The sequence below is a fragment of the Crocodylus siamensis genome, chromosome 1, assembly GCF_052110815.1.
Source record: "Crocodylus siamensis isolate JL-2025a chromosome 1, ASM5211081v1, whole genome shotgun sequence".
In the NCBI taxonomy this organism is placed as follows: domain Eukaryota; kingdom Metazoa; phylum Chordata; order Crocodylia; family Crocodylidae; genus Crocodylus; species Crocodylus siamensis.
The window spans coordinates 214,082,851-214,225,868 of NC_143395.1; the positions used below are offsets into that span (position 1 = coordinate 214,082,851).

Consider the following 143,018-nt stretch of genomic DNA (forward strand, 5'->3'; position numbering starts at 1 on the left):
CACAAGCCCAATCCCTAGACCAGACAGGGTGGCCAGGAGAAGCAGTAAGCCATTCCCATCCAAAGAAGGTCATGTTTGTCCCTTGTATGCACTGAAACAATGCCTAATTAAATTGGCCCAAAAGTTTTGTCTGGAAAAGGGAGCAACACAAAGGGGCAGACACAACTTCAGTCACATCCCACCTGGTGAGAGGGAAAACTCATCTATATAATATTAATCTCTCCAGAAAGAAGAGGGAGAAACAAAATGGAAGATTCTCAGATCTTGTGCTTTAGACCAGATGGGAGTTTGGGAAATCCCTAGGGATGTTTTCTGGCCCCAGCTGCCAAGCTGGTAAAAAAGATGAGATGCTTCCAAATTTGGGGAATCCATCAAGGGCTCTGCTGGGGCAAGCTGAGGGAGTCTGCAAACAGGCATGGTGAGGGCCAAGAAAAGCTACTTTCAAGGAAATTGTTGGGTGAGATCTTATATTTTTTATCTTTTATTTTTCTCTTACCTGTCTCTCAATCTTTAGTTTCTTTTGCCTGTATGTTTTACATTTTCTTGAATAAAACCCCTTTCCTGTTTGCCTTAGTGACCATCTATGGCAAATGTGATCACAAAGCAATTAGTGCTTCAGGCATTCCTCTTCTTCAGAAGGGAAAGTTTCTGCTGGAGCGGCAAAGTTTTGGTCTGGGGTGAGGGAGACTAAGGTTGGCTGGTGGGTGAAGAGTCACCCCCAAGAGGAAGATCTAGTCTAGCTCCGAAGATACGCAACAAAACAGAAGGGAGAAGCTTGAGTCCGGGGTCACCCCAACATCTTAACAGCATGGAATTTGTCACAGTTAATTTGCCTATCTTTTATATTCTCACAGACCCAAACTCAGATTAATAGAGCAGGCCTCTCCCAAACACCCAGAAGAGTTTAAAGGCTAAGCCTCATGTCACTTATTTATTCCATGAGACAAATATTATCTCACTTATCATCTATTCCTGTTAGACGATTTCTGCCACTAACTTCAATACGTTGTAGACTGCTGAGCACTGCGGGGAGTGCCCAGGGCAATTGTGAAGGCAATGAGCAGAGCTCCAGTTTGCTGGAAAGGACAAGGAGGCAGAGAGCCTGCCCAGCTCTCTCTGTTTGACAGCTCAGGACTGTTTACTACACATATTGCTACCGCATACTGGAGGTGGGTGAGTTGGGGGTGTCTTTTAGCATGCCCGAGGAACCAGAAAAGACTTATCACGTGATGCATAACATGCCACATATTCAAGTTCATCAGGAATACAAACCAGCCACAAAGATGTTCCACATTTAACAAGTAATATCTGTGTGGCTGGTTGGCCATTTTCCTCACATGATAATTACTTAGCATTTGTAACGTATCACAATTTATCTCCAAATTAACTACTCATGCAATAAAAGTCATGTTTGCCAGGGGCTAGAATGTCAGTCTTTACTCCAATACTGTAATATTAGCTGTACCATTTCATGGTGTGGGTTAGCCCTCAGTCCATAGTTTTAAGCTTTAATTTGCAACTTTAACAACAATATACTTCCTTCCTTTTTTAATGAAAACTGATGTTCTGTATCATGAAGCACCAGTTTTAGAGAAGTGGCCACATGACAGACTGGCTGTTTCTAAGGCCTGTCCCAGATAGAAGGATAAAGATATTTAAGTAGCAACTCTTCTGCTTCATGGCCCACAAGAATCACTAACAGTGCAGGTGCGGTCCACACCCAAATCTGGCCTGCAGCTGTCCCTGTGGCACTCCACATGGAGCCAAGCCACACCCACTCCCACCCGGGGCAGCCTGCAACATGCTTCTGCATGCACCCACACTATGCCTGCCCGCAGCACCACCCCAGGCCCAGCACTGGCCCTGGACCCAGTCCTGGCCACTTTCCACCTATTCGACCTTCTTCAAGTGGCTGCTCATTGCACTGGGCAGGTGAAGTAGCTGGAAGGCAGCTGGGAGCTGAAGTCCCATGCAGCAGGGCAGGAGCCACCTGGCTGCAGCTTTCCTCAACCTTCTGTGTGTGCAGTACCCAGGCCATGCCTTGAAAGCTACCACTACTTCTCTGTGTTATCTGCTTCCCAAAGCAGTGCAGGAGGAGGAGGAGCTGGTGAAGGTGGGGAGAGCTCAGCAGTACCTGGGCAGCTTTGTCGTAGCACATACCACTGTGGCTTTATGTCTGGTGTCTTACAGAACGAGTGTGGTGGGGGAAGGTTTGAAATGTAATGGTCCTCTATGCTTTTTAGTAAGGCAAAATTGGTGCAAGGTCAGCATTTGCTCTCAAGAAGCTTCTGTCATTGTTTGCTTGCTTCATCTCTATACTAATAAAAGAATTATAACTCACCATGTTAAGAAGCTGCAAAGGTTGCAAAGTCAGGCACTCAAATGTCAGGAAAGCCAGTATCAATGTTCTCTTGTTTGTATGCACTGTGCTACAGTATCTAGTTGTCTTTCTGGGCATGGGCTAGATGTGCATGGGCTGCACTTCCTATTACACTTGCTTATATCCTTCCCCTTCAGTGTGTGGCCCTATGCACAATCCAAACCCAGCAATAAGGCAGTGGTTTTCAACCTCTTCAGAGTCAGGGTACTCCTGACAACTTCTTTGAATATGGTGGCATCCTTGTGAGAGAACTGCTACTGTGCTCACCTTACTTCAGTGGTTCTCAGCCAGTGTTACTGCCTCCAGGTAAGATGGCCTCACATGCGTTGTGCATAGCCAAACTGGGAATGGCTGTGGCATGTATGTGCATTTCCTGCATTAGGGTTCTGATAACCCTAAAGCAGGCAGGAGAGCTGTCTAGGGCAGTGGCTCTTCCTGGTGCGACCCTGAAATGTCTTTTGGGCACCAAAACTTGTAGGGAAAGTGGTTGCAGACCAGGAAGAGCTGCAGCCTAAGCTAGTTCTCCTGCCTGCTTTAGGGTTATCACAGAATCTTAATTTAGGACTGTGCACATACTGTAGCCCTGCACAATAGGCAGTTTCACCTGGCCATCACCATCTACAGCACCCGTGAGGGGTTTTCATGGCACCCTAGGGTGCCATGAAACCCCATGGCACCCAGTGGAGAACCACTGAGATACTGTCATTCATTTCCTCATGGACTTTTCAACATCTACCCAACACAAGTGTCTGAGTTTTCCAAACAGTAATATGATTTAAATTTCATAATAAAATGTATATGATTGAGTGTTGTTATCATCCTCATTTTATGGACAGGACACTGAGATTAAAAACCACAAATTCTTAGAAGGGCCATTTATTAATCAGTTGAAAACGGGATTATACTGGGAACATCTACATGAAATGCTTAACAGCAAATTAGCATAGTTTATTGTGAAGTAAGCATGTGGATTTACATGTGCACATGCTTATTTCACAGTAAATCTCCTTAATCCTGAGTTAATTTGTGACCTGCAATGTAGCATCACGTGTAGATGCGCCCACTATGCAGTAGTTTACTGCACAGTAAATCTAGGCTAGAGTAAATGGATGCATAGATGAGCCCACTGTCTTCTGCATCTTTATTCATGGCTCCCACTGGCTTTAGCATCTGTTATTAGTGTTCAGCCTTTTGCCATTTGGATCTCAGGGTCTCATATTTGATAGCCAGTAAATGAGTAAATATATGGACATTGCCATAGAAGATATACGTAGAAGCATAACAACTATAACAACCCTGTTCCCTGCCTATACTCACTATCCCCAGTGAGGAGTTACCATCCAGCTCCAAGTAGAAATGGCATATCCTGAACAGACTGAGAGTGGGTCTCAGAAGTTGCACCTTTCTCATGAAAGCATGAGGCCTGTATGTGGATGGGTTTTCATGTGTGGAAACTTGCTCGGCTGCTACTGTGGCTTGTACCGTACCTTTACCTTTAAACAAGCAGAGGATTTTGGACAACCCAGCACCTTTAACAAGCTGGAACTTAACCTAAAGTGCAAAACTCTCCCTCCTCAGGCTCAGTACCTGTATCTGATAGGCAGTGTGGTTTCCTCAGCTTGGCCTCACAACCACCCTCCAAAATGCAGTTAAATTACCACAAAGTGTTAGCAGCAACCCCTACGTCACCTTCTAAAAGTTTATTCTGCTTCTGATATCTGAATGCAAGGAGAGAACCTTTGTGTACGTATGGTTTCTTTCCACCACACATCTGCTTGGTGACATACAGATCAGACTGAGGCCACATCACACATGTATGGAGACAAGCCCCTGATGCCTTATGATTAGTATTGAGTATTACCAGTTATACTTTTGAACACAGGAGGCCTTTAAAGTCACTTAGTGATCTGGGGACAAGTTTTGGACATGTATGCTTTTTTTCTCCTGTTCACCACTGTTAAACTGCTTCAGCTCTGTAGCCAAGTTGTCTTATTTTCAAATCCTCTGCTGGTGTAAATTAGAGCAAATCCATTGATCTGAATGAAGTTTCTCTCTGTTACAAGAGTTTTAGCCCCTAAACTGGAAGCACCTCTCTGTAACAAGTTGATGGGTTTCTGCTCAGCTTTTAATGGAAAAATATTTCCAGCATATTGCCACCAGGTCTGGCACTAATTTCCTTATTTCTTCACCTGTATTAAAGTGCCCATCTGGATGCACTTGCCAGGTCTACATTCCTTTTTCTAGGCCTGTCTCCCAGCATACTGGGATGCATTGTCAGGTGCACATGGGTGCATGTGGACACCCAGAGCTTGGCGGTGCAACCCCTGCAAAAGGCGCTACTGACCCTCTGATGGTGCCTGTGAGCAGTTGCTACTCCCCGCCCGCCCCACTTGCTGCCAACATGACCAGCAGTGTCTGGAGGTGGTCCCCAAGCTACTGTTGATGCTGCCAGCAGCATCCATGGGTGGTCACTGACTACTGGTCAGCACTTGCCACCTGCCCTCAACTACCAATAGTGCCATAGCCACCTGCGGGAGCTCACCACTTGCCACTACCACGCTCCTGCCGTTGACAGTGCCACTGCCACCTGCGGGAGCTTCCCATGCCCTCACAGCCTCCGGGGGCATGTGGTGTTCATGCTGAGATGCAGTGCAGCATGGCTATAGCTGTTCTGTGGCTAAATAGAGGACTTCAGCCTCCAAACTGTCAGTCTTCCCTTTCTCAACTGTGCTGGATTCTTTAGAGCAGAGGTACCAAACCTATGGCTTGCAGAGCTGTGTTGTCCAGCCTGCAGGGCTCCTCAAGGGGCTAGGAATTCAGGAATGGGGTGAATGAGGATAGAGTCCACCACTGAAATTGGGAGTACAGAGCTGCACAGGGGTGGCATGTTGACAGAGGGGGAAAGTGATGACTACATTAACTGATGGGCTGCATTTTGATTGGCCAGTTAAGCCTTTCTTGTGATGACTCAGTTGTGCACCAGCTTCCTGCATGGCATGACCAGAACCTTCTTAGTAACTGGAACAGGAATATCCCTGTGCCCTGCATGGGACGGTGAGGGAGAGGCTTGAGAGTAACTCTGTTTGCCTCCTATTTTTGCAGATGAGTTTTCTTGATTGGGGGCTGAAATGGAATGAGAGTTGGTGATGACCAACCTCACCTCTCTTTCAAAGAGATATAGCCCTTCTGCCTGCAATTGCAATAATATGAGACTTATCTCTAAGTTTCTTCCCTGGTTACTTGTGTTTCTCCCCCAGGGACTTGGGCAGCACCTCTGTTCTGGCCATACCTGTCTCATACAACAGTGGGGGTGTTGCCAGCCTTGGCCATTTTCAAGAGGCCTAAGCCAAGCTGCAAAAGTGTGGCTAAGCAAATAGTATCAAAACCTGAGTGACCATAAAGAGTTAACCTTTGCAATGTGACAACTAACTTGATCAGCAAAGCAAAGGAAACCATCAATGGGCTCCAGGGGTAGGTGGGGGCGCTTTAATCAGAGCAACTCCAAGACCCGCTGTAATTAAATCCCCTGAGTGTCTTGTGTATCAGTGTTCCCCACTGGCAGCGGAGGTGCTTTGTCTAAAACTTGTTCAATGAGCACCCTCACTGACATTTTGAGGCACAGGGACTCTGATACAAGACACGGAGGCTGACTGGAGCACGGTATTTACCATACTCCAGCACACTTGATTAATTGAGTCTGATGCTTTGTGATTACCTTGATGATCCTCTGGGGTCCCTTCCAGCCCAAATGTCTATGTCTATGGAATTAGTGTTGGAGCAGCCTCCACACTTTTATATAAGCATGCTACATATCTAACTAAATCAGTATTGAGATGCTATTAAACTGAATAGCATATTATATAAAATATTAAATAAATAGAATAAAATAATTAAATAGAATATATACATCTTGAAAAAGGTAGGGGGAGGGGGATGTTGCTCTCTATGTTAAGGAGCAATACACATTTTCCATAACGAAGATGGGATCAGAAGAGGGGCAAATTGAGGTACTGGGGGTCAGAATACAAGGGGGTCAGGGTGAAAGGGACTTGGAAGTGGGGGTCTATTATAGACTGTCACACCAAGGGGATGAGCTAGACCTGGAATTTGCTGGGCAGCTCTCAGAGGCATCACACTCAAGGGACAGTTGTCATGGGTGACCTAAACTACCCCAATATCTGTTGTGAGGAGCAATCGGATAGATCCAAGGCAAAAAAAAAGAGGCATACAGACTGTGGAAAGAGGGGTAGTCACTAGGGCTGTGCCAAATTTCTCCCGATGTTTCATTTCGAAGCTGTTTGAGCTCAAGAGTGAAATTGAAATGAAACAGAAGTCTTTGAAACAGCTTTGAAATGAAACAGAGGAACTCAAAACATTTGAAAAGTTTTGAAACGTTTCAAGTTTTGAAGCCGGGCTTACTGGCTTCGGCACTGGTCCCAGCCAGTGGCACCTGGCTCCTCTCATCCGACAGATTGGGGGCTTGTCCACACCCCAAGGAGGGCTGCGGGGGGTGTGCCAGAGCCCTCCTGGGGCTGCAGGCCCCCAATCTGCCTGCCAGATGACAAAATGATGCTGGGTGCACATGCCCAGCGCCAGGAAAATTAGTGCTGCCGCTGGCCCCAGGCAGCAGCACGTGGCTCCTGTCATCCCGCATGCAAATCAGAGGCATGCAATCCTGGGAGAGCACAGCCCCTGCAGCCCTCTCAGGGGTGCAGGCTAGCCCCCAGTCTGCCTGCCAGATGAGAGGAGCCAGCTGGGACCGGCGCTGTGAAGATCACTGGGCAGATGGGGGACCCTCACCTCTGGGAGGAGTCTGGCACAGCACCCTCTGCCCTCCTGGGGGTATGAGCGAGCCCCCAGTCTGCCTGCTGGATGAGAGGAGGTGGGTGTTACTGCCTAGGGCCAGTGGCAGCACCAATCTTCCAAGCACCGGTCCCAGGCAGCAACACCCAGCTCCTGTCATCCAGCAGGCAAATCTGGGACACGCACCCCTGGAAGGACTCAGGCACAGCCCTCCCGGGGGTGCAGGCAAGCCCCCAATCTGCCTGCTTGCCTGCCGCATTTTATGATTCCCGTTATACCCTATGGGCGAAACAGTGTTAAAACAGCAAAACAGTTTCAACTAAATGGAACAGTGGTTTTCAAACGAAACAAAACTTGAAATGAAACACTGTTCCATTGAAACATCAAAACGGAAGCCAAAGTGGAACAATGCTGTTTTGTACAGCCCTAGTAGCCACCAAGGAGGAGTATACCCACTTGGCTTACACTTACAGGAAGTCAGTTAGAAAGTCCAAAGCAACAATGGAACTCAGATTGGCATCAAAACTTAAAGAAAACAAAAAGTCCTCCTTCAGGAATATAGGGAGCAAAAAGAAGGCACATGGCAACATAGGACCCCTACAGGACAGACTAAGGTTGGTGACAAATAGGAGCAAGAAAACTGAGCTCTTCAATGAGTTTTTTGCATCTGTATTCTTGAACATGGATAAAGTCATATCTCCCATTTAGATTATAGACAGGCACAAGAGAAACACCAGCCCACCAACAGTTAGTGTCAACCTAGTGAAGGGGTACTTGGAGGGGCTGGACATGTTTAAGTCAGCAGGCCCAGAGGATCTTCATCCAAGGGTGCAGAGGCAATTAGCCAGTGTCATAGCAGAACACTGGCAAGACTGTTTGAGCACTCGTGGTGCTCAGGACGGGTCCCAGATGGTGGAAAAGGGCCTGTGTGATCCCTGTTTTCAAGAATGGGAGGAAGGAGGATCTGGGTAACTATAGACTGGTTAGTCTCACCTCTATCCTTGGGAAAACCTTTGAAAAATTATTAAGGAACACATTTGTAGGAGTCCAGCAGGAAAAATAATAATGAAGGGCACCCAGCATGGATTCATAGCAGGTAGATCCTACCTAACTAACCTTGTTTCTTTTTACAACCAGGTCACAAAATGGTTAGATGCAGGAGTCGAGATAGATGTCATTTACTTGGATTTTAAGAAGGTCTTCTATATGGTGTCTCATCCCATTCTTATAAATAAACTAAGTGGCTGTGATGGAGATGATTACATGGTCAGGTGGGTGGCAAATTGGCTTATGGGCCTGTAACAGGAGTATCAATACTGGAGCCTTCCTGGGAGTGGCTCCGCCCTCCTGTAATGGGCCAACCGCCTGCTTACTCGCCTGCCATGCCTTGTTCTTATTTGATTAGAAGATGGTTGTAATCAGCAGGAGGCTGCCCATTTTTCCATGCCCCGGAGACAGGGGGCACCACCTGCAGCTCTTTTTCCTCCCCTACACCACAGCCCAAGCCTTGCAGATGGAGTTGACATAGTTTCCTGGGCCTTGTTGTTTTCTAGCCCTCCTCTTTACTCCGGGGGCTTCTCCCTGCTGCCTGCCTCTCACTCAGGGGCTTCTGGGTTGGCGCCAATGCGCCCCCTAACAATGCTGCACCCTCTCCGGTGCCAGGAGGCCCCACGCTACCGTGGAGCTCCTATGAGGCCTCCTCCACCTCTAATAGCCTCGCCCGGTCCTCCGGTCAAAACAGTAAACATAAAACATAAAGCCCCTGGGCTACAACATAAAAACTAGACTGTCCGGTCGAACAAAAATCTACTCCCTACTAGAGAGTGAGGGAGTGGGGGAAGAAGGGCTCCACCAACCTCAGCAGTGACCAGGAGATGCTGTCATGGCCAGAGTCCTCCCCTCTGTCTGAGCTGAGTCCCTACTCCCACAGCTGCTGGAGAGGGACTGCCTTCCTGGCCTCCTACCTGGGCTTAAGAAGGGATAAGCCCTGCCCCTTCCTGGTCAGCTGGTTTTACCAGTTGTCCCGGCAACCAGCACCTGTGCAGCCCTGGTGACTGGCAGCTGAGCCTCCCCCTTTCTGCCACTAGGGGTCTCCCCAGAGCAGTCTCCGCTCTCAGGCGCAGGGCACCTGAGTGCACTGTGACAGGGCCTTATCCAAACAGTGGTGGTGGAGAGGTTGGTATCGACCTGGAAAGATGTGAGCAGTGGGGTCCCCCAAGGGTCAGTCCTCTGACCAGTGCTGTTCAATATCTTTGTCAGTGACTTGGATGAGGGCATGGAAAGCACTCTGTCCAGATTTACAGATAACACCAAATTATGGGGCAAAGTAAGTACACGGTTGAGCAGGGAATGGATTCAGGTGGATTTGGACAGGTTGGAAAAATGGGCAGAACAAAATAGGATGCAGTTTAACAAAGATAAGTGAAAAGTGCTGCACCTAGGGAGAAAGAATTACAAACACAAATACAGATTGGGAGATGACCTTCTAGGTAGCACAGCAGCAGAAGGGGATCTCAGAGTCATAGTAAACTTCACAATGAACATGAGTCATTAGTGTGACAAAGTGATAAGTATAGCTAACTGCATTCTATCATGCATTAGCAGGTGCATCACAAACAGGTCTAAGGAAGTGATACTTCCCCTCTATGCGGCATTGGTCAGGCTGCTGCTGAGTACTTTATCCTGTTTAGAGCACCACACTTCAAGAAGGATGTGGATAAACTTGAGAGGGTCCAGAGGAGGGCTACTCATAGGGCCTGCAGGTAAGTCCCTGCTAGGAGAGACTGATGGACCTGAATCTCTTCAGCCTCCACAAGAGAAGGCTGAGAGGTGATCTTGTGGCCATTTACAAATTCATTGGGGGAAAGGGGAGCAGCAAGGAATAGGAGATACTCTGTTTATCAGGGTACCCCTTGGGGTAACTAGAAACAACAGCCACAAACTGACAGCAGATTTAGATTGGACATCAGGAAGAACTTCTTCCCAGTTAAGGATACCAGAATCTGGAATGGGCTTCCAAAGGAGGTGGTGCTCTCCCCTACCCTGGAGGTCTTTAAGAGGAGACTGGACAAGCACCTGGCTGGGGTCATGTGACCCCAGCACTCATTCCTGCACAGGACAGGGGGTCAGACTCGATGATCTACTGAGGTCCCTTCCAAACCTAAAAATCTATGAAATATATTAAATCTATATCAGAACCTTAGCTTATAGTAATTGATGTACCAAATGTATTAGAGGCTGGTTTGCTATAATAGATGTATATTTGCTAAGATTTTTAGAATAGTTGTAAGAAAATAAAGCAGATTTGTTTATGGAAGACCATACATTTTGAGGAAAAGAAAAATAGGATGAGAACAAGCAGTATACCATAATGGGAAAGGAAGGAGATAAGAATCCTTCCCTCCAGAAGTGTAATTTTCACAGAAACATAAATCCCAACTAATTGACACCTTTGATTCAGTCCAATTCCAAAAGTTCAAGTGAAACTTTTTTTTTTTTTTAAATATAACCAATCAGATATCATTTATTAGAATAGTAGAACTGGCCATCTATAAATATAGGGTATAGGCTGGAGGGAAATTTGGACAACACAGTAAATTCAAAAAGACCTTCTGCCAATGTGCATGCTACCATCCACCTCTCAAGTCTCCGCAGCAGTGTAGGTGAGAATCGATGTTGTGCTGTCATGGGTAGCCAGACAGACCTTGGCATAAATGTTTGGTTTTGCATTTTGAAGTGCAAGGAAATAAAAAAAAAAAATTGGGCTGCAGACCTGTTTCTGCCTCTAGCCAACCAGCAAGGTTACCTGTAATCTGGGTAACAGGAGCCAACCTTTTCAGCAGGTGTGTCACAAGGTAAGACCTGTCATCTCCCTGAGTGCCACTCCAAACCTCTTCCCCTGTCTGATCTGCTGCTCTGCTTTGTGCTCCCTGTCTTCTGCTTCCTGCCCTGTCTGTGTCCGCTGTCCCCAATCTGCCATTTATCAAGAGTCATTCAACTGTGTTAAGAAGTAAATAACATAAGACTAAGGTTATATCTATGGACTATATCTATTTAATCAAGACATAAGCAAAAGCCAAGCTTTGCCACTTTTCAGATGAAAGTGGGCTGATGGATACAACCAGGGCTTAATATTGTCTGGTCTCCAAAAGATACAGGTCAAGATCTGCCAGCAGTAAAATCAACATTGTTCAGTTGAAGTCAGTGAGCGAGACACACTAACACTGTCTGAAGACCTTTACCACAAACTTTGAACTATACAAGGCAAAGTTTGTGTCTCCACCTTTTCATAACACCAAGCACAGTGACAGTGCACAGGAAACAACTGGACATCAGCAAATGTAGATGTTTCTATATTCTGCCCTCCTCCATTCCTCTGACGTGAATCTATTCTTTTTTGGGCAGCTGAGGTGTAAAGGAAGTGAGAAGTTGCTCCACATCCAAGCCAACCCAGAGTGCAGATTGCTGTCTTGCTATCTTGCTAGTTTCGTTGGTAAATCCCACCATCATTGATCCTATTGCCATTACACTTGGCATGGCACTTACATTACATGCCTCAACTTCCAATGTCTTTAATTTTCTGCAAACACTCTATTTATGTCTTAAAATGTCCTGTTGATTACCCATCCAGAAATGAAACTAATTTGCCAGCTTTGGGGAAAAATGATATTCATTAACAGATTTGCCCCTGCACATAAAGCACCTTTGTGTCTGTGTTCTTACTATTTCTACTTCAAAATATTTTGTTCATTCATGTTTCAGTTTTACGGGCATGGAGATTTTCATCAGACAAACATTTAAAATATCACATTTAAATCTGTACCTCTTCAGTCCTCACTAAGTACTGCATAGGTGTGGCAGGAAGGTGCTTCAAGCAGACCAGTGATTGTTTCCTTTCAACTGAAGAAATCCTCAGGTATGAATGTGAATTACACCAGGGCAAGCTAAAAAGAGCTTCAGGTTTTTTTCTTACTAATAGCAGATACAGGAGCATCTTGTATTATCCCTCATGTGCTGAATGAATATTTAGTTCTACTTCCCCAAAGTAAAGGAGGAGCATTAATTTAGTTCTGATTGCTTATGTTGAAGTCTCACCACCTCCTAAGTTGCACATGTAGAGGACTGTGTATGTCTGACTAGATACAGTGCATTGAATCACTACTGAAAGATTCATGTAATTCATATCAGCTAGAGAGCGGAGCTACGGTTGCTGTAATAATATTTTTTTTTGTGGGGGGGAGTCACTATTACAGACCCACCACTAGGAGATTAAAAGTTGGGTCACCTACTGCATAGTTTCTCAACCTGTGGTACATGTACCCTTTGGGGTATGCAAGACACAGGCAGGGGTATGTGGGTACCCCAACACTCTCTCTCTCTCATCCTCTTTTCCTCTCTCTCTTGCCCCTTCCTCCTCTCAAAACTATGGCAAAGAAATTGGAATTAAAAAAATTGGAATAAATTCCCCAGTAATAATTTGGCATGCCACACTTTGTGGCACTGGGTTCAGCCCTCCAAGCTTTGACCAACATCACCTCTAGCCCAGGTACATACTTGAGTTGTGCACCCCTGGTGTAAAAGGTGGCAACCCAACCCATACCAGATCAGACATCTGTCATATCACGACCTTATAAACACAGCCCTTCTTCCAACACATTAGTCTGTAAATATAAAATCCCTGGGAAAATTGAGTGTTGGAGTACTTATTAAAATTTTCAGCAGTTAGTGGGTACTTGCTACTTAAAAGGTTAAGAAACACTGACTCACTGCACAGGACAGGTGAAGACACCACAGTGGTTAAAAAATGACCCGCACCTTGCATCTAAGCTAATGTTTCCACTGTTAATACTAGTGGAGCTGTGCTGGTGACAGTAGAAATGCTAAGACAAGTGCTAAAGGAAATGAGGCTGGCTGAGCCTGTGCAGGGCACAATTTTAAAACATCCTTATTTAATATTTGCTCACTCACTCTCTCTCTCTCTCACTTGGTGCCCATGATTAAGCCCCTTCACTCTAGGCTTCCTATAATGTTGCCACACCCCAGGGACAGAAGTCTCTGGGATGCTGGACCTGCTGGGCCCACTACGGTGGTGGGTTCTGAGGGACAGAAGCCCACAGCAGCCCCCTTTCCTCACCCATCTGCACTGGGGACAGCAGTCTGGTGAGCATGGTACTCAGGAGCATGGCTGGAGAGAAAGTTTCCATCCAAAGGGAAAACGTTTTTGTTTCTAGCTAAAAACATGTGGTTTGGGAGGGGGTTTTGTTTTGTTATATTGGGGGGTGGTGTTCATTTGTTTGGTTTTTAACACAAAATCAAACTTTTTCTGCAGAAAGCTGACCTTTTATTTCCATTTTCTTAAAAATCTTTCATGAAAAATCCCACCTCTATTCATGAGCCCTGACTCATGAGTGCCATGACTCATGAGCTCACCTCACTTGAGCTTGTGTCACTAGGTAGACCATGTCACCAAATATCCCCCTGGATCAATCGGTCCATCTGCAAAAAGGGGGAGGAGGGGCCTGAATGGTATTGAGGTTGAATTAAATCCTCCTGCGAAGTGTTTTGAAATCCTCTGATAAGCAGTGCTAGAGAAGCAAGACCCATCTTTTGAAGCCTGTAGATTTTGACAAGTCTGGTGCGTTGGACGTGTGGCCCCACTGCCACTACTTGTACTTAGTGCTGAGAAATGGTGTTCAAGGCTTCCTCTCATCAGTATTGTGAGAGTTCCTGTGGCAATGTCCAGGGCCAAGGACACAGGCTGTACACTCAGATGGTAGCTGGGCTGGTGGAGTGGATACAGCTGTCGTTAGCCTGAGCCCCCAGCTCTAAAACTTTGGACCCGCAGCCTGAGCTGGCCCCTGCTCTCGGTGCAGAGGCCATTGCAGGTGAGAGGTGAGGCAGCTCCCTTTGGCTTTCAGAGTAAAGCCCCAGGAACCGTTCTCCGTCCCTTTGTGGGATCTCTCCCCTGTGCCCAGGATAAAACCAGACTGCAGCCCTCCCCCATGGGAGCTACCACCAACCTTCAGCGTAAAGCCCTGAACACAATTCCTGGCTAAAACTCCAAGTGCGCAGGCCCTTTCATCTGGGCACTCTATGGCCTGTTAAATAAACCCGGATAGAAAGAAAGTAGAGACATGAGGGAAGAGCCCTCACCTCTGCCATCTGGCTGTATTGTGAACTGTGGATCGATCAAGGTCACTAAGCAGATGCTTTTAGACTGCAGGCCTGTGATCATCACGAACAGCAGCAGGGGAATGAGAGCAGGGCAAAGATGCTGGTGCTGAGCTACAGAATCTGCAGTGCCCTTTCCTGAAACCCACAATGAGAGGGACAGCAGTGATGGGGAGAACCATCCTCTAGTTCCCTTCCCCTCCTCCCCTCCCAGCAGCAACAGCCCCCGAGCAGTCAGACTCACCCGGTATCACTGCAGACCTGGCGAGGATGAGCAGGAGGAAGGCACAATGCCTCTTCCCAACTGACCGCATGGCAGTTCTTGCTTGTATAGCTCACACAGCACGCTCACACTATCCAGCCTGCCGGGAACCCACAGGGCATAAGGCCTGTTGTGAGAGTCAGTGCATTAAATGCTGCGAGATGTTTAGACACCAGCGTAATGGGATATTTGAATACCACAAATAGACAGCTCACTAGTTTGTTGGTGACAGCAACCAGCCACTAGTCTGACCTGCTGACAGGATGGGTGTACATTTATTTGAAAGCCTATAGCAGGTAGGTTCAGTATGCGACTAAAGTAAGAGCCTGTGGTCATATGTCTCTCATATAAGAGCACATGAGAAGGGAGGGCCTGAAAGCTAATGACCCTGTGTGGTTTTTTGGTAGGGTATAGTTGGGGAAAAGATCAGCATTTCATAGGAAGCTCCTCTCACTGATTATTAACTGTCTCAATTCCATCAAGATATTAGAGAAAGATGGGGGGTGAGGAGAGGGCAGGGGTCACAACCAACCATATTAAAAAGGTGAAAAGTCAGGTGTGCAGAAGTTGGGCAAAGCCAGAATCAAGGCTGCTTTGTGTGTCTGCATCATCATATAGTCTCTAGTTACACAATCACTTTCCGTTGTCTCTATAACTTCTCCCACCCCCGCCTCTTTCTGGGCACAGGCTGAATGGAGCTGGTAGCTGTGCTACTCTTCTTCATATGCTTCTCCTTCGGCGCGTGCCCCAGGCTGTATACACTGCACACCATCCAAACCTGACACAGGATAAAGTGATTTGGTAATATCCTCCTGGACATTCAAGGCTGGACCCACCACAGTGTCTGAGTGCTTTTGGAACATTACCGTGATTTAAGGTTCCCAGTGCTCCTCTGAGATGAGGTGGAAGAATTATCTCATCTCACTGTACTGAGGAATAAAACCCATAAATTGGCAGACCTGTGCTCCAACTTTCAGGGCTAACTTGCAGCCATTCTCAGAACCAGTTGCATTACACAGACCTCTATATTTTGATGTTTCTCTCAATGAATTCTCAGCTCAGTGAATTCAGCTGCTGCTGTTAGAATTCAATCCTTTTACCACTCCAAACACAGGGTCTCAAGCTGGGCTGCTAGTAAACTCTAGCAAGGCTCCAAGAAGCATGTGTGAATTGAGGTTTTGCAGCAATTTCTCCCTAGGCCAAATTTGGGCAGATTTTGACAGGGACAGCCAAAGGCCCATTCCTACCATGAGTGTAACACCCACTGCCAGACTTTGGGCTTTTTCTACAATACCAGGAGTTTGAGCTTTTCAGTGTAAGCAGCATAAAAGTTTTAACAATGTTCAAACCAAATATTTTCATCTGACCTTACTGAAAATGGCTAAATAATTTTAACTGATGTATCTTGGATAACAGGCAAATAAAAGCAAAGCAAAGCAAGGCTGACAGTCAGAAAAATCTTAGACCAGATAGTTACATTTTGACAAGGTTATAAAGATCCTATTGTCAATTGTTAAAATGAGAAGTGTCTGGCCACCTTAATGATAAACTGCATTTCTGAACTAGATTTATTCTGACTCTAAAACAATGATGGTTTGCAGCAAGATGTCTTCACCTTTCACTGCAGTGATCATGGTCTTCTATCCAAGACCCCAGTCAGTTATTTCTGTGTCCTGCTAGATATCCAACTAACTGAAGGAAAAAGCTGTCTTGGTCAGGAGACCAAAATGAATCGGAGAGTGAAAACTAAAAGAGGGTTGAAGGTCAAGTCAAGTGTGGCTGATTGTGATGAGTAGTTGCTGCCATGTGATAGCTCCTTGGTGGCCTCTGCACAATTCTGAAATACCCCTGAGTTCCCCAGGAATGTCTGTCTGCATTATACCCCCTACAGCAGGTGGCCTTAACTATGACCTCATGGGAGAAGCAAAGGTCTGGAGGGGCTGTATGGTTTGAACTCCACTGTTACCCTTGGAATTGGTCCTGCAGAGCATGGTCATGGGACACTGGCAAGTGATACACATGTATGTGTGTGACCAGCTTGCTCTGCTGCTGTTGCACAGTCAATCCAGCCATTAGTTACCTTGATTGATGGATCCTTTTACATGCAAAAAGTTCATATATGTGAAGTCACTCCTCAAGCTGATTAAAAATATTAGGTAAGCCGTGCAGTTTCTGGTTCCTGGATCCACCGTGACTATCCAGAAGGTAGTTATGTTACCACAGAGCATTAGCAGCAGCCTCCAGGTGGCCTCCTAAATCTTCATTCAACTCTCATCTCTGACTGGAAAAAGAAAACCTCTTTCTACTCCTACAGTTTACCAGCACCACACTTCTGCTCTATGATGTTGTAATCGCTGACACACATCACAAAAGCACTCACAAAGGATTTCACAGATTTCATTGACATTAGGGCAGGGGCAGGAAATTATTTCCAGCAGAGGGCCGCTTACCAAGTTTTGCCAAGCTGTTGAGTGCTGCATGGCAGGTGTCCTGCCCCCTGGTGGCCATCTTGGGGCTGGAAGTCCTGCCCCTAACCTCTGACCTTTGCCACTGGACATCTCTCCCCTTGCCCCTGGCAGTACTCCTTTGGGGAAGAGGGTTTGTCATCTTAGGGGAAAGAAAAACAAATTACATACTAAAAACACCCATAGTAATATATTTTAATGTAATTAAAAATACATATTTTTGTCCTGATTTGTAGGCATTTTTAGTGTATATGCAGAAGTGATTGCATATGGGGGTTTGTGGGGATGTGTGGATGTGTGTGTGGGCATGGATGTGGGTATGGGAGCCATGTAGCACAGAGTGGCCAGGCAGGAAGGCGGGGAAAGCAGCTGGAGGGGAGAGGAAGCAAGCAAGAGCATCCTAGGGCCGGCACTGGTAGGGCCCAGAGCTGGGCAGTTGGCGCACAGGCCATGGGCTGGCTGGAGTCTGGGGAGCCAGGCTGGGCTGCAACAGCAGGGAGAGGGGGGAGCTGGCAGCGGCTCACAGTTGGCAGGGGCTGTCCTGCCTCTCCACCACATCACTGCCACCCTGTGGGTCAGCGGGGCGGTGGCAATGGAGAGCAGGCACAGGCAGCCCCGTGCAGGCTCCAAGCAGCTTCAGCATGGGGTGCTGGCCACGTGGAAAAGGAGCAGCCATTTTCCCCCCCACACCAACGCACCAGCTCATTTCCTGCTGCTACTGCTAGCCTGGGCCCTTTGCCAGCTCCGGGCTTGCCCTTCAGGGCTGAGGCATGGCAGCAGCAGCTCAGCAAAAGCTGCTGCTCAGTATGAAAGAAAGCAGCCCCACTGCTCACTGCCTCCAGGCAGTGTTTGCTGCAGCCACCTGCCCGGAGCCCACGCCTTGCTAGGCTGTGGTGCAGCTGCTTCACCGCCACCTCTGTGCTGCCCAGTGGCTGCTCCGCTGTTGCCACACTGGGCAGCACACAGGTGGTAGTGAAGCAGCTGTACCACAGCCTAGCATGTTGTGGGCTCCGGGTGGGTGGCCGCAGCAAACACTGCTTGGCAGCGGTGAGTGAGGGGTCCACTTTCCTCCACACCGAGCAGCAACTTCTGAGGAACAAGCTGGTGCTCAGCATGAGGGGAAAACGGCCATTTCCCTTCCCCGTAGCTAGTGCCCCACGCTGAAGCCTCTTGGAGCCGTGCAGGGCTACCTGTGTCAGCTTTCCGTTGCCACCACAGCCCCATAGGGCAGTGGTGATGCAGTGGAGAGGCAGGACAGCCCCGTGCAGGCAGTAAGCGGATGCAGCAGGAAGCACTGGCCACAAGGTGGGGGAGGCTGCTTTTCCCCTGCTCTGAGCAGGCTTGTTCCCCTGCTGGGGCGGGGGGAAGGACCAGGAGGGCCTGCTGTTGCAGGAGCCTGCCAGGGCTTACCCTGGGTCCTACTACCCCTGTCTCCTGTCATCTTTGATAGGAACTAGGGGCAGATAAATATAAATGTTCATTTTTTAGGGTCCCCATGGGCGGGATAGAATGGCCTGGTGGGCCAGAGCTGGCCTGTGGGCTGTATTTTGCCCACCCCTGGTTTAGGAAATCAGCTTTTTCTTGGGTGTCAGATGTCAGCTGCCCCATTTGATCTCACAGGGGGCCAATGTTGCTTATGTTCTTCTTCCAACTTCCCATGTATTTGAAGAAGGACTTTTTGTTATCCTTGATTCCCATGGCTAGCCTGAGTTCAATTGTTGCCTTGGCTTTTCTGGACCATTCCCTACAGGTGTGGGCTTGTGCTAAGTAGTCCTCCTTGGTGATGATTCCAGTTTTCCCTCTGGCGTAGACTTCTCTTTTTTGTTTTAGGAGACCCAGAAGTTCCCTGTTGAGCCAAGGGGGCTTCCCTGCCTTCTGACTGCATTTCTTGCAGGACAGGATGGACTTCCCTTGCACTTTGAGGACTGAGTTCTTTAGGAACAACCATTCCTCATGGACTCCCCTTTCTAGAAGGCCATGGTCTCTTAGTGTCTGGCTGACCAGTCTCCTGGTTGTGGCAGTCAACCTTCCCAAAGTTGAGGATTTCTGTTTTACTGAGGGATTTGCCCACCCTGTGTTGGACAGAGAAAGTAATCAAATCATGGTCGCTATCACCAAGCTTGCCCTCAATCCTCAGGTCACTCACCAGATCAACCCCTTTGGCCAGAACCAAATCTAGCAGTGTCTCTCCCCTAGTTGGCCCATAGACCTCTTGCATCAGATACAGGTCATCAGTGCAGGTGAGGAAGTTTCATGACCAATCAGACCTGGCCATGTGCTCTTCCCACAAGATGTCAGGGAGGTTGAAGTCTCCCATGATTATCATACATCGGGAACATGCAGCCTTGGCCAGTTCCCTATTGAATTTGAGATCCAGGTCTTCTTGATTCTTCTGTAACAGACTCCTACAAGTATATCCCCTTCCCCATACTCTCTCCCGTATTTTAACCCAGCGAGTCTCAAGGCACCCTCCATAGTTAGTGAACTTAGTTTGAAGGGAAGTGTACTGCTCCTTGACATAGAGAGCTACACTCCCACCCCTCTTCCCAACACAATCTCTCCTGCGGAGGGTATAGCCTTCTATACCTACCAACCAGTCATAGGAGGAGTCCCACCAAGTCTCTGTTGTCCCTACAAGGTCATAAAACTTATTGGTCAGGAGAAGGGCCAGCTCCTCTTGCTTGTTACCCAAGCTTCTGGCATTTGTGTACAGGCAGTTGAGTCTGCCATGGGAAGCCTTAGGCTTTCTTATGTGAAGGGATGTGACCTTTCCTTGGGCTCTCTTCAGAATGGGTTCCCTTGGGCTACTAAACTGTTACTATTGTGATTGGCATGACCTGGACTAGAACTGTTGATTGACTGCCCGTCCCCAAGCAATCTTAGCCAAGCCCCTCACAATGGCACCATTGCCAAAGTTTTCTGTTCACCTCACTAATGCACCTATCCCTCCAGGGCCCATGACCTGTGATTGTGAGGATCGAGGAAAAAAGTACCTGAGCCCCTAGACCATTGAGCCCAGCCCGCAGAGCCCTATAGTCATCATGCATGACCTGGCCAGGATTGCTCCACACCATGTCATTTGTGCCCATCTGAATGAGTAGCATGAGATTGTGATCTGAGGGCTGGATGAGTTTGGGGATCCTCTCAGTCACATCATGGAAACAAGTCACAGGGAGGCAGCAAACCTCATGGGCTACAGGGTCGAGGCGACAGATTACACCCTCTGTCCCCCTCAGGAGCGAATTGCCTACCACAGCTACTCTGCGTCTTGTTCTGGGCGCAGTTGCTCATGGCCCTCCTTTCTCATATGCTGGGGCTGGAAGTTTGGCTGGTTCAACTAGTGTGAGGGGTTCAAAATGGTTGTGGAGCTCCAGGGGAACGGTTTCCCTGGTGCAGTGCCTCCTACAGCCAGAGACTACCTATGTCCAGGCAACCCCTGACTGGACCTCACGGTGGCTCTCTATTTCTGTCAAGGCATCGTCAGTTGTTGAATGGAGTACCTGGAAGTGGGTGTCCAGTTATCGTTCTGCATCTCTAGTGGCTCGCAGCCATTGCTCCATTGCCTGGTGTTCCCTTATCTGGCACTCCAGGGCCTCCACTGTTGAGCACATCCCACAAGGGGAGCTGTCAGTGCTCCCAGACCCAGCTGCCTGCATCTGTGCCAGGCAGCCTCCACAGGAAGCCAGGGGCTCCATCTGAGTGAAGGCTGGGGCAGGGGTCCTGCCCAGGTCGGGGCAGGGACCGCAGGCTCCATTTAGGTAGAGGCTGGAAACATGGGCTCTCTTTGGGTGGAGACCCTGGTAGTACCAGAGCAGGGGGGTCCAGGTGCAGGGTGGAGCTTCAGGGTGCAACACATCCAGAACCACCATGTGGTCTGGGCTACTACTGTGCAGGCCATTCCCTGCAGGCTCCCTGCCTGGAGCCTCATACCCCTTCTGCCTGCCCTCATGTGCGAACTCCTGTGCTAACTTGCATGCTGGGCCTAGAAGCGTGCCTGGTTGCATGTTCTGTTTGTGAGGCTCCAGTCACGTGCCTCCCTGGAGGGCTGGGCAAAGTAGGAGCTGGAGAAATCACCACTGTGATTGACAGCCCTGTACTTATTTCTGCAAGTGTCTTAAAAAGCACCTATCTGGAAGCCTTTGTGCTGCTGTCAAAATTCCTAACTCACTATGGAAAATAGCTCTGTGACACCCTAGGATCACAAAATTCGTACAAATATCTGGCATGAGGTTAGTGATGTTCTCCATTGCTGCCAAAGATAGCTCTGCTGCATCCAAGGATCATAGCCACGTCTCACTAGTCATCTCTAGTCATCCTGTGCATTCATACTTCACAAATACATTCAGGTTCTTCTGTGCCTTTGTTTCTGAAGACCCCCTCTCACATTTTCAAGGCCTCACCATCTGCACAATGGAGCTCATACCCCCACTGCCGCAGAAAAATGCGGTAAGAACACGTTCTTTCATGTCTGTGAAACACGTGGATCCTCCAGTGACCAGCACCAAGGAAAAGCTCAGCAGGAAATTAAACCTTCTGTCTCTAGAGTGGGGGGCTCACACCCTGAACAAAGAGGATAGCAGAGGGAACAAGCTGCTCCTTCCCTGTGCACTGTCCAGGCTGGGTGCAGAGAGAGGCAGGCTGGTATGATACATGGGAAGATCATGGGCATAGCCGAAAGAACTGTAGCCTCCTCTAACCACAGGATGGGGGGACGGGACTATCAGGTGTGCATCAACGGAGCTCTGGGGACAACTTGAAACAATAGCAGGGAGGCCAGGGAGGGTGAGAGCTTGATAACAAGTGCTTGGGGGTGGGAAACATTGAGTAGGGCACACTGGCCCTCAAACGAGTTGGAGGAGCCAGTGGACACCACCCAGCAAAACTGCTGAGACATGACTGGATAAGGGCTAGGAAAACATGGGCAGGCAGGAGCTGGTGGGAACATCAAGATAGGAGGCAGCCCCTCCCCTTCCCCAAGCCCACACCAATGTTCCCAGAAGCTGCAACCGCTCTTAAAGGGTTCCGCCCCCCCCAAAGAAAAGAGGAGAGGAGAGAACCGAGGCGAGGCCAGGCCTGGCGCAGCTTTGCCCCCTCTAGAGGGAAAGCGGAGGGAGCCCAGGGCCGCGCTGAGGCGGAAGGCGCCGGCATCGAGGGGATGGGGCAGAGCCGCCGCCCCGCTGGAGCCCGCGTACAAGGGGAGGGAGAGACACACAGGTCCGTCCGACCGGCAGCGGCCTCTTCTGCCCGCCCGGCGCAAGGAGGAGCCCGGCCCCGGCTGCTGCGGGGCGGGGCGAGGCGAGGCCCGAGCCCGCCGCCGGCTCCAGACACCGCCCCCCGGGCACGTGAAGCGGGGGAGGGCGGAGCTGAGGCCGCGGGTGGAGGTGAGTGTTAGGTGGGAGGTCGCGCTGTCGGGCACGGGCGGAGGCCCCCGCTCAGCCCCCTGCTCGCGCGTCCCTGGCTGCGCGCTCTCGATGCTTGGAGCTTCATCGGGAGCGCATCGTAGCAAAGGAGGGTTGGGAGGCCCTTCAGCGGGCGGCTCATGCAGGCCCTGCGCTAGCTGTATCAACCCTAACAGGGCTTTGTTTTCCCGGGTCTTACAAACCTCCAGGGGAGGAGATCCCACCGCCTCTCTGGGTAGCCTCTTCCAGTGAGAGCGTTCTTTCTACTATCCACCCCACCCCTCCCTTGCTGCAACTTGAGCCCATTGCTCCTTCTGTGATCTGTCACCACTGAGAGCAGTCCAGCTCCATCCTCTTTGGACCCTTGTCAGGGAGCTGAAGGTTGCTGGTAACAGCCGGGTTTCCTGAGATCCTCTCCCAGGGGTGGCAGCGCCCGCACAGCGTCGCCCTGTGATAGGCCATGTGAACCCAAAGGTTCCAAATAACCCCCAGTGTCAACAGTGTTCTGACCCACTGTGGGCTCCGTGCCCCAGAGGAGCAGCTCCCGTGTTTTTCCCTAGTCAAGGAGAAGAAAACAAGTGGAAGCCAAGAGCTGGCACTTTCCAAGTGGGGAGGCTGAAGTCTAACAAGGGTGACAGCCCCTGGCCTAGTCTCCGCCAGACTCAGGGTTTTTCTTTCTCTAGCTCCACAGTGCCTGGCATGCCAGTAGTCTTCCCCTTTATTATTAGGCAAGTATTTTCTGTTGTATGTGTTTGGTGGGTGTTTTAAAGCTTCAACTGGGTTGTGCCAATTCTATTAAGAGCAAAGTTGGAGGATTCTGGCTAGAGGATCTTGCCCCTTCACTCAGGGTCTGACCAATCTCTATATCTGGGGTCAGGAAGGACCTCTACCCCGTGGTCAAATACAGACGGGGGGGAGGGGGGAGGGGTTTGCCTTTCTCTGTAGCTTGGGGTACGTGGCCCTCTACCCGTGACCTGTTGAGCATATATTGACTGCATTTCATAGAAGCAGGTTGTCACAGTTCCTCTACTTTACCAGTGGCAGGTTGGGGTGTTAGGTCTATGTTGTGTCAGGGTTGACAGTAGTGTTATGTAGAGCATGGATTATGGTTGCATGGGAAGGCTTGGATAGGGATGATCTTGCCTTAGGCAAGGGGTTGCACTAGATGAGGCGGTCTGGAGATCCCTTCTAGCCCTACTTCTCCCCAACTATACCCCTCATTGCAGACCCCTTCAGGGTGGTGATGGCAGAGCAGTTAAAGTGGCTTCCTGTGGCATGACCTACCTGTAAAGGAGGCTGAGGAGTCCATGATAGGTGGATGGCGTGCTAGCAGCATCATGTCATGGGCTGCTGGCTATAGTCACTAGGCTGCCCTGATCATGTGAAGTTGATAGGTCATTTTCTTCAGGCAGACCTTTTGTTTTTCTTTTTTTGAAGCTTTCCACTGGTTAGAGCTCTGAACATGAGACACCAGTCTTGAGCAAGTGCTTGTCTACACTGGAAGGGTTTTAGGATTAATCATGCATTTGAATTAATGTAGGGTGAGAATTTAAAAGTATGGCAGCTGCTTCTGCAGAACCAGGTGAACATGCCATTATTTCAGTACGAGTGGCCACATGGGCAGCTATTCAAAAATAACTTTATGTGCAGACAAGTCTTTAAGAATCTGTCTTTGGTTAAGATAGTGGGGTAACTTGGTAAAGATTGGCAGAAGGCAGGGTAGGGATACACATTATACACTAACTGTATCAGAGATTTAGAGGTGGATTTAGTTAGTCTATAAGGTGTATCTCTACCCTGCCTTCTGCTTGAGTTCAAACTAACATGGCTAATTACCTCATTGTGCTCATTAGTAATTTTCTGCTACCTGTAGGCTGATGAGCTTGTGGGAGTCAAAGCAGAGTATGCAGAGATGTTCTACCTGCAGAAGACAAGGAAACTTTTTGAGGCAAACTGGCTGCTACGGAGATATGCTGCAACCTGGAAGAGCTTGCCAGAAAAAGCTTCATTTGCAAACATACTGCGGATGGATCATAAAACACTCACTAAACTGACTTTCCCCCTCCAGCATCTGGAGAGATATCTTGTGTCCGGTGTGAACACTGAAAACTTCCGGATCTTCAACCCCAGCCTGGATTACATCCAGTGGGCAGAGTTGCTTTTCAGACCCTCAAAAGACCACGCGATTGATTATTTCAGTTCTGCCATCCGCATGGATCACGTTCCACTACTGTCACAGCCTGAGGTCAGGGCATTAAAAGGCAGGCCTTGCTTCTACAGCTACTGTCAGGAGAAACTTGGAAGTTCCCCCAGTGTAACATTTTTTTCTTTCCTTGAATTCTTAGGCTCTAGTTACATTTGTTTTGGTAATTTCTTGGCTAGGCAGAGGCAAAGAAGAATGTCTCAGTGCAGTCCCAGCCCTCTGCAAAAATCCAAGGGACCTGCCAGCATAAGTCTGTAGTAAGTAGGGCTGTGCAAAATTTCACCGGCCTTCTCGTTTCAACAGTGTTTCAAGCAATTTTGAGGTTGAAACAGCAAAATCAAAACGAAACAAAGGCCATTGAAATAGCCTCAAAAAAACTGAGGCTAGTTGAAACATTTCAGAAGTCGAAATGTTTCGACCGTAGGCCGGGGATGGGAAGTCAGTCCAGCTGGGCTGACTTTCTATCCCCAGCACAAGATCCAGCAGGGAATGGAATCAGCCCAGCTGGGTTGACTTCCCATCCGCCATGCTAGATCCCCATTCCCTGCACTGGGTCCTAGAACTTTCAGGACCTTTCTGAAGGGAACAAAATGATCAACCCTCACAGTTAGGGCAACTTTTGCAATTTCTGTGTCATTGAGGCATCAGGTTCTGTGCTTTTCTTGGCTTCTTCTGAAGGTGTTTACGTACGTATGTATGAGAGAGATCCAGGGACTGCTTGGATGAGACCCATTGTTTATCTGAGGTACTTGTCTGGCCTCTCTCACCACAGCATCTGAGCACCTCATGATCTGGTGTGTATGATGTTACAGCAGCACCTCTGTAGGATAGGGAAAGAACTGTTTATTAGGGATGTGCAAAGCAGGCCCTATTCAGTTCGGATCTGGCCTGAATCAGGGACAGCGATTTGATTTGTTGATTCGGATCACTGAGCGTGATTTGATTCAGCTGAATCCGAATCTGAAGATTCGATGCTGATTTGGGAGTCAGCTATTACGATCTAGACATAGCTGTAAATGGTTTTTCTACATACTTTGAGGTACCAGGCACAGCTTGTGAATGCTGCGATGCTGGGGAGGATGGAGCATCTCATGGGGTGGGGGGCCCTCCGTGTGCTCAGCAGTGAACCTGCAAGTGGACTGGAAGTAGTTCCGCTGGGGAGGGCACTGGGGGGCCACCCTGCACCTCCTCCCCAGCTCAGCGATCGGCCCCCAGACCCAGGAGGCACCAGTTGCCTGTCGGGGGGAGGCACAAAGGGGGCCCCCCTGCACAGTCCCCAACAAACCCAGAAGTGGACTGGAAGTGCTTATGAGCCACTTCTGGGTTCACTGCCGAGCGTGCTGGGGAGCCCCCTGCACTCCTGTGGGACGCTCAATCTGTCCCACCATCATAGCATTCATGAGCCACCTGCTACCTAGAGCTATGTAGAAAAAAACATTTAAAGCTTTGTCTATGTCTAAATCTCTCCAAATTGATTCGGAGGATTCCAGTTCAATTTGAAGAGATTAGAGGGTCCTCTGATTCAATCTGGATTCTGAGATTTGGCTAATGAATCTCCACTGAATCAAATCAGGAACCCAAGCTTCGCACAGCCCTACTGTTTATCCCCATTTTACAGATGTGAAACTGGGAAACTTAGGGCCAGATACTGTTTCATCTGTTAGGCACCCTGAGAAGAACCAAGGCATCTGAGTTAAACGTGATTCTGTTCCATCCTGCTCAAGTCCTGAAAAACCATCAGTGCAGAAGGTGGGTGGTTCTTCCTTGTTGCAGCTTTTTGTGACGTAGTCTTAAGGCTATGATGAAAGTATGTTGCAAAAAGAGAGGCATTCCAGGTACTTAAGCAGCAGATCATGTTTAGATTGGGATATGCAATGGGTGGAATAGGATCTTCCTCAAGTGACCTCTTCAGGGTCACACAGGAAGTTCCAGGCAGAGTAGGGAATTGAATCCAGAGCCCAGGCTTAGGCTGGAAGTATATAGTCATTCTTCCCACACCCAGGCTGGCAAGGCTTTAAGAACTGCAGGAGCCACTCCTGTTGCAATAGAAAGTACTGGGCAAGGGAGAGAAGAATGCTGCAATGCTCCTTTTCTCTCCCTCCAGGTGTGCTTTATGGGCCGAAGCAACGTTGGGAAATCCTGCTTAATAAAGGCTTTATTTTCTCTGGCTCCAGAAGTTGAAGTGAGAGTATCAAAAACTCCGGTAGGTGCCGTTTTGGAATTCCCTCCATCTCAGTTGGATGCTGGTGCCATTCGGGTGGGCTGGGAGAATGAGGGCCAAACTTTGCTTTGGACTGAGTGAGTTAGTGTCTGGTCCACTGTGCATCCACTAGAATGCACAGAATACAGTAGCAGAATCTCTGGTGAAGTAATGAATGGATAAATGATGGAAAGAGCCCTCAGAGTTTAGGGAGAGTATGTTGGGAGTGGATGAAATCCTGGAAGCAGAACATGCTTGTTGTAGAGTTTCTTGAAACAAAACGAATGCAAGAGCTCTACAGAGGTGTTTTTAGTCACTTTCTGAAGGGCAGATGCATAGTCTGACTTAAGTCCTCCTCCCTCTGAGAGTTAGAAGCCACCTTCTAATTTTCAGTCTAAATCTATTTGCAGTCAGTTTTTACCCACTTGGTTTTGTGTCAGCTTTCCCCCCTACCTTAAATACTACTTCTGTTCTGTGATGTTTAGCCCTACAGTATATTTATTGCCAGACATCCTGTTCCTTCTCATTTTGTTGTGCTGAAGGAGCCACAGTTTTCTAGTTTCCTTTCACAAGCAGACTCGCTATGTACCTGGTCTTCTTAGCAGCCAATCCTTGCACTTTTTCCAGCTCATGCACGCTCAAGGTTGATGACTGGTGTTGTACACAGAATTCAGGATAAGCCTTCACCAGGGCCTTGTACATGGCATGACTGCCTTTCTGTTGGTATTGGAGATATTTCTCTCAATTAGGATTGCATTTTCCTTATTTATGGCTGCACTGTGTCCTTCTCCTTGGTTGTTTCAGACTGATAAACTCCCGGCTTACAGAAGAAGTTTTTGTTCTTGGTCCCCAATGGCATAGTCATGCATTTTGTTCCGTCGAATTCCATCCCATTTTTTTACTCCAAACCTCAACATCATCCAGTTTGCTGCATGTTATGGGTGATTCAGGGCCATGGCTCCATATCTCTGTTGACTTAAATTTGCATATGTGAGCTGGAAAAGGGCAGGTGGAGGTTACTCATATGATGGCAGCCTGGAGGTACTTGACACCTTTGTCTTGCTTCCAGCTCATGGGGTATTTGGAAGATTCCAGACTTTCTTCTCCAAAGCTGAGACCTGCTCCCATGCACAGCTGATTTACTCTGGCTCTTTGTGGGAAGCTTTCTGCTCTCCACAGTTGAATGGGAATGTTTGTACAAGTTTTCTGCTATAGATTGCATCTGGCCTGCCTCCCTCCACTCACTCAGCTTTAAAAAATACTTTTAATCTCAGAAATATAAATCAGTACACATGTCCCTACTGGCCAAACCTACATCATCATCACTACATAGATTTACATAATTGCACTTTGACAAACTTAAGTTGGTTTCATCTACTGTTAGTCCAAGGGAATTTTTTCCACTAAATCCTGAATCAGTTCCTTGCTTTCACAAGTGCCTCCCTCTTCCAGACAGTGGGGTCACTTACGTTATGCTGCTGCTGAGTGTAATTAGATCTGAAATACTGCATTTTCCTGCATACAGCATGCCCTGGAATAAAATGTGCCATTTGTTTTTGAAAGGCAGAATGAGAAAAAAGAACTTTCCTTATAGGGATTTATTGAGTAGCAGCAACCAGAAGCCAAGACTACTCATTGTTTTGCTTCCTGTGGATTGCTGCAGATTTTATTTTTGCTTTTGTCTAGGAAATGACAGAATTTGTTCTTACTGTATTTTTCATGTATAATGTGCACTCCAATTTCCAGCAGCTGTATTGTGGGGAAAAAGTGCTTGTTGTATGCAAAAAAAACCAAAAACAAACCCGTACTTTCCCAACTTCTAGGCCTGTCAAATCTTGTCTTGATTTTCTCCACGTGCAGCTTATGTGCTTAATGTAAAACACCTTTTTAGATCATCCTAGCCAAAGGCAGAGCAGATGATAATACTTAATAATGTTCTCTCACTCCAGGGTCACACCAAGAAACTTAATTTCTTCAAGGTGGGGAAATGTTTTACATTGGTGGACATGCCTGGCTACGGATACCGAGCCCCAGAAGACTTTACTGAGATGGTGGAAGCCTATCTACAAGAACGGAAGAAGTAAGAGGGCTACCAAATGCAGTTGTAGTATTGCTTTCTGCAGTTCCAAGGCACATATTTGCAAATATTAGATGGCAGAGAGAAACATAAACATAAACTAAAATGTATCAAGGGGTGCATTAGACTCCCTGATCAGTTTTTGAACAGAAGTGGGAAAAGTTTGATCTATTGTGTAAATCAGTCTCTTATGCCTGGGCAGATCAAAGCCCCAAGAAATATTTAAGGTAATGGCCTGCACCAGGTCCTCTCAGGATGAACTGTAGTGGATATGAACGGCTGTGTGGGGGCTGAAATCACTTCTCATTGCTACTGAACTGAGACCGTCGTTGCTATGTTGCCACTTAGCTCTTTGTGCCTTTGGCAGCTTGAAGAGGACATTCTTATTAGTGGATGGTGTAACAGGAATTCAGGAAGCGGACAACATTGCTATAGATATGTTGGAAGAGTTTGGGATCCCTTATGTGGTAAGTTAATTCTTTCTCTGAAGCACAAACCCAGAATAAAGGCCTGTTTAAAGAATGCCCCTGACTTGTGCCTAAAAAACATAACAGACCAACCAGATGACCCCATGCAGTACAGGTCTACTAGCAAGTTAAAGGTGACCTGTATGGCAAAAATCCCTTCCATTATAATATATGAGGCCTGAAAAGCGGCTTTTTTTTTTTTTAAGGGCTAGATCTTCAAAATAGAATTAATTCTTGGTGTCTGGCATGAGACACCTGAAAAGGGTCAGATGTTCATAGGGCAAGTACTCAGCATTAATGTACTACCTTGCCCATTAGATAAGACAGAAGGCAGTTGGAAAACTCTGGGAGAAAGATGCATCTTGTAAATGTTTCCAGGCTCACAATAACATTTCTCTCGTCTCTCACTCTCTCTCTTTTTCTTCCTCTCCATCCTACCCCAAATCTTCACCCAATGGATTTCTCCAGTTCGTGTTAACAAAAATTGACAAAGCTTCCAAGCGACTGCTACTAAAAAATGTACTGGCAATCCAGGACTTTGTAGAGCAACGAACTCAGGGATGTTTTCCTCAGCTCTTCCCAGTCAGGTAACCTTCTGTTCTATGCTATATTTAAGCACCTGAAAGAAAGGAAACTAACTGGAAGGTGTTGGGTGGTTTCAGAGATGGAAGTCCTGGTTATGCGCAGAACCAGTACAGGGGAGGGTACCTGTAGAACAGAGGTGAGACTTCATCCTTCTAAGGCCCATACCTCCTTTGGCCTTTCTACTGTGACATAGTTAAGACATACTAGTGGGTTTTGTGATGTGGAGGCTTGTCTCAGACCACCTGACTCCTCAGACAGACAGCGCAGGGGATGGTGACTAAGGCATAGTTGACTAGGACCTACTGTGGGATGATTGTAGCTTTCTTTTTGGAAAAGAAAGGTAGTAGCTGTGCTCAGGCTGCCCAGTACAAATTAATGCTGCTGTATTCAATTGTACTGCTGCCTGTGGTTGCTGTAACTTCAGTGTCCGTACTTGTATTCCTCTTGGCCTATCAGTGTACTTGACTGGGAGAAGGAAGAGGCTTTTCTTCTGGATCCACCATTAATAGAACATCAGGCTGAGACCCTGCCCTCTGTTACATCTGTACTGTCTGAGGGAAGCCAACTAGAGAGCACTGATGTGAATGAGAATGGAATTGGACATTTTACAGATAAAATGGAAAGGACCTAACTTGAGTTTCCCATTATGGGATCAGACTGTGTCAGTTAAACAAAACAAAAAACCTTCTGTTTACGTGGAGCAAGTTACAAACCTAGGACCCCAATGTGCTGTCTTTTCAAGTCAGCTTTCAATATACAAATATAAAACTGTATCGCACATGATCATGCAGAAAACCTATACCAGGGCCTAGGATGCCCTCCAGTGTTCTGTGTTTCTGTTGTCACTTATACCCATACAAAAAGGCTGCCATAGCAGACTGGTCATGTTCTGCAGGCACTCTTGCAGAAACCCAAGTTGCAGAGTATATTTTTTATACTGTGCCGTTTTTTTCCAGGAGTCACTATGCCCTTGTTTATCTGTCTTATAGTATCATAGTTTCTAGGGTCGGAAGGGACCTGAGCAGATCATCTATTCCGACCCCCTGCCATGGCAGGAAAGAGTACTGGGGTCAAATGACCCCAGCAAGGTGATTGTCTAGCCTTGTCTTAAAGACCTCCAGGGTAGGAGCCAGCACCACTTCTCTTGGAAGTTGGTTCCAGATCCTAGCCACCCTGACATTGAAATAGCACCTCCTGATGTCTAGTCTGAATCTGCACTCTGCCAGCTTGTGACCATTATTTCTAGTCACTCCTAGTAGTGTTTGGGGGAACAGGGACTCCCCCAATGCCTGCTGGTCCCCTCTGACTAGTTTGTAACAGGCCACTAGATCCCCCCTCAGCCTTCTCTTGTGGAGGCTGAACAGGTTCAGGTCCTGTAGCCTCTCCTCATAGGGCCTGTCCTGCTGCCCCCTGATCATGCGGGTGGCCCTCCTCTGGACTCTCTCCATGCTGTCCACATCCCTCTTGAAGTGCAGCGCAGCACCCAGAACTGGACACAGTACTCCAGCTGTGGCCTGAGCAGTGCCGCATAGTACATGGGGTCAATCTATTTTAGACTGAGCAATAAGCAATTGCTCAGTTTTGAGCAGTTGTTTCTGCACATACTAACTAATGAATGGAAGAATTAATAAGTCCTTATTTCAGTGTAGGGCAAAGAGATTGGAGCAGCACTGAGAAGGGTAGATTGGTGAGGTGATTGTGTCACCAGTCAGAAAATCCTGCTCTAAATTATCTTCTTGTGTGTGTGTTGAATCTTTCTTTCTAGGCTGCTTCTCATAGTTTAGTAACTATTAGAAAGTATTCAGTAAATATAGCTTTTCCAACAAACTTGGCACTTTGCTATATTATACTTATGTAGTCCTATGTTAAATTATAATATATTTATGTTGATTCTTTACTTTTACATTTGTATGTTAGAAATAGTGAATGAGAAATTTTAAATTAAAGTAATTCAAGCTATAAAAGGAAATAACTTGAAAGTCTGTTTAAATGTACAAAAAGAATATTTTAAAGGTTAATTCAGATTTTAAATGTGACTCTTATTTTTTCCTGAATTATCCAGGACACATGAGGTAGTTATGTATAACTGAGCTTAAAAGGAAAGGAATTGTATGGACTATGATTTTAATATTCTTAAATGTTTTAGGACAGCTAGATCTTACACTTAGTTTTTATTCATAGGTTAGAAGAGCAAAATTAGAAACCTGACTCTCTGAATCTTTGTTTCCACAGTTCTATAGAGTATTTTGGGATCCACCTGCTGAGGTGCTTTATAGCACACGTTACAGGAAATCTACCCATTACAGAGACCTGATGACAACACACAACTATCCTGTTGTACTCCCTTATCCACCATAAAAGATACTAAAGCCCTACGACTGGATTTTGGATTTATGAGTTTGTAAATAATATAGAATATTGGAATTATTTTGATTTTTTTTTTTAAACTCAGTGTGTAGAAAGGTGGAATCTTTGGTTTAAATTATTCCCAGAACAGATTATTTTTCATATTTTTAACCATTATTAACATCATTAAAATATAATAAACATATTTTATAAGCGGTTTATATTTCCTTCCCTTCCTTCATATGAAGGCAGTCTTGAATGTGAATCAAGTCTTAAGTGAATGCATACATTCTAGAATATATGGCTATAGCTGGAGGTGAGCAAAACCCTGAGCTATTTAAGTCCTAAGCATAGCATCCTCCTTTCTTAGCTAGATCAAGAACATCATGTAAGTGTGTTTTTCCCCTCCAATTAGTCATTGTTCTCTAGATCTCTTTTACTGAGGAAATCAGGGTACCACGTGGAATTCAAACCTTCTGATAAATCCATTTAGTTCTAAGTTGAACAGGAATGCAGGTCTTGATTTAGTGAGGACAAGAAAAAAGCAAGTACAAAGCAGTTTTTCAGAACCATCCACCTAATTCTGATTGCAACAAGAGTTGACAGGACCCAACTGCTTATATCGGGTGTAGGCATCAGTTAAGTATACAGATTTCACAGATGGTTTCAGTGGCTGAAATCTGAGAAGTTCTAATAATGATTTTTATCCCCACCAAACTGAAAGTATTAATTTAATGCTGAATGTTTCAAATATTTAAAAAATTGAACATTTATAAGAAGATTTACTTGTAAGAGACGGAATACTTCTAACCCACCTTGCAGACCACCTGTGGAATTATACATACAGGAGTTTCCCTGAGCATAATAAATCGTTGGACAAGAACCTGGGCTCAATTCTTCTTCTGGAGCTAATGAACCAGCCCTGCTTCAAACACCTGTAGCAAAACAGGTCAGCCTCTGGCTATCCCCAGTCCACAGACTCCTGAAGGAATACTTGATTTCTTATTCATCTTGCTGGGGTGTACTGTGTCCAGAATCCTAGGTTTTTAATTGCTAGCAGGGCCCTCTGTTGGCATGCCAAGGAGTAGGCGACTATCAGACACATTTTTTAGGTCAGTCCTAGGGAGCATCCCATTAGGCAGTAAGCAGATCAAAGCCAAGACTGCCTACATCAGAGTGGGCAATTATTTTGGGCAGAGGGCCGCTTACTGAGTTTTAGCAAGCCATCAAGGGCTGCATGACGGGCAGCCCAAGGCAGATAAATAGTAATTTTCTAAATTTTTTAGGGGCCCTGCAGGCCAGATAGAATGGCCTGGCAGGCCGCATTTGGCCCCTGGGCTGCATTTTGCCGGTCCCTGGCCTACATCTACGTTATAGTCTGAGATGTAGCATTATGAAGGTGCTAGTCATTAAGTTGTCTCTTTTCTAGGATTCTTTGTACCGCCCTCTGGCTATTGGTCCCAACATCAAAACACTAGCTAATAGCTGTGCTTGCATATGAGAGTTATTTTTACTACTTGTTTATTCACTTCCACTGTGATGTCAGTTTTGTGGGGGGAAAAACTGGGCCTTTCTGTATTAGCAGCAGCAAAATACAGCATTACCAGACAGATATGTAATGTTGTAAACTATCAGAGACCTCTTTTCTTTCCAAAAAGCTTGAAAAACAGGTAGTGACACACTAGAGGGAGACAGAATTTGGGGAAGAATAGATTTTATTCTTCATTGCTTGTCACATACTGGTCACAAAGTGGAAAGAGGGAGAGAGTTCACTGACTCCATTCTCAAGGGTTTGCATTTTTCTGGTACTTACAGCTTGGCTGCACCTTTTTTCTCTTCCTCTTCAACTTCTTAAAAAATAAGCTTGAATTCAGAGCAGTGATATGTTACTCAGAACATACTTAACAACTGTTAAACTAATCCTGACTGGGAGAGTGGACCTCTTGCCAGTAGAGCAGTGGTTCTCAACCTCCTTAGACCAAGGGCTCCCCTCAGAATATGCCAGCTCTTAGTTGTCACTTATTTTTGGCTACATCAAAATAACACAGCAGTCTCTGCTGCAAGGAACTCAGAGGCCACAACAGGGCAGAATGGTTTGGGCACTCTGGATTCCTGGTGGGAATCTCTGGTCGATCTTGTGCAGCATGTCTGCACCCCTGGCAGTGCTAACATTGTATGGCACCCGGAAAAGGATCCCCAGGCACCCCAGTGTGCTACAGCACCCTGCTTGAGCATCACGGCAGTAGATGAATGCAGGCAAGCCCCAAGAACTTCCTCTCAGGAGATGATCAAACTGAGGCCCTGCAGGAAAGTAACAAGTTTTTCAACTAGTATAACCCTTGCCTAAAAATCCTAAGAGTCAAAAATAACTGCATGAAAAAGGTGGCAACTAGTACCACAGCTCACAAGCCTGGCTTGAGAGGGAGAAAAAATGCTCTTGGGCCAAGGTTCACGTAGGACAGCAGGCCTGCAGTACCTAGAAATGATCCCCAGAGGATTCAGTCTCTTCCAAGCAGTGTGTTGTGAGTTCTCCTCTCCTTCCCTCATCCCTCCTTGGGCTGGGCAAAGGGAAGCAGGGAAAGGCAGAAGACTGGTTTGGCATGTTCAAATAGATTTTCAGGTTCTTTCCCAGTCAAGCCTGAACACCTTGTTTTTCACTTGTAGTTTCTCATGAGCTCTTGTCTAACATGGAGCTGTAAAACTGCGGTTTGACACACTGGGGTACAAGTGAAGCTGAGGGGACCTCAACATAGGCCAACAACAGGTGCTACGTGGGTGGGGAAAGCTGCAGAGGTTGATAGTTCCCAACCCATGAGATTCGGCCTCTCTTTTTAAGAGGCACAGCACGAGTACAGCAAATACATAATCTAATTTTTAAACATTTTATTTTTAAAAATTATAAAATATTTTGTTTAAAATTAATTTTTAAAAGTTAAAAAATTAAGATTAAAAATTATGTTTAAAACGTTCTAAAATTAAATTTTAAAAAACGAAAAAGCACGTGTCTGTCAGCGCAAGCGTGCGGTGACATTCCCCCGCCGCCCCGGCCCGGCCCGGCCCGGCCTTGAGACTGCTCCGCAGTCCAACAAACCGTACACCGAAATGGCGGCGCTCGCCAGCAGAAACCGGAAGTTCCGTGGGAGTCAACGGAAGCCTCCCACAGCTGGGACAAATGACAGGGGTGGGAAGATTTCGAGCCGGCGTCCGTACGGCAAAATGGCCGCGCGGGGCTGCATAGGCTGGAAGTCTGGTGGGCGTAAACGGAAACGCCCATGGAAGGGACAAAGGGAAGGGGTGGGGCCCCGATTTTGGTTCCGTACGAAATCATGGCGGCGCCCACAGCTCAGCCCGGAAGCTCTGCAAGCTAGGGCGGAAGCTCTGGTGCGCAGCGGGCGGGGCGGGCATCATGGCCGACGAGGAGGAGGATGCGCCGGTGAGTGATGAGATACGCACCGGGAAGTGGGAGAGAATGCACTGGGCATACGGTAACCCCTCCCACCTTTTACCGTCCGCAGTTTGAGGAAGATGCGGAGGAGGCGGGTGGCGGCCTGGACGGCGGGCAGGGCAAACGCAAGCGCCTCTTCTCCAAGGAGCGTGAGTGCCGGGGCGTGCGCGTGCGCGGAGGTGGGATGGTGGCACCTGGCCCTGTCAAGCGCGAGGCCCGGGGAGACAGTAACTGCGCATGCGCGGCCTTTTCCACTCTCTTCCGTAGTGCGCTGTATGATGTATGGCTTCGGGGACGACCAGAACCCCTACACCGAGGCCGTGGACATCCTGGAGGACCTGGTCATCGAGTTCATCACCGAGATGGTGCGTTTGTGCCAGCCCCACCTGCTGCCAACGGGGAGGGTGCCTTGTCTGGGTGCATGGGCCACCCCATTGCCTGGCACAACAGTGGGGAGCATTGCTTGTGAAAAGGAGCCTCATGAGGTTCAACAAGGACAAGTGAAAAGTCCTGCACTTAAGACAGAACAATCCTATACACATAGGCTGGGGGGGTGCTGCGTGGCTGGGCAGTAGCTCTGTAGAAAAGGACCTGGGGGTTACAGTGGACAATAAGCTGAATACGAACCAGCAGTGTGCCCTTGTTTCCAAGAAAGCTAACAGCATACTAGGCTGCATTGGTAGGTGTGCTGCCAACAGGGTATGGGAAATGATTATTCCCCTTTGCTCAGCACTGGTGAGGCCACATCTTAGATTTCATAGACATTAGGGCTTGAAGGGACCTCAGAAGATCATTGAGTCCAGTCCCCTGCCCAAAGGGCAGGAAGTCAGCTGGGGTCATGGGATCCCAGCAAGATAAGCATCCAGTTTGCTCTTGAAGGTGTTCGATGTAGGTGCTTGAATCACCTCCAGTGGCAGGCTGTTCTAGATCTTGGGGGCTCGGACAGTAAAGAAATTCTTCCTTATGTCCAGCCTGAAATGGTCTCGTAGTAGTTTATGACCATTTGACCTTGTCATCCCTTGGGGCGCTCTGTTGAACAAACGTTCCCCCAGGTACTGGTGGTCACACCTGATAAACTTATAGGTGGCCATCAGATCACCCCTGAGCCTGTGCTTTTCCAGGCTAAAAAGCCCCATGACTCTTAGCTTATTGTTGTTAAGGTCTGTTTTCCTGACCTCTGTTCATGTGCATGGCTCTCCTCTGGACTCTCAAGCTTCTCCATATCCTTTTTGAATTGTGGAGCCCAAAACTGGACGCAGTACTCCAGCTGCGGCCTCACCAAGGCCGAGTACAAGGGGAGAATGATGTCCCGGGATTTGCTTGAGAAGCATCTATGGATGCAAGCCAGCATTTTGGTTGCTTTACTAGCTGCAGCATCACATTGAAGGCTCATGTTCATCTTCTGGTCTATGATGACCCCCAAGTCTCTTTCTTCCGTAGTGCTAGCCAGCGTAGCACTGCCGAGCCTATAAGGATGCTGCAGGTTTTTCTTCCCTGGAGTACTGTGTCCAGTTTTGGGCCTCCTGCTATAGAAAGGATGTGGACAAATTTTGTTGCCCAGTGTATGGCAACAAAAATGGTGAGGGGGCTGGGAAACATGACTTCTGAACAGAGGTTAAAGGAACTGGGCTTATTTAGCCTGCAGAAGAAAAGATTGGGGGGATTTAATAGCAGCCTTCAAGTACCTGAAGGTTGGTTCCAAAGAGGGTGAAGCTAGACTGTTCTCAGTGGTAACAGATGACAGAACAAGGAGCAATGGTCTCAAGTTGCAGCAAGGGAGGTTTAGGTTGTGTATTAGGAACAATTTTCTCACTGGAAAGGTCATAAAATACTGGAATGGATAACCTAGAGAGGTGGTGGAATCTGCATCCTTGAAGGTTTTTAAGACTTGCCTAGACAAAGCCTTGGTGGAGATGATGTAGTTGAGGGTAGTTCTGCCTTGAGGAGGGTATTGGACTAAATGACCTCCTGAGGTCACTTCCAACCCTCATCTTCTATGATACTATTGCATTATAGGCCCCTTGGGTTGGTGAGACACAACCTGTGACCTCCTGAGGACCCCCCCAATCCTAATTGTCTATGATTTTCTGTGATTTCAAGAGCCTTACTACAGATGCATTCCCAGCAGTTCACAGTAACACAGCAACTGTGTTCCCTGTGCTTCCAAGAGAAAGGAGATGTGTGCATTGCAGTCCATGTTATGTTTTAAATGATACCTTTTAAAGAAATAAGTGTGCACCTCCTCTGGTGATTTTCAGCCAGGGTGCCGCAAAGCTCCCTTAAAGGTCGCTGCACAATATTAGGACTTAGGTGTGATAGCACCTACCTGTGGTTCATAAAATAAACCCGGAGACTCAGCTTTTTGCCTTCCCCTGTAGCAGTAGGCATGGCTCTCTTCCTGGGATCCCTTGAGCATATATTGATAGCATTGGATAGAAGCAGGACCTTTGCTGCTATGGGTCCCCTGCTTTACCTGTGGCAGGTTAGGACAGGGGATGTCACCTGGGGGTACTTGGGAAGGCAATAGGGGGTAGGCAGAAGCGAGCAGGGACGAAGCGCTGCTGCCTCCCAGGAGCAGGGCCAGGGTGGGGCGAGGGCAGCAGTGCCCCTCTGGGCTGCACAGCCACTGGTTGTACATGGGGTGGGGGGAAAGATCATGCACAGCAGCCACCGCTGCCAGCCACGGCTGCCACCCACCATGCCATGCTGCCGCCACTCTGCATCTGGCTGTGCACCCCTCCTCCCCCCCGTTCCATGTCCATCTGCCGGGGGTACACTTATTTAAAAAGGTTGAAACCCCCTGGTTTAGGATGTTAGGTCTGTGTTGTGTCCTAGTTGACAGTAGTCTTACATAGATATTAGATTATGGTTTGGATAGGGTTGATCCTGCCTCAGGCAGAGTGTTAGACTAGATGACCTCTGGAGATCCCTTCCACCCCTTCTCTCTGACTGTAGTCTATGACTTTGTGACATGCTGCCCTGCTGGGTTTCTGAGTTGTTTGCAGCAGAAGACCAGCTCTGCTACTTTTCTGTAGTCAAAACTTAAAGAGGTGGGGGGTTTTCAAATCCAGTGGTTCTCAACTTTTTTGGACTCAAGCTACCCCTTCATCACTTGTGTGAATTTGAATGGCACCCATTTCAAAAACTAATTTATATACTACAGTTCTTACTGCAGGGACAGGTCTGAGCCTGTGCTCATCTGCTTGTCTCTTCACGTGATGCTTATCCCCTTACACCTTGGGGCATTCTTCAAAGGATCTAGCAGTAGCTGAGAGTGCCCAGGCACCCTGGTTGAGAATCTGTGTTCTGTTCTAAGGCTGTGCCTTGAGCTGGATGAGGGGTGCCTTGAGTATAAAAAAGTTGAGGCACTGCTATATGGGATGTGGATTGTTTTGCTCTTGTAAAAGAAGTGTCTTGCTGTCATTATCCAAGTGTCTTTGAGTGAAGTTGTCTAGCTCAGCAGATTCTTTTTTGAGGTACCTGCACTATATATACCGCATAATTTCTTGTCACTGCCTGATGCTTGCCATGCTCTGCTTCCCCAAATCAGTCTCTAGTTTAAGCCTGCTCTCCTACTTGTATAATTTTGGCTCGGGTGTCATCTACAAATTAGGTCACATTTCATTATGCACAAAACACTTGGTGAAGGCTGCTAATGCAAAGTGATTGGGTTGTTTATGGGATTTTAACTTCTTGCATATTTTTTTCCAAGCAAAATTACTTAATCATGCTACAGCTAGCATTTTGAGTTGCTCATGAAAGAAATTCTAGAAGTGTTGTGTTTTGGCTTGGGGTGCAAGGGACAAAACATTGCTGCCCCTGGACTGTATTTTAGCTAGGATCAGACTTGCTTTCCACTTCAGAAAGTGCCATCTAAAAACAAAAGGAAATTTCCACTTCGGCTTTAGGAGGGAGTGGGAAGCATAGATAACTGAAATGTATTTTCCAATAGACTCACAAGGCCATGTCAATCGGGCGACAGGGTCGTGTTCAAGTTGAAGACATCGTCTTTTTGATCCGCAAGGACCCACGGAAGTTTGCCAGAGTTAAAGATCTGTTGACAATGAATGAAGAACTCAAACGGGCCAGGAAGGCTTTTGATGAAGCCAACTATGGATCTTGATCCCTTCCTTTTGTGTGGTGCAAAGATGGTATGTTCCTAGGGACTACCCATTATTGGGACCTACCAAAATTACAGCAGAAGTGTGCTACACAGCAGCTCCTTTAATCTTGGTGGTTCCTCCTGCCCCTGTTGCTGGTGGCCCTCCTGCTTGCTGCTGACTGGCTGGAAGGTAAAAACACTGGCATATTTAAAACTGGTTTTCTCCTTCCTGCCAATGAGCAGCAAGCATTGGGGTACCTTTACCGGTGGGGTGTGGGGAGGGCATGGGGACACATGGGGGAACCTGCAAGATTTCATTGTGATTTTGGTAGGGCCCTGCCCATTAAAAAACCTTGCCTGCCATTATCCTTAACCATTTTGGCAATGATTCCATCCCTCCTTTCCAAAAACAGAAAAATTAACTATGATTGGTTTGGGGATTTTTAGGCTAAGTATTAGGGTACCTTCTGTGCTTTTAAGCCTTAACTGGCCCATAGCGTTGTCTGTGAAACTAGTAGCTTTATCTCATTGCATTTGTTGTTAATTGGAATTTTTGTACGTTATTTTAAGACATTTGGGGAGGTTGTCACTAAAGAGGACTAGAAATCCTCATTGCTTTCATTTTGTGGCAACATATTCAAGTCATGTAGCAGATGACTAAAGCAGTAAATATGAACTGGGGTTTTGGTTTTTTTTATTGATTTTATTATTTTTTTTTTTTTTACAGATATTCTGGTTCTCATTAGCACAGATGCTTTAGAGCTCAGATCCCAAAAGTGGATTTCAAAGGAGTGGGTGGAAAAATTTTGTCTGGACATATTTGACCAAATGCACTGTATACCTCTCCAAGTACAAACTACTAGGAGTTTTGCTTTTCCATGTCTCCACCCTGATGATGGGTATTGAATAAAATGTTTTAACACTTCATTCCTCTTGATCTTGAGTGAGCTATTGGCTCTAGCTGTCAAGACACAGGACAAATGTCTTTATATGGAGACAGGTAAGTAACAATGCAAACAAGGTACTCTGTTTATCAGAAATGGTCTTGTTTATTCATTACTAAATGCTAATGAGGGTGATTTGTACTAGGGTACAGACTGAAGTCATCTGGGTTCCAGATGCCTGAAACTCAGGTTCATCCAGCCTACACTAACTGTAACTAAACAAAGATTTTGATAAGTAATCTTGAAGAAAGACTAACTATAACACATTAGGCATTTCTTGTCTGTATAATTGATAATGTTGAAGGGATGTTATTTCCTGGACCTTTGCAGCTATATGAGGGGTAGGAATTCTTGGGGGTGATGCCTTCATTAGACCATGTGTTTGGCATAGACATAAGCAAACTTTCAGGTATCAGTACCCTTCTCCTTGGGTCTCTTCTTTCAAAAAAATTTTTGGCATAGCACTTATTAAACTTTCTGAAAAATTAATTTGCATGATAGTGGCAGCTTGGGTTAATGGGTGCAACTTACGATCTGGGGTCTAAATCCTAACAAAGCTGACTCACCTTTCCTCCCTAGGACTTAACATGGTCAGATCCTGAGGAAAGGCCACGTACTTCTACTTAATCTCCAAGAATGAAATAACTCACCTGGGGCTCTTGCAGATGTATTCCCCTACATGTCTCTAACCCACTGGTGTGATAGTATTTCTGATGCATTTGCTAATGCTATATCCATGACTTATTTTAAATGCTTACTTGTAAATAGACACCAGCTGAAGCTTGCCTCTACTGTCTTTTGTTAGACTACAGAACTGAAATTTGTTGCCTGAAACCAGCATTCAACCATGTAGGTAATCAGGTTTGTATTTGCAAACACTTGTTAGCAAAGAAAGTTGCAACATGGCTTCTGACAAAACTTATTTAATAATTCAGGAGTAGAATTAACTGTCACCATTGAAACCTGGTAGCATTCATGAGAAACATGAAATGTGTGGAATTATGTCCCCAAACAAGCACCATCACACTGACTTTACAGAAATATGAATGACATGAGGGAATACTGTAAAAAGCATTGGTGCTTACTGGTGGCACACTTTAAGGTCATTGTTGTAGGCACCGTAAGTTTGCATGATAGATCTAGATACATCTGTATGGAATACCTTCCCTAAGACTTATGGAAACGGATAATCCTTTGTTAGAAGTGTGAAAACTGCCAGACTTGAATGCCTGAGTGCAATGCCAGATAAGATGAACGTGAAAAAAAAATATTACTGCCCTTCCAAGCACTCTTGGGAAGTATTTATGCACAAGAGTAGTTTCACTGAACGTAACAGGTGTGGTCTTCCTACACAGCAGGTTGATGGACTGGGAAGAACTTAATCTATAAGCAGTGTCCAGGAAAGTGTGATTGTGATTAAGTACTAACCACAGATGCTTATATTAAACTTCAAATATGGTACAAGCCCACTTTTTCTCCTGAAAGGAGTGCAACACTATCTGCTTGTGTTATTCAGTTTTAGGAAGGAGAATCCACTGCAAGGGGCAGCCTTGAAGTAGTCCAACTACTTATACTATACAGTCACATGGCATCCGCTCACCTCTGGCAGCTCAGCCTGAGCTGTAGCATTTTCTTGTGTAGCATCACTTTGGAGAACAAAGGTTCTCATGGAAGGAATGCTCGTGAAAGCAGTTATATGAGAGGCTTGCTCCAGCTTGTTATCACAAGGCTTGGATCCTGTGCGTCACTCAGGAGAGACTTAACTTCCCAGACAGCAGGAACCCTTTGGATTCAGAACTTGCTCCCTAGAATCCAGCCTACATGTTCCACTGCCTGTTCTCAGATGATGATTACTGTACAGAACATGTAAATTAAGAGGAATAATACTATACAGTTTATATTGGAATATACTGAATATTCAGTGCTATAAAGTTTCTCTCCCAGGGCAGGGAAAGAATTATATCAAGATTCTTTCTACTATTAGTAGGTAGTCTGAAGCAGAAGAAGCCCTCCTATATTACACAGCACCAAACATTCTAGTGGAGACTGTTCCTTGCAGGGCTTTTAAACACTTGATACCTCAGCATACAACAGAGCCTGGGACACTACAGTTTTCCTTAAAAGAAAAGGAGTCCACAAAACAGCTGTTCCCCAAACAGCCCCATATTCTTGGGTGCTAGGGTCCTGCCTACTACATGTACACAATATGCCACTGTAAAAAGCTTGCTTTAATGAAACTGCTTAGTAAGGCCACATTCTTCTATGCAGTACATCTGTCACATTCAACTTCTAAGTGTGAACCAAATGTCAGCAGCATTCTTGTGACTTCAGGTGGAAGGCAACAGAGCAGCTAAAAGCAATTGTAACAAGTAAAGTTTGACAAAAATAACATCATCTGCCCATGCCACCACCCAATGTCACACACCCACTACTGCAAAAATGTTGTCTATATCATCGTTCTCACTCACTCCTTTCATTAAAGGCCAAGGATTTCTTCCCCCTGCTTTCAGTTCAGAGGTCCCCACCTTTTCTTGTTTTTTGAAGGGCTTGGCAGCAGGAAGGAAGGATGCAGCATTAGTCCTGTGGCCTTCACGGATGGCAGAAACATTTTGCTGACCAAAGCTTGGAGTCTTCTTTGACTTTCTGGACAGTTTCATCCTGATTCTCCTCTGCCAACAGGACCGTAGTCTGTAATATTGCTTTGGCAAATGTGCATTTTGGGAGCCAGAGAGCAGGAATTTGCTGATAGATGCTTTGACACAGCTCAGTTTTTTCTGCAAGCTTTAAAGAGAAGGGGGCAGGGGGAGAGAAAGGTAGAACACAGTTTAGTGACTGATAAGAGTAAAACATTTCTATCCGGCTAAGGTTCGACCCTGTCTGCTTTGGGGGATTCAGTACTCAGGTACTTCTCCATCCTTTTTGTGTGTTGCAAGATATGAGCTGAAACGTCCACAAAAAATAACTTATTCCTAGTAGGGACACAATGTTTACTCAAATCCATGACACACAACAGGCAGTTACTGCAAATCTGACTCTAGCCAAAAATCAGAACCAAATCTAAGTCACAGCCCTCTCTGCCACTTACCGTCAGGCATGGCTCTGGTTCTGGCTTCATTCTCTGCTGAAGTATAGAACACATGGAAGCTCAGCCACTGCCCAACCAGGCAACAGCTCCAGGGCTGGAGCTTCTGGGCAGGAATGGAGCCAGAGCCATGCCTGACCATAAGGGGAGGAGGAGGCAGAACAGACAGTACAGGACAAATTTAAGGTGACCCTCTGATAATTTGATTCTGCATGGAAAGTTACAGCAAGTTTGTCAACTTTCTATATGTAGAATCGAATTACTGGGGAGGGAATCATTTTAAATTTGTAGTCTTTATATTTCTGTATCTGTAAACATTCCACCAATTTGTCTTCACAGAGACTTGCACGGGTTTAACCAAAACTACCATATTCTGATGGAAACACTTCAGTTTAAGAGCAGCTTGTTTCAACTGAGCTCAAACCATATTTACCATCAGTTACCTAGGAACAAAAACCCACTTTTATGGCTGTGCCAGAAGGGTACAAGAAGGAGGTTTACTCATGTAGTTATCAGAATTTTAATTCAATCTTTAAAGTTATACCAATGCACCCTTCCCACATAGCCAAGGCCTAAATAGTAACTTACTGTGAAGTACTGTCTCTAGAAACCTTAAATCTATGTTCAAGGAAACATACCTGCATCCTTGGGCCTCCACATGCTGTAGCCGGTTGCTTTTCAATAGTTTGTTTTTTAGAAAGCAGGTTTCTGCCCTGAGCTTCTTGCTTCTGAACCAAAGAATGGCTGTTCTGAGTGCTTCTGAGAGTTCCCTAAAACAGTGGGCTTCCCGAAGGGTCAGCACCAGAGATCTGCCGTGCTGAGACCTCACTGCACAAGAGGAAAGTGGTGCTGGCCTCACTTTGGCTTCAGGAACTGTTAGCATTAAACTTCTATCCTGAAAGAAATAAAGGGGAAGAAATCAGTCCCTAAAAAAACAGCAAAACATCGAGCTTCCCACAGGAGGGAAGCAGAGATGCTCAGTGTTAGAGAAAACCCTTTTACTGCATGGGGAAGCAGTGGGGCAGTGGTCTAGCCATTAAGAGTACAGCGCTAAAGAACTTCAGATTAAGGCTTTATTTCCAGGTCTACCTAACTTGCTTTGAGATTCAGGGAAGTTCTTTCACTTCCTTGCATTTGCTTTCTCCAGCTTTAAAACAGAGACTCCCCAGCACAAGCTCTACACCAGGCCTGTACAACATGTGGCCCACAGGCCACCATGCAGCCCTCCAAGCTGTTTTCTGAGGCCCGAGGTGCTGCAACAGGAAAAGTAAACACTGTACTTTCATTTCGGGGGTGGGGGGTGATGTGATACCACTTCTTGTGAGGTCTTTGAATATGGCTCACCAGCCCACTGCGTGATAAAAACTGTGATCTGGCCCCACATTCAAAAGGGCTGGACACTCCCCTTCTCTACACAATGCCTCTAAGGCTGGGCACTGAGAGTGCCTTCTCTCTTGCTTTTACCTATGCAATGTTTCAAGTGTGTTGCATCTTGTAATTACATGCAAGGGTTTGAAGTGGAGGTTTGGAGGAATCATTAGATAAATCATCATCTGTAAATGCAGGGGAATGGATCAAAGATGTAGAAGGCCCCTTCCAGTGCTGTGTTCCTACCTGCAAAGCACCTGGCCAATTAATGAAAGCCAAGCTAATGGTTTTCATGGCAAAAGAACATGGGGGGGGGCAGAGGGGGAAGATAATGTCTAAAAGAGTGGGAGCCAACATTTTTGGCAGATGTCACAAATTAGCCCTCTATCCTCTCCCGAATGTCACTCCTACCCTTTCTGCCTGCTGTTCTGTTGTGCTCCCTGCCTGATCTACTGCTCTGATTTCTTCCTCTGTTCATGTTCTCTACCCAATTTACCGCTTTGCTTTCTGCTTTTTATCCTGTCTGCTACTGTGCTGCCTGTCCCCTCCCCAATCTATCATGTACTATACATAGAGACTATCTGTGCCACTTGTGACACCCTGGTCTAAAATGCATGAAAAGTATTTGGGGCTGGAAGCCTTCTCCAAAAGGTAAAAGTCTATTTTAAATTATGCCATACAGACCTTTGGGACTCGGGCTTTCAGTTGTCTGCAGAAGGTCTTGACATCAAGTCCCAGATGTTTCCCTGAATTGGGGAGAGAAGAGAAAAAAACATCACTTAAAAATGGGGAAAAAAATATTTGGGTAAGTTCTTTCCAGAACTGCACTGCAGAACTTCACCCCAGCTGGGCTGTTCAGTGTGCTGCACTGCCATACAGGACCACCAGGTCACAAGCTAACAGACCCTGGAATTTGCATCCATGCTCAGCAATGCCAGCAGGCAATCAATCCAAAAAGCAAAAAGGCAGGTGAGAAAGAACTATACACATCTGCCAGGTAGATGCACAGGACAAAATTGAAGAAAAAAAAAAAAAGTAACTAGATGGGTAAAAAACCCCATAAAATGCTCTTATGCTTGGAACTGACTGGAAAGAGTGTCTCGTGATTACAGGACAGAACTAGGGAGTCAGAAACTGGGTTCTGGTGCTCAGCTCTTAGCTAGTACACACTCCATTTCACTTCACTTTTCCTCTTTAAAATAAAGGGGATTTAATGAGAAAAAACAATTATATAGGGCCATGGGAAGCTTCCTTCATTTGTGCTTCTGAAGTGCAAATTACTCACATCCCCTCAAAGCTAACACAGACACCAGAAAGCAGGAACATAGCTGCACAACTTTACACTTTACAAAATTGCAAAGCTATCCTAGGTCCTAGCATGCATTTGGACCAAACAACCTCAAGATGTAGAGTACATCCCACACAAATATCCTTGGACCAGGCCTTACAAGCAACTGCTGCATTCCACAGGATGAAAGTTAGGGAGGGCCAAAGAGCCAGTAGCAAATTTCTAACGTAAGCCCTTTCCCCGTTTCCCCTGCAAAATACCAGAACTCTACCTTGGTTGGTTCTCTTCACCAGAACAGGCTTCCCAATGTCAACGGGGCGCTGGGCACCCATTTTCACTTTGACCCTTGGTGGAATGGCCAAGCCTTCTTTTACACAGGACCTGGCTGCTGTCTCAGGTTCTGCAGAGAACACTTTGTTCAACCATCTGCTTGCTTTTTTTGTTGTAAGTATTTGAGACTTCCTTTTCTTGATCTCTACAGAAAGATTAACTCCCAAAAATTCAGCAATCTCAGAGGGGAAGGTAAACCCTTTAACATAGGGCATCTGTTGGGTCTTGGACACCTTCTGCAGCAACCCAGACAACGCCCCATATAAAGACGTAAGCCTCTGTAACACGCATCTATAAAGAATCCTGAGGAGACAGACAGAAAACACAGGGGCATGAACTGCCTACAGACACTAGCTGGTCTAGCCCAAACAAAGAAGCCCCATTAAATGCAAAGCCAAGGGAGCAAAAGAGGCTATGTACTACCCCAGCACATGAACATACCCAGGCTGAAAGTAAACAATCAGTGCTCATTACGTGCCCGGTACTGTCAGTGGCTTGGCATTGGTAACCCCAACACCAGCTAACTCTCATTTTCAAAGCTTCTAATAACAGCCCTTTTGACACCCACTTCCTCTTAACACTATTTCTGGCACCCGTAAATGGAGAGCAATTAGCTAGCAGACATACATTACTATGCAGCTAATATGAATTCAATTAAGTAGACAGGAGGGCAAAAGGTACCATGCCCATAAGTGATTTATGCAAATATAAACAACAAGTTGGTTCTGAAGCATTATGCAGCTAAATAAATAATGCACTTACCTGGGAGGCATAAGTGAAGTCCACAGTATTCACTAAACATTCGGTACCTGCCCCTTCTTGCTCTCAAATGTTTCCCCTCCCATGTTTCTCCCCAACACACATACATTTCTGGGCTCTGGTTTTATGTTGTCGGGCCACCTGCCCTTTGCTGTGCCCCACATTTGTACTTCCCAACTAGTAGCCTGCCCTCCCTTCCTTTTCAGGACTAGTTCTTGACTTGATGGAGGTGTCTGAGACCTTCAGAGGACACAGAATATAGACTGGGACTGATTCAACCCTGTGAAGACACCATCCACTGCCTGCATTACAGAGACTTCTTCCCCCATATAATGCACCTCATGGATCTTCACAAGCTTTAGGAATGAGCAAACTCCCAGGTGACATCAAGCCAAGGCTCTTTAATCAAAATTCTTCCCCACAAACCATTCTTCCTCCAATTCAGTACAAGTGGGCCTGTTTATCTGCCTTTAACATTCTATACACTTTTCGTTCAATGCCACCTCAAGAAAAGCTACCCTGTTCTGAACAGAGTGGTTAGCATACTTTGATGCCATATCACAAATGACTCTATATTTTAATTAACAATGCTAGCATTTTCAGCCTATGTTTGAATCTTTTTGTCATTTTTTCATAAAATGATTCACTGGAAGAATCAGGGCCAGTAAGGAACAGCTCTATTCTACCAACTATATTCTCCACACAAGACAGTTAAAAAAAATCACTTACTGGAAAAACCCAGCAGTTGAACATGATGGTGGTATTATAAGTGCCATAGAAATATTTTCATCATCAAGTATGAACCCTTCCCCATCTACACTAGCACCTATTCCTGGGATTCCTGTAAAAGCCTGTCTGATTTCAGGTAGGGTGAGCCATTCAAGTCAGGGCAGGGAAGAAGCCTTGATTCATTAGCTCAACACCGCCATTTCTTGGTGACAACAGGCACTGAGGCCTGTGTCATACCATGTACTGATTAAAGTAACAAGGGCACAGCAGACAGGTGATGAACAAGAAAAATATATTTTTTCAAATGTATACAAACCATAATCTGCTCAACAATCCTGAGACCACAGTATTCAAGAGTATGAATTCTTCTAAACACAGGTGTTTAATGGTCAAGCTGAAAATAAAGCTTGTTAAGGTGAGAAAAACAATAAAAACAACACAGTGTAATTCACTGAGCAGAGACTTTCCTATAAGGCAGTTCAGAAACCCATCTATGCCTGGCAATTACTTAGGAAAAGACCGTTCAAACCTGGGATGAGTTAGGGCTATAACAGCAGTTCACCAGCAGCCTGAAGTCCATACCTGCTGATCTGAAAACAACTGCCTGTAACCAAAGGCTTTTTAACTAAACATCATTTGCCCGTTTATCAAATGTTATCAGCAATGAGAAGCCTGCAGCAGATCATATTTGGCTTTCTGGTAGGAATTTTCATTTCCAGGCTCCCAGGTTTGTTAAGAAGGATACAGGAATGCTTTGCAACAACAGTCCAGTAGACGCAGCAACAACTTACAGCCTCCCAAGACCTTCACTGCTACCACTTCCATCACAGGCTGGCTGGGAACTAGACGCTCTCCAGGATTTTCAGATTTATTTTTCCTGCAGTGAGGGGGTGGTTACACTTAGCATGAAGTTCTTCATGGCTAAGAGTAGCATTCAGTCTTCTAACAGGAGGTGATGACACTTACTTAGAACACAGTTCTGCCAGGTCTTGAACGTAGCCCACTAAGTTCATCAAATTCAAACGCTTCAAGCTTTGTTCAACCTAAAAATCCAACAAAGTCTTTTGGTCAATACTTTTTCATTTCTCAATCAATGGGTCTTTGTTAGTATTGCCCATTGTTTTTGTGTGGGCCTGCCACACCTGGTGCCAAACCCACTGGCACATATAAATATCTACACAAGGGCAAAGACGATCTCTGGATGACATTATTGGGAACGTGGACTTTAGTCTTTGCTTGAGTCCTCTATCAACTGATCCTGCACATTCCAGGCAGCTTCTTGCAATTGTGGCTATTTAAATTAAGCTTGCAAAAGAAGCTTCAGGAGAAACCAATCAGAAGAATCAGAACAGAAAATCTGGATTCCAACCTCAGTTTTGTTACTGCAACAGGCAGCATATTTCATGCCCATAATGTCACAAAATTTGAAAGTTACTTTGAGACCACCTTTGAAAAACTCAGTTTCATCCTGCACATTCCAGTTAGTAGAAACAGTATTTAAGGCAACCTTTGAATTATTCCCCCTTCTCTCAACAGAAATACAAGTTCTGTCCAATCTAATGTGTTATATTGCACTTCTTGAAAGTTGCAAATAAAATGAACTACAGTAAAAGTTCTGTTATCCAGCATCTTATAAGCCGGCATGCTCCACTAACCGGTACCAGAAATCAGAAATGCCCACCGTGGCACTTGCGGTTTCTCCGAGCCCCCATTGCTTGGGGCAAAGCAGCTTGCACTGCTGAGCCCCCACAGCCTGGGGGCATAACAAGCTGTACAGGACCCACTTCCCTGTCCCATGGAGCCCGCCACGGGAGGGGCAGATGGACGCCCCAGATGCGGCGTGAGAAGCAGTCGCCAGGGCTGCTCAATTAACCAGCATATTTTGTTTTCCAGCATCCCCCATTCCCAGGGGATGCCAGATAACAGAGCTTTTACTGTATTTATTTAGGTTTTTAACTGAAGCTGAAAGTGTCTTGTCTTGTCTTGTTCCCATTGAAATGAATGGTAAAAATCTCTCACCAGCAGCCAAATTCTCTACCCAGGATCAATAAAACCTAAATTAATGAGATTCATTTAGAATAAAATGCACGTGAACAATGTTATGAAGAAATTCTTGATCTGGGTTTTGGTAAAGTTTCATAACAAGGTTGTAAGAAAAAAATATTAACCAATAATTAGGGTTTAGAAAGCTCATTCCATCAACTATTACTGCAAAATAATATGAATCAGTATGATTTTCCCTGCTGACCTGTTTCAGAGACAGGTAGGTTTTATGATGAGACATTTTGCTGTGGCAGACGTAAAGGATCGCATGCAGGACTCTTCCTTCAGCATCCACAGCTTTGTTGTTCAGCCATGTGAGAGTGGCAGAGCACTCTTTACTAACTGCTGGAAGGAATCTCACTGCAGGGGTGGGGGGAGGAAGGGTGAGAGGGAGAGAAAGGAGGATTGCAGGGGAGAAGAAACATTACTGTTTTGCAGTTCCACATGAAATAAGACAGCACAATCATATAACAGTCCACACCCCAAACTAGATGACCAAAGAAATGCATCCCCTAAAGTAAAGCCTACAACCCCAATCTGTCATCTCCCCTCACACAAAACAGCTTAAAATCCAGAAGGGATTTTTAAAAGCCATTTCCCCCCTCCTGCCTTTTGCTGCCTGCACACCCCTTAGCTGGGAGACGGGAACCAGTGTGATGCAGCAGGGCAGCGCAAGGAAGTAAGAGAGGAAGGACAGTGGGCCTGGACTCTGAATGCTCCAAAGGAGCAACAATACAACAATAACTACACAGGCATGGGTGGGTTTGGAGAAAGAGGGGCAACTGCTTATGGCTTTTCAATAAAAACTTGCAGTCTTTTTTTTTGGGTGGGGGGTTAGGGGGGGAGATATACATGCTTACCCCCCCCAGCAGGAAATATACATTAAAGATGTATATCATACACATCCTAATGTGCCTGTAGGATTACCAACGTTGTTTGACCAATCTATCCTGGGAGGTTTCCAGACCGCCAGCATGCCCGCACCACACAGCACAAATGTGTCCGTGTGCTCACGTATCTAGTACAGATGATAGCGTGCAGACTTTACGTTAGGAAGGCAAATGCACTTTACTGCTACATTATAGGAACCAGTGGCTTACTGTCTAAATCGGATTCAACATTTCATATTTATTTTGATGAAGGCGATATCTTTTATCTCCCTGGTGACTCTCAGCAACCCCCTGTGGATTTAGATTGAATTCCTAGACTCCATGGCACTCCTACACGTACCCCACAACTCCCCTACTGACTACCATGCATGCACACACGTGACATCACAGCCCCAGAACACGTTTTTCCAGTCCCAGGACGCAGAAGCGCGCGCGACGTCACGACCCCAAGATGCAGGTGACGTCACGACTCGAGGGCGCAGATGCGCGCGCGTGACGTTACGAGCGCCGCGCCAAGCCAGCTGGGACCGCGTGCCCTGCACGCCAGCCTCTCGCCCACGCCTGCCCCCCGCACAGCCCCCTTCTCTACCTGAGGGGTGTTGTTCTGGCAGGGCCACCGTAGAGCTAGTGGCAGGCCACGGCACGTTCACCCGATTCCACGCAGCTTCCCCAAGCCCGGGCGCCGCCATGCTTGCTAAGGGCGGCGAAAGGGGCGGGGCGGGGCGGGGCAGGGCAGCGAGGCCAGAAGCATGAGTGGGCGGAACCAGAACAGAGCTGGGGGGCGGGAGAGCAACACTGCGGGCTGTACCAAGTATCCCGGGAAGGGGGTGCGTGCGCAGGGCTCACTGTCCCCGGGCAGTGGGAGTTGCGAAGTCGCCGTGAACCCAGTGCGGGCCGGAGCTGGGGCTGGCCTTGCCCCTCGGCCTGGACGTTCCCAAGGCAGGGTGCAGGGGCCCCTTGGCAGGGGAGCCAGACACATAAGAAACTACTTCAAGGCAGCCCAGTCTTAGCCAGGCTGGGGTGGATCAGCTGCTACGTCCTGTGGCACTGCCTGAGGTCCGCCAGGCTGCGCTGACCTGCCTCGGAGCCCTCGCTGTAAGTCAGCCGCCAGGACCCCTGCTGCTCAGGGTGCCCCGTGCCCCCAACACGCACCCCCCAAACAGGGCCACTGTGCCTGCCAGCCAGGGAACCCGCCTCAGCCTTGCGGGCAACATCAAATGAACCAGGCTCCCTCCTGGCCGCCAAAGCAGGGCGGGTATCGGCCACCTCTAGTGGGAGGCCTGATGGTTCTTTGTACCTGGAGGTGGATGGGGCCAAGAGGCGGCAGCTCCTCATGTTGCAGCCGGGGTGACTCTGTCTGGGGACTTTTATTTCATCAGGAGAAACGCAAGAAAAGCCAAAGTGAGTTCTTCTGAACGGTACCCCTGTATCTGAGGAGATTAGCAATCAGGCAACGTTTCCAAAGCAGCCACATGCAGCAGAGAATAGGCAGGCCAACTCGCTGCTGCGTGGCAAGGACACAAGCCCCTCAATCCACCTGATACATGTTCCTGACTCCTAGCCCTGTGCCTGCGTGTGTGGACAAGTTTTATACAGTTCAGGTTTGGATTTCTGTTTTCCTGCCTGTGTCTCTGAGAAATCAATCTCTTGGCCAGTTTAGTAGGCGGCAGGGAAACTGAGCCATGACTGGTGACCATTGTTCTTTCCAAGGGTCACTTTATTAGCATTGGGTGCGATCACTGGCCTGTGCACCTCAGTTCCCTTGAAGCTATCCCTCACAATCCGCTTCTCTCACATGCACATCAATGCAGATTCAGACTGAACTGCTTCTGGGATCAGAGTGTCTGTGAGGAGGCAGGTAGTGGCAGACCCAGCACAGCAAAAAGGGGTGAGGAGTATTCAGAACTCCCCAACAATTGTACAGAAGGCATCTGCTCCCAAGATATTTTTCACACACCTGAAGAGGGGTCTAGTGTGCCAAAAAATGTGTCTAGGATTTCTCGCAGCTATAGAATTGGTCCACTAAAAAAGCACTACCAAACACATCTTGCTTCCTCTGTGTTCCCTGGACCCTACAACAGCACTGCAGGCCTGCTCCACAGCACAGGCTGCTTGCTATAAGCACATCACACTAGCACTCCACTCACTCTTCAGAGTCTTTCAGCAACAGAGTTTCCCTGGTATCTTCCTGCCACTGGGTTCCTGTATCAGAAATTGATTTATATCCTATACTGCCTCTTCTACTTTGGTAGTAGCTTGTATGCTCCAAGTTGAATCTGATTCACATTCTATGTATAAACTTGCTGAAGTCAGTGGTGTTAATATCAGGCATGAGTTTTAACTTGGGCTTCTAATCTTCCTAGAACCCTTTTCCCACCCACTGTGCCTTTGTTCATAAGTACAGATCAGATGGTGAAACTGAGGGTGTCCCTTTAAGGAGGTGTTTGACCTGAATGGTCACAGCTGAAAGAAGGAAAAGGAAGACTGGATAAAAGGTTGTTGGGACAAGATGCTCTATCCTGTAGAGCTGATGAAAAACAGCTCAAGTGGTAAACAAACAAGCAAGTACATAGAAAATAAGTGATACATGTGAAATGGAGGACAGGAGATGTGATTGGGGTGTTACTAAGGTCTCTCTGGAAGAGCTCCTGAGATGTTATAAACAGCCTGTAAGCGAGGAGCAAGCTTGGGCCATTTGCTTTCAGTGCTGCTGTAAAATGAAACAGTTGGCTCAAGGGCTCCGTCCATGGTTTCCCACTGTGGTTATAAAAGGCCCTGGAAGCATCCTCATCCATTCCAATGGCAATGTTTCCTTCCTGCTGTGCTGTAAATCTGGTAAGGGTAAGGATGATAGTTGATGGGGCTCTTCTTTCTATTCTGCACTTAAAATTAATTCAGCTAGTAACACTGTTTAGCAATCATAATCAAAAATGTGTTGCTGCTTGGGGTTTTTTTGTTGTTTTTTGGGGGGGGAGGCTGGGTTTTTTTGTTTGTTTGTTTTGTCCTTGAACTGTTTTCCATAGTAAAACCCTTGATTTTTCTCTGCAAATAGCAGGCTGACTCATGGAATTTCTTGGCTTGTCTCCAAACCCAGTGAATATGCAACTAATGTGAAGGGCTCTATTTTCCCTACCCACTAGGGTACCCGTAGGGAAATAGGGAAGAAGGGGTATTAATTGGGGGGAAGCTTGGCAGCAGTGTTTCTCAAAGTTTAGAGCGTTGGCTTTGGAGTCAGTTTCTCAGTTCTTTTTCTGCATCTGCTGTTTTTCCCTTGTCTGTAATAATGAGATAAAATGTCTTTTGAATGTTGTGGTAGATTGTAATATAGCTCTCTGCACAGTATTTCTGAAGTCTTTGGATAAAAAATACTGTGGGATAGGGCCTGGTTCAAACTGTGATTTTATACTTTTTCTGAAAAATCACAAAATTAAGTGAGTTCCCCAGCAAGCAGCTGTATTATGGCATTTTGTTGCAACAGTGGCTGCTGCAGGCTGGAGAAAGAGAATTCCCCAGCCAGCAGCAAAAGTTTAGCAGCTTAGGGGAGGGGGGAAGGTGTCACAAAACAGGTTAAGTACACTAGAGCATGCCTCTGGTACATGGGATGGGTGTTCACTTCCTCTTCCTGCTGCTCTTGTGGTCTCTGCGATTTGCAGTCCAGAATCACAGCAACAGGACTCTGCATGGTTGCTTGTCACTTTCTTCCTGCTTCTAGGTGCCTCTGGGACTTGTTGTCCACAGTCACAGCCAGCAGTAGGTTTCAGTAAGTTCAGCAGCAGGGCAACTGTTACAGGTTTAAACCAGTTTCTGATCATTTAAGCTGGTTTATGTGCAACTTCTGTCTCTAAAAGGGACAGGAAGGAGAGAACTTGGGGAGGGGGGTGGCATTTGCTCCTCCAGGTGGCTTTTTTTGTCCAGTGCCAGGGCCATATACTAAGGCAGTCTCCTGGCACCCCCAACCCCTCGCACCCCAGTCTTCCTGCCCAGAGGAACAAGCAGACTCTCTTACCTGGTGCCAGGGCTGTCTTAATTACTGCCTCTTCCAGGGAAGTTGGGGTGGGGGAGAGGGGAATGGGCTTTTCAGCAGTGATCAGAGGCCTTTGGAACTAGGCATCTCCTGTTGCAATTAAACCTACCCCCTCTCCCAATCAAGGGGCATGGTGTGGGGGAGAAATGGCACAATCTGGTAATGAATATGGTGGCCCCTGCCACGACTGGGTCATGATATTAGCGAGCTGGGCCCACAATTTAAACCAGGCCCTACCATAAGTGTGCTAAATCAACTTTTCTAATAGTGACACATTGAATCACTTTGTTAGAGGGATGTTACCTAAACAAATGGCTTGTATAAGGGGTTGATGAAGAATGTCTCACTTCATCCTCAGTTGAACATTCCCTTCCTCCTTGTCCTCCCACTTTGTCACTTGCGAGTCATAATCTCAAGCTTTGCAGGGGGAGCGGGGGACACCATGGATGGCTTAATCGTACCGAGTTTTGCAGTCTCTTTACTTTCTGATGCTAGACTTCAGAAGTAATAATATATACATAGGATTAGAATGGGTCTTTTAAGCCATTGAGTCTAGCCTCCTGTGCACACTGATGATGATGCCATTTCCTGAGGACACTGAAGGGAAAGGAACTAATGCTTGACAAAAGTGACTAGTCACTTTCTGCATGTGTTTACTTTGCAGTGTTTGGAGCAAGCTGATTTCCCTCATGCCTTTTCTGTGAAATCTCTATATGAGTTGTGGCTCCCCCACGTTAGGAGGAAAGGTGGCCAAAAGACAAGTCTCCATTTTCCAAAGAGCAAGTCCTTGGTATAGTCTGACTGAACTATATTTAGGCCTGTTGTATCTGTAGTCTGCATGGGAGCAGTGGGTGTTGAGAAAAGAGAAAGACGCTTCCTTTCTATTTCTACTTGAGAAGCATCCAGAGGCAGAGAACATCAAAAAGAAACCATACCTTGCACTGTTTTCTAATGATCCTGGATTCTCATCCAATTCCCTGCCCTTCCCTTCCCTTCCTTCCCCCCCCCCCCAAGAAAATGGAGGATAAAACTGTCTGAGGACTTCTCCCAATGGCAAGAAACCAAACTTGCGTGATATACTGGAAAGGGAACTTTGGGTCTGTGTCAAGGGCCCAGGCAAGCCTAACAGTCCATTGGGCTGCTGTGGTTAAGGCACACCAATTACTGTAGTCAGTGTCATATAAGGGCATGATATGGCCAGCATGATATCTGGTCACTTGTGGCTTCTCACCCTGAATGACCAAATGCCCATTTACAGCTGAATCAACTGGGGCAGTCTGGCAGAAGACCAGAGCAGGGCTTGAACTTTCACCTCCAGCACTATAGCAAGACATGTTAATGGCTCTGCCATTCCACCAAGTAGGGTCAGTGGAGGCTTTATCTTATAACAAAAAAGAGCAAGCAGTTCACAGTCCCAACAGGCTTATGTTCTTTCACTTGTTTCCCTTTCAGATGTTAACAAGATGCAACAATCAGAGGACAAGGTAAGTCTCTCTTTGGAATTGGGATGGTGTCAAGGATCTATGACTTCAACCTAGGAATGGCCCAATCATAATCCTTTCTGAGTAGATGTTCTAGGTACAGAAATCTAAGCTGCCTTGTCCTGCAACAGTGTGTCATGTTCAAAAGATTCAGTTGTCATTTAATATTTTTGGTGCTTGAAGAATGCCAGGGGCCTGAAGGAAGATGACTTTCATCTCCATTCTCTGACCAAGGAAAGGCCCAAGGCCAAGGTCAGAAATGAAACCACTTGAGTGATCATGATGTACATACTGTAAGGGAAAAGGGTGAGATGCAGCTGACAATACTGCCAACTATGGGGTTTATAACGTGGGTGTATTTCTGCTGCCATAGCACACTTCCACAACTTGAGCATGCTGTTATCATAAGTGATTCTGGTCTAGTCTCTTATACCGTGTCACCCAGTTTGAGCAACCATGACAGGATTACCTTGTGACCACCTTATCTTTCTGTGGAAGAAGACACATGATCTCCAAAGTAGGTAGAGGTGTTCTTTGGGTTAGAAAAGTTAGAAATCTGAAGGTATCATCTAGGAGCTGTCTTTACAATACTGAACTACTCCATTGATCTGAAAGGTCACTTGCTTCCTTGGCTTCTCTTCATAGCTGCTGGAGTGTCTGGGAATGGTGATCTATAATGCCCTGGACTGGGGCATTGACAGCCATATGGAGCGAGAGCTGAGCAAACCCCTGGAAAACCTGATTTCCCTCATGCTGAAACTAGACATTGAGGCAACAAAACCAGCAATCAGTCTTCAGGATGTCATTAAGGTTTTTTCTTTTTTCTTTTTAATAGTCCAGTTGTTGAAAATGCAAATGTACTGGCACTCACCGCTGTTGGAGAGCATTCTAGGAAAATTTGGGTAGTACCCTGGAGGAGGTACTTAGTACTCTTCTTATAACAATAGGTGAGAATGGTGCACTCCAGAAGATCTTATGGCACAGGGATGGGGAGGAAGGAAGAGTGGTTGCACTTTGGCACAACTGTGGTTAGGGGGTCCAGTGTGCATGGCCCAAAATGTTTCCAATTGCTTGCAGGAAAAAACAGCCTTTTCCCCCCTTGCAAGTGCTACACACAATTAGCTGGTTCAGTTCCCAGTTGCAATGGGGTAACCACACTGCTAATTCAGTTGCAACTAGTTGCTGAAACTGTTAATATCTAGAGTGAAGCTGGGGCTTGCTAACTTGCTTTTTTTGGTTCATGCTCTTCATCCTCCTACTTCCTGAGGGTCAGCCCACTTGAGGTGTCCTGATGCACCACTTTTTTTTCCCCAGGGTATGTTGGTGTAAGGAAGCATAAATGTCCTGCCTCAAGATCACTGTAGATGAGATGACCCTAGCAACATGCCAGATCTTGTCCACTTAAACTATTATTGCTTGATAGGTGGATAGAAGTGCAGACACACAGAGAGCTCTGCAAAGAGCTGTTTGCCAGAACATGGGCACTCCTAAGCAATGCTGCCTGTATCCTAAGGGATTAAGGATTCCTTGAGTCCAAAGCAGCATTCAGGCCAAAGGAAGCCTTCTTACTGACTTTAGATTAACACATGAACTAACTTGCTTTAGCTAACCTTAGTCTTGTCAATGCTTTCTCCCGGCTTCTGGCCTCTAGAGGGCAGGCAATCATAAAGTAGCATTGCAAACTTGTTTCTGGGTATTTGAATACAAAAATGCCTATCTCCATGCGGAAAGCTGCTATCAGCAGAACTTAGCACGTCGGTACTGTGAGAAGTGTTACTAAGGCCAACGTGCCCGAAATGGGTTTTGAAGTTAAAGCACTGTCCAAACTGCTCTCATGCTGGACTTTTTCTAAGTATTCAACCCCACTTTCAGGGTTTACGAAAAGGGAAAACCTAAGGTGTGACTCATCCAAGGCATATTCATGTTGTTTGAAGACCTGGGATCTGGATGAGAGCAACTCCCACTTCGTCAGCTTAGATTGTCTCAAGAAAGTTCACTCTTTCCAGTCCGTCTCTCTCTAGCTGGCTGGTGCGTTCCAGGCATTGGATAGCTGTAATCTTACTTGGGGGGGGGGCGGAATTCCTTTTGAGACCAAAGAAAATGAAATAAATACCTGAGACAATTGCTGCATTGTCTTGCAGATCTGTGAGGAGCATGTGTCCTGGCCCTCTGAGGCCTCCAGTCATTACAGAGCAATCTCTAGGGCTCTTTTTGCTGATTACATGGATCTTCAGCAACTTGCATTTACCATCCAGAACTCCAAAGAGGTATCTTGGGACCATCACCATCTGTTCCCTAACTCCACCCACTTAATTCTGACAATGAATTCTTTTTCCCCTGGAGGAGGGTTATTTAGCTGAACTTATATTTAAAAAAAAGGGGGGGGAAAGTGGGTGTTTAAATTGCTACTGCTTTTAAGAATCTTATGAATTACTTCTGTCTTCTAAGAATTTTAAATGTGAAAGATGGCAATTCAGTGACAGACTAGTTAGATGGGAATGACTGAATGCAGTGCAGGCTAATGATCAGGTCATGTGTTTGCTTGACAGAGTCTGAAAAGAATGGATGTGGTAGCTTTGCTGGAAAATCCTTCCCAGAAGAAGGCAAATTGCTGGGTAAGGATTTAGATTTTTGGTTTGTTTGTTTTTATAACCCTTGTGTGAGGCCTTCTGGAGACTTTCCATAGAATATTGATCCGAATATACAGATAAAACCGTTTAAAAGAAAAACCCTCTAACTCAGGAAGCTAAGGCCTTGTAAACAAGGGGAAACTATTACATGAAAAGCTAGGGTGTGAATTTAAAATGTGTCAGTTTTTTCCCATGAACTCCTTGGACACTAATGCAAAATAGAGTTATTTCTAGTGTCACTTAATCCACTTCCAAAGAGACACTAAGCATGCATGTGAGCAGCTACTTCAAGATATTTCAGTCCGAGCAATGCTGGGAAAGCTGGTATAGATCAGCTGGTATGTCCCTCGGACATGCCGTGTGTGAATAGGCTTACATATCGAGGTGGCTCAAGGCCAGTAGCCAGTCAATGGCTACATATGAAGGTGGTGCCAACTGTTTGCATTGATCATGCGTGTAAAAACAATGATGGAAGGAGGCTTCCGGGCAGAAAAGTTCAGGGTGGACATAGATTGCGTGATTACCTTACCACGGCTCCTATAGTCTCGTCTCCTAGTTCTTGGACTACACGCTTGTTGGATCAGACGAAATGAGTTATTCTGTCCCAGCCAGGGCTCAGTGCCTTCAGTGCTCTGCCAAAAACAAATAGCTCTTCTGGCTGGAAGTTAGCCAGTATAAACCAATGCACTGGAGTCTGGAGTCTGGAGACAGTAACAGTACACTCTTTTCCCCCTGATCCCACCCCACCCCCAACCCTCCCAAGAGACTTGTGGACATGCTCCCTTTGTCTAAATAGCATTCACTTTGAAACATATTCAAGCTATTCATATGAAAATGTTTGTGCAATGTGTGTTTGGGCGTATTTTCAACTTTTGTGATCTGTTTAAAACAAACTGGCAAGCTATAGAAAACCGCAAACTATAAGCTTGTATAGCTACTTTTTTTAGGGAAGACCTGAGTAAATATGCATTTTGCAGTGTGACCTCAAGGTCAACAGACAACTGGGCTTTGCTGCATCAAGAGAAACAAATTCCAAGGGCAAGAGCTCCACTGCACATTCTCTGCCATTGGTCTTTTAGTGTTAAGTTTCCAAGATGGCCAGTAGGCTGCACCATCTTGAGTCTCTGACTTTATGGTAGCCAGAATGTGAATTGTATAGGATTCTGCCAGTCAATCAAATAAGGTTGGAAGAGCCCTTATGAGGTCATCTAATTTAACCCCCTGGTCAAGGCAGGAACATCTGGTTTAGCCTGGGCCAGTTCTGGCCCTTTAAGAAAAGGAAAAAAAAAAAAAACCTGAAACCCCCCCCAGACTTCCAAGCAGGTGTTTCTGCAGCTATAAATTCCTTGAGTTGCTCATTGAGCACCTCCCTCTTTGAATGCAAGGAAAATGCCCCTCAGACATCCTGGCATATGGTGTGTAATCAACCTGTGCTGCCCTATTGCAGGCTGCCTTGTGGCATGATGTTGTTGATGAACTGCGGAAGAGAGTGAAGCTGCGCAAGGCCACAAAACAGCTACAGCATAACAGTCCTCTAAAAGAGTCTGCCCGCTCCCCCTTTGAGATGTTGGCAGATGACATCCGACACAAGAGGTATACTCTCCAGAAGGTGAAGGTGAGTTGCAGTAGTATAGGTAGAGCTATGATTTTGAAAAGGGGGGTGGAGATAGTGTGGTGAACCATCACATATAACACAATACACTTTTTTCCTCCAGTTAAAAGGAAACAAAGCTTTACTAATGTGCTAAGGGTCCATGGCTATATTATTCAGTTTTAAGATCAAAGGAAAAAGCACTAACTATCGGAACATGCATTAATTTCCTACATCACATATTATGTATTAAAAAAATCACAACCAATTAGACATAGCTGTTATTCCATTAGTTCTATAGCCATCAAAATTAAATGTATGAATCTCAGATTCATAAAACAATTTCACTTCCTTGAGTATCTTGACAGTGCTACCAATCCTTCACTGAAAGTTAATTCTACAGCCGAGTTAATGCTCACCTGAGTTAATGTTTCCATGCCTGAATTGATGTTTTTAGCTGGAGTTAAAACCAGTATGCAGGGCTGTGAAATAGGAGCTATGTTATCAGAAGTAGCTAACAGAGAGCAGAATTGCAGCAGAAAGGATAGCTAGATTAGTGGATCATTGAAAGGGGAGAGAGTGTTAACACCTGTGGAATGAAGAGTTTAGATGGAATCGAGGAGATTACACTGCACCATTAAGTCACTGCTACCTGAATAGAAATGCTACTGCTACTGCCAGGCATTTGATCTTAAACTTTGGGTGGAGCAGGGATCAAAGAGGAGTGCAACTGTTCCACTGCACTTCTCTTAGATCCAACCCTGGGCAGTAGTCAAGTTTAGAGTCTTTTCCTCTAGGTAGCTGGTAACTGATTTGGTTTAAATTTAAAACATGTCTACATCCTGTAACTTTCTTCAGGATCTTCTAGGCTCTGAGTATGGGCTAGAGCTCCCCTTGAGCTGGAACCTAGTGTATGACACCCACATTCACTCATTCATTTCAGTGTCAAGAACTTAAACTCGATGCTCCCGAAAGCATTCTAAGTTACTCCATGTAAAGCTGCTTGATGAAACTGTCTTTTGCCCACTTTTTCCTTTCACCTCAAACACAAGCCTGTGCACCAACAGGCTCTTTTTGCATCTGATCTCTTTTGAGAAAACGAGGATGCTGCCAATGGTAGTTGTGCGTATAAAGTATGTTTTCCTCTGGATCAGTAGAAGCACTTGGTCTTTGTCTGTTTCAAGCAGCAAACACCACACAGCGCTCCGTGAATGGGAATTTGGGAAAGGTGAGGAGAGTGGAATAAACTCCTAGAGACTCCTGTTGTGCTGATTCAGTCCTTAGTGGCTTCCAAGGCTGCTCATTGTTGGCAAAGATGACTGAGTTCCTTTGGTCTGCAGTGCCACTTGCATGCCACAGGGTTAGTTAGCAATGATGGCAGGTTTTAAAGGCTGGAAAGAGGTGGTATGGCATTGCAGGGGGCACTGAAACCAGACTCTCCATCTTTTTGGCAAAAGATAAGAAACAAGTTTGTCTGCAATAAAGAAGGCTTTTCCCTCTTTTTAGTGTGGCGTACCATATTTTAAGACATCAGCTTTTCTGCCCCTTATTTACTTATAAAGTGAAAGGGATTAACAGTCCTGACTGAGCCAGACATGAAGACCCTTACTCTAAGTTGCTTCTAGTCCCTCCCTGTTAAACACTGGGTCTTATTCTGGACTATAACAGGGTTCTGTTGTTTAGCCTGGAAAGCTGTAATCTGGAGAAGGAGCCTGAATCCAGCCAACTCTTTAGTCACAGCTTGAAGTGATCAGATGGCACAGTGATGTGGGAACCAAAGAAAGTACTCTGAAAACACTGGTTTTCAACAGTGGGCCACAGAGGTGCTCAAAGTGATCTGAAAGGGTGGGTGTTGGGGGCAGGGTGAGATGCTTTCAGGGGTGGTAGGGTCTGAAATGTCAGCTGATAAATATTTCCACTGAGGCAGGCAGTATCGCTCTGAGATGCCTTGCTACTCTTGTGCCTCCCAAACAAGAAGCAGTTCAGCCATCTTAAAGTGATATTGCAGGCAGACTAATTATCATGTGCAGTGGCAGAGCTAATTAGTGAAGGACTGCACCCAGCCTAAAGTAGCCATACTGCTTCCTGCTTAAAGCTGAATGCTGAGCTAGCTGCCTTGCTCCTCTGCTTCTGGTTCCAGAGGTCACAAGGATCTTTTTGCAGTTGTTGGGTGGAGCATGGGATCAAAAATGTTGAAAAGCACTGCTGTGGACTATGCATTGTGGGGACTTATAATTGGTAGGTGATAGGTCTTGATGTGTAACAATTAGGGATGCTAATGCACTGAAATACAGGTCCACTGTACAGGAGAAAACTATAATCTACAGTGACTGAATGAACTGACCCAGGGTTCTTCAGCCATTGCCTGTGGACTACTGGCAATCAGAGTTCAGTCCAGAAATATTTCACCGTGACAAAAGCAGGCACTAAGCATTGGTACCTCCAGTTAGCTACTGCTCTATCTTCTGTTCACTCCTGGTATCTGGAGGCTGCTTTGATTGATTCAATTCAGATATGCCACTCTGAATTTGCAAGGCTGTCCACATCTGTCTCTATCCCATTGTGGTCAGGTTGGCAAACTGAAGGTGTAACTAACAGAGGAGGGTCATTGTCAGACTGAGTTATTTAGAAATATACATGGTGTCCTTCCTCACTGCCTGGGCATCTTAGTGCTCAGTAGACCTACCTGCAAGGACAGGTGAATAATATGGAAACACAAAACTCACTGCATTAAAAATTTGGGTTTTATCTTCTCTGATATCCTCTCCTCATGCAAACACTCCGTTGGGACATTGAAGTTAGTAGAGGAAGTGTCCATGCAAGAAGATCCGTATCTTGGCATTTTTCAGTGTGAACACTTGACAGAACCCTGAAGTGGGTTACTGCTGTGCTCACCAGCTGTTTCATTTGCAGTTCATCTGTTCAGGAGCTTCTTTTGACTGAGCTATAAGTGGAGCCATTCATAGCTTATTGGGTGTGGAAAATGTGCTGAGCTCTAGTTTGCGGCATCCCTTTGGACTGTAATGCAACAATGGTGTCTGGATACATGTCACCTCATTATAAGGCCGCCTACAGACAAAGACTTCTGGGTTGCTTCTGGGAACCCCAGAAAAGAACCTGTGGACACTTAAGATTTATGAGTAAACCTCAACTCAGCTCAGGTCTGCATGGCTACCTACTGGAAAAGCTGTTTCTTACCCCAAAAACATTTCTCATCAAATTTTTTTTTAACACCTTTGATCTTTATCGTCTTTAAAAAAAACAAAACTCCTTGTTTAATCTTGCTCCTTGAGCTAAACACTATCTAAAAAAGCCATGAGTGGCCTGTATGGTATTTGGCATGGGATTGGAACTGTTTCCCAATCTCGCTTATTTCTGGGGATAAGAAGCCAAGTGAGAAGAAAATTAGCTTTCATCACTTAAGTTTCCTTTCTTGCCCTTTCAGATCAACAGTGAGCAGAAGATCAGGAGCTCTGAAGAAAACATAATCCTTCTAAAGCCACCTTTAAAGCCAGTAAGTGACTTAGGATCACGAATAAAGATATGGAATAAGCAGAACGATTTCTGAATCAACCGAAACTGGTTAAAGCACCACCAACTCAACTACCATTTCAACTTGGGAATGGATAGAATAGTACTTTTCTTCTCTAAACCAAACTAAAATTATGGCTAGCTCCAAAAGTACCTGTTACATGGTAGAAAGAAAGCTACTTAAAATAGTAAAAATGATTGTGAGAGAAGGGAAAGAGCAGAATACTGCAATAATCCTCCTGTTGATTCTAAAATGTTTCTGTACAACCTTGTTGAGCTCTTCTTAGAGCTGCCAACTTGTGTTGCACAGGCAAGTTGTCCACAGGAAGGATCCCCATTGGTTAGGTGAGCTCTGATTGATTAATTTCCCAGTGTTGTAGTGGAATTAGTATGTGAAATGCAGAGGTGGTATGTACTAAGAATTCTTGGAGGACAGGGGTTCTGCCTGGATGTGAAGGATGTGCATAGCAATGTACTTGATTTGGCAGAAGGAGGCTTGTCTGGAGCTCCTGGAGTCTTCACTTTGATTGCTGTTCTTAGCCTTGTTCTTTGCATTGCAGGTGGTGGAGAGAAAACTGAAGGACCGTTTCCCACAGGAACCTAGTCAGCATGAGCTGCTCATGACAGAAATAAAACAGCCACACAAACTTCGGCCATCTCCCACAGAAAGAAGTAAAAGTAGGCTCAAAGGTACTACATGAGCACTAGCTCTACAAAGCAGCTTGACTCCTAGCAAACCAGCATCAGTTGTGATGTATGAGTTCAGGGTTTGAGGTGGATGAAGTAAAGGACATGGATGAGTGGCTTTGGCTCCATTGTTGGGGGCACTAGCATGCCACTCTGCAAATGCCTTTAGCTCATGTTAAATGCTAAGGCCAGCTGATTTGATTAGGGTACCTCATCTTTTAGGAGGAAAGTCAGGACATGCATATTCTGAGACTGTAGAGAGCAGATAAACTATTGCCCATGAATGATATCTATGCTGCACCAGAGTGCTCTCATGATGACTAAGCTGTAGAAATGCCAGGGAGTCTTTTGGTAGGGTGGGAGGCAATGTATCTTGTGGCTGCAGTTAAGGAACCAGGGAATGGTTAAGGCTTTTGGATGAGTCCTAGCTAATGAGGAGGAAGACCAGCTGACTCCCAATATTGCACGTGTCCTTCAACTTCTGCTGGTCTGGGTTGTGCCTGAACACACACTTTTCCTACCTTGCCCATCTACTTGCCAAACAGTCCAGCTTTCTTGCACTGAAACTTGTTTCCATGTCTTATTTTGTTTTTTACAGATGCTTCTGTGACACTAAACGTCTTCAATTTTCCTTGTGACAGTGGTTTATCTGTCCAAAATGCCAGTACAGGACTTAATGCTCACAAAGCTGAAAACTGGCTGCTGGGTTCTGACCTGCTGAGCCAAGAATTTCAGGTAAGTCTTGAAATGAAACCACAATTTAGAGAGGGTGAAGTGATTCAGGCATCACACTGCAAGTGCATGCACCCTGAAACTTCAGGTTCGAATCTTGAGGCCTTTCTTCCTTCCCAGATGAAGGAATTTAGTTCATTGGAGTCCTCTTGGCTACAGAATTCCAAACCGTGCTTGACATCCTTTTATAGGGTAGCTGAACTGTAGTCCTTCCTGCTTTTTAAGCAGAGATCTCATAGACTCTCTTTGCATGAGTAGGGACATCCTTGGCCAAAATTGGAGAATCTTTCTTCTGTTCTCTTCCTTTTACTTGTATAATACAACATGCCACTTGGTCACTATCCAGTCTAGAAGCGTTTGCATTTCCTATCTCATGGAGTTTATAATAAAACAGACTGAATGATTTTCTTTAAGTAACTAAACCAATTAAGTTAGTTTCTTCTGCCTGCGGAGCATCTAAGCAAGCACTTAATTTAAAATGTGTTGAAAAATCACTTTTTCTAAACTCATTGGATTGATCACAATTGGCTTAAACATTTGACACGTAAAATTCAAGCTGTATTTAGTCAGCAACCACCTGGAACAAAAATAAAGCTTTAATGTGTAATTGCTTCTGGCACATGTACTTTGGCCTGCAAACTGGAAAATTTTCTATAGGCATCTGTGCTTGAAATACTAATAAGTGTTTGCAGAACTCCAGTGTAGAGTTGGTAGAGCTCTTTTTGGTTCACTAAGAATATAATAAATCATAGGAGCACTGTTAGAATTGTTAGTGCTGGAATGACATTTTCTTAGTTGCTTCATAAGAGCCCCAGTTGTCTCATTCCTTAGCAGTTCTTAGTACATATGCTAATCTCTTCAGCTCTGGATTATGCCAGGGTAATTTAACTAAGTAAGGCATGCCTGGGGACATATTTCTGTACTAGGTATAAAAAGATTTCATTTATTGTCCACAGGAAGCAGGTTGGCCGTTGGAAAATGCCCAGAGAGTGACCTCAGAAAGGTCATTTTTACAGAATTACAACAGCAGAGGTCAGTGTCTCCTTTGTCACTGCGATCTGAGTACTGGGGTCAGTGAGTATCTACTTTCCCATGACCATCCTCTGTTTCCAGGGTGGATAAAAATCAACTATTTAAAAAAATAAAGTCAATTTTTTTTTTCTTTTTAATGAATCACTTTTTTTTTTAAGATGCTTTAAAAAAAACCCTAAAGATGATTTAAGGTATGTTAAAGCTCAAAGATATCATGGAATAGGGATTATAACTTCCAATTATATACTATTTGAGATGATATTGCTGGATAAAGTGTATGAAGGAGAAACTGAACAGTGTGCAAAAATTCTAGAGGGAAAAAATTGTTAACCTGTCTTGTTGGGTGGAGCAATGTCACACAAGCACGTATTACTGCATCATTGTGGACAACAGAAGAAGGAACTGTCTACTTTACAGAAACAATTGATATATTGGGAAATCCACACAGCACAATACTTGCAAGAAGTAGCAGTAAAAGCTATAACAAACTGTGGGGAGAGGGATTCAAATCTCTAGTATGCAGCTTTGTCACAGACAATGCTGCAAATGTATCAAAGATGAGAAGAAATCTAGAAAAAAGCCCCAAGCTAATAACATATGGCTACAGCACTTATTTGATGCACCTCTTAGCCAAAGACTTCAGTGCTCCAAAAATAAAGGCTAATGTTGCTGAAATTGCAAAATAACTTCCGTAACAACCACTTCGCAGCACCTGCTCTGAAAAAAACAGGAGGAACCAAACTAACTGTCCCACAAGATATGCAATGGAACTCAATAGTGGACTGTTCTGAGTTATTTTTATATTGAGAACTGGCCTAATCTGATGACAATTTGAGAATAAAACCATGACTAAATAGATGGAATAGTCAGCCAGCATTCTCAACATTGAGAAATGTAGAACATGTGCTGACTATCCTGAAGCCTATTTCTGTAGCCTTGAACAAAGCTCAGGGAAATGGCTGTTTTATTGCTGATGCTGTTGAAATTTGGAAGGAACTGAGTGAGGCACTAAAAAAACCAAAATGGAGCAAGCACTATCTCGAGCTCACTTCCTTGGCATTAGTCTCAATACTTGGTACCGGGGTCAATCCTTAACTGTTGAAGAGGAGGAGTTGGCTATGACATGGGCATCCAGCAATCATCCCTCCATAATACCAGCTGCAATACATTTCAGGGCTAAGGGTGAACCATTCAAGAAATATTTGCTGATGAGGTTTTAACTGAACTGATGAAAGTCACTTAAGCACCTTAATCCATCAGAGACTATCAAAGTAGTAATCCATCTTTTAACAGCAGTAGCTTCTGCAGGTATAGACAGAAGATTTTCTTCCTTTGGGCTAATTTATTCTAAATTTGAGAAATGGCTTAAGAACTGAAAAAGCTGGAAAGCTTGTCTGTCTTCTCCAGTTCATGAATAAACAGGAAGAGGAAGGTAACGTGTGAGCTTGCTGCATAACCCAGTATTTTAAATTTCTCATGTTGATCTGTCTGAAATAATCCATTTAATTTTTGTTAACACATTTCACATAATTAAAAAAGTTAAAGCTTCCAAAATGCATGTGCTTGTTTTGTTAAAATAATTATACACGTTTGTTTTAAGACAAATATCCAAAATACATAAGCGTATTATTTTAGTTTTAAATAAAACAATTTAAGTGTCATAATTCAGTTTTCTGCTGTAGCTGCAAAATTAATCTGAAAAAATATCAAAATAAATCATCACTTCAAAATGTATAAGGTGTACCTTTTTAAAAATGAAATCTACATCTATTTCTGAGATGTGAATAATATCTATTAAGGTTATATCAACCAACAAGAATGCACTTTCTGTAGAAAACAATAATTTAAATTGAGGCTTCCTTACCAGTGATTTTTTTTTTTTTTTTAAATCATGATTTAAATTGATTTGATTTTAAATCAAATCCACCCTGTTTGCTTCCCTACTTTTTTGAGACCACTAGTTTTCTAATGCCACTTGACATGACGAGCTTCTCCCTACACACAGAGTTGGAGAGTGTCCTTTGAAAGCCATTTGTTCCCCCCGCCCCCCCCAAACCATTGCATTGGCTGTACAGCTCTTACACAAATTGAAATTCCAGTACTAAAAATCTTCCTAGGTTTCCAGTTTCAGAACACAAGGGACACTTTAGAACGTTTGAGTGAAAAGAAAGAAATGCATCAGTTGATTTAGAGCAGGATCTTGCTTATAAGCAGAACATCACTGCTGCTTGCATACAAGTCTAATTACAGTATTTTCAATATATTGGGGGGTGGGAAATGTTGTGACCGGTGTTGGCAGGGGGCAAATGGAGCAAAGGTTCTTTAGAAATCATGCCTTCAGAAATCAACTTGCAGTTTTTGAACATTAGCCTCCTCTAGAGAATACTGAGAAGTGCCAGATCCTGTCTGCATTTACTTATAATCCTTTTCTTATATCCAGGTTTCTCTGCAGATTGCAAGTTTACTGCCACAAGAATTTCAGCACCAAGAGACCTCAACACACATAGTTTTCTGAGTCCAAACCATCAGCAACCTTCCTGCCGAGGGAAATCAATGTCTATAGGGAATGCCCTGCAAAGCAAGGAGCATGTAAGTCCTTGACATGGGCCTGCAGCACCAGTTTCAGTCTTTGCTACCACAAGCTAGGAATAACATGGGTTATCGGTTGTGCTGAGGCTTACAGCTTGATTTATGACACAAAGTGACTTATGAAGTAGAACAGGGGAGGGGAAATGGTGCTCCCCAAAATGTAATTCAGACCTTTTATACTTACTAGGCCTGTGTGAATAGGCAGCTATTTGATTTGGCTTCAGATGCCAACGATCCGATTCAGAGCTGCGAATTGGTTTCCTGCTTCAATTTGGCCAAAGCTTCAGAGATCCAGCCATAGGGTATAATGAAGAATTAATGAAATATCTATAACTTTGTTGGGTTTTTTTAATCTGATTTGGATGAAACTTGCAGGAATGGTAGCTTCTGTGGAGAGCATGGAGCCTGCCAAGATTCAAGAAGATAGGTGCAGGGATTTGGGAAGCTGCACTCCAAATTCTTGAAAGCAGAACTCATGTCACTTGTATGTGTTACACCACAGCAGGGTAAAAACTGCAGGAGTGGTCACCCCTACTGAGGCCACAAAGTCTGCCAAGTTTCAAGGAGATAAGTGCAGGGGGAGTCTGGCTTCAGGGGCCCTGCACCTCTGGCTGCTAACAGGCAAAACTTGTGACATAGATGAGCCTGTGTGTGTTAAGGCACAGCAAGGTAAAAACTGCAGGCCTGCTAGCACCTGCTGAGGCCACAAAGCCTGCCAACTGTTAAGGAGATAAGTGCAGGGGAGTTCTGGATCCCTGCACCCCTAGCTGCTGACGGGCAAAACTTGTGACATGGGTGCTTGTGCAACTGACTGTCTCTGTCTTGGGGTAGTTGACTGTCTGCATTGATTCTTTCCTCTGCTTAGTTTGTGGTTTTGTAGGTGTTAATCTTTGCTCCTTAACTTGTTACATTAGCTAGCTACTGTGTATTGAGCTGGTCCCAGAGTGAATCATGATTTGATTTTTGGTAATTGGTAACACAGTAGCTTAGGAGCCAGGCCTGCAGTACTTCCCTCCGCAGCACCTGCCCACAGCCACCCAGCTCAGGCAGTCCTGGGGGGCACTGCAACTGCAGTGGAAAACACTGGGGCCCAGTGCAGCTCAGGCAGGCTCCAGGGGGAGGAAAAAAAACAAAAGATCAGGCTCGCTGTTTTTTTTGTTTGTTTGTTTGTTTTTCCCCTGACCCTTCTATGAAATCTGTCTTCCCAAGCTGCTGCCAGTCTGCCTGCACAGCCCCTGAGCTGCTTAGGGTCCAGTGCTTCCCTCTACAGCCATAGTGTAGGAAACTAAAACTCCTCAGATATGGTTTACTTTGCATTGCCCCAAGTCATTTGCTGCATCCCAACGTCATTTAAGGCGCACTATGCCGCCACCGAATGTGCAAACAACAATGTCATTAAAGCAGCGCAAAAGGCATTTAACCCACTTTAAAGCCACTTTAAAGTGTCATCTTCAAATGCCCAGAGGCCTCTGGTTGTGACAAACCAAAGGCTCGTATTTGCATAGGAATGGGGAGGGTGGGGGGCAGGGAATAGAGTTGTTGGTATTGCATGAAGCTGTCAAGGCTGGTTCTTGCAAGGCAATTTGGAACATGGTTCATCTTTTGCAGAGAAGCCTGGCAGAACTGAATTTGAGGAGAGATGCATTAAATGGTTGTGGCAATTAGCGTTCCAGGTTTGTCTCCATCACTTTAGTGTAAAGTTCAGTTCTGTTTTAAAGTAACTTGATGATAGCCTCCTCACATTTTTGCTGATGTGTTCATTCTTAGTTGTTTGCCTAGGAGAGAGAGAATTCTACAAAGTGGCCATTGCCAACTATTACTGATCTGATTGGAACCCGATATGCCATGATGGCATCTGAAATGGAGATTGCTTTCCACAGATACGGTTGCAGTATGTCTTCAAGAGCCAAGGTATGTAGCACTCTCCTTCAGCATACTATCCTTTTTGAAAGGTCCTCGCTTGGTAACCATGTCCTTATGACCAGCATGATGCTTTTGGGTTGGGGTGGGGGAGCCTCCTGTGCCAGTTTTCTTCCACAATCTAATCGTAGTATCCGTGACCTTGAATCCTCTTTCGTATCACACTTGTCCATCTCCACTGTTTGTGTGCACCCCTACCTTCCTTCTATCTTTTCTGAAGTTGTTGACTATTACCTTTTTTTTTTTTTCTTGACTTTTGTTTTCCCAATGCTCTAGTCTAGTGGTTCTCAACCTTTTTTTTGTATCAGAACCTATTTGTAAACAGTGATGGCCAGCCGCGGCCCAGTGCCCCTCATTCCTGATACAGTGTTTGGGGTGTGGAGGAGGGAGGCAAGCGGCCCCTTGCAAGCTGGAACTCTGTCAGCCTGCAAGGGAAAACCCATGGTTTCTCATGGTTTGTTTGTTTTTTTCTCCTTTTAAAGGAGAATTCATTTTTAAAGTTTGTTTATGACCCTTTCATATATTCCTGTGACCCACAAGTTGAGAAATACTGCTCTGGTCCCCTAGGATTCAGGCCTGTTGTGTAATATCATTTCACCATTAGCTGTGGGTTCTTGTTGAGCTGTGCATTCGTGCTGTCCTTTCGGTGAATTCAAGAGACTCGGTATCTTCTGTAGGGCTCATAATTCCCTTCAGGATCACATTTAAGTTTGCCCTGACTGATCTTAATTGGCTTGGAATTGTTCTAGTCCATGCTTCAAAGATTGTCCCCATTCTCCTGCTAGCCCTGCCCTGCCCTGCCCTTCTCACTGGCTACCTTCTATTCTTTTGCACAAGGGAGCTTTGTTCAGTCAAGAGCCTTCATTACAGCTCTTCCTGCCTGGATCAGCCTCCCCAGGTCTCTGCATCATAAACACTTCAAGTTTTAAATCTTATAGAAAAAACTTCTTGCCTAATAATATATTTCAACTCCTGTACCTCTGCTATCCTTCATCTGAACTCTGTTTCTCTGTGTAGATCTAAAGCTGTCAAAGGATTGGCTTACGTGGAAAATGCTTTGTACTGTCAACATACATAGCTTGCCAAAGTATCTTTCCATTGGCATTCATGGGTAATTCTTCTGTCTAGGTCTGTTTCAGTTGCCATAAGCAGATGTTCTTTAAATGGCCTTACAGCTGTCATCTCTGTAGCAGGTAAGCTGTGTATGAAAGGGTTTGGGGTGAAGGGGAAGGGTCAAGAGACTTTGCTGAATAATTTAGCTTTCAAACAATTCCAGCAATCTGATAAGAACAGGCTGTTTAGCCCTTTTAAGTTTGCAAACATAGTGAAGCACTATTACAACTGTTATGGCTATGGGTGAAGGAAAAATTCATCTTTTAAATACTTTCTAAACTTCTTGACTTCTAAAATTCATGAGCAATAACCAAACATATACCATACAAGTAGCATACTTGTTCCCTCTTAGCAATAAGCATCTCTAGTCTGGAGACCAGCCTTGGCCACAAAGGCTGGATTTGAACTTCCTCAAATTCTAAAGTAGAGTTGGAGCGTTGCAGCTGTGATATAGTCCAGTAAGGGTATGGAAGACGAGGATTTTTTTGTGTGCAATTTTATCTTTTATTGAACTAACAATATAGTTGGGAAGGGCAGTTGAACAGGCTTTCATAATTGAAGTGCTCATCTTCCCGTCACAACAGTCTCACACCTTCTACCAAAAAACCCTGATGGTGCAATCCAACAGAAGGAGAAAGTGTAACCAATTGTCAACACAAGAGCCACCCTACAGATGGCATGTTAACAACATGCAGGAGAATCGGGACAGTACCAGTTAGAACAATATTATTAACTGACCTATCGAATGGTGCTTGATACTTGATGGCATGTCCAACAGGTCTCCCAGCTACACAGTTGGTCCTCTGTAAGATATCACAACAAATCCTTGCCCTCAAGGTCTCAGCACAGAACATCACTTGATCTTGCTTCATATGTTTAGGATCTGCAGCCTGATGAATCGTGAATACAAGCTTGTGACCTGCAAAGTGTATAAAGTTTGTCTTGGTCATTTAAGATGCATTTTGTTTCAGGCAGATGCACCCCATTTAAACGTGTTATCTGCAGACGTCAACACTAGTTGACTTGTTTGGCTAGTCACAAGATAGAAATACTGGATTAGGAATATTGCATATTTGTGGCAAACAGTGAGCGTGTCTATAGACTGAAGTTTTGCATGCACCCAGTATAAAGATGTATGTTTGTTTGTAAACAGAAAGCTAACTACCTCTCTCTGATTGCTAACAGTAAATGAACAGGAAAGTTCTAAAAATTGCTCATCTCAGATTTGTTTTCTTGGGGGTTTGTTTTTTGTTCGTTTTTTTAATAACAAATGATGTTTCTGAGTTTTTATTCTGAGCTTTTCTGGGGGTGGGGAGAGGGGGAGAAAAACAACATTCCTGTCTTTGCATGTAACATAAATCTCCTGAACTTCATTTGGATAATAACATTATGTGTATGTTTTGGTTTTTTCTTAGTGTTATCTGCTGTGACTGCTGCATCAAGGTACATCTCTTATTGTTCGACTCCCCTGTGACGCATCCACTACTAAACATTTTCTTTCTCATGCTGTGACTGTTTTTACATTAGTCTTTAAACTGTTTTCCACCCTGCCTCTAAGCAAATGGAATGAGCTTTTTTTTTTTTTTTTTTTTTTTCCCCCCACACAAAATTTCAGAGCAATAATAGAATCTGTCTATAGACCAAACAGCATGAGACCTCATGGTCCAGTAGATAAAGGACCTACGGGTAGCCACTAATTTGCTGTGTATTTGACCAAATTGCTTCAGGATTCTTTTTTTCATTACAGTGGTGGGTGGGGTATCATCATCTCCTTTTGTAAAATGGTGGGTAGTCACTGGGTGGAGTATTTATTGCAATGAACCTCCCAACCCTTGAAAAATGGAAGTGTCCACCTTTTAATGATGTAGTAACAAACCAGCCCTACATTAAGTAAACTCCCATAAAAACATACTAGCTTTCTTTAAAAAATGTGAAAGAGACATTCTCTTGATCAGGGATGGGCAAAATATGGCCTGTGGGCTCTGGCCTACAGAGGGGCTTTGTCCAGTCCACTGTGGGTCCCTTGGTCCCACCATGGACCTTCCTGCCATCCTCTGGGCACACAGTGGGGCTGAGACGGCTCTGCAGCTGAACTGCCTTTCGTGGGTGGCAGTGGCTTCATCTGGCTGCTGCCACTGCTGGCCCCAGCCCTGCAGGACCAGCTCATACAGCTGCAATCCAGCATGCCCTGTGACTGCTCCAGACTTGCCCGTCCCGGCTGAGCAGCAGCAGCAAGGGTGGCCAGACAGAAACTGTTGCTAAGCCTGGGGGGAAAAGTGGCCCCTTCCCCTTGCCACTGCCAGGCAGTTCTTGGTGCAGCCACCTGGAGTCCACACCATGTTGGGCTACCCTGAACTTCCATCACTGCTGCCCTGAGGCTGCACTGCACTGAACTACTCACTAAGCAGAGATGGTGGGAATGGAGACACAAGACAGCTTGGCATGGCGTGAGTGCCAGGTGGATGCAGTGAGCACTGCTTAGAAGTGGCAAGGTGGAGGAGCTGCTTCTCCCCTGTGCTGAACAGCAGTTTCTGCCTGGCTGCCACTGCTGCTGCTGAGCCTAGATGGGCAAGTCTGGAGCAGGTGCGGAGCATGCTGGGTCGGGGCTGCGCACGCTAGTCCCTGCTGTCACTGGGGCTGGGGCCAGCAGCAGCTGGAAGGAACCACTGCCACTGAGCTGCCTAGAAAGACAATCCAGCCATGGAGCTGCCCCAGCATTGCTGTGTGCCCAGGGGCAGCAGGATGTGCCACAGTGAAGTAAAAAAAACTCTCTCTCGGTTCGTTTTCTTTGGAGGCTCATTGAATAACAAATTCTTAGGCACACATTGTTGGTGAGACAAAAGGTATATATTTGCAAATAGGGTCAGAGGGAGAAGACAAAAGATCAAAACCCTCTGCCCCTGAGTACCATCATTAGCAGGCTTTTATCCCCTCTCTTCTGGCACGTGTACAGAAGCAGGAACTCTTACAACTCATTTCCGGTTCATACAAACATGCATGAGAATACGTCAGATCATGCATCCCATGTGTATTATAATTAACTACTTAAGTATGCGGGGCGGATAGGCTTAATATGTATTAGCTGATTGCGCCTGCTCAGAAAGTATTTTAGGTTACCAAAAGTTCAAACCTTCTCTGCCCCAAGGACAGGACCATTAAAAATTGCAATTTACTCTTATCTACATGAGAACGCTAAGGAGTATATGCTTTACTGTAACAAAGAGATAGTAAATTTGCAGAACAAAGAGAGCTCTTAGAGTTTTCCTTCAGTTCCCAACCCCCCCCCTTCCCTCTCTCATTAGGGAGACAAGGAAGGCTGGCAGCCGTACTTATTCAAAGGACAACTATTGATGGGAGCTAACAGCTATTGATAATGCATTTTTAATAATATTTCTAACAACAGCGAGGCAGTGCAGAGCAGGCACAAGGCAGTGCTGGGGCTGTGTGCTGTTGGTGGTGTTGAGGAGGCACTGCAGGGCACACAGGCTCTGGGCTGTTGTGGCGCAGAGATGGGCGCTGACCGGCTCAGGGTCATGCACAAGGGCTCACATACACACCTCATCATACCCACAACCACACTCTTCCCCACACGCCTATACATACCTGTGCATCTCTGGGGGAGCCCCATGCACTGCTACACGCACCCCCTCCCCCCCAATATACAGAAGTAAGACTTAATTTTGAGCTATTATGGAATCACTTCTATATACACAGTGCAAATGCACACAAATTGTGGGGGAAACATAATAAAATATTACTGTGGATGTTTGGGGGTTTTTAAGTGTATATAATTTGTTTGGGGGTTTTTCTGGTTCCAAGATGGCAAACCCCCTTCCCAAAAGGAGTACTTCTGGGGCCAAAGGTTAGGGGTTAGGAGGCAAGACTTTTGGTCCCAAGATGGCAACCAGGGGGTGGGGCACCTGTCAAGGGGCGGGGCCACCCTTGCAATCCTTGACAGTTTGCCAAAATTCCTTAAGCAGCCCTCCAGCTGAAATAATTGCCCGCCCCTGCTCTTGATGGATTAACTTTCATGATGTTTTGCTTCAGATGTCCATGCCCTTCAGACAGTGTGTACATCTCCCACTCAGCTTCCTAAAGCCACTAAGAGTCCTCAAACATGAGGACCCAGCTGCACAAGAAGAGACAACCTCCCAGATGTTGCATGAAGCAGAACGTTGGAGCTGTCCTGGGTAAGCTGTGAAAACTCATTCTGGTCTTTTCACCTGGGTAACTAAAAGCCACTGTTGAGAGCAGGCAATTGCTTCATTGAAGTAGGAATTGTGCAGGCAAAACAATTATAACAGACATTAGAATCCATACCACTTCTGTCGATATCATTTTATGCTCAACGGCTGATTGGCCTGGCCACTAGTCTGAGCTATCTGTCATTCTCTTTTAAAAGAATGCCATGAGATTTCAGACTCTCAAGAGGTGAGTAGAATGGATATCATGCATCTTTCAGGTGAAATGCTGTGCTGGAAAGAGTCACTGTGACAAGTTAATTGAAGGTGGCAGCATTTCCCCAAGGTGAGCCCTAACTGTGTTGATATTCAGGATATTTCATGTAGTTTGTAGGCAGCAACTCTGTGCGCCCAGGGGAAGACTCCCTGTGACTGAACTAGTAGCATCCTGGTGATAGATTACAGCAGTTAGGGCCAACATTTTTGGCAGGTGTGCTACCAGATAATCCCTGCACACTCCAAGTGCCACTCCAATCCTCTTGCCCTGCCTCAGGTAAGTTAATGATGAAGTTCTGGGTGGTATTGTCCCAATTCTCCCGTGTTGTTGGTATACTGCTGCTCCCTCCCCAGGTTGCCATGTGTCACACAGGTTGCCTGTGCCACTTGTGGCAAATATGCCTTGGGTTGACCACCCTTGGACTACAGCATCTGAATGGATCATGGAACACATAAAGGTATTTACTTGGTCCCTGCTCCCATTCTACTGGAAGGCTATCCCAAAATGGCAAGTTTTTTTTGTGTCTTTTGTTTATAATGTGACAAGATCATTCTTGGCCCTTTTGGGAAGAAGACAGATTTCTTGTGTCTTTTTCTGCAAGTTCACAGGGTGTATCCCCCCATTATGACAAGCAATTGTCACAGCAATCCTTCCATCCTAGACTTGAAAAGTTCTCTTTGGGGTTGACCCAACCTGTCCATTGCAGCCTCCGGACTCAAGATGTGGACCCTGATCCTAACTGAAGAGTGGAAATTCCAGGCTACTGGGATGTTATTAGCAGTCGTCATTGCATAACATGGGGGTGAAGGGGTCAAGCTACTTGTGGTATAAGAAGGATCTGTCTCGCATGCAGCAGACTGGGGAAGTGACAGGCAGCACAGCAGCAACCTGGGCAGGGGGAGAGTATCAGAGAGGCACAGAGGGAAAGTGTGGTGCTCATTTGTGGGAAAACCTGCCAAAAAGAGTTGGCCCCCACTGGCCTAACAGCTGGGCAGCTGCATTTTGAACCAGCTAAAGTTCTCACCAGATCTCTGCTTTCATTGCCAGGCTTGGGAAAGTGTAGTAATTGTGTGGGGGGGAAAAACCCATCACCATGGAACAACCCTCAGTTTAATGGAGATGTGCTGATCCTTATTAGTTCTTCCCAAGAATGATTCTAAGTGGGGTTAGACTAGAGCCAACAGATGGCACCCTTCAGAGCTGTGCTCTAAATAAAAGCACAAAGTTGTGCTGGACCACATGAGAGAGGGGTTGGCAGAACAATGTTCCTCTTACCTGACATCTGGCCCTGTTTTTGGTAACTTTCAGAGTACCACTTGTGTTTGAACCTTGGTGCACAGCACAGCCTCTTGCCAGTCGCAAGACCACCATGGTGGACTGGCCTTCTATGGACATCTGTACAAAATGTGAGTGGTATCTGTTGCATGTCACTTCCTGTCAGCAGCAGCGTACCCCTCCCAGGAAAAGATCCTGGTCATGGGCTGCACTGGAATGATCCCCTCATGTGCATCTCCTCTCCAATTTTTGTTCTGTACCTTGTGACAATATAAAAACAAATGAACCCCACCCCCCAAAAACTTTGTGTCCATTAACATAACATCCTGAATAAAAGACTCCTATCCTAGTTAGTCTAACCAGGAGGCAGAGTTACAATTTACTTCTAATGAAGTAATTGTTAAACATTGTGGCTTTTAGATCTACCCTACACTTTTTATATATAGAAATAAATGTTGAAGCACTTCTATGCCTCTAACATCTCATCCTTCCTCACACATGTTATAATGCCAGTGACCATAGGCACTGATACACAGACATCCACCCCCTTATCCAAGAGTGGTGCAATGTACGAGGGGGGGCAGGATTCAGACCTAAAGCTCTATGGCCTAAGGCAGCAATCACCAGCCAGTGGATCTTGATCCTCCAGTAGATCTCAGAGCCTCTTGGAGTCTATCCAAGGCTGGGGTGGGGGACTGAGTGCCTGGCCCAGCAGGTCGGTTCATGAGAGAGGGAAGGGGAGGGGGATAGACTGAGGCCTGCACAGTGAGGGGCAGTGCTGCAGAGGCAGGAGCAGGGGTAAGTTGAATGGGACCCTGGTCAGGTGGGACTTAACTGCCAGGGAGGTGCGCCCCCAAATAACTTTTTGCTCAATCTGCCCCTCCCCATAGACTTACCTGGTGCGTGGGGGGCAGGGGGTGGTTGTGGGTTGCTTTTAAATGCCAAAGGTGATCTCCTATTTAAAGTTTGGAGACCACTGGCCTAATGGGAAAATGGGGCTCCTTGTCATGTCCAAGCACACTTTCTCACCCTGCCCCTGATAATTAATGTCAATCACTTTGGGGAATTTATCTGTAGATTTAGATTTTTAGTTACTTCTGGCAAGGTCATCAAGCATTCTGATTGCCCTGGTATCTGTTGATTTTTTGCAAGCAATATTTTTGGTGTTGCCAGCTCTTCTGGATGCTAAACAAATGGTTCCAGAATAGCTCTCAACTCCTACTACCTAGTGACTCTACCCTATCACCACCTGGGCTGTCTGTCCTCATCTAGGTACTTTGCTTTATTCTGGGTTTAACCTTTCTCTTCCTCCCCCGCTCCTGTGGCACCCACTTCTACTTGAATGATTCTGGTATTTTGCTTTGCTTGACTAGAAAACAAAGAGCACTTAGGTGAACTTCCTGTGTAGGGAAAACTGAAATGCTGGGGAGGGGAGAGGATAGGAGGAGCAGGGCTCTGTTTGACTTCTGGAATCTCTCTTCAGTCTTCTCAGTCCTGTATAGCTCACCTGCTGATGTAAAAAGATATGTAGTCTGTCCTGGGGGCTGGGGTGACCCCGAAAACTTACCAGCAGCAGGAATCAATGTTCCGGGGAAAGCCGCGCGGCTTGTGAGCCAGCTCTTTATACTGCTGCGGCCGGCTGGTGACGTCGGCGGAGAACGCTGGCCGGCGAAGATAAAAGCGGCAGCAGCTGCAAAGATCGGTGCAGATGGCCCTGAAGAGGGAAATCCGCCAACGAAGGAGGAGGAAGGGGTGGCCCTGCGGTGTCCAAGGAGGGACGAGGAGCCAGAGGGAAGGAGCTGGCAGCAGTGTCCGGGAGTTGGCGGCAGACAGGAGACGACGGGACTGGAGCGCGGTGAAAGAAAGTCACCGCAGAGGACCCGCTGGAGCCAAGTGCACTTGGGGTGTGGTAGGGCAGCAAGAGCCCATAAGGAGAAGTCAGATCGAGGCGGGGGTGCTGCGGGGACTGCGGATGCCCAAGCCCATTTAGAAGTATAGATCCTAAGGACTGAGGGTCTGGAGCCAGATCCATAACTATAGAGGCTCGACCCCCTGAGTATAGGGGAAAGGGGCAAAGGAAGGCAGTAGCGGGGCAAGAGGAGCCCCGTGCCACTTCCTCAGTGCCAGCTCCAGAAGGTGGCGTAAGGCCGGGGTGCAGGGGTGGTTGGAGCCCCGTGTTTGACCGTCGGGTGGACCTCGGCAAAGAGAACCTGTCAGACGACTCCCCCACCATTGGCGAGCCATCAAGACATGGCAGGCAAGAGCAGGGCGGTGACGAGGTGAAAGAACACCCGTTTTGCCCTCAGGAGTGAGCAAAGCCTGGCGGGTACATAGTCCAACAGTAGGTATCTTTCTTCTCAACTCAGTGTGTAAAGAGATCTTTTGCTTTAGCTATCCAAGATGTGTTGCTTGGGGTCATGTTGAAAGGTGGTCACAAGTTCGCAGAGCGGTTTCATGCTGAATGGGATCGTGGCTGGAAATGAAAGGTAAATGACTGGTTACTCTAGGGATGATTCAGAAGACAAGTGAGCCATATGAGCTAAGCCTAACCTGTAACGTTCTGCTCTACATTAGAATTAGGTAGTGACAGCCTATACACACCTAACTGTCCACAGTGCAAATCATATCTACTGACATTTTTGTAACTGTTCACAGTGGAAGAAACGCACATTCTGGGCCTCCATGACAGAAGATTTCAAACTACTCTACAGGTGACTTATTGCCCTACCTTAGGGACACTTCAGTGGTAGAACACAAAAGATTGTCACACAGTCCTACTGCACTGCTGAAAAGAGAAAACATTCCCTGAGATCCTTTTAAATTTTAGTTTGCATTAGTTTCTTAGTGAATTGTTGAAATAAGCTCTGTGCCCAGTGGAAGAAGTGACCCTCTCACCTCAGCTTGGAGGGAGTTGTTACTTCCTGCTACGTATGCATATACCTGCTGCCTTTAACTACAATTAGGATGACCATAATAATTTGAAGGAAATCCAGGATGGGGTGGGATGCTAAGGAGCGTCTGCATGCATGCACACAGCCCCAACCCTGCCACTCACAGGAGCGGGGCCCGGCAGGGCACTTACAAATAGACAGAGCCCTGACCCTGTGACTCCCTAGGCACATCCCTCCCCTGACCCCAACTCTACCACCCCAGGGACTCTGCTCACAGCCCAGCAGGGTCTGGACTAGGATCAGCCTATTGGCAGGGTTCCCTGGAGAAAACTGAAGCAAAAGTCCCAGGTGGATGCAAATCCACTTGCATGTGTGCAGCTCCAGATTCAGGAGCTGTATATGTGGGGCAATCCAGGGCTTGTGCTTCGATTTCCCCCCCCCCCCCCCCAATGGCCAGCATGCTGAGACAGTCTCTGAAATCCAAGACTGTCCTGGCCAATCCAGGATATTTGGCCATCCTAACTGTAACCCAAGTAGTTGCATGCGAGAAAGGGCTGAAAGCAAAGGAGAACAGCAGGTCATAACTAGCCAGTGATAAACTGTTTGATTTTAGTTTTGTTGAGGGGGAAAGAAAGAAAGGGATTAACATGTCTGATGTCAGAATATTAATCTGAAGAACAGTCCATCAAAGATAATGATGGAAAGAGATCTTTTTGCTTGGGGTCAGTGAGAGAGACTTGGCCAACCACTCAAACAAGGTGCTCTAATGAACAAAAGTGCTCAGGCAGGGGATCTTGCCTCTTCACAACCTCTAATTTTCTTTCAACATTAACTGACCCAGTCTGTTCAGCTCGTTTTGCAGTGAGGCCCCTTCTTTGTAACAAGAGGTAATGAATGAGTTAAAGTGCCTTTGAGTCGAGTAGTCCATGGAATGACTCCTACTTGTGTAGAAGCACTCTAGCTAGCTTTATCTTAGCTAGCTTTAGTAACAATGCAAGGAAGATGCAGCAGCACCAGCTTTGATGAAGATTGCACAAGGCAAGGTACCTGAGCAGCTGGAGCCTATATGTTGCAGCATCTTTGCTGTGAGTAGGCAAATGAGCCTCAATTAGCACAGGTGGGTCCATATTAGCAGTCAGCAATGTTTTGGAGCCTCCAGCCAAAACAACTCGGCTCACTCAGTGGCAGGCTGATATCCTGACTTAGTTGCTGCTTTTCTCTGCCACTGTTTCTCCTTGGCCCTAGCCCACTGCAAAATGGGTGCTGCTTCTAGTTCTTTGCTGCCTGGCTATGACATGGGCAAAGCCCCTTGCTCCTAGAATGTTGTTAAACTTCCCACTGCTGGAACACTAATTAAGCCACCCCCCACAGCTCCACAGGCCAGATGCAACCCATGGACCATATTGCCAGCCCTTATCACACCCTCTACATTTGAGTATGAGACACGTTGTTAGTTACACAACTGCTGAACACAAGCTCAGGCTGAAAACCTCTCACAACCACTTTCCAGTGTTGGCATAGCCATGTAGCAGGTATAAGACCCTCCTGGCATTGTATTCTACCACAGCAGACTGGAGCAACTTGACTTTAATGACTTCACCACCTACTGTTGTACATGGAGGCCAGCTCTCCTTTACTGAGTGTGTGTATGCTCAAGGGCTAAGTATAGACTGTCAAAAACCTGAGGCTTATTCAAGTCAGTCTTTGCAGGTTAGTCTAAACTAAATAGATTGAACTGATAAGCAAGTGAACAGACATTCACTTTTCATTACAGAAATGCAACCACATGCCTGCAGTGGCCCAGGCCAGAAGCCAGGGCATGCTAGAGCACCCCTCCCTGTTTGGCTGGAGTAGACAGCTTGGGCCCAATCTAGCCTGTATTTTGGGCCAAAGCATCCTGGGATGCTAGGGAACTGTGAATTAACTTTGAACCTGGACAGGATCTGGGACAGAAGTTCAACAAACAGATTCAACCTAAATCGGTTAATTCTGATCCATCCAGATGTAGCTTAAACTAGTTTTGTCCATTTTGAAAGCAGTTTTTGTGTACTGGATTTCTGTTGTGTTACAGACTTAAATCAGTTTCTGATCACTTGTAATGGTTTATGTGTAATTTCTGTCCCTACCCAAACAGTACAACTGCACAATTTTTTCAGCCTTCCAGCAGAGGGCAGCAAAAGGCCATAATTTGTCTCCTTTGTGAAAACAAACTTCTAGTTGGTACCTAACTAGCTGGGTGGTTCTTAACCATTTTAAAACTCAAACCATCCCTTGTTAGATTCAGAAAATGCCAGTTTTCACTTGATGCTTGACTACAGAAAAAATATATAGCAATTTTTCTGTTGCAAAGAATTCAGAAAGACCACAACAGACCAAAACAGTTTTGGCGCTCTGGATTCCTATTTTAAATCTCTGGGGTTCTCTCACAAATCATATGTAGGTTTTTGCATACCTAACAGCCCAGGCTGAGCATCATTGACCTATTTAGTGATAGTGGTATTGCTCCCTTTGACCTCAGGAATTTATATATATCTGCTGCCCTGAGGCAAAGAATAATCACCCAGAACAAATAGAACCCTGCAGTTGCAAAGCTCTGTTTTAAGAGGCAGTGCCATGGTGGGTTGCTTTTTGTCCTGGATGAAGCAGTGTGTGGGTGCACAGAAATCTGGCATTGAATTCTGTGGGATGAAATGTGCCTGCGTGAGTGCATGTCTTCCTGGCCTCGGGTGAACAGCAGCCTGTGGACAGGTAGAGTTCTGGTCTCACGCTGACCAGAGTCAGAGCCATGTGCCTTTCTATATGAAGACCTCAAGCCAAATTCCAGTTTTCCTCCACTTTGGATATTTTTAGGGACAAAAGGGATACGTCCTCCCCTTTCCGTAGTTGCTCCCTTGTAGGTTATCTGCTGATATCCTTCCATGTGTCTTAACAGATCCTTCCATAAGCATTTGTCAATTTGACTTCCTTAAAAGCATTGAGACTTTGTTTAAAAAATAGCAATTTGCTTTTTTTTCTCTTGCCAGAGACTTAAATTGAACACAGTGTCTTTGGCACCTTCACCCTCTGTTCCTTAGTTCCTGCTCAGCAGATCAACAGCATCCCTCCTTGGCAGGGATCATGCCTTGTTACAAGCATGAATGAGAAAGCTAGTAAGCCTGCATGTCTTGCAAGGATCCAGTACTGAAAGAAGAGGGTTGGAAGACTTTCTCAGATGGTATAGCTGTTTTTAGTTTGAGATGGAATTCTTCTTCAGCAGTCAGTATCCATTGTGTCACAGGTGATATCCTTCCTCCCTTATTCCCACTCCCTGGTGAGGTTTTCAGCTCAGTCAGTGTAACTCTGCTATCAAGGCATGCCCATGACTCCTGCCTGTCTATGGGCAGTCAGCGTTGCATGTAGCATACATTCTGGAAGGAAGCCGCTGCTATCCTTACAATGTTATAGAAGTGGGAGAGGTCTTCCTCCATAGACACTGACATGGTTATTCTGAGCTGAGGGACTATTCTGTATTTCACAAGCTAATGGCATGAATCAGGAAGCCTCAAACTTTGAACACTGGTCATTTGACCTGTGTGTGTGTTTGTGTGTGTGTGTGCGCTTGCTCATATGTATGAGAGAGAAACAAGTATCATAAGAAAAATGTAACCTATTCATCATTGTGTGATTTTTAGCAGTCTGGCATTGAAACTGGTTTTACACACTGAGGGTATCCACTGCCTTCAAAACTACAATGGCAGCTAACCAAACGTCTCCTTTTTTGGTTCTTTCTCAACACCAGAGGTTGCAGGGGCAGACAGGTACATCTGGACGGTATACTGTCCTTGCCTAGTATGCCCATCATCCCTCAGAAAATAAAGAGGTATAAGTTGTGCTTAGAAGGCCAAAGCGTTTTGTTGTCCTTTGTAATGCATTTTTGTCTTAAGCTATCAGCTCACGTGCCTTTGCTGCTTTCAGCTGAGGATATGACTACTTCCATTTGGGAGGGCAAGAATGCCAGTGGTCTTTTGCTCTAAAAAACATTTTTGCTACAATCTTCCTTTCCCAGCTATGCAAGTTTTCCTGCCTCAGGCAAATGATTGAGATAACTCTAACAAGATTTCTGAAATTCTTAGATTTGACCTCAGTCACTTTGGTTTAATGTATAAATATGGGTGTGTTGGCTTATCTTTTCCTGAGTCTGGCAAGGATAAGGGGGCAACCTTGCCTTCAGTAACATTGAACATGAAGGTTTTGTGGTAAATCTGTGCAATATTGCCACAGCTGAAAGCAGCAAATACACTTGAGCTGTCAGCCCCCAGGGGCTTTCCAGAGGTGAGAACACATTATGAAGGGCAACAAATACTTTAGTCTTCAAAACACACTCTATGCTGCTTCTATTTTGTGAGGAGTTGGGGATGACTAGGCATACTGGCCAAGAATGGTGCTGGGTCCAGGACCCGGTGCTGCTCCTAGTTGGGTCCCAGTGATTGGGTAGGGGGCAATGGTGTCCTGGACCCTGGGGTTACTCCCGGCTGGGTCCCTAAGCTCAGCTGAGCATCAGGATCTGTCATGGGGCAGCCTTGACATGTCACACATCCCACTGACGGCAAGCTGCAAACTTGTTATATGTTATACGTGGAATATCTTTGGCTGCAGACAGATGTCACCCTTGGACGGCTGTCCATTAAAATTTTTATGGCACACACAACCCAAATGAACAGATGTCCTTGCTACTTGCCGCATCACAAATGCCCAAACTTGTGAGTGCGACAGTTACTAGTGTGACAATGAATACCTTGTGCCATCTTCTTCAATACAGAGGACCTAGCTAATGTAGCCAGTTAATTGCCATCAATTAGCACCTAGAAAACCAGGCTAAGGAGAGCAAAGAAGACAGTCAACTGCCCCAAGACCCATAGCACAAGTTTTGTCTGTCAGCAGCTAGGGCTGTAGGGCCCCAGAATCCCCCTGCACTGATCTCCTCAACAGCTGGCAGGCTTCATGGCCTCAGCAGGGGCCACCATCCCTGCAGCTGTCACCCTGCTGCACCTTAACACACACAGTGGCACCCATGGCATGAGTTTTGCTTGTCCACAGCTGGAGGTGCAGTTCCCCCCAAACCCCAGCACCGATCTTGAAACTTGGCAGGCTTTGTGGTCTCAGTAAGAGCTACCAGCCCTGCAGTTTTGACCCCCCTGTGGTGTAACACATAGATGTGACAGGAGTTTGCTTTCAAGAATTTGGGGTACAGTTCCCCCAAACCCCCTGCACAGATCTTGAAACTTGGCGGGTTTCATGCTCTCAGCAGCAGCTACCATCCCTGCAAGTTTCATCCAAATTGGACAAAAACCGACAAAGTTATATTTCATTGATTCCCCATTATACCCTATGGCCAGATCTCCAAGGCAGCTCTGAAGCCTTGGAGCTACTTTGGCCGGATCAAGGCAGAAACCCAGTCTAGAGCTCCAGATCGGATCGCTGCCATCCAAAGCAGCTGGATCCAAAGCCAGATCAGATTGCTACTGACTTGCACAGGCCTAATGTGCACACTGACTTTAAAGGGAATTTTTCATAGGCACAGTGCAAATATTGGAGTGGATCAGTAGCACCAGTATGGTTAAACATGGGACTAACTTACTGTTTAGCAAAAGTTTTCCTACTGCTGTGAAATCTACATGCTTTCTTGGATTGTCTTAAAAATTGCTCTGCCGCATAGGAGTATGGGATATGTTTAGTGCTCCAAATTTGAGCGATTTGAGGTATTAACTTATTCTTCTATGAGTTGCTGTGGGAACTTTAATGACCAGAAGCAATAAGGACCTTGTTCTTATTCTTCAATCAGATAGCATCTCCCTGGGCACTGATTCGCATCCAACCAGAGTACTGGCAAGTTGAGTCTTCCTGCTTAGACACTGTCACTAGAAGCACTAGGCTGGACATCTGCTTGTCTTAGGTGTTCTGGTCAGCCCACACGCAGGCCAGCACAGAGTGGTTGCAGGCCTTTTTGGTGTTTTACTCTGGGGTTTTTATGAGACAATATTTCTTCCAGAGGTCACAAACCTTGTTTCATAGAAACAGCACAGGAAAAGATGGCTGGTTTTTGGAAGGAAGACAGGAGGGGAGGCCATTTACAGGAAAAGCAATAGTTTTCTCAGCACCAGGGGGGAGAGAAAGAGAGAGTTGCAAAAGAGAGTTTAGCTTTGCTGTTTAAATATTAGGGTCTGTGCTTATATTGCTTTGAGCCTTGATGTAATGAACCCCCAAGATGAAAGACGTTTTACCCATTCTGCCTGAGACATTGTCTGATCTTTCCCACAGTACCTAGAGTAGAATGAAGATGGAGACTCCATGTAAAAGCAGGAGCATTGCTTGCTTCCAGCCTCAACTGAAGTGTAATGAATTGGCCAGTCTCAGCATACTCCAGAGCAAGAGAAATCTTTGCCATAAAGCTACTGTGCAGATAATAACCAAGCATGGAAAGAACACGAAGGCACTACTCCCACCTCCACTCCTTGCCTCCCCACCCAAAAAAGTCTTGACCTAAGCTCCCACTCCCCATTCCGTAGACATCTCTTACCCATGGAGAGGGTGGTCCTCCCAAGGTCAGGGTGGAGGTCACTTACAGGGCAGGGAGGGCAAGGTCAGGCCTGAAGCTGTCCCATAGAGGGAGAGGGCCCGGGAGATTCCAAAGCCATTAATCTCCTTCCAGCTTGCACCAGCTATTCACCTCTCCAAATTTTAAGTGGAAGAAAATATAGCCAAGCTCTTCAGGCCCTTGTGTGGAGCCTCTCAGATCTGCATTCTTGTTCTCAAGCAGTCAGTCACTGAAGCAGAATAGCCAATATATCACTTGCCATGTCTTTATTTTGGGCTGAAGTTGGATCAATGTATCTGAAAGCTACAGTAACCAGGAAATGATTCTCTGATGCCTTACAATGGGGCTGCTTTGGCCACTAAGAAACCATTTGTCATTTCCTCCTGGCTGCATTTTAGTTGAACAGCACTTATTTGTTTACATCACTCATTCTTAAGCAGGGAGAACGTCTATCTCCCTGGAGGAGATGGGACCCAACACAATTCCAAAATAACAAATCACGTTGTGCATTAACAAAGCCTGCAGAACTTGTGCCAAATGTAGAATGGGGTTGCATCAGTGTTCCATATGTTCTGGATGCAGCCTGTAAGACAAGAGCTCTTGACAAGGATTTGCCAAGCCAAATTCCCATCCTGGTGTAAAGCACTGTAACCCCATTGAACGTCAGTACTGCTTTATGCCCACAGGCAATCTGGGCCACGTCAGTTTGTCTCCTGTGTGTGATGTGTCTCTCGCTCCCTCGGTACTTGTGACTTGGGTGCCCTGACAAGCAGTCAGTAGAAGACAATTAAATTAGATGTAATGATTTAGCCAAGAATGAAAAGAACAAAAAAGGCTTACCTCTGTACAATGCCTAGTACAATACAGTCCTGGTTTGTAAGTGGGATTCCTCTAAGCAAGTGCAATACAAAATAATAATTAGTCATAAGAAGCAAGAATATCTGACTACTGTACCGGCTTATTCCTCCATAGAATGAATGATCCTTTATCATTAGAAAGGATAAGGGAACTTTTGAAGAAAATCTGGCTCCAGAGACTATTTAGATTGAAGTGCCTGGGTGTATGGAGCCAGGCTGCTTAGCTAACACAGATTGCCATAGCGACTTTGAATGGAGCAATGCCAGTTTATATCAGCCAGGGACCTAGCCTCGAATCTTCTGCTGTTCAGAAGAGATGTTACAGAAGTCAGATATTCCAGGGCTAGGATTCTGCACAGGATTTTTGAAGTGTGCATTGTACCTATTGGAACCAGCATATTGATCTTTACTTATGTATATAACACCACAGAGGTACCAAGAACTCATAACTTATTTTGCTATTCAGTTCAAATCAGCAAAGACAGAAGGCCTGTTATATAATTGTAGTGACTTTTTTGTTCCCTTGAGATCTTGTTAAGAGTGGGGTGTTGATTCATGTGTCTTAGGTTGCAATATTGTACCTCAATGCAATGCTATTCAATATGCCAGTGTCACAAATAAACAAGGAGCAGCCTTCTGTCTAAAAGATATACCACCATCATCACATCAACAGGTTGCACTGGTACAATGTTGTGCTGGCCCAAAATAAAATTGGGAACATTTCCAAGGTTCTCAAATGCCTGGATGCAAGGATGCAGGTTGAGCTCTGAATATGGGTTGTGAGCACTGTCAAAACTGGATATCTGCACTCAGCGCTTAGGTTGTGCTCCACCTGTACGTGAAACTCTTTGGCATTCTGGTTGCTCTGCAGTTGCGCACTAGTAAGGATGAAATGTATGTTTATAGAGGCACATAGAACTAGGGGCCTGATGAGATTTGAAGCTGGAGTAATACAGTGGTGACTCAGGCCCAAGACATTTGTAATCATCACTACCTTCAGACCATGATACCCGTCACCCTATAGTCACTATTTATGTTACTGGCCTCAAACATTACTATTAGTGTCCATTGTTTAAACTGTGGCAGTGCTTCCAAACCCTGGTCTTGAGCCAGGACCCCACATAGGCAGAACAAAAGGAGGATCCTTTCCCCAAAGAACTTATAAGCCAAGTATAAGGAAGGGAAAAACAGATGGATTCAGACAGATAGGGGAGGACAAGAGAGAGCAACCCAATCTAGTTGGCATGACAGACCATGGTCACAGCACACCAGCAGCTGAACTCTTGTCTAACTTTTTGTAGATGTCATGGCTAAGAGGAGCTTCCAGGAAGGCTTTGAAGTTTAATAATGAGATGGCTTTGCAGAGATTTAGAGAGCTTTTCCCAAGTGTGAGGGACAAAATGGGAGAAGGCACCATGGCACTTACTGGAAAATGCAGCAAATGAACAGTGGAGTCTACATTGCTGCTGATGTTTTGATAGTGAGTAAGAGGCTGAGGACAGGCTGGGAAAGGGCTTGAAAACAAGTAGCTTATATTTATTCTGCCTTGCACCAGGAGTATAAAGCTCTTTTCCCCATCTTCCCCAAGGCAGCCTCAGCTTAGGGTCTGGTTTATTGGAAAACAGAATGAACAAACATACTCCCTCAAAAGCAAAAGGGTAGAAAGTTTTTCTAGGGCATGCCTAGGTAATAAGTAACAAGTATCAGTATAACCCTTTCCTTTTTGGCTACCAAATTGCTTTCCAGCCTCATAGCATCAAAGCATCCCATAGGTTCACCTCTGAGTTAGTACTCAGTGGTCTGCTTCAGAGACCTTTGCTAACTGCAGAGCCTTTTCAGAAGCCATCAGCCTCCATTTGGGTACATGAATGAACTCGCCACATTGGTTATTCTCAGAAGGAGCTGCTGGGGACCAAAGACTTTTTGGAAATCCAGTCCCTAATGAATACTCCTGCCTACCTTTAAAGTCAGGATAAGATTATCCTGTTAGCCATGGAGCCCTGGTCCATGTTTTCCTTGCATAATATTTGCTCAGGTGTTGTGTCTTGGGAAATGAAATAATTTCTGTCCCTTTTCCCAGAAAAATAGCCTTTGTCTGCCATATTTCATTAACGTTTCCTTTACACGGGGGGTGGGGGGTAGGGAGGAGAGAGAGAAAACTAGTTCTATAGCTTCTGGACAGTATTCTCCTTTAATGCCAAAATTGGTTTCACCCTAAATTTGTTTGTATGTTAAAGGGTTTCTCCTCAGAAGCTACTGACTGTCTTTCTAAGATCTATTGGCTACTAGATGAAATCATTCCCTTTTCAGTTTTGAATAAATCGAATATATCTTTTTCACCAGTGGTTTGGGCTCCATCACAACTCTGTTCACAGGAAATTATATCACAATTTTTTTCATTTTGGAGAGTGAACATTTTGTCAGGAAAATGGAAGTCCCTTGTACCTATTACTGTAGATCCAGGTATAGTTTGGGCATATCCTGTGAAAGGTTCCTTTACCCCCTCTGCCATCCCCCACAGCTCCGCCAGTGTCCTGCACTCCTGCTTTGCAGCAGCCCCTGCTCTTCCAGTCCTCAGTCTCTCCTAAGTAGAAGCTCACACTCAAACTAGTGCTTGGTAAGGGTTGTAGATGCTCTGTACTTGTGAGCTACTTTTCTGTTCAATTTAGGTTAATTCAGCTCTCTGCCTGCACTGATGATGTAATTGGACCCGTGAAGTTTGCACAGTAAAAGGCTGTTGCATTTTCCCCACCAATTCAGTGCTCCCCATTTATAGCCCAGGGCTGTGGCACTGGGATCCATGTCACAGATCAAAGAAGGGGAAAGAAGAAGTTATTCCTAGGGGGCCTGGGATGACAGCAAGAGCAGTGTGCATCACTAGGTGCTATGAGACATGAGTTAGCTAGTATAAATGCAATCTGAGACAGTCACCTGAGTTTGCTACTGAGGCTCAGCATCCTGGGAGGAAATCCTAGAGCGCTAAAATGAATAGAAACACTCACTGAGTTCAGTAGCACTAGGATTTTACCCATTGTCCCTATGAAGATGAGGTAAGAAAGCAGTAAACCTCTAAAAAACATGGTGTGTTTATGTGCATGTGGTGAGGAGGCCCTTCAGGGCCTTAGAAGCCATCTTCAAATAGGCAGCTGAAAATGAATAGATTCGTCCAGCAATAGTTTCTAAGGTTATTTTTTTAAATCATGTTATTAAAGGAGAAGAGGAGAGCTGGAATTCTGTTCTCATCTTTGTCCTGGCCACCTATGATGTCAGTAAGCTCATTAAACCCTAGTTACACAGATCATCTTCATATCCATGCTTACATTATGGCAAAAATAGGAAAGGGGGGAAAACAAATTCTATCCAGAAAATGGCTGGCAAGGGATGAAAAAGAATTTGTGTTGGAAAAGAATATTGAGAAACATATGCACACACTGAGCCTCAGTGGGCAAAGGCACTGAGAATCAGTCCCACTCCATAGAGTTAAGGCCAAAGTCTGGAACACGGAAAAAGGAGTGAGTGGAAGCAGCTAAGCAAATGGACACATATTAAATTTACAGCAACAAAGAGTGTGGGGGGAAAGCCCCTCAGAGCTTGCTGGATTTGCTGGCAGTGACCTCTCATTCTTTCAAACAAGGCTTGTTACAGATCTCCATGTAAGGCTGGCATTCCAAGATAGGGAAGGCATCGATAAATCAGAGGCAGGCGAGCACGTGAGGAGTGCAGCGTTTCCTAGTGCTTGTGCAGCTGAGAGTTAAGACTCAAGTGCTGTCTCTTCATTCCAAGCTGCAGACAAGAAGCCTGGAGTTTGTGAGGGGGGCCTAGGCGTTGGAGAGATGGGGAAGGACTCAAGCTGGGCAAGCGAATGGGGGTGGGGTTAGTGGTGGATGAGCTGAGGACTGTAAGATACTAGAGCAGTGCATGAGCCAAGAACTTGGGTGGCAGTTCCTGCGATGAGTCACAATGGAGAGATGTTACTATTGCACAGCGCGTTACAACTGACTCATGACTGTGAGTCGTCAAACAATGGAATCCCTGCCTTACTGAGCATGACGACTGAAGGCACGTGGGGCATGCACACACACATCTGTGAAAGTGTGGAAAACAGAGTGATCTAGTGTACCGAGCAGTGCATCAGGAGTCTGTAAACCCAGGATCTGTTCCTCATTTGGCCACTGACCTGCTATGTGACCTTAGCAAGTCACTCTAGCTCCCTGTGTCCCTATTTCCATTCCTGCCTTTCCACTGCCTTGTTCATTAAGCCTGTAAACCTTTTGGACAGGCATTATCTGTTTGTACATATATGTCCTGTGCCTAAGACACATGTACTGGGTGCTGGATTTGCACTGGGACTTCTAGGGGCTGCTGCATTGCGAACAGCCATAACAGGACAATACCATCAAACAGTGGAAAGGTGAACACAAGTGGTGTGATCCAAGAAACCAAGGTGGAAGGTGAGGCTGGATGTAAAAATGATCAGGGAAAGGTGGTGTAGACAGTAACATTGCACAAAATTGTCTCCTCCACATCAGTTTTTAAAATCCAGCCCAAGCTAGTGGAATCAGAGATGGGCCTGAAACAAAATGCAGAGGTCATTAGAAATTTAGGGTTGAGAATGAGCATGCTAACAGAAAGAGGATCATGGAATCAGAGAAATACAGGCCTGGAAGGGAGCTCCCACCATCTAGTCTGCTCTACTACACTGATGCCATGTTAAGTGCATCTAGACCATCCCTGACAGATGTTTGTCCAGCCTAATCTCAAAAACCTACAGTGAAAGCAATTCCATAATGTCCTTATTTAGCCCATTCTATTGCTTCTGGATTTGTACACCGTTTCAACTAATTTCTCTCATAAATATTCTGTGCTACTATTGAAACAGTGGGCATAGTGAACACTGTCCTGCTTACAACAATCTTTTACATGGTGGAATGCTGTTGTTGGGGTGGATTTTTAGTCATTGTTTCTTTTCTTTTAGGCTAAACAAACCCAGTTCTTCAACCTTTCCTCATGTGACATGTTTGGAAAAGACCTCTTGTCATTCTTGCTGGTCACCTCTGGACTCTTTTCAGGCTATCTCATTTGCTAAAGCAGTGAGGGGCAACCTTTTTGGTAGGCATGCCACAAATTAGCCCTGCGCCCTCCCCAAGTGCCACTCCCATCCCTTTCATGTGCTCAATTTGCGGTTCTGCTTTCTGCTCCCTGCCCTCTCTTCCCGCACACTCTCTGTCCCCTCCTAATCTGCTGCATACCACACACAGAGACTGCCCATGCCACTTTTGGCACCTGAGCTGCAGGTTGGCCACCCCTGTTCTAAAACAACAGTGGCTAGAACTGGAGGCTGTTATCCAGCTGAGGCCTCGCTAGTGTTGCATGGAGTGGAATTACCTCCCATTTTGTATTTACAGTTTTCCCATTAATACATCACAAAATGAGATTTTCCTTTTTTTCTTTTTTTGCAGCAGCACATGCAACAGCACTTATTTATTTCTAGATTGTGGCCCGTTGTAATCCTCAGATACTGTTCTTCAGTACTTATGCTTGCCCACTATCCCCCATGTTGTATTTAAGCACTTGATTTCTTTGCATTTATCTTTATAATTTCATCTAGCTGAGTTCAGACCATTTTTCCCACTTGATCAAAACCATCTTGATTTGTAGTCCTTACCCCCAAAATGTTTGCAATCTCTGCCAGCTCAGTGTCATCAGCAAATGTCAGAAGTATATTCTCATCATCCAGGTCACTAAGGAAACTGTTGAATAGAACTGGGACTAGGCGAGTTCCCCTGAAATGCCCTCCCAAGTTTGACGGGGAGCCGGTAATAATTACTCTTCCAGCATGGTTTCACAGCAAATTGCTTAGCCGCTTGGGCTGTGTGAAATGTCAATGTGAGTTTCATTTCGAAGCTGTTTTGATATGTTTTGATCTTGAAACAGTAAAATTAAAATGAAATGAAAGGCTTTGAAACAGCTTTGAAACAAAATGAGGGCAGTCAAAACATTTCGAAAGTTTTGAAATGTTTTGAGTTTTGAAGCCGGGCGTGCTTGCAGCTAAACAGAAACTAAGGAGAGGGAGGGGGAAGAGGGGGGAAGAACTGCTCTGATACTGACATCTGTAGCTGGCCAGTGACAGTGATCCTTCCCTGAGGTCACTTCCAGTCCCAGTGCTCTGGGGGAGGGATGGAAAAACAGCATATAAAGCATTGGCAGCCTTCATGGCCTCAGCAGGCGCTACCATGTTTGCTCTTTTCACCCCCCTGTGCCTTCACGCTTACAAGTGACATGAGCTTTGCTCTGAACAGTTTAAGGTGCAGCTTCCCAGAAGCCCCTGCATCCATCTTGAAACTTGACAGGCTTTGTGGCCTCAGCAGGGGCTACCATCCCTTCTGTTTTCATTCGAATCAGGGGAGAAACGACAAAGTTATAGGGATTTTTGTGATTCCCCATTAAGGCCTATGGGCAAAACATCAAAACACGTCGAAACAGTGAAACAGTGTCAATGAAACGAAATGGAACAGGTTTTTGAAACAGGAAAGCAAAGCACTGTTCCTTTGAAATGGCAAAACAGAAGTCGAAACGAAACAGTGCTGTTTCACACAGCCCTAGCCGCCCTGTGGTGATTTCATCCAGGCTGTATTTCCCCAGTTTGCTGATGAGATGGTCTCCTGTACCTTGAAGGCCATCGTGTACTTCTAAGGCACAATCCCTCCTTAGGGTCTTTTGGGGGAGGTGTAGCTAAACAGAGTGCCCATGATGCCTAAACCAGCAATAGTGGGTACAAGAGTCCCCAGGTCACCCTTAGCTGGGCAGAATACTGGGAAACATCCTGTGGGTGAAGGATCCTGTGTTACAGCAGAGGGAAGAGCTAAGGGGTCTGGCAGTTCTGACCCATCACAGATTTCTAGAGTACCCTAACTATCCAAGCCCTCCTCTGACTCCCTGGCCTTTGCAGCAGGGTGGGCCAGGTTTTCTCTGTTGTTGTGGCTTCACAAACTAATGGGATTGCATCAGGGATGAATTTGACCTAGCAAGTATGACTGTGGGGAGGATCCTTTCCTGGGATGAGGCAGAAGAGGGGTGGGGAAACAGTGTGGGCCTTTCCCGAGCTCTGAGTTTGGTGCCTCCCTGTCTTGAGAGCCTGCATACTGGAGCTGGGATCCAGGGCAGCGGACTTTTTTCCATGCTTATTCTCCAGGATCCATGACAGAGCCTATCAGGGTTCTCTTTCATCAATGCCACATGCCTTAACAAGCCTATCATGGCTTATACAAGGTGCTCTGTGCTGGGTTAATCTGTTCAGTTTTTGTGCTAGGGAAGTTGGCAATGGGGAGGGAGGGAGGAAGGGCGAGATGGATGCATAGATGAACAGGTGCTGGGAAGATTGGGAAACCCAAGCCCCTGCACTGGCTGAAGATGGGAATTTCAGTTTTAGGGTGACATAAAGTGAAAAAGATAGAACAAACCCAAGATAATGGGAGAGGAAAAGAGCAGCAATTGTGTACAGTGTCATCTAGTTGCAATACTTATTGCTACTGTTATATATCCATCCTTGGAAGAATTTAAACATAACAGGCCTTAGATAATAATAATAGAGTTTGTCCACCATTAGCTTTATAGGACCCCCATAGGAATTCCAGCTGAATTTGTATCTCAAGGATAGTAAATGCAAAAATAGTGAATACGGTGTTTTCAAGAGATTCACAGGGTATATAGAGGCCATTCCTTCTGACTGCCTGTAACAGGATGCAACATCCTCAAACACACACACATGCTCATACACATACACACCACCCACCACCAGTATCTGGGTGGGCCTGTGTTTTGATCAGGGCTCATGTCTGATATCCACCATCAGGAGCTGGATTTTAAATAATTACTTTCAGGTGAAAGTTTCCATCCCATTACCCATCTGTATAACCTATTGAGTCTCTCCAGTTTTTGACACAGCCAAAACTAGCTCTTTCTCTAAATCACTGGCTTATCCTCATGTTGATTCCGTTCTCCAAATTCTTAGTACTAAAGGGTCATTCAGTATTAAAAAAATCAGAGATCCACCTATTTTGAAGTCACAGCCATTACAAGAGCCTACCACCACTCTGTGGCTTCCTCCCTAGAGACTGTTTCTGCAAACTGCTTTGCTGGTGTCGAGTCAAAAAGTGAAGAGGGTATTCTGTGTCACATTGCTCAAGGCCTCCATTCACTGAACTGAGGCTCAAGATGGCAGTAAAGATGCTTGAGCTTTCTGGACTGCATATATAGTGGTAGGCAGACTACATGGACCTGGCTATGAACCCCCCAGAAGGCCCTGTCTTGCCATCCAATGGTATCACTCAAAAAACTTGGTGTGGATGACAACAAAATGTTTTTTTACTTTGTAATGTTCCACTGTGGAGCCCAGATAGGATCTTGGAGATTAGGGCTTACCCATATTAAAGATCAACCTCTCTAGGGGATATAGAGGGCAGGGTTTCAAACAGAGGTTCATAAAAGTACTCAGACTCTTACAGGTGATGCAGACATGGGGCTTCCTTTGTGAACATGCACAACAATTTGATCCAAGACAACAGGGGATTTCTAGGTCTAAGTAGGACATGTGCATTCAAAACACTAGCCCACTGATTGTTGATAATGCTTATAACTTACCTCATACCTTTGGTCCCAATTTCAAAGACATCCATTTGTGGTCCTCAGATGTATAAAGCTGCCTCATTTGAAAAAACAGATGCCTGCAAAAATGTCCAAGATACCAGTCCTCATTGAAGTTGAGGGCATATCTGATTTCTTAAACAGGACTTCTCTCCTGTACTCCCCTGATATGTGCTATTCAATTTTGAACATGTTTGAAAATGTTTAAGATCAGAAATAGAGAAGTTGGAAGCTGAGCCAAGAGGAAGGAAAAATTGACATGAAAGAAAAGGGAACATCTAGTATTTTAAGTTCTCTGAATAGATCCTTTCTATGTACCCCTTATTTTCGGTCTTAAACAAATACCATAGCCCAGTAGTTTACAACCTTTTCTCATTTGTGGACCCCTAAAAGGTGCAAGCTCCTTTAGAAATTTTGGATGGAGGTGTGGACCTCTTTGAATTGTAGGTGTGAGTATTCACATACTTTTAATTGAGCATAGTCATCTTTTGCAGACCCCTTAGGGATCCACAGACCACAGGTTGAAAACTACTGCCATGCATGGGTCTGGGCCTGGGCAAGAGCGATTGAGAAAATCTATGTTTCATGCTGCTGTTAGTTACCCTTGGGACTGACCTCCATGTCTTGTTGATAATGCCCTCTTGCTAGTAGTCTCAACAGAGATGCCAAGCATGAACAATCAGAGCCTGTGTTGTGTGAGGGAGGCAGAGAAACATGCAGCCATAGCATGGGATGTAACCTCCTTCCCCCCAGGGACTATCCAAACTTGTACAGCCTGTCTAGGGGGTGTGGAAGAGGAGTACTCTGTGATTGCTCCACAGACTGTACCACCATCTTACCCCCACAGAGAGCTCCTCCCAGAGCAGAGATGATGCACATTGCCAGGGATCAGCATAAAAGGAACTTGTAATGCTGGTACTCATGCTGTACCTTACCCTTTCAATAAGGTACCTAAGGAGTACCTTACTGAAAGGATCTGGGCAACTGCTGAGTGCCTGCAGCTCCAAATGAGATTCTCAGGCCCCCTGAGGTATCCTCCTGGCACCTTTCCCCTGACTTGCTTATTTCATATTCACGTAAGTGTACATGAATTCAGAGGACAAACTTCTTCTCTACTTGGCACCCGGAAGATGATTTACACATGTACAAAGTATGTGTAAAGTACTATAGTGTAAAGCAGCTGGGTTCAACTTGGGGCCCACAGGCCTCATCTGACCTGCAAAACCAAGTAGTCCAACCTGCTGGGCTAGCCATGGGTCCCAAAATTTGGCAGCAGAGAAGCAGTTGCAGTGCTAATTGCTGCTCCCTGGCTGCTAAATTTCCAGACCCAGGAGGAGCTTGGTGGGCCAGATAGCAAGGTCCTGCATCCTAGATTGGGTGCACAGGGCCATGTGAGTGTGTGGCCCAATTCAGGCATGTGGGGCTGGACTGAGACACATCTGGGTGCGCAGGGCTAGACCAAGACAACCCAAGGCCTGATCCAGGTGCATGACACCAGGTCCAGGTACCACAGCGCCCAATCAGGGTAGCATAAAATCCACTCCAGGCATGCAGAGTCCAATCCCATATGCCAACCTCACAAAGGATCTGGCCATTAGTTCCCCACCACTAATCTGGCCCATCAGGCCAAAAGTTTGAGCACCTCTGATGTAAAGGGATGCTTTATATAAGATCAGAATCTCAGCTGGTATAAACTGGCAGAGTTTCACTGAAATCGAGGGAGCTGCAGTAAGTGACACCAGCTGAGAATCTGGTCCAAAACTTTTTCCAGGACTACAGAGACAAGAGGGCTCCCCTATGGCATTCAATGTGGAGGGGAGGGAGGGACCACGAAACGGAACACCCTTATTAAGATGAAAAAACATCTCTATAAATTTCTCACGTCCAGTCAGTTAAAGAAATTCAGACATAGGGTTAATAGTAACATATAGGACATATAGCAATACACAGGTGTTTTTCGCACATCACAAATCCATTCATGTTAAACTCCATCAGAGTCCTTTGTAACTTCATAAAACAACTCATTGTTTCAAGTACTAGAGTTCTGATTTGTTACATATCCAGAGATGTAAAGCTGCCAATTAGCAAAGCACTGACATGAGTATTTAAGTTTAAGCTCACAATTAAGTCTATTCCTATTTAGCAAAGCACTTAAGAATATGCTTAAGCAACTGCGTGAGACCCATTGAACTAAAGCAAGTGAATTAAGTATTTGCTTAAGGTGCTTAAGTCACTTAAATTATGGCACGTTGCTGAACCAGGGCCTAGATGACTATGGGGAATGTGTGTTACACATGCCCTTCTTTGGGGGTGGGGAGGAATATGCATAGCTACCACCCCTAGTCCTAGAGCTACTGCAGTTCTAGTTCTGGGATCTCTGGTTCAGTCCTCAGAGTGTTGACCACAATTGTGGCTGCCACCACCATCCAGGGTGCAAAGCAGTGGAGAACCAAGCCCAGTTGCTCCATAGTTATAGCAGTACAGATGAAATCATCATCTACCTCACTGACCTCTGCGTTCACAGCAGGGTTAAAGATATTTGGTTTCTTACGTATGGCAACATGGGACTGCTGAAATCCATGAAACTACTAAGGGTGGGGGGTTTTCTTGGTGTGATGGTTCTGTTTTGTTCTGCAATCTGTGCCCCATTTTGTTAGGGGCAGAAGCCAGGATTCACTCGCAGCAGCAGCATTTAGAAATGAAAAGCACCTCTGTTTAATTTTAATGCAGCCTCTTAACCAAGCCACCCCACTCCCAGTCTCCTTGCACTTTGCCCATCTGGGGCACTCTGTGTGCTCCAGCATTTCCCTTTCATTTTGTTCCCCCAGTGGTTCAGGAGGCCCTTATTTTTTCCTCCCCATTAACACCGTGTTGCTTGGCTCTGAAGCACGAGTCACTGTCACTGCTGCTTCGGCTGGGCACATGGAAAGGGGCCAAGGTGTCAAAAGATAAGCCAATCACACGTTATAAAACCCTGGCTCTTCATGAAAAGGAATAAATATGATGGAGGGCGGCAGCCACAATAATAACAGTGCACACTTGTTAACTAAAAAAATAGAGTGACGGGGGGAGGAGGCTGAGAATAGAAATGGCAACAGCAGGAACCATTGGCAGGGATGGAGGGAGGCAGATGAGGGGGGTCCCTCTGCAGCAGCCATCAATTATATGGGCTGGTTTTTGTTGCGCTTTGTTTTGTGAGGTCTGAACTGAAGCTCAGCTGATGAGGGAGAGTTGTTGGGGGAAGGGGGAAGGTGAATAAGGGATTTTGCCCAATCCAGTGATTCTGAATGGATGTTTCAAGCTAAATTGAGGGGCCTGTGGCAGTGCAGGCCTAAAAAAGGATTCCCCGGGACCATGCAAGGGAGAAGGGAGGGGGCCAGAGGGGGGGGAATGGCAGGACCAAGGGAGGTATGGGGTGGGGGGAAGGGAGGGGAATAGTACAATAATGGGAAAGGGGAGGCCAGCCTCTGGAGCTCTCATTTCTAACAATGATTCCCATGTGGTTCTCTTTATCTCAGCCATTCAGGAGTCAATAGAGGGAGCTTTTATATTTCAACTCTAAGTATGCAATGCTCCCCCCACCCCAGCACCACCACTTCTAAACTCCTATTTCTCCCCTCCTGCCATAAAAAAGAGAGGGAAATTCTTAATGACATCCAAAAAAAAAGGCAGCTTGAAAGAACTTGAAGAGCAGATCAGTCAACAAGTGTTTTCTTTGCTCTGACTTTATCTGGATTCAATATGATCAGATGGAACTGAGCTTAAGGGTGGTATGAGTTGGTCCATGTTGCCCCCCAACCCCCACCCTTGCCACCTCTTCACATACCAGTACTTCGTTCTTCCTAGCTTCCTCCCCTGCCCCCACCACTGCCCCTTGCTTCTAATCAACATGTAAGTGCTCCTCGTTTAACTCCTCTCACACCCGTTTCCCACATTCAGGGTTACTCCACAGGCCTGATTCTCTACTTTGTGTTACCCATCACACCTGGGCAAAGGACCTGTCAAGCAATAACCGATCAGCATTCATCCCTTAGTCATATTTTCCCCTCTCTTAGCCAGGTGTTAAAGCCTCCACGAGTGTGTTGTACAGTACAAGGGAACCAGGCTTGTGCAGGAGCTTCAGATTCTTACTGGGGTTAGCAAGGAAAGATCAGGAGGCCCCGTGTCTCCCTGAACACAACTCCCCTCCACATCACCCATCTTTTAAGGAGAAGGGGGAAAAATGTGGTGGACGGGTCGTTTTTTTTGTTGTTTTTTTTCAAGAGCTAACTGACCAGGCTTTTATGAGTGAGGAACTAGTTGAACATTTGGAAACTGGAATTGTAACTTATGTAAAGGGCCCCAGAGCATGGCGTGGGTGCATAGTGAACAATTTAAACCTGAAGTGAATAAATAATATGAAGTCTAGACTCCTGGCTAGTGCTACAGTGTTTTATGCCAGCTGAGATACTTTGGACATCTGTGCATAACATACATACATACATACACACATATACATATGTGTATACACACACACACACACACACACACACACACGTTATGAATATTTGTCTCCTTCACAGAGTCAAACATTTCAAGACCAGTAGGAACCTTTATGTCAGCTAGTCTAATCTCTTGCATTTCTGCCTCAAGCCCATAACTCCTCAGTGAACTGGAAGCTATCTTTTTGAAAGATGTGTAGTCTTAATTTAAAGACTGCTAGTGGTAGAGATGATCCCACTTCTGAAGGAAAGTTGTTCCAGTGGATAATTACACTCACTGCTTAACATTTGCACCCTGTTTTGAGTCAGAATTGGTCTTGTTTAATGCTGGCTTTATTTTGGTGGTTTAAACAACCCATATCTAGCAGAAATCCCTCCCCCAGAGAAGTATTTCTAGATCATGATCAAGTCAGTTCTTTGGTAAACTAAATGAGGCTTCTTAAGTTGCTTACTCATGTTTTCCAGGACTCAAATCATTTTGGTAGCTCAGTCTGAAGCCATTCCATATGACAAGATATTACCTATTCAGCACAAGTGCAGAGGAGCTGAGGCCTGTGATTCCAGATATTTGTATTTGAGTTGCCATCTGAGCTTGTGCCAAAGGCCAACTGGGATGCGTAAATAGGTGCTTGGTTATTCAGGCTGGGGAGCCAAAGCTAACCACATCACCCCCTTGTGGGCTGTTGGTTACAAAAAATAGTGTCTCTTAACTACAGTTGGCCAGGGGGTCATTAGATTCAGAACAGACCTCTGGTATATTCATTATATCACATAGCCAATGCAGAAAGCTATGACTGCCATGATGGAATAGGTATCTTAATGCACTGGTAGGGCACCACCTGGAGGGACATGCTCAACTACTTCAGACTGACCAGAATTGTAAATTTGGTCATACTGACCCCCTGGATGAACAAACAGTGTTAGAAACAGGCCAGTCCTCTCAATCAGAGGGATTGATAGAATGGGACTTTGAGCAGAATGGTTGGATGTGTTTCCTCTGGCATCTCTGAACCAATAATAGTAGATGCCAGGAAGAATACTGAATCAGGGATAGTTGACTCCAGAAATATCCAATTCAGTGCTCTCCCTCTATAGCATCTATTTCTGCCACTGTCAGAGACAGAATAGTGGGCTACGTGGTCTGACCCGATATGGCACTTCTTATGTTCTTAATTCACAGATGAAAGTCTTTTGTTAGAAAATGTTGCTTTGTAGAAACAGAAACCATTCACTAGAAATGGTTGCTTCTGATGAATCTCCTGATTCAAATACTACTGGGTGGAAAAGTTTCAACAGTTCAACATCTTTAACCAAAAAGCTTCATTTTCTATTTTAAAAGGGCTTTGTGTTTCAGCATTTTAATTGATTTAGACTAAAAGATTTACTTTTTAAAATGAAATCAAAATGAATTATTTTGAAATACCTAGGTATGCATTTATCACCATTGTTATTTCAGAAAAAAATGTCAGGGTTTGGGATGGAGAAAAAAATGTGAAATCTCGAACATGGGATTAGAAAGCCATTCCCTGCCTGACTCTACTATAAAGAGCTGCCAGTGTTGGAGATGGGACCATGGAGAAGTTCAGCAGAACTTCAGGAAATGATACATTTTGCATTTCAATCCATTTTTCAATACTATAAGTTGTTTCAAAGGATGTTTTATAGAACACTACTGAGCAGAGAAATGTACATCCTTCAGAGAACTAAATACACAAGCCTGAAGGGAGACAGGTGTGTAAGTGACTCTCTGGAGTTTCATAGCATTTAAAGCTCCTAGGGACCATTAGGAACCACTTAGTCTGACCTCCCAGCCTTTTCATTTTACCAGATGCCCCTATATCAGACTAAACAGACTTCAGTTAGCTAAAGCATTTCAGTACTAGGGAGATTAAATAACTGAATATCAAAGGCAGAGGACAGGAGAGACCAAAGTGTCACCAATGCCTGAGGCTTCTGCATTGGCAGGGAGATCAGTGAGTGAGATGGTCCTAACAAGCAACCCATACTCTCTGCTGCAGAGGAAGGCAAAAGAAAAATATCTCCAAGGTCCCAGCTACCATGACGCGACATCAAATCAAGTGATCAGTTTGAACTCATGGGCAAAATTCACAGGGAAGGAGAAGGATTTTCTGAAGCACTGCAGACCACTGATTTACCTCCTCTAGTGTCCCATCTCCAGTTCTGGCCAATCTCTGATGCTTCAGAGAAAGCTGAAAAATGCGCCTATCTACCTGCACATGGGGAGAGAGGAGAATTCCTAATTGGCCTTAGAAGGCAAAAAGCTAAAGCCCTGAAGCATGAATTTTACTATCAGCATTTGGCTTCCAGCAGAGGTGGAGAGTTGTGAACATGCTGAAGGCAGAGCAGGACTTCCAATTCAGCCCTTGGCCCTTTCAGAAAGAAATGAACAGGGGGGGTTCATAGCCTAACAGACTGCAGGATTGGGAGGTCCACCAAGACCCTACCTCAGCCTCAGCCCAGCTGCTTGTAAGCACAGCCCATAGCATTTCCCCCAGAAGCTGGAATAGGAAATGGCTTGGAGGATATCAAACCTCATTTTAAAGACTCCAAGCAATGCTCATAGCTGCAGCCGCCTTGTGCATATTAGAGACAGGTGAGAGTGCTCTCCAAATGCCTGTGGCGGGATGGAAGATACAAGACACTGGATGCTCCTCTCCCCCATTTTTGGCACATCTGTGCTGGGACTGATGGATACTTTCCATTGTGCCTTCACCTACTGCTGCAACAACAAAGCAAGCAGATAATGCTAGGAGCCAGTAGGCCTTTTTCAAACAAAACACCGGGTGGGAATAAGAGGGGGAAATTACAACATCTCTCATATTCCCTTAGAGATGAAATCCTTCTATCCCACTGTCCAGTCTTGAGGATCTGCCCAAGACTGATACCCCAGGTTACTTCCACTTCTTCTTTCCCCACCATCATGTTTTACATTACATCACACATGCTAACGGCATCCACGGATTGGTGTCACTTCTGTGGCAAGGTTTAGATCTGAAGATCTCTGGTCCCTTTCCCCTCCCATTGTACCAGTCTCCAGCCGTGTCTGTAGCAGGAAATCTCAGGGAGTTAGTTCCTCCTTGCACTCCCAGAGGCAGCACGCAGAAGCCCTTGACCCCTCCCGTGATACATTTATAATCATCAATAAACGTCTCTCAGATGGTCCTGTTTTCAGGCAGCTCTGGTATTAAGGGCTTGATGGGGCTTGAGAAGGGGAGGGGAAGAAGGAAGGTAGATTCTGTTCTGGCCTGATGAAAAGGAGTTAATTAAAGTGGCCATTTTGCCTTTTCATGCTCTGACATTCCTGTCAACTTTTCTTCAGCGGTTCAGAAACCACGTGACCAAAGTGGCCTCCCAGCAAGCGCGTTGTGAGACTGGATCTCCTCGTTGGCTGGTTTCTTACCGTGTCCCCTCGTCGTCTGCCCCCTCCCATTGCCCTGACACATTTCCATTATTTATGAGATGCCTCTGAGCAGAGAGCATCCAGCTCTGTCCTTCTCATTCTCTCGTCTACTCCTACTGTTTTCCAGCCTTGCTTGGCATGTACTGGTCTGCAGGTCAGAAGCATAGCTAAGTTTAATCCTTTGATATCAAACCCAGATTCCCTCCAACTCTTCATTTCTGAGGGGGGAGAGTGGGTCATTTTCAGAGGAGGAGGAGATATTATTATTATTGCTATTATTTATACTGTAATGTGCACCAAAAATAGAGGAAAATTCAGGGTTAATCAGACTAAAGTTGCCTGGGTTAAGTCACAAGAGAGGTACTACAGAAGTAGTAGCAGCACATGACAGTGCACTGGCCTTGGGTAGGTGAATGAAATTCAAAGCTTCAAACACAATAGCGGCTTTCATGAGGTTGTCAGCAAGGTAGCCCTGGGTTCCTGATGTGTTGGCATTTTTTTACTCTGTCCATCAGGAAATGTACCGAGACCCATTCAGCTCCTTTCACACAGTCCACTAGTTACTGTATTTATGTGCATACCACACACACCTTCCCTTTGCTAAAATCAGCCCTCCTGCATGTTTCCAAGAAAACTTACTCTATGTCACACAGTTACTGTGATTCAGAAAAAAATCTTTTTTTTCTACATGCTGGCTTCCAAAAACAAGGTATGTGTCTTATTTGGGAAGCATTTCGTACGTGAGACATTATGGTGAAGCCAACTAAAAAGTCATCTCCAACCTTGCCAGCAATGGAGAGGTCCCTTTCTCACCATCAAGCCCTCACCCAGCTCTGGAGATAGGTGAGGTATGTTGTAACAAGGGATGAAACATACTTCTTGCACTGAAAGGTGTTGAGTCAGTTCAGTGCTGCTATTTGGATCTATTTTAATAAGACACTTGGAAAGCATGCTACCTAATAGGTCTGCCAGGGAACCACTAGATAGAATGATTAACTCTGAGATAGTAAGTTCCAGACACAGTCCTAGATACTTCATGGACAGCTTGAATCTACAACCGCTTCTGATTCCACTCAGTGTAGCCACCTTAACACAGTGCTGCTGCAGACAGACAAATTAGCTTTACCCAGAAGCAGAGATAATGAACCCAAGAGGAGCACCATGTTCAGGCTACCTATTGAATCAGAAGCAGCATAACTGCAGCACACTGCTGTGCCTGGATTAGTGAGTGAGTTCTTCCTCTCAGCAAGCAGGGTAGAACGATGCCTGATGTTACAGGAGCATTCAGGGATTTTCTCCATCTGGGCCAACTTTCCAAAACGGGGCAAAAGTCCCCTTTCAGGAACTCTTTGGGGATACCAGGACCAATGGTACCATCCTGGAAAATTCAGGCTAGTTGGTCATTTTAACAATAGAGTGGACTCAGCCAGATTTGGAAGTGTCCCTCCTCTAATGCTGGACTCACTAACCACAAGCTTGTTGAACATTATTGTAGCCACAGCTTGATATTATACCCTTGCATCCCACAGACAGCAGTTTTGTTAGCAATTCAGAAGACTGATCTCTTGCCCAGGTGGGAGAAGCTGTAGTATACTCAGATGGAAGTTGGTTTTTTGGCCATCTTGTTCCCATACAGGTTCAAGATAATTGTTAATCCCTCTTGGAACTTAAACATCACCTCTGTCCTTGTTGTCTTTAGAGTTTTTACCTTGACTCTACCTTCTGGCCACTCCCAACCTTGATATTATCAGCAGGGAAGTAATATAACACAACTAAATTAAGTTGCATGCAATTCCCTAGGGCTCTGATATAATTTCAAACAAGATATTTGGACCAGCTTTCTCCAAAGGGTCATTGATCTTCAGGAGTCTTTCATCTGAACTTATGAATTTGGAGTGTACCAGGCTGAGTGAAACAGGTCTCCCACCCATACTATGTATGGTTCCATAGGGTATTATACAAGGCTGATTTTAGATTCGATTAAGGCTTCTGTTTCTGTTATGGCACAAAAATCTAACAATACATGATTGAAAGATTTTGTTCTCCCAAAGGGCAGAAATCTCATGTGATCAGCTCTGTGTGAAAGATGCCTCCAGCATGAGATACTCTGCATTTCAGTCCATCCAAATCAGGAAACTGATCTCCTTTGTGGGTTTGGTCCTCCCAGGAACAAATTTGCAAGGGAGGATTCAGGTCCAGGGATTTGAATTTGAATCCTTTTTTGCCTTCAGCATGTGAAGTCAGTCAGATTGAAGAGTCTAATTTTGGGCTGTCTCTGGTTGAAGATAGCTGGAACTCAGCTGTTCAAACTGAAGTTTGCTTTCAGACTGAAGCAAAGGTAAAAGAAAGTGAATCCATGTAAACCAAAATCAAATACTTTGTTTGCATGTGACTCATATAAGGGGAAATAAAGTGACTTGACTGAGGACTCTTTTGAAAGCTAATAGCACAGGCAGGACTGATATCCCCAAGTCCTGTTCTTTATTTATGGGACCATCCTGGCCCTACAGATAGCGCCTTGTGTGGGCCACCTTCTCAGCTGCGTTAAATCAGCATAACTTCAGTGAAGGCAACAGAACAATGCCAATTTTTGCCAGTTTAAGATCTGCACAGGTGTATATAAAATACACAGTCGAAGAGGCCAGGATTTTTGTGGGTGAGACCTGAAGAAGAATGCATTGCATTCAAAAGTTTGTCTAAGTCTATCCCAACCATGCAGTTGGTCCAATAAAAGCTATCACCCACAAAAATCCTTGTCTCGCACACATTTCTTGGACCATCACAGCTACAACATCACTCCAAAGCAATGGAAGAACTGTTATTTAAAAATAAAGCCAGTTTGGATGATAGCAGTAGAGGATCAGGCTAGTGGCTAGTTAACTCCATTTCTGAATTGCACTGCTACCAGGGACAGAATTGTAGCTTAAATGAAAAATATCCTTTCCATTTCTTCCTGCTCCCTGAAATCATCTTAGAGCAGTTTATGAACCCAGTGTCAGGGCTGAGAGCATGCAAGTGCTTTAATCCTTTTATAGGCAGACAAGGTTAGTTGGGTGAATCTGATGTCTTTTATTAGATCAACTTAAATCCTTAATCCTTTTATATCACATTTCCAAAATGTATCCAAAACCACCCCCAAAACAAGTAGATCCCCACCTTCTTTCTGAAGACCCTGCAGTGTAAATTTTTCAGTAAGATTTTTGAAGCAGCTCCACCTCCCTGAACTTTATTGCATTGTTCTTTGGGGCCAGGAGGGAGGCTTCATGAAAACTGGATGGCAGCAGGAATGTGAGAGAAGCTGATATGACTGTGCAAGATTCATACTTGTTGCAGAATAACGTCTGACCCTTCCTCACTGCTCACTTCTTATGAAAGGAGGGTGGGAAGGGCCAGAAGAGAGGAATGAGGTGTTACCTACTGGAGGGGTTTAAGGGAAAGGATTCATAACATGGGACTCTGGGTAGTTGTGGATGAGGGAAGGGAAGGCTGCTGAGAGACACCTGCAAGGACATTAATTATCCCCTATTTTAGTGAACTGACTTTCTTGGTGCTTGCTGTACCAAGCGTTCCCACCCTCCAGCATAATTTCCACGTGTGTGTATGTGTGTGTGTGCGTGCGTGTGCCTATATGTGTGCTTGCACGCGGATAGTGTGGATGGGGGGCAGGGATGGCCATTAAAAAGCCTTGCTGAGAAAGGTATTTCTTGTGGGGAAGAAAAAAAAAGGCAGGCCCCTCGCTCCCTACTGAGCCCATTTCTCCTGCTTTGCCGGAGCTGTCAGGCATGAATCCCAGTAGCATTCCGTAACTAATTGACAGTAATGGGGGCCATTGGGAGTCTAAGAATACATGGCATTACCCAGCATGCACTGGAGCAGGGAGGAGGAGAGGGCTGCTCAGGGGCAGCTGTGGGGGAAATAAAGAATGTCTTTTAAACTCCTTTTTTTGGGCTTTTTTGTTACAGAGGTGGGGGGGAGCTGAGGGGAAAAAGTGAGTTTCGAGAAACTTTTATTTATCTGAAACTAAAGAGCTGTAAATAAAGCACAGATTTCACTCTGTTCTGTGTCCCAGGACCCTGGGGGCTGTTGCTGCCACAAGAAAAAAGCAGATGGAATTCCATTTTAAACCAGTGAAACTTAGGAACAAGCCCTCTGTTTTTCATCCCTCCGTGGACTTGATTGTAATATATGACCTGCTGGCAATGCCGTGGAGTTGCAGTTGCTAGAAACAACCCCTACTGTGTTTTCTGGGCTTCAGAAATCAGCAAGGAAAATCTTCCACTGCAGCTGCCGTTTGGGCTCTCCAGATCCTTCTGTTTATTTTTCCCCCCAAAAAAATTCCAGTACATATTTGGGGAAGGAGTAGCTTTTCTTCTTGCTTATAACCCTGCTTACATAGAGCTGTCCTAAGTCATTGACAAGACAGTGGCTCTGGAGACTATTTTATCCTTTGATTTGATTCATCAAAGAGCTTCAAAGTGATCAATGAAATTGGCAAAGACTAGAAAAGAGTTCGAGCTTTTTTGTTGCTGTTGTTTTCCAGATATCCACTAGAAATCTTCGTTGTGCTTTGCAGGTGCGCCTCACTGTTGCATGTGTGTAACAGTGAGAATCAAGATGCTGCCATGCTTGGAAATACTGCTCCTTCAGTGCTGAGGGTCAGATCCCAGCCCCTCCTATGATTCCTTCATGTGCCTCGAGCAAAGTGATTAAATCTGCCCTATGGCACCTCCTAATTTAAGAGATGGGGAAGGGTCATGGCTGGGGATGCTTGATACTGCTCTAACTTGTGCCAGGTTTGTGTCAGGTCTTAGCCTCCCAGGAGAAAGTCGAATTTTAAAGGCAACATGTCAATTCACAGACCTGAAGGGCAGAAGAGACCATTAGACAATCCAGTAGGGCTGTGCGAAAGTTTACCAACCATTTCATTCCAGCACTGTTTTGACCAATTTTGATCTAGCACAGGTGACAGAGAAGCAGCTCAGCTGGGCTGTCTCCCGCCTCTGGCGCAAAGTAGTAAAGTAGCCCTACTGGGCTGACTCCCGCCCCCAGCACAATGTAACATGGAGGCCAGGGAAGCAGCCCAGCTGAGCTGACTTCCCATCCCCAGTGAAGCTCGAAACAGCATTGAGACAACCTTTCTTTTTTGACAGAACAGAACAGCTGTTTCAATTCGAAATGAAATTCCCAGCTGGGAGTTGATAGCTGTAATTGTCCTTAGAGCAGAGTAGAAATATAGCATAGATGTAATGAATATTGAAGAGGGTTCTTTAATGAAGGTGTGGGACATTGAAAGGCTGTGGTTCACTCAGATACTCTAGCTCCCAGACTGACTAACACATCTTTGCTTGCCATAGCACCTCATCACATCTCTCTCAGCCTTGGACTGGATCCCTTAGTCATGGAAAAGGCTGCTGACTATACTATATTGCTCAGGTGTATCGTCATCAAAAGGCCAAGCAGCTCATCACAGGAGGATTGTATACTATTAGGGGCTTCAGCTAAACAGGAACATCCTATATTTTGAGTTCAATTGTGCTTTAAAGGTACCACTCAAAAGAAGCACCTCTGGGTACAGTTTATTATGTGGCAGGGCAAATACAACCTACGGCACACAGGAAGCACAGCCTTAATACCAATATGCTATGAGAGGGTACAGTGCAGATTCCTCAGCAAGGACTAACTTGTGTGAAGGCAGGAAACCCAGTTCTGAACCTTGAATGGGCGGCAACATCTTTGCTCCCAGAGAAGCATTTAAGCCTGCAGCTATGTCCAGCCATCTGCAATAGACCTGAATAATAACTGGAGCCTTTGCTTCTGGAAATAAGTTTGGTTTGGGAATATAGTGTAAAGGGTTTGTTTGGTCGGTGTGAAGCTAAATAAATGCAATGGATTTGCTTTCTTCAATAATACTGTTTGAACATGCTACTTTGGAAATCCATACTCAGCTTCAGAACTAAGAAAAGGATCACACAGCGTGGTTGCATGTCCTCTGTGCTGACTGGATCTCCTAGACAAGGTGAGCACCACTCTTTAGCACCTTCTTTGAGAAATCCCATGTAGACTGGTGGGGAGACTCCTGCTATTAAACAGCAGCAGTTCACCATAGCACCCAGGTTACAATAGAATATACTCTCTTAAACAAAGAGAAGCTATGGTCTTGCTCCTGGGTATGGAATTTTCCTCCAAGTTTCCTTCTAAGTGGGCATGTCTACACATGCACATATACTGCACAGTAACTGAAATTACTGCGCAGTATGGATGCACATCTACACATGCACACCCATACTGCACAGTAAGTATGATGACTTATGCTGACTTGAGCATAAATTTGATACCTGCATTATGTAGGTATTGAATTTACTCCCGATTTGTTACTGCACAGTAATGCACTTGTAGACACCTTACTACACAGTAACATTGCATGTATGGTCTGACTTGGTACTAATTTTAGTACTACCTTTTGTGGACTAACTTGGTACTAACAATAATGCACTTTCATGCCTGCATGTGTAGATGCTGACCTATTCCTGCTTACTGCGAAGTAAATTTAAGCCAGTGTGGTGAATGCACATGTCTTGATGGCATTTTCTATGCTTCTTCTGAAACCTTGAACAGAGGGCCATGTCCCAACCTCATTATTCACCCTGGAAAAACTGAGACCAATCTGCAACACAAGTTAATTCAAGGCTTCCTGGAATCCAAGGGACATTGGATCTGGTCACAGATAACACCCATGCTCATCAGTCCTTCAACCTGAGGTTTCTTACAGCCTCAAAGCTAAAGCGATAATGAAGTCATCCCATGATAGCTCAGATGTGTTGGTGGAATAAACAGCTTTGGAATCCCAGGAAGCTGACACCCAAAGGGCACCAGCTGGGCCTTGCAAGCCCCAGCGTTTCTGAACAGACTTGCCCTTTGTTCAGTTCCAAACAATTACCCAAGCTGGGCTCAGCTAGTATCTGGATGGAGGAATGAAGAGGCCACCCTTTGTGCAGAATGCTGGCCAATCTCAGGGGCTTTCAGTCCCATGTGCACCTGCTTTATGCATCAGTATGAGCCTGCTGTCTGTTTCACATAATGCCTCATTCACGGCGGGGCGGGCAGTGCGGGGAGGTGGAGATACAGCAAGGATTTGGCCTTTGACTATACCTGTTTCTTGCAGACCATTAGGCCTATTAGCTGCAGGCAAAGTGGATTCTCCTGTAACTCAACACCTAGCCCCCTGCTTTTGTGCAAAGGTCCCTCAGTCACCTCCTCACTAAAATACTTTCTAAGAAGTTAAGGGAAAACCTTCATTTGACATTTACTCAGTTCCCACCCTGTGCAGATGATTGTTCACATCAGGCACAGAAACTTGATATAGTCCTGCTAGATGTTTTTGTGCCTTACACATCCTCATCAGATACATCATTGAATTTACGGACTGTGATGATAGGCACTTTAGGGACCTCTATCTATGTTCAGTTAGATTTAGGTGATCACATCACACTAGCAGTGTCATTGCTGGGATTCAGAGGATGCTGATTTCCAGCTACTCATAATATTTTTCAAAATGACTTTTTTGTGTACATTGGTATTCTTCTCTGTCAAAGGGATATTTAGTAATGATGATGATAATAATAATTATTAATTAACAATAGTCATGCAAAAATATATGATTAAGGACCTTCTTTGCCAGGCATGAACCCAAATCAAACCCAGGATCCAAACCCTCCTGACTTTTAGAAGAGCACAGATTTGATCCAAACTTCTTCGCTCTTGTTCCAAAGACCCATAAGCCTGAGAGAACTCTGTGGGGTATTGGAACTGAAATTAAATCTTAGCCCAAGTGAATTTCATATGGTATGGAATTTGCCTTACTCAATCCTGGTAAAACCCCATCTGTCTCTGTCTGAGAGGCTTAACACTTTAATGTTTGTAAACAGTTTAGAAAGAGGCGGTAAGAAAAGGCAGCTAGAGTAGGAGCCAGGTGCCCTACAGCTAAGCCTTGACTCTGCTTCTGACAAGCTTCATGAATTTGACAGAGTCATGTCACTTCTCTGTATCTCCATTTTCCCCTCTGTATAATGGGAATAATGATACTGAATGATGAAGAAATGAGTTAATGAAAAGAACAGAACAGAACTTACTTCTCTTTGATTTTATGATAATATCTAGGGTTTTGAGAGTAATTTAAGAAAATTAGCAGGGACATCAACCATCCTGTTTCAGGGTTTAAGTCAACTGCTATTTTTGAGGGTTAGGAATAAATGTTCCTTCCAGTCAGATTGTCCTATAGATTCTTACAGGCGTTTTTCTTATGTCCCCTCCTGAAGCAGTTAACACTGGTCACTGGTGGTGACAGGACAGTGGGCACATGGACCTTGGTCTGACCCAATCTGACAGTTCCCAGGCATCTATTGTTACATGCTTTTTCATCTGCACTTGGCTATTTGTGGATGAAAAGCACTATATAAAAGTGTCGCTAATACTAGAGATTGTTGGGCAGAAGGGTGAAGTGAGGTTCCCATCCTACCAAGATGCACAATGAAGCCATTCACAATGCATAGAGCTAAGCTAATGCTCACATCCCAGCCCAGCAAAGGACTTCCAGTGTTATTTCTCCACACAGCCCTGAGAGTGAGCTCTGCTTCCCTAAAAGTAAGGATCTGGGGTTTAAGACTCCTTCTCCTTCCACTCCAAAGCCAAGCTGCCAGTTTGCTGGCAGTTGTACTGTATTTTCCCATTACTCTCCCTCTGTATAGCCACTGGGCTGCATCCCAGAGCGGAAGGTTGTGGTGGTGGCTGGGGAAGGGGCGGGGGCTTGGAGGGGGAGAGAGGAAGCAAGTTTTTAAATAAAAAATGATAAGTGATGAATAGATCGGCTAATCCCAGGAAACCTTGAGAATATAGAGCTGCATCTGTGGGGCCTCCCTTTTTTCCTTTTCTTTTTTTAATTTTCTTTTCTTTAATTTCGCTGCAGCACATATAATCAATTATGGCTTGAATCGGGGATAAGGGGAGGGGAAGCACTTCAATTCATAAATCAATTTTATACGGTCATCAGTCAGGTTGTGAATGCAAATACCTCTGTCGGTTTAGGTTATTCAGAATTAATTGACTCCCACCGGGCTGGGCTGCAGATGGAGAGAAGCTTTCTCACAAAGTCTACTTGGGCTCAGCATGGGGGCGGGCAGGCAGGCTGGCTTCCTCCTCCTCCTCCTCTGCTTCCCTCTCTCTTGGAGTATTATGCTATTGAAGATGGGGAAAGCAGTGTGTGTGTATGTGAGAGAGAGAGAGTATATAGGCGAGTGAGTGAGAGAGATGCTTGAAGAAAGAAAGGGATATGCAAAGATTAAAGTCACAAACCCCCTCTTCAGCCCTGGCCTGCACAGACACTTTTATGTGATTAGAAATGCTTTGCTTTCAAGGGTTTGCTTTTAAGCCTTGAGCTTCTCTTGAACTTCTCAAATAAGAAAACAAACAGAAGTGTCAAAGCCCCTGTGCCTGGAATTCAAGCTAGAATCATGTCATTACAAAGCCACATTGCAACTGTGACTTTGGCATCTGGGTCGCTGTTTCAAAGCCAACCTGGGTCAGGAGGGATCGAAAGCCATTAACATCTAATACTTGTTTTGGTGGCCTAGTGGAAAGGAGTTTTGTGGCTTCCGGCCACCAAGAGATGAAACACCATCACTTAAGTTTCCACTTACTGGATCCTCTCTCTGATAGTCTCAGTTGAGAAGTCAAGTGTTAATGGGCCACAGAGGCTAAATTACCCTCTCATCTCTAGAGAGAATCTGTGTCTGTTCATTCATACATAACACTATGGGGAAGCTGACACTGTTTCTGTGTGGGGGCCTGGACAAGAGTTAAGACAGGACTTCAAGTATCCAGGGATGTTGATCTGGCATATTTAGCTCCAAGACTCCTCAGAGGAACAGGCTTTTCCTGGGATTGGGTTTGCTGCTCTGTGTCTTTCTCTGGATCCCTCCTTTCTGACACGGTGATCTGTTGTGCTGCCCCTCACCTGAAGGTTGACCTTTTGTTGTCCTAGTAAGCTTCCACCCACCTACCTGAGAAGTAGTTGGGACATTTCAAAGGCAGCTCTTCAGAAGTTCCTGACTTCACAGAAGTCATATAAGCCAGGACCGTTATCAGACAGACTCAGAGATGAGTACTGGGAAAATGTATCTTACTGAGGAGGTTCAGTAAACCTTAGGGAGTCTTTTAACCTGTGTGGGTAGCCTCCACTGGCTTGAATGTGTGCTACAAGTCCCCCATTGTGCTCATCCACAGAAGATACCAGTTGCAACAGTCCTTACCTATAGAGTTCAAGCTGGAGCAACTCATACTTTTACATCTGGGCATCCAAAGTTCAATCCACTGTATATTGGCCAAAAGGGTGGCTATTATACCTACATTAAAGACAATCCTATCAAGCTCTTTATTGACCCACAGACAACCAAGCATTCTACAGATGAGGTTGGCATTATCCCCATTTTACAGATAGGGAAGCTGAGGCACACAACCCTGAGAAGTAACTTGCCAAAGATCACCAAATAGGCCAGTATACAGTGAGGATTAGAATTTAGGTCTTGTAAATCCTGGCCTACTGCTCTATCCATTATGCTACACTGATTTGCTCACCTGATGCCTGATTTACAACTCTACCCATCAGAGAAAGAAGGTACAAGAGTGCATCCAGGGTTATTCTATCCCACCTATTAGGTATCTAAGTGGACTTAGACACCTATTTCACTTCACTCAAGGTCCTGAAAAACAGATGCAAAAGATGGGTGGGTCCTCCTACTCCTTGCTGCTTTTCTGTGACTCAGTCTTAAGGGTCAGGTGTTAGTGCGTTACAAAAGTAGATGGATTAATTGTTTTTTCATGACTTGAATAGGTTAGAATAGAATCCCACTTGGACACTTAAGTCTACTTTAGACACCAACTAAGTGGAATAAAATCTGTCCCCCTGCCCTCTATTGCCAAATGGATAGATTAACTGCATCAGGTTCAGACAGTACGGGGGGGTACTGATGAACCAACAGGATGATTATGGATCAGCTCCCCTGGTTCAGCCCTATGGTGCTGTGAAAATAATAGGCCTGGAATGCCAAAAACCCCAAAGACACTGTGGAGGTAACAACAGCAGGAGAGGAAGCTTGGCTACACTTAAAGCACCCCACCAGGATGAAGGTTATAAAGGAAGATGAAAGGGGGCTGTCTGTGAATGTTCACAGTTAAGTGGGGAGGTGGAAAATTGCTTTGCAGCTCTTAAAGTAAGGGAGAGTGCAGACTTTGGCAAGGGCAAGGGGAAAAGGCAGAACAAAAGAGGCATGCAACTTTCACTATAGTCTTTTTACATTTTGAGTGAGTTTACTGTTCTAATGGTAGCCAGAGAGAGCCAGGTGCTATGAAAGCCTCCCACACAGCTCTGCCAAATTCACTTCATTCCTGACATACAAAACTCCTTGCTATCCCACACACAGCTCCAGTGGCACCCTTCGTGCCTGCCCTCCAGCTTCCCTTGCTTTTCCAGTTCTGGGCTCCCCACACAACTCTTCCAGTGCCGCTACCCTGAGCCACCCTTGTCTATTCCAGAGCACCGCCCCCCCAGGCAGCTTTGCTAAATTCATATAATCCCTGACACACAAAACTCCTTGCTGTCTACTTTACAGCTCTAGTAGTGCCCCTCACTCCTGCCCTGCAGCACCCCTGCCAGCTCCAGTCTTGAGCTCCCCACTATGGATAAACATATACATAGGGGATGGACACATGAACCACAAACTCATCTTCACTTGTTTGAAACAAATCCATACTGTGACCTATAAGACAGAAAAACTGATCCATAAACCCCCTAATCTTTACTCTTATATTAAAAAAAATATAGGCAAACACAGGACATTTACTAATGTCTTGCTCAGTTCCTGCTACACACTGAACAGTTGCCTGTTGTGAAGAGTAGACCCAGCTTTAGTAAGGTTTTCCCTAATGAGGCTGTTAAGGTTAAGATATGGATTCAACACAGCAGCATCGGATCAACTCAGCTGATAGCTGTGTGCACAATCCGACCTTTGCTGCAATTCCCCTGTTAACTCAACATCCCAGCTGTCTTTTTTCCAGACTTTTCATTGGCTGGCTGTTCCCAGGAATTTAGTCTCATGGTGCTTTTAATAGAAGCCAGGTGGTCCAACTCCCAGATATTTATGCTCAGGGTCAGAAAAATGACTGTGTTGTTATGGCCCCTTCCTACTCCATAGCGCCTCTCCCTGGGTGCCTTGGGCCATGGTTGTTCTCTTGACAGAGGATCAGCAGGTTTCAGCCTTTCAGCCAGGTAGGTATGGGAGAGCAAGATAGATTCTGTGTTCTCTTGGGAGGGCCTCAGCTCTGTCCCCAAGGCAGGGTCTTAATACTGGGCAGTGGTATGAGAGGCAGGAAGAGATCTACTGAACAGGTTGATCTCAGGTACAGTTATAAGCCTGGAAGAAGATAACAGTATTTTTGGATTTTTTTTAATAGGTTTGGACTCACTTGATTCAGAATCACTGATAGTAAAGCTATATTAGACCTCCCCAGTACAACATTGATTGCCTCACAACTCTGAGGAAATGTCTACACCAGTGTTTCCCAACATTTTCCAGCCCATGGCACACCTGTTAAGGCATTCCCCATCCTCATACCTATTGTAGCTCATTGCCAAGGCAAAATCCTTTGAGAGCTAGGGACATGTTCTCCAGGTGCTTTTGTTTGCTCAGCACTCAGAAGTAAGTTCACTGTCTCTCAAACTTTCTTTAAATTAACCATGGTTTTTTTAAAGTGAAAAAACTCAAGTGGCCAGATGGCAACCCAGTTCCCTGCCCTGTGAGATGCAGAGAGCTCCCACTAATTTCAGTGAGAGAATCAGGCCTTCAGCCACTGGCATCTCTTTCCTAGATGAAAGCCAATGTGTTTGCATCTGGGATTTCTGGGAGGTGTGAGCTGCTTGTTTTACTGCAGAGCCTCTTTCATGGAGCCTTGGGGAAGGAAGGGAGAAATCTTTACACCCGTGGTGGGACTTCTGAAGAATTTACAGTCATCATTCCTAAAGACACTAAAGATTTTATAGCTCTGGTACCAGCAGTTACAGTGCCCTGTGGAACTCAGAGCTGAGCTCATGCCAGGGATCCTTCATCTCACTAGAGGTTGGAAAGCAGCCAACAGCTTCACACAGGGAAGTGTTTTTCAGAAGGAGGGGAGTGGAGAAGGGGTAGGGAGAACAGAGGCCAGGAGAAGGGAAGAGAGAATGGAGAACAAAAGAATGTGGGATAAAACCGAGAGAGAAGGGGAAGAGGAGCAATAAAAAAAAAGTGGAGAGAGAATGAAAGAGGAAAGGAGAAAAGCCAAAGCAGGGGACTGTTCTCAGTAGCAGAATAAAGAGAAAAGTGAAGAGAGGGAAGGGAAAGAAGAAAGAAATATAGATGAAAGAGAGCTGTAGGGAGAAAAAATTAACTATGAGGTGCAATGGGAAAAGGAGGAATAATAGAAGAGAGAGGCAGGAAGAAAACAGGAGTTGGAGGAGAGAAAAGGCTACAGTGATATGGGGGCTAAGAGCAGGTATATCAGGACAGCTCAAAAATTGCCAAAACACCTAGGAAATTAAGCTTTGCACTAGCCCTCCAACATGGCTGCCCAGGTACCAGGATTGGAGAAACAAGCCAGTAATCTAGGAGTGCTGGGAACAAGAACTTATAGCCAGCCACAGACACCCTCTCCTTGCGTATGTACATACACCCTCAGCCACCACATAGATCCAAACATATGCACACCTACATGTCCACCCTCTCCTTTTCCATTTGTACCCCTATGTCTTCCCATTGCCACCCTCATTCACACATGGGCATCCACCTCCATTCCCACTATGGTTGGCTGGAAAAGAAGAATTTAATTTTGTAAAGAAAAAAAATGAAGGGTTTTGATATTGGGCTCCATTGATTCTGGAGATGAAAAAAATCCCTTAGGAATTCTTTTTGGTGGTGGGGGAAGGGAGAGGGAGAAGAGGAAGAGAGGATCCTTGAAATATATATATCTGTGCTCAGACAGGATTGTATGACTTTGTGGCCTGCCACAGTAGGGGACTGTTCTTACTGTTGGAGGAGGTCACTTCTAAGTCCTATGTTTCTATGACTAGCCAATCGGCTACCAGTCAGGGCATCGACCGAGGTGTGAGACTCTGCTTTGAACCACAGCTGAGCCCCAGGAAAATCGATGCCATTGCTCTGTTTGGAAAGGGTGTGGTAATAGCAACTTTGCACTGCTGTATTTCCTTAGTGTCAGGGGTCCTAGAAGTGTTCTAGGCATTGCTAGTTAGAATTTGATTGATTGTTTGTTTTGGGAAGGCTAGAAGAAGTAAATAGAAGCCATGGTGTCAAGCCCAGCAGGGGTTATGAATCTGGAGTTTCTGTATCACAGACAAGTTCCCTAGCCATCCTAGTGCTGCTTTCAGTTCTGTCCAGAAAATTCACCCTGGACTTTCCCAGAAAAATGGCTCATTGACACAGGTTACATTTCCATGAAAAATATGGTTCTCTAATGAAAGGTCATTTTGTCAAGAAGTTCCTAACCAGGTCTGTCTAACTTCCACTCCTTTCCATAGGCGTAGCCTCATAAGCTCCTCTACCTACAAACAGCAATACAGCCCCACAAGCACAAATGCACATGCAAATATGGCTAAGCACCTGTTTGCTCAATCACATATAACTCTATATATGTTTTTTTGTATTGATATAGTCAGCCTCAGTAACATATAATACCTGATGAAGTAGGTGTTGCCAATGAAAGCTCATAGCTCTCTGAACTGCTTAGTCTTGAAGGGCACCTATACACGTGACCAGTCTCTTAGCAAGGAAGTTTGGTGCCTGGGGCAAATCCCCCAGCAGCAGCCTGCCCTCACCCCATGCACAGATCCAGGGGGGTACTTCCCACCTCCATGCTTGCCCAGGAGTGCATGAAATGGCAGGAGCTGCCCTCCCTGCTTCCCGTGCCCCCCCCAAACAAGGCACTCGCAGCTCCATCCCACACCCCACCCCAGCTGGGTACTGCCTGTTGGTGCCCCAAGGCACTCACTCCTCTCGTCCTCCCCTTGCTATGGTACTGCATGTGATGGATCTCTGCTTGCATCGGAGCAGACTCAATTAAGCAAGCCCGCTGCAAGTCTGAGACTGCTGAAGCATGCTAAATAGCATGCTCAGCAGCCTCCATGTCATGTGTATTGAGCATCCTCACATTTCAAAATAGCAGCAGGGACACTTTGATTAAAGCTTGTTGAATGAACTGTAGTTAAAGTACCCCTGCCTCCATTTTGAAGCATGGGACACTGAATACACGTGATGCTGTGAGCACTTTAATTAGACTGGTTCTCAGAGCCACTCTAAGTAAAGCATCCCCTCCCCACCCTGGAGCACGCATATAGATGTCCTAAGGTGCCACCCTGGCCTACCTCCTGCCTGACTGCAGATTAATATGGCTAAGCACCTGTCTGCTCAATCATATATAACTCTATGCACTGCACATGTACTATTTCATCCCTATAGGCTCCCATTCTCCATGCAAACACTTAAGAGTGCCCTGACATAAACACCTACATTCATATCCTCCTACATATATACAGCCATAGGTAAGCACCCATACAACCTGAACCACGCTATCCCATGCATGGTACCCTCAAACACACTTGTTCCAAGTCCCAATGCAAGCACACAGGCACACCTTCACATATTTATACACCTCATAAGTGTGTACACATGTGCAAACATACATTGCAATGCCAGGCCATATTTTAAAAAGCACAATGTGTCAACTTGTTCTTTGAGTGAGCCAGCTGCAGTCATAAAAACAGATTCCAAACATTAAATTCAGCACAGTTTGTTTCTGGTTATAATGGGCAGAAACTGACTTATAACAGAGGATTTCTAGACTTTTATAGGCACTACAGGGGACCTGGTAAAGGAAGGGAACTGGGGGCCAGGGGAGAGCTGGCATCTGTAGTACCGAGATGAGGGAGCAGCAGTGATTTAACTTTCTATTAAAATCCCTCCTGCAAGCTGTGTAAACTTTTGCCTTTTAAACAAACACCCTACATTGATTTTACATTGTTAATGAAACTCTCCCAGACAGACAATAACTGTGGCTTGTATTCTCAATGGAGTAGAAGAGTCAGCCAACAGCCAAATGAATTAAGGCTGTGTGCAACTTCAGTGCATAAACTGAGTATTGTGCTCATCCAACAGGAGGTAAATGGTTACAGTGCCCCCAAGGGGCAGGGAGTAAGGAATTGTACCTGTGGTGATCTGCCCCCACACCTTCACCAGCCAACTCCTCACCTTTTCTGATTAACACTGGTGTTTGAGAAAGAGGCAGATTTGACACATGCGCTCCAGAAGGGCCAGCATTTTGCAAAAAAAAAATCAAGACTCTAAAATCTGTATTTCAGAAGAGCAAGAGGCATTGGGTTGTATGTGTGATTGGGATGGGAAGCAAGAGTTGGGAAAAAGTGTAAAGAGGAATGTGTGTGGGAAATGAGCCTGCAAGAGAGAAGCTCAAGCTAAGAAAGCAAAAGCATGAGCCACAGCCACCCATTAAGCAACTGCTGTGAACAGTGTAGAACAAGGCTGTTCAACTTCCCAGTTCCTGCATTTTGCTGCTCATCCAATTAATGACACACAGGGTTCATCTACAATGTGTGCTTTACTGCAAGTTGACTAATTAGCTCTGCAGTAAAGCACCACCATCTATACACGTGCCCATAGTAGGGCGCAGTAAATTAATTAACTTTGCTGCAGGATAGTCTTGTCCAGAACAAATACTATCCTATGGCAGAATGATTTACAATGCCACAACACATGAGTACATAGTGACTGGAACTGGCTGGGGAATGAGGGTGCTACAGTGTGGGGGCTGCTTGCCAGCTAGCCCCACACTGTAGCACCCTCATGCCCTAGCCAGCCCCTCCACCACCCGGTGCTGCCACCCAGAGCCTGGGGTGGACCCACCAGACCCCCTGCCAGCCCAGGGCTGCTCTGCCCCACCTCAACATGCTGTGGTCCCATGCATATGTCTAAACACTTCACCTGGGAGAAATAAGCTCTGGCACGAACTGCAAGAAGTTAATCGGACTACTCATGTGAGTGCCTGCTCACCAGTAGGCATGAGTTCCCAGTATAATCCTCTACAATCATGTCAACAATTTGAGAGCTGGATGGGTAATGTTCTACTCCTAAATACATCTATTGGTATCAAAAAGTGTGATCTGATTTTCAAAGATGTCAGACCTCCTAGTTCCCTTTGCCCTTCCTGAGGAACTGCAGGTACTGAGCACCTCACTAGAGGAGGCCCTGTGACTTCATTCCAGATTCTATTTGATTCCTTAATGTGGTGGGGAGAAGTGGAAACAATTAGGTCTCCTGCTAATTTCCCTCAGGCAAAATCCAAAACAGAATGAACGTGTCATCCAGCCAGGAGGAGCAGGGAGCTGACAACATGTCTTGGATGAGATCAGAGAAAGCTGATTTATGAAGCAAAGAGAAAGCAGCATGTTTTTATGAGTAAAATGTTCTCCGCTTATTTCCTTTCTGTCAGACTGTGTTCCTCCCACGCTCCTGGCTTAAAGCTGCTGTCTGGAACCCATCTTAAGTATTCAGCGTGTGTGATATAATAGAGCAAGGATTTTGACAGGTCTTTGAGAATAACATTGCAGTAGTTGCAGGAGGTGACAGCATCCAGAGCACATTGAGAAAGATTAACCCTGGCAAACTAAATCCATCAGTGCTGTCTGGTATTCTTCCTCCACAGAGTCACAAAGAGCCCAAATCTCATCAGATATTCAATGATGACAGCAGATGGGGCCTGATGCATCTTACAGCCTATTTCAAACTTCTCTTGAATTTAAAGGCAGACCTAAGCTGCATAACTGAAACGCAGATCTGAATTCTTCCAACATTCAGCAGTTTTTGGTACAGGCTCAACTCTAGATGGAAATCACAAAAATCAATGCAGGGGGAAGTTGGGAGCAGGGCTGTGTAGTTGATTTTCTCATCAGGAAGCTTTAGTTCAGGTCAGCACATTTATAATTCCACCAAACTCCATAGAGGAACCTGAAAAGCATTGTGGTTATTAGCAGAGAGTATAGAACTCCATCTTCTATAGGTACCTGCATTGAGGGCAGGGCAGTTGATGTAGGTAAAGGACTTACAGTATGGCTGACTCATGCAATGATGAACAGTCCTACTATGATAGGTGAGTTGCAATGAGGGCAGGTGCTAGTGGTTACTGGAAGGCCCTAGTCATGGACCTACAGAGGCAATGATTGTATGATAGTTGTTTTGTACTCAGAACTGAGACAGGTGTGCAATTTGGCAGCTGCAATCTTGGCTGAGCAGGCCTATTTAGGATTGCTGTGCTCCATAATGTATGACCGGGCATCTGCAGTTGTACATGTGGATTGGTCTTTTCATTCATCTCCAGATTCACCAGTGACTTCCCTATTTACCATCATCCTCGTATTGAGGGACTGCTGCTGCTGCCAACAGATTGCAGTACAAATTTCACCCTAATAGGTGGATTCAGGCACTGCAAGGCTGAGCTGAGAGACCCACTACAGAAAGGTGGATGCAGTGTTCCCATTCACCCAAACACTGCCACACTACCAGGTGGGCAGGTGGAGGTACAGAGCAGTCCTGATTGCCCAGAGATGGTGCATTTGCAAGGCTGCTGGCATTGTGAATGAAACATGAGAAACACTTTTATATGTGGGCACAAGGTGTTTTACAGGCACCCCAGGCAATTCTGCAGTGGCAATATTACAGATCTCTTATGGCCAACAATTCTGCACATACTCAAATATAAGTGTGCTAATACACACTCACACAGAGAAATCTAGGGCTCCCCATTCGCAGATGCAGGGTCATAGAAGCAATAACTTGAAGAGATATATGGATATGTACTGCTAGACATTGACACACCTTTCTGAAACACCATCAACAAAGGGGCCAGAATCCATATTCTCCTGCAGTAAAATAAGACAGGAAGCAAGAAAGGGGATATTTAGAAAAGAGCAAGAAAAGGGATATTTAGAAAAGGGAGAGCCCAGGACTCAGGGCCCAAACTGCGGTAGGTTTATGGGGAGGGTGGGGGAAAGGGGGAGAAAGCTGTACAAACTGAGCCATTTTTTTCTCCTTTCTTTTTTAAACTTCACCGAGTCAGGAGTGCTCATTAAAGACCGCTCTCGTTTCCCTAATTAGGTTGCCCTGTTCTCTTCACAGGGCTCCAGACCTCTGCAGTTCAGCAATAACATGAAACTTGTTATTTTACAACCCTGGCAGAGCAGGAGGGGACAGGAGAAGGAGCTGGCTTTGTGATGGGCTTCATGGAAGGGAACAAGTTCAGAGAAATCTGGGAACTGAGGGGAGTGTGTGTCTGTGGGTGGGTGGGAGGGAGAATTGTCCCTATTAATGAGACCCTTTCCACTCTCCCCTCTTCTTGTGCTCTCCAGTCTCCAATACACACACAAGGAGCAACACTGAAAGGAGAGGGGAATGATTTTCTCTTTTCACCAGGCTGTTCTTCAAAGCCAAGTTTTTTTAATGAATTAGGGCTGAGGCTTTTAAAAACAACCTTGGAACAAAAGTGATTCTGATGTGACTGGAGTCATTCCAGTCCTGACATTGAAGAAAGACCTGGGGGCAGCGACAACAGAATGTGCAGCGTGGCTAATGTTGTGCTGGTTATGTGCAGATCCCCCATCTGGAGAATATGGAGATTCCTCGCTCTGGAAATAGCAATAGGGTCCATGTTTTGTTTCTATCTCTTCACTGTCTTTCTGCTATCCTTGTCATCTTCAGTTCTTACTGCTTCAGCCTTCTCCCTTGGACATTCTGCTAATTTTTAGATAATTGAGTGCTTGTACACATGATGATGTCACAATGTACACATGACAAAAACGTTACTCTATGTGGCTTAATGGCATCACACATTACATGTGCACCAGTTTGGGGGTGTTTAGAGGAGTTTGCATCATTGTAAACTAAACTACATCAGATGTAGTTTAGTTTGCAACAATGCAAACTCATCCTGACATAGTTTAGTTTGTAACAATACATTACAGCTCATTGCAACAATACAGCTATTAGTCAGCTCATCACTCTGCCATGGGAGTGGTGGGCAAGCTCCACAGAAAAAAACAATAGTGCCCTTTGCCACTTCTGCTTTCAGCAGGATCTTGCTGAAGGCAGAAGTGGTGAGGGCCCTGATCCTTTTTTTTTTTCCCCAGTGGAGCCTGCCAACGGCCAGGGAGCAAGTTGCCAGCAGGCCAAGTGGCCACTGAGCTGTGGAGGGCCACAGTCCTTACTTCTCTGGTGGAAGCACACCCTGGGGCCACTGGGAGGGCTGCTAGTGGGCTGGGTGCTGCCCCAGCTCAGAGGCAGCACTTGGCCCGATCCAACTCTTCTACAGGGGGCCCTCTGCAGCTCAGAGGCCACTTGGCCCTCTGATAGCTGACCCCCCAGCTGAGGGCAGGCTCTGGTGGGGAAAAAAAAGGATTGGGCCCCTTGCCATAACATGACGGAAAAATAAATACCCTAATTTGAAACAGTGGGTTTCAATTAAAAACCCATGGTTTCAATTGAGGTGGCATAGAAGATTAAACCCCTATCATATCAAGCACCTACATGTAGGTACTGTTTCGATGTTACATTCTCCATCCCACTTTGTTTATCTGTCTAGAGATACAATGTGTTTTCATATTGTTGTAACCAGGCAATCAAATACACTTCAGCTTTGCCAGCCCTGTGAGGTAGGGAACTCCTATCAGCATCTAATAGACAGAGAACTGAGGCAGAGGGCAGGTGAAGGGATTTGTCCATAGTCACACAGTAGATCTGCAGTTAAAATTGGAACTGAACCCAATCCCCCAAGTCTCAGTTTACTGCTCTGTCCACTCTTCCTTTAAGGAAAAGGGCCTTCTCACCTGATGCCCCTGATGCTTGTTGTGTAATACTTTACTACAGAAGTTAATCTACCAAAGCCAGGAAGATTCTCACATGTTTCAAGTTAAGCATGTGCTGAAGTGCTTTCCTGGACTGGGAATAGAGCACAAAGCACCTTGTAGGATCAGGCTGTTTTTGACCAGTTGGAATGAACTTTGTAAAATATCACTTGCCATCTGCATACATCTCAGCAGACCCACTTTCTACTACAGGATGGATATTTCAGCTTTTGCTCTTATTTTATTCAGATCATAAAGCAAACCCATTTTTGCTCAGTGTATAACTAACTTGTTAGATCAGATACAGAGCTTTCACAGTTTAGGTCTAGGTGTCTGTCTTGTTCTCTCTACAAGAGTTGTCCAAGTTTTTTCAGCTGTTCTTTAAAAGCCCTTAGGCCAGTGCTTCTCAACATTTTTAGACTCGACCCCCCCCCCCCCGAAAGTACCACCTCTTTGTTTTCACTAATTTTTGACCATGGAAAAATAATAGAGCAATTCTTCTGTGGGAAGGAACTCAGAAAGACCACAAGAATGTTTTTTGGATACCTATTTGAAATATCTGGATTTATCTTGTGACCCATGTGTAGGTTTCTATACCTAGAAGTGCTAATATTGTCCTGTGGCACCTTTAAAAGCATCTTGTGAACCCCCAGGGTCCCATGGCACCCTTGCTGAGAATTGCTGCCTTGAACAAAATTAAAACATCATTCAAAAGAGATTCAGCACTGTGTAATCTTCTCCAGACTAAATAAACCCAGTTCCCTCAGCCTCTCCTCATAAATCCTATGCCCTAGCCCCTAACCATTTTCATTACCTCCTCTGGATCCAGATGATTGAACTGAGTTCAGGGTCCTGACGAAAGGAAGAAAGGAGAGCAGCAGAATACAGACCCTTCAGAAAGCAGACTTCGGCTCAGTCAGAGAACGGATGGGCAGGATCTCCTGAGAGGCCTCTCTGAGGGGAAGAAGGGTCCAGGAGAGATGGATGTACTTTAAAGAAATCTTACTGAGGGCACAGGAACAAACCATGCTGATGCGCAGGAAGATTAGCAAGTACAGCAGAAGACCAGCTTGGCTTAGCAGGGAACTCTTCAGTGAACTAAAAGAAAGGATCTTATAGGAAGTGAAAATTCAGACAAACAACTAGGAAGGAGTATAGGAGCATTGCTCAGGCATGCAGGGGTGAAATCAGGAAGGCCAACGTGCACATGGAGTTGCAGCTAGCAAGAGATGTGAAGGGTAACAAGAAGGGTTTCTACAGGTATGTCAGTAACAAGAGGAAGATTAGGGAATGTGTGGGTTCCTTACTAAACAGGGAAGGCTACCTAGTGACAGAGGCTGCAGAAAAGGCTGAAATATTCAGTGCCTTTTTCACCTCAGTCTTCACAGGCAAGGTCAGCTCCAAGACTGCTGCACCTGTCAGCACTCTTTGGGGAGGAAGTGAGCAGCCCTCAGTGCTGAAAGAACAGGTTAGGGACTACCTACAAAAGATGGATGTATACAAGTCCATGGGGCTGGATGTTGAGGATGTTGAGGGAGTGGCCCTTGTGATTGCAGGGTTGCTGGCAGTCATCTTTGAAAACTCATGGCAATCGGGAAATGGATGACTGGAAAAGGGCAAAAATTGTGCCCATATTTAAGAAAGGGAAGAAGGAGGATCCAGGGGACTACCGACAAATCAGCCTCACCTCAATTCCTGGAAAAATTATGGAGCAGATCCTCAAGGAATTCATCTCAAAGCACTTGGAAGAGAAAAAGGTGATTAGGAACAGTCAGCATGGGTTCACCAAGGGCAAGTCATGCCTGACCAGCCTGATTGGCTTTTAGATATGGTCTCCCACAACATTCTCCCAGGCAAGCTAAGGAAGTACAGGTTGGATGAACAGTCTGTAAGGTGGACAGAAGACTGGCTGGATCATCGGGTTCAGAGGGTAGTAGTCAATGGCTCAATTTCTAGTTGGCAGCTGGTATCAAGTGAAGTGCCCCGGGGTTTGGTCCTGGGGCTAGTTTTGTTCAATGTCTCCATTAATGACCTGGAAGATGTCATAGAGTGCATCCTCAGCAAGTTTGCAGATGACACCAAGCTGGGGAGAGTAGTAGATATGCTGGAGGGTAGGGCTAGGATTCAGAGTGATCTAGACAATGGGATGATTGGGCAAAAAGAAATCTCATGAGGCTCATCAAGGACAAGTGCAAAGTCCTGCATTTAGGATGGAAGAATCCCATGCACCAGTACAGGCTGGGGATTGACTGGCTGGACAGCATCTCTGCAGAAAAGGACCTGGGGGTTACAGTGGACAGCAAGCTGAATATGAGCCAACAGTGTGTCCTTGTTGCCAAGAAGGCTAATGGCTAACTGGGCTGAATTGGTGTTGCCAGCAGGTCAAGGGAAGTGATTATTTCCCTCTATTCAGCACTGGTGAGGCCACCTCTGCAGTACTGTGTCCAGTTTTGAGCCCCCCACTACAGAAAGGATGTGGACAAATTGGAGAGAGTCCGGCAGAGGGCAACAAAAACAGTTAGGGGGCTGGGGAACATGACTTCTAAGGAGAGGTTGAGGGAACTGGGCTTATTTAGTCTAGAGAAGAGAAGACTGAGAGGAAATTTAAATGCAGCTTTCAACTACTTGAAGGGAGGCTCCATAGAGAATGGATCTAGACTGTTCTCAGCGGTGACAGATGACAGAACAAGGAGCAACGGTCTCAAGTTGCAGCAAGAGAAGTTTAAGTTAGATATTAGGAAAAACTTTCTCACTGGTGTTACACAAAGAGGTTGTGCAGTCTCCATCCTTAGAGGTTTTTAAGATCCAGCTAGACAAAGCCTTGGCTGGGATGATATAGTTGGAGATGGTCCTGCTTTGAGAAGGGGGTTGGACTAGATGGCCTTCTGAGGTCCCTTCCAGTCCTCATTTTCTTTGATTCTATGAATCTGTCATAGAACTGCATGTTTTGAGGTTGTGTTTTTTTTGTTTTAAATACCTCAGGAAAAAATAGATTATGTTAAAACATTATTTGTTTAAGCTTTGAAGTCAGAATTTTCCAGCAAGTGTGTTGGAAGTTAGGCACAATGGTACTTATGAGGCATTGGATTATTGGTCTGATTTTCAGATGCCCCAGTCTCTGTAGAAGGTTTACTCAACTTCCTGCAACAATCTGCATTACATAGTCCTTTTTGATTCTGCACACAAGCCTGCACAGCAGAAGTCATAAAATTCTCCAAATTCATGTTAATGCTTTTTGGATTAGTCATGCATACAACTGGCTCATATTGTCATCTATAAATGAGAGGGGGAAAAAAGAAGAAAGAAAGTTTCATCTGTGATTTATCCTTACTACACCCAATTATCTTAAATATCCTTTTTTTTTTTTTTTTTTTTGGTCCTTCCAGAAAGAAGTGTTGGATTCAGATCTGGAAAAGTTTCTTGGCTAACAGGTTTAGACAAGAAACTTTTCCAGATCTGGTTCCAACTCTTCAAATACAGGTTTAGATCAAACAACACATTGTGCAAATTCATATAAATTTTACCAGATTGTTTTGGTTTGGGGAAGGAGGGCAGAGGAGATAAAAAAAATAATTCCAAGACAAACCTCAAACTTTTTGCTTTAAATTTTTCAGAACTAAGCATTTAATGTTTCCATGTAAATGTTTTTTCCAAAAAAAATTACTTTGATTTAATTTTTACAAAATCAATAGTCTTAACAAAACTTCACAAAGGAAACTCTTCAACTGGGATTGAACTAAATATTTCATTTGACCTCAAACTTTTTTATTATTTTTTAAATTTTTTTCTACTGAAGATTCAAAACCTAAATCTTAAAATAAGTATTTTTTAAAAAATTCTCTCAGAACTGAAATTGCCCCAGAAGCTCAGTGACTTGGATTGCACTAGCTAGATCCTTGTACTGTTAGTGGGTCCACCAGATGGAAGAACTCTGTTTCCTCTACATTAGATGTTTTGTCAGCAACCATGGGTGGTGAGGGATGATGGGGACGAGAAACGTTCAAACCTGTTTTTTAAACTGACAACATTTTTCTACAGGGTATTCTGGAAGATCCAGTATATTTGAAAGCAGTAATTATTATCTGTTTCATTTTGTAAGTCTTCTACCACCAAGTAATGTTTAGTGAGCACCCTGATAGGAGAAAAGGCAAAGCACTTTTGTAACCTCACAAGTCCCAAGGGCAGACTGAATCTGCTCGGGATTCTGAAAAGATGAGCACAGCTTTACACTTCTGTAGTAAAAAAGGGTGCCTTCCTTTACAACTACTTTCAGCTGCACTGTCAAGGGGAGAGCTTGAAAGTTTTCTCTGCGCAGAACCTGAGGTTGGGATTGATGAGAGACAGCTTGCTAACAGGTACTGAAGGAGTAAGTGCATATCTCACATCTCGTCCTTCTCTCTTTCTTTTTTCTATTTCACACACCTGCACACTCAGAGGCAGAGGACAGGCACATCCCCTGATTACCACATTCATTGGCACAAATATTGCAGTCACGCAACTTTACTTGCTCATTCATTTATTCATTACAGCATAGTAACAATGACCTAGAGCATGCATAGTCTGATAATTAGAGTGTACCCTCAGAGTCTTCCTCAACTGCCCCAAGCCACACAAACCACCTCCCTCCTTTCTCTGTGCTGTAATCCCTATCACTTGAAGAGGGTGCTTCTAGGAATCAGTCTGAGGTCTGGTTGTCTCTCCACCTATGCTTGGTTCTACTTACTTACAGGCAGTAGAAGCAGGAAGTGGTGTATAGGCCCAGAAGTCAAAAACAGGGAATTGTGGGATTGGTGCTAGAGGATTGCCTGTGCTTGGGCTGCCTGTCCAGGTGAGTTTTGAACAGACTGCAGGCAGATAGACAGGCAAGTAGGGACAGAAGGAAAGGCACCTTCATATCAGGAAGATCAGTAGAGCTTATCAGGTTAGACTAGGTCTGTATCTAGTATTCAGATCAGGAGTCTACATAGATAGTTGGCAGGCATGGGCTTGAGGATAGTCTTACGGTCAAACCTACCTACTAGTGTAGGCAAGACCTGAGCGCTCAAGATCAGTGTCCCATGGTGCTGCAGCTGTACTTACATAGAGGAAAAGCCAGTCCCTGACATAAAGAGCTTGCAGTTTGAGGAGGTGGGAGAAAGGAAGTATTACTGTCACCACTTCAGAGTTGGAAAGCTAACATAAAGATGAGGTGACTTCCCCAAGGTCACACTGGATGCCTCTGGCAAAGTCAGGAGATGAACTCAGGCCTCATGAATCCCAACATCTTTTCAACAAGACCTTTCTAATGTAGTGGGTGTACACACATACACACAGTAGAGTGTTAGGCACTCCTCCCATCACAGTGTACACACACACATGCACAGAATGTGGCGTAGTGTGTGTGCGTGCGTGCACACTATGAGGAGAGAACACAATGTGAAGAGACATGAGGATGTGCCTCTCCCCACACTTAACACATGCACACACACACAGATGTAGAGTACAGTGATATACAGTCCTCCTCTCACAGTTGACACACGCTTTCATGCATGCATGCATACACTCAGTCTTTCTTTTCATACAAACAGGCACGGTAGGCAAAGTGGGAATAACCACTCTCAGCTAGGAAAAGACCACTTGCAGCTACTCCCAGTCTTACTGGCCAAATCCCACTATTAAAACAAACAGAGCATGCCAAGCAGGGAATTATGTGGTAGCCATTAAGTAGCCCTTTTGCAAACAAAAAGCCAAAGATTTCTTTCGCCCTTCTACTCTATCCCCTGCCTGCTCCTTCTCATTGTCCCTTGAGAAGCATGTGTGTCCAGTAGTATGGCAGTTATTTTTAGATTAACTTGGCCAGGAGCCATGATGGTGGCAGCTTTGATGAGTCTGGAGAGGCAGACTTCTTTCTCTCTCTCTTTCAATGTTTGAAAACACGATGGCTGCCAATTCATTCCAAAGGAGTCTGTCTCCTTCTCTGTGCTTCCATTCTCTGGAAAGCACAAGTAAAGCCCTGAAAAGTCTGGCAGAACAACTGAAAAAGTGTGCCAGGAAGCAGGCAACTCAGTGCCAATAGCAACGTACTTACTCTAAGACCAGAGAGAGAACGTGAAAGAGAGAGGGAATGAGAGACTGGAAAATTACATAAGTCTCCTCAGGGAAAACTTCTTCATTTCCTGCTGCTGACTTTCTTTTTGAGGGTTGAATGTGAATAGGGCTGGTACAATTTTGTAGTGGTTCTTGTATAAATCAGCCAGCAGGGCCATTGAAGGGTACGGAAGGGGAAGTGTGAGGAGAATTACATATGGGTTCCCATTAAAGTTGCTTTGGCAGCTGGATGTTTTTATTGAGGAAAAGGGAAGGTTGGCCCATACTGTAATCATCTGTCATGGAGAGGGGAGAGGGGGGAGGCTGGGACAAGTGCTGGTTTGAATTACAAGTGAAAAATTAACTTGATTGCTTAAGTCAAGTCACCTGTGACAGTTTCCCAGCATCACAAAAATCAACAACCCTTCGTCTGACACAATCTGGCAGTTGGATCAGAAGGGGCCCAAGACTGGAATAGCTGCATTTGTTTTTAGGTAAGGATCAAAGAGATCGAGGACTGGAAGAGCAGGAGTGAGGGGCACTGGCAGAGCTGTATGGGGAGTCAAGGACTGGAGTAGCAGGGGTATTGCAGGACGGGAATAAAAGGCAAGAAAAACTAACCCAAGCTGAGCTCCACATTGCCACAGCTAGATTTCTACCAGTACCCAAGCCAGCTTGTTTAAAGCTAAGTTGTATCTCTCTCCCACACTCTCACTGCTGTGACTGCAGTGTAAACTTTGAGATACCTCCGTCAGAGCCAGGGAGAAGCAAGCCAATATTTTTTTTTGGCAAGTGCCATCACATTATCAATTTCCCAGGCACTAGACTCCAGACTTTGATATTAGGAACCATTAAGAACTGTGCCATGGTCAGAAAGATCCAGGCATGGAAAAAGTTGCATGAAGTCTGTGCCATCCAAACAGTGCATCCAGAGCTTGTGCGTGAGGTATGGAGTGAGGGACAAGTCTCCTGAGTTGCTAGTGTTGTTTTGACACCTGGCGCTTGCCTCAGACAACTGGAAGAGAGAGAAGTGTGCCAACAAAGAACATGTCCACCCCTGCTGTACCAGAAGCACAGGTCTGTGAATGAGCAGAACAAAGCCTTCATTGCAACCAGAGCCACTAGAGAGTCAGTGCCATCCCTGACTGCCCCCAGTCAGTGCCATCCCTGACTGTGCCAGTGCAGGAGAGGCCAGGGACTTCAGGATGTTATGGGAGAGAAAGGAAGAGGGGTATGTGGTGTGTGGAGGGCAAAGAACAGACCAGCTTTGCAAGTCTGGTTAAAAACCACTCCAGTCTCTAACCCAATGCACACAAGGTCCCATGATCTTAGTAGCAGCCTCTCTCCGTCCATTGTGTGGCTGACCTGCTTAAATAAACGGTGTTATTTTAAGCAAGGGCAGTCGAGCATTTGCTGAAGTTCCTTCTCTCCCTCTCTTCTCTATCCCCCCCTCCCTTCCCACTGCTCCAGTTTCCCCTCCCACCCCAGTTTGCTTTACACAGCAGGATTAATCCATCAAACCAAATCGGAGGTGGGGGAGGGGCAATGATCCCGCACTCCAGTGAGCACTGAAGAGGCCTCCATTCATGGGTCAACAAAACCAGGGAGAACTGTTGGACTTAATCAGCCAAGGAGTGCTCCAGCCCAGGAGACAATTAACATCAAAGCATCACAGGCAACAGGAGGCAAAGCAGGAAGCTAGGAAATCCAAGTGCAAGTTTTCATTAAAAACAAGAAGGCTAAGAATGGAAGGAGGTGTGTGTGCATCAAGGTTGAGGCAGCTCAGGTGGCCCATGGAGAGGTATGTAAGAAGGTTTGAAGTCGAAGAGGAGAGATGAAGAGAGAGACCCAAGAGAGGCTTACATGAGGGACTTGACACTATGAAGCTTCTCCCAATCCTGTCCCCCATCTACAACTAGCTATGTCACTGCTTCCTAGCCATCCACCCTAGAGAGGTGTGAATATAGAGATGCACCCTGGCCTTGGGTCCAGATTCATGCAAAAGGGGAAACTGAGGCACAGAGAAGGGAAGTGACTTGCCCGTGTTAGCACTATGAGGTAGGGGCAAAGCTAGAAATACAGCTCAGGAGTGCTGACTTACAGTGCTGTGTAGTATGTATGTAACCTAGTCGCGTTCCACTCCTCTCCCCCACCCTGGATTGCTAGTCCCTCGCTCGGGCGCTTTGTATTTCCATCTCAACATTGTCATCTTTTTCCTGGATTCCCCAACCAAAACATCTTACTAGATGAATCAATACTACCATAGAGTCTGCTCCTGCAATCAGTTACTGCCAAGTGTTTTCTTACCTTGCTTGGCTGCCTTGAGTCTCTGCTTCGATGAGAAAATATCTACAGGAGTAATTGTTTTCAGCATTTGGCCTATAATCTGCTCATCCCAGGATGCATTTATGTATCTGTAACATCATCATCGAGTATATGTAGCTCTAAAATGTTGTATACTGTTGTGCTTCCAGTTGGCCGTGTGTGCCTGGAAGAAGAAAACCCTCACCCTGTTAGCAGATCCTGCTGGAAAAGTTAAGTGGATTCTAGTGACTTCTACTGGAGATAGTGTATTGCCTTGCCCAGGTAGAAGGGGTAGGGAGTGCCTGTAGCTTTACAGAGGGGGCCCAGAGTGAGAGCTCAGCAGTACACAAGGAGGAAAGGCATGAGCTGGATTTTGTGTTTCTTTTCTGACTGAAGTTAGAATCTGAGGAAGTGGCAGGTTTGGCCCCATAGCTACACCTGGAGCAACATGCCACCTGTTCACAAAGTGACCTGCTGAGAAGGGCTGCTGTTATTGTGGATAAAGAGTAGAGCTGCAGACAAATCATTCCTGATTTGCAACATGCTTATAGAGATCCCTTTGCCCCTTCACAGGCCTCACATAACTCCACTAAGCAGAGCTCTTTCCACACCTCAGGAGGACTACTAGGAAACACTAGACTCTTAGTGAACTATTTCAGTCATAACTCACTGTCTTCTCAGGTACAACAAGGGGATTGAACTGACAGTCATAGCCACACTGAAGCTTGGCACAGCATTCCAGCTTTGTGGCCTCCAGCTGTCCAGACAGCTTCTCTCTAGGGAATGCACCCATTCTATGGTGTCACACAACGGCTGTGCTGAAACAGCGTCACCCACCTGTAGGCTCTACCCAGCACAAGAGTTTCTTTAAATTTCCCACAATGGTGCTGACACTGGGACAGGCTCCCTGATGGCCACAAGCCACAAGTGTGTTCCCACAGCGAAGGTATAATGGCATTAACGCAGAGGGCTTAGTGAACAGAACATAGCACTAGTGGCCCTTGTGATGTGGGTCCTAGGCCTGTCTGTACTTATGACCTGCTGTGCAATTCTGGATTTCCGTCTGCCTCAGGCCACATCTACACTGTAAACATACTGTTCCCTCCTGCATGTTGAGCTGCCTCTGCAATGTAGCTGCATCTGTGTGATGCTACAGGAAGGTAAGTAGCACAGGGCTGGACTAACTGGTCCTATTACTCAGAAGCACTAATTATCCCTCCCAAAATGTCACACAGGCATGGATCTATGTTTCTGGATCAGGAGATATTCCACCTGGGCCACTGTGGCATGTTTGAGGGTGCCTTCCCAGGCAGACAAAACTTTGTGTCTCTGGTTCTCTCTCACGCTGGTCTATTTTAAGTGGAAGCTCTTATGGATTAGCACAACCCTTGCTTTGAGTTATTTACAGTCTGAAAGCATAAAACCTAGTTGCTCAAACACCAAAAGTCAATAAAAAAGAATGCCCTAAACTGAACATTTTTAAAAATCCCATGATTTTTAGGTTAGTCTCATGATTTTTTTAGGGTTTAGGAAAGAGAGGGCTGTTTTATGACTTTTGAATGCCTTGGGTCGGCAGTACTGCTCCTTTACATGCTTGTATTCTCTCCAAGAAATAGACACAATGGGAATAAGGACTTAATAGAGGTACAGAAAACCCTCAATATTCGCGGGTTTAGTATTCACAGTTTTGAATATTTGAGAATGCCAAACCTGCATTTTAAATACACTTTAAACACTTACCGGCGCTCCTTTGGAGCTTTGTGCTTGCTGCCGCTGTGCATCTGCCGTCGCCGCCAGGGCTGTGCCCCACCCCAGCCGCCAGGAGCACTGTGTTCATGAACGCAGTAGTATGGGCAACAAGCAGGAGGAACTCACCCTCCTGCTGGCTGACACCAGCCCGGACATAGTGGGGATTACGGAAACGTGGTGGGACGCAACGCATGATTGGGCGGTGAATTTCAAGGGCTATAGGCTGTACAGGAGGGACAGGATAGGAAAGAGAGGTGGGGGCGTGGCACTCTATATTAAGGAGAAATACACATCCTCGTCAATTAGCAAGGAGTCAGGGGAGGGGCACTCTGAAGTGCTTTGGATTAGAGTACAAGGCAGTCGAGGGGAAAGAGACTTAATGGTGGGAGTCTACTACAGACCTCCCAACCAGGGAGAAGAGCTTGACCAGGAATTCTTGGGTCAGCTCACAGAGGTAGTGAAGGCTAAGGATGTGGTAGTCATGGGGGACCTGAACTTCCCAGACATCTGCTGGGAAGAACAGTCAGCCAGGTCTGAATGCTCACGTAGGTTCTTGGCCAGAGTGCAGGACCTCCATCTAACCCAGGAGGTGCACAGCCCCACCAGGGGAGACGCCTTGTTGGACCTGGTGCTGGCCATGGGTGATGACCTGGTGAGGGGGCTGCGGGTGCTCAACCACCTGGGCGACAGCGATCATCACCTGCTGGAATTCACCATCCAGCGCAAGGTGGCAAAGGCATGCAGTAAGGCAGCGGCCCTAGATTTTAGGAGGGCAGTCTTCAACGAGCTAAGGAGGATAGTTGGAGAAGCGCTGAGGTCCCGGAGGTGAGGGGAGCCAGGTGTCCAAGGAGAATGGTTGCTCCTTAAGGAGACGATCCTCCAAGCCCAAAGGGAGGTAATCCCAACGAGGATCAAAGGGAGCAGGAGAGCACACAAGCCTCCATGGCTCACCAAAAGCATCCGGGAATGTCTCCTTGCTAAAAAGGAGGCTTACACCCAATGGAAAGAAGGGGTCATCACCAGGGAGGACTATTCTGTAGTTGCTCGGGGATGTAGGGGGGTAGTTAGGAAGGCCAAGGCAGAGATGGAACTGGGACTAGCTTCCCAGATTAAGGACAATAAGAAGTCCTTTTTTAAATACGTAGGGGGTAAAAAGAAGGTCCCAGGTAATGTGGGACCCTTGAAGGATGCGATGGGAAACTTGGTCATCACACCAGACGGCAAAGCTAACATGTTTAACGATTCTTTGCCTCCGTCTTCCTAAGTAGGGACCAGAACAGCCACCTCCCTGCTGGGCCCCCCTCGGGCCCTGGGGGAGGCACACCTGGGCCACGGGTTAGCGAGGATTTAGTTAGGGAGCTTCTGGAAGGGGTTGGACGTATTCAGCCGGTCCGGGTGATCTCCAACCTAGAGTTCTAAAGGAACTGGCCGAGGTCATTGCAAGTCCCCTGGCACGACTTTATGAGCACTCGTGGTGCTCTGGTGTGGTGCCGGAGGACTGGAAGAGGGCCAACGCAGTCCCCATCTTCAAAAAAGGCAGGAAGGAAGACCTGGGAAACTATAGGCTGGTTAGTCTTACCTCAATCCTAGGCAAGCTGTTTGAGAAAATTATGCCGGCACACATCCAGGAGGGGCCAGCAGGGGACTGCATGCTTAGGGGCAACCAACACGGGTTCATCAGTGGCAGGTCCTGTCAGACCAACCTGGTGGCCTTTTACGATCAGATCACCATATCATTAGATGCAGGGGTAGCAGTGGATATAGTCTTCCTGGACTTCTGGATGGCTTTCGACACTGTCTCTCACCCTGTTCTCATTAAGAAACTGGGGGGCTGTGGTGTAGACACCCACACAGTCAAATGGGTCGCCAGCTGGCTGGAGGGCCGCACCCAGAGGGTGGTAGTGGATGGGTCCTTCTCAACCTGGAAGAACGTGGGCAGTGTGGTCCCGCAGGGCTCGGTCCTCGGGCTCACACTGTTCAACATCTTCATCAGTGATTTGGACGAGGGGGTAAAAAGCACCCTGTTCAAATTTGCTAATGACACTAAGATGTGGGGGGACGTGGGCACACTGGAAGGATGCAACAGGCTACAATCAGACCTAGACAGGTTACAAGGGTGGACAGATGAGAATAGGATGGGTTTCAACACAGACAAGTGCAAGGTGATGCACCTCGGGAGGAACAACCGGCACCACACCTACAGGTTAGGGAACTCCCCTCTTGTCAGCACGGAGGCGGAAAAGGATCTGGGGGTCATCACTGACTCCAAGATAAATATGGGCCGGCAGTGTGGGGATGCAGTTAGGAAGGCCAACCGCACCTTGGCATGCATCCACAGATGCATCTCGAGCAGGTCCAAGGAGGTGATCCTCCCCCCCTATGCGGCACTGGTCAGGCCGCAGCTGGAGTACTGCGTCCAGTTCTGGGCTCCGCACTTCAGGAGGGATGTGGACAGCATGGAGAGGGTCCAGAGGAGGGCCACTCGTATGATCAGGGGACAACAGGGCAGGCCCTATGAGGACAGGCTGCGGGACCTGAACCTGTTCAGCCTCCACAAGAGAAGGCTGAGGGGGGATCTTGTGACCTGTTATAAACTAGTCAGGGGGGATCAGCAGGCATTGTGGGGGTCACCCTGAGCACTGCCAGGAGTGACCAGGAATAATGGTCACAAGCTGGCAGAGGGTAGGTTTAGGTTAGATATCAGGAGGCGCTACTTCACAGTCAGGGCGGCTAGGGCCTCAACCAGCTTCCAAGAGAAGTGGTGCAGGCTCCTACCCTGGGGGTGTTTAAGAGGAGGTTAGATGCACATCTTGCTGGGGTCGTTTGACCCCAGTACTCTTTCCTGCCATGGCAGGGGGTCAGACTACATGATCTGCTCAGGTCTCTTCCAACCCTAGAAACTATGAAACTATGAAACTATTTGTGGATTTCACCATTCACGGGGAACACAGGAACGTATCCCCATGAATGACAAGAATCACCTGTATTTAAAAGCCTTATTAACCCAAAATTGATTCTTTTTCATTGCTACTAAGTTTCATCTGAAGAATCAAATGGAAAGAAAAAAATTCTATTCTATAGATATCTCTTCCTGATTTCGCACAACTTTTGGAGCATATTTTCCTTTGCATTTTATAGCTCTAATGGTAGAGATGCATGCCTGAGTGTCTTCAGACTTTCTGTGTTAATAGATGGCATTGCTGCTCTTGGGCAAACAGCTCACAAAGTTCATCTGTTTAATAGATCTCAATCTAGGTCTTTATCTCCAGAGCTGTGAATGAAAACTTGCAAGGTTGGACAAAGGCCAGTGCTAAATATGCACCTCAGAGGGGAAGAACTTGAACTGTGACCTCAGTTCAAGGGCACCAATCCAGAGCGATAGAGGTTGTGATCTCTATCCCCACAGCAGAGTCTGGAGGAGGCACAAAGAAAGACCAGTGATTTGATGGATGCAAGGAGATAGGGCCAGCACAGCATTACGAGAAATGATCTTCTCCCTTTGTGATGACGGTATTAGCAAGTCCTTGGCATTTCCTGGCACTGGTAGGAGTTGGTTCATTCCTAGGACAGGGGGCATTGATTTAAAACACTCTCCATTCTGCTCACCAGTTCCATCTACCCTACTGACCTCTCTTTCTTGTACCCGAAGTTTGCAGCAACAGAAACATCATTAGTGGGTTTGCTCATGCCTTAGCCACTTCTGCAGTCTGCTAGAGTTGGGCAGTTCCCACAGATATGGTCACATTAGAAGCAGCCAGGCAGATAAGAAGGAAGCAAAGGAACATTTGCTTTGGGAAACAGCTGTCTGTATATCAGTTACATCTTAATTGTAGATGTCTGTACTTGAAGAAGAACAGGAAGGGGAACTCAGGGCAGGCCCTGGCTTTTGTTTTGTGCACTGAATTTTGGGATCTTCTTTTCTTCCTTCCACCCACACTCATTTTCTCAAATACATCCTCCCACATGCTTGAACTACATTTACTGTCACTTTCTTCATTTTGTTTTGTCCCATACTGGCTCCTCTGCAAAACCAGCTCCTTTAAATAGTGAAGGGAGAGAGCCCTGAAGTAAAATTACCACATCCCCCCACCTTTCCTTATCCTTTTCTGTTCAGTCTCTCTTTCACCTCTTCCTTAGTGGGTACCTGCCAAGAGTCACCTTGTAAACAATACCCCAGCAAGATCAGGCCTTTGGTCTCACTTTGGCAGCTGGTTTCCATTAAACATTCAAAATCACTGAGAATTTTCTCTCTCTTTCTCTCATTAACATTTTATTTTTGCTTTCCCTTTCCTCCTCTTTCTTTCCATCTCCTAAGGAGGGAATAGAGAAAGGAAACATTCAGCTTGATTCTGCTGTTCTACATGTAGAAGTTTTGTAAGTTACTCAGAAGCTAAATTGTTTATCTACCATCTTATGTATCAGTCAAGTCATTTACTCATTATCTTTTCATGCATCCCATTCCTACACACACAAGAAAAATAAGTTATTCCTGTGTAACAGGACCCCGTGTTGCCTGTCTGGAAGTCCTGGAGTCAAATACCAGTGATGCCCCATGGGAAGAAACATCACTTAATTAAGTATTATATTCTTTTCTAGCTTTCTTTTAAAAAATGGTCCTTTGATTCATAAAAAGGAGAAAACATCCTTAAGACGGGTTATAATTAAAACCACAGAATCTGTATAACATGCAACAAAACTTAGGTACTCAATGCTGCAGCATTCATCATGCATCCCAATACGCTGGCAGAGCTGGCAGCAGTCTGAGTAAGTAACTGAGTGATGGAGCCTTCTGCTGATGTGCTCCATCAGCTCTGGTGGTAGCAGCTGGCATTTTGGGAGAAGAGGAGGGATGGGGTATAAAATTTGGGTGGCCCCATCACTTGCCGCCTCATTGTTTTTCTTATGCTGAATGTTTGGTTTTGATATGTCAGGAAAGAGGAAACATAGCTGGTGTGGAGGTAATAAGGTAAGTTATTTGAGAGCACCTGGACAAAGGGCAGGAAAAAGATAATTCCAATGCAGCTGTTTTCCTGAGAAAAGGCTGTTATGTGGATATTTGCTGTATATACCTAGAAGGGGACTGTGGAGTCTGGCTAGCATTAGTCTGCTTTAAGGGGGAAATATTGAACCAAAAGGATTCAGAGGGGTATATCCCATATACAAGATCCTTTACATATGGGATGTATATCCTATACATCTCAATTAATCTTCATGGATTAAATGCAGACCATAGGTAAAGGAAACATTCTTGAAAAACCTCCCACCCTTATTCCCAACATACAGAGTCTAACTGAGATGTTGTCAATGGGCTGCAGGCAAATGGCAGATCAATGAGGAGATCTCGCCAAGCAGGTGATTCTGCCCTTGGAAAATAAAACATAAATTCCTGAAGTCAGAGTCAGGGAATCCATTGTTTTTACAGAGTCAGCGGTGGAAGGTCCTCCCTTTGGACCTTGTTTCTTCTTTGCCTGCAGGAATGGGGAGTGGGTCTAGTAAGAAACACAGGAATGGGGCAACAGGACTCTTGTGATCAGCCCCCTGACAGCACTTCACAGCCATGCTGTGACACAAGTCCACAGCTGCAGAGCACTTTTAAGCTGTCTGATTGCATGACAAATTAACAGTTATCAGATGAAAGATCAGATGAAGGTGGTCCACTTCAGAGTGCCTTACAGAACTTGTATTCCTCTGAGTCAATCTGTTGGGTGATTGGGACTGGGCTGATGTAGCCCCACTCTGCTCCCAGGGCTGTCAGCAGGAAGGGAAGGGGAGAGGGGAAGGGAAGTGAGCTGCCAACTGGGGTTTTGTCTGGCCTGAGCTGAAGGGAGGGCAAGTGGATCAGATCCCCCAACCTCACAGCCTCCCCCTCCCACGTAGCCCCCCCCTTCCAGCTTAGGCCAGACAAACCCCAGCCTACAGATTGCTCCATCTCCCTTCCTGCTGACAGCCCCAGACCTGGGGCAGGGGGTGCTGGGAGAACGAGGTGACTCCTTGGTTACAGACAGGCTTCTTGGGCTCTTGCAGGCAGATTTGATCACTCCCCTGTCGTCCCCCCCCCACACATGTCAAGCAAATGTCTGTTGGGTTGGGCAGGGGGGTTTCTAACTTATGCTGCTTTATGTAAAGTACTATGAGTTAAAGTGGGGACCTGAACATCTGTCAGTGCCCTTGGTTTCTAACCCTATCACCTTGGGAATATTCTTCCCCCTCCCTGGGTCCCTGCTAAAATAGGAATAATGAGCATTTTTACATATGGTCTGATGTTGGGGGAGAGGGGGTGCTTTAATTAGAGTGGCTTTTAGAGCACCCACAGCATCTCATGTATCAGCATCCCCGCACTTCAAAATGGCATCAGGGCACTTTAACTAATGGCATCAATGAGTTTTAGTTAAAGTACTCCCACTGCCATTTTGAAGTGCAGGGACACTGATACATGAGGCACGGAGGCTGGTTGAAGCATGGTAATTAGCGTGCTTAATTAGCATTAATTGAGTGTACTCTTGATATGCTCTAATTACAGCATGTCAGAGCAGCCTCCTGGCATATCTGCAAGTACCCAATGAGGCTTGTCTTCCAGTGATGTTGTAAGGTTTGTTTGAACTGTACCAGCAAAACATGGTATAGCACATGC

The 143,018-nt window shown here is 45.7% G+C and overlaps 4 protein-coding genes across 5 annotated transcripts; 3 read left to right on the forward strand and 1 right to left on the reverse strand.

The window, feature by feature from the left end:
• The first annotated feature begins 21,490 nt into the window (after positions 1-21,490).
• GTPBP8 (GTP binding protein 8) lies at positions 21,491-32,573 on the forward strand. The gene is made up of 8 exons (XM_090040783.1): positions 21,491-21,526; positions 22,099-22,461; positions 24,353-24,724; positions 26,787-26,885; positions 28,832-28,962; positions 29,327-29,426; positions 29,895-30,013; positions 32,244-32,573. Exons 1-8 carry the CDS (start codon positions 21,491-21,493, stop codon positions 32,323-32,325), a joined length of 1,302 nt encoding a protein of 433 aa, XP_089896909.1. The 3' UTR covers positions 32,326-32,573.
• A 3,123-nt stretch (positions 32,574-35,696) lies between these two features.
• Positions 35,697-40,831, forward strand: TAF13 (TATA-box binding protein associated factor 13). The gene is made up of 5 exons (XM_090056402.1): positions 35,697-35,790; positions 35,873-35,951; positions 36,070-36,167; positions 39,755-39,953; positions 40,632-40,831. The coding sequence occupies exons 1-4, from the start codon at positions 35,764-35,766 to the stop codon at positions 39,923-39,925; spliced, it is 375 nt and encodes a 124-aa protein (XP_089912528.1). The 5' UTR covers positions 35,697-35,763; the 3' UTR covers positions 39,926-39,953; positions 40,632-40,831.
• A 924-nt stretch (positions 40,832-41,755) lies between these two features.
• On the reverse strand, positions 41,756-52,043 carry RMP64 (ribonuclease MRP subunit p64). 2 transcript variants are annotated; one of them, XM_090056389.1, is made up of 10 exons: positions 51,927-52,043; positions 50,653-50,807; positions 49,371-49,447; positions 49,150-49,281; positions 48,721-48,798; positions 46,858-47,219; positions 45,983-46,044; positions 44,569-44,825; positions 43,374-43,629; positions 41,756-43,198 (listed from the first exon to the last, which is right to left on the reverse strand). In XM_090056389.1, exons 1-10 carry the CDS (start codon positions 52,024-52,026, stop codon positions 43,109-43,111), a joined length of 1,569 nt encoding a protein of 522 aa, XP_089912515.1. In that variant the 5' UTR covers positions 52,027-52,043; the 3' UTR covers positions 41,756-43,108. The 2 variants fall into 2 exon arrangements, with proteins under 2 accessions (XP_089912515.1, XP_089912507.1); XM_090056381.1 differs by having other exon boundaries at positions 41,756-43,629.
• A 1,742-nt stretch (positions 52,044-53,785) lies between these two features.
• LOC149874111 (protein spire homolog 1-like) lies at positions 53,786-78,865 on the forward strand. The gene is made up of 16 exons (XM_090056416.1): positions 53,786-54,172; positions 56,814-56,845; positions 57,488-57,652; positions 58,984-59,109; positions 59,392-59,457; positions 60,920-61,087; positions 64,509-64,577; positions 65,155-65,284; positions 65,880-66,016; positions 66,970-67,045; positions 69,486-69,634; positions 71,414-71,545; positions 72,683-72,747; positions 74,083-74,110; positions 76,715-76,857; positions 78,434-78,865. Exons 1-16 carry the CDS (start codon positions 53,932-53,934, stop codon positions 78,618-78,620), a joined length of 1,914 nt encoding a protein of 637 aa, XP_089912542.1. The 5' UTR covers positions 53,786-53,931; the 3' UTR covers positions 78,621-78,865.
• Positions 78,866-143,018: the final 64,153 nt, after the last annotated feature.

Coding starts and splice junctions, on each gene's coding strand:
- TAF13 (XM_090056402.1), top strand. CDS start 35,764: ATGGCCGACGAGGAGGAGGATGCGCCG. Junction 35,791..35,872: donor ACGAGGAGGAGGATGCGCCG/GTGAGTGATGAG, acceptor TACCGTCCGCAG/TTTGAGGAAGATGCGGAGGA. Junction 35,952..36,069: donor GCGCCTCTTCTCCAAGGAGC/GTGAGTGCCGGG, acceptor TCTCTTCCGTAG/TGCGCTGTATGATGTATGGC.
- LOC149874111 (XM_090056416.1), top strand. CDS start 53,932: ATGGAGGACAGGAGATGTGATTGGGGTGTTACTAAGGTCTCTCTGGAA. Junction 69,635..71,413: donor CCCTGCAAAGCAAGGAGCAT/GTAAGTCCTTGA, acceptor TTGTTTGCCTAG/GAGAGAGAGAATTCTACAAA. Junction 72,748..74,082: donor AGCTGTCATCTCTGTAGCAG/GTAAGCTGTGTA, acceptor GTTTTTTCTTAG/TGTTATCTGCTGTGACTGCT.
- RMP64 (XM_090056381.1), bottom strand. CDS start 52,026: ATGGCGGCGCCCGGGCTTGGGGAAGCTGCGTGGAATCGGGTGAACGTG. Junction 46,045..46,857: donor GGTGAAGAGAACCAACCAAG/GTAGAGTTCTGG, acceptor TCCCCAATTCAG/GGAAACATCTGGGACTTGAT. Junction 43,630..44,568: donor GTGGAGGCCCAAGGATGCAG/GTATGTTTCCTT, acceptor TTCTCTTTAAAG/CTTGCAGAAAAAACTGAGCT.
- GTPBP8 (XM_090040783.1), top strand. CDS start 21,491: ATGGAGCTCATACCCCCACTGCCGCAGAAAAATGCG. Junction 26,886..28,831: donor TGAGAGTATCAAAAACTCCG/GTAGGTGCCGTT, acceptor CTCTCACTCCAG/GGTCACACCAAGAAACTTAA. Junction 30,014..32,243: donor CCTCAGCTCTTCCCAGTCAG/GTAACCTTCTGT, acceptor TTGTTTCCACAG/TTCTATAGAGTATTTTGGGA.